Source organism: Zingiber officinale, chromosome 5A, assembly GCF_018446385.1.
Source record: "Zingiber officinale cultivar Zhangliang chromosome 5A, Zo_v1.1, whole genome shotgun sequence".
Lineage (NCBI taxonomy): Eukaryota > Viridiplantae > Streptophyta > Magnoliopsida > Zingiberales > Zingiberaceae > Zingiber > Zingiber officinale.
The window spans coordinates 52,203,480-52,347,658 of NC_055994.1; the positions used below are offsets into that span (position 1 = coordinate 52,203,480).

Here is a 144,179-nt window from a genome sequence, read left to right on the forward strand (position 1 = left end):
TGTAGCCTCTATATAAAGCCTCACACCCACCCATCCATAACTTGGTTTGATTTAACTTGGTTTTGGTTTGGTTTTCTCCATCCTCTTCGGGTCGGCGGCAAGGTTATAGAAAGGGAGATTTTTTTCTAAACAGAATTCTGTTATTTTTCTTTCTTTGTAACCGACGGCAAAGGTTATAAAAGGAGTAGGTGGTGCCCCCTAAAACCTAATTTTCCCTCAAGCCTCCTCTTCTCCTTACCTAGGGTCGGTGGCATCCCACCTCTTCCTTGGTGATCGGCGCCCCCCCTCCTCCTTAGTGGCCGGTGAATTGGAGAAGAAGAAGAAGAAGATTAGAAGGTGCCCCATCCTAGAGCCTCCTTTTGTAACCGGCGGTTTGGAGAAACGAGAGGAAGGGTGGTTATTATCTTGGTAGATCATCGCCCACACGATGTCCAAGAAGAGGAGAGGAATACAGCAGAAGATCAGGAGAGGAATACAACTAGTTCTTTAATTCCGCTGCGTAATTAGTTTAGTTTTCTTTGTATCGATTTTAAATACCAACACAAGAGGTCAGCGATCTTGTACTTTGATCAAGGTGTGCTTTGATCCATCAAAAACTTGCTTGATTGATCAAACACATGTCTGATTGAACATATGGGTTGCTAGGAAAAGTTCTGTACTTGTATAATTTTTTACAGGGAAATTGAAATAGAACGGAATTCCAACGCCTTCAAGTGGTATCAGAGCGAGTTTTTTGGTTCTATGTGATTGGTTTTCGGTTAAATTATGCACTGATCATATACAAGTTTAGGCAGGATAATAGTAGGATGTGCTAGAAAGATTAACTCTATGGTTGTAGGCATCCTAAGTCCAACTATTATGGCTTTTTGTGCGTTGTGTGTGATTTGAACCCTCGGGCATGTCGAGGTTGTTGTGTGTGCATGATTGTAATAATTAAATATGGTCGGTTGCCGTATTATTATTATTATTATTATTTTACATTCTGTTCGATCTAGATTACATGTAAATTCCTTTGGGGAATATAGGATTGATAAATGTAAATTTTATTTCTTTTCGCGACGGCTTGTATCCTTGCTATGCGTGGTGCTATTTTGAGGACCAGAGGCGCGGTGAAGAAGGAAGCAAGATAGACGTGACGACTTGATCCATCGATGACATATTGGAGGACAACGTTGGATGAGGCCGTAATAGTTGGAAATTTTATTTTCATATTTATTGCCTTTATATGCTGTTTTTATGTGCTGTGTGCTGTGATTTTATGTGTTATAATATGTGTACATGTTAAAATTCCTTAATTTAAATAACTAAGTAGGAGAGGGATTATTTAAATAAATTCTACGATCTCCATTACTGGTTTGTAAGTGATGCATTCAAACTTGCGCGTTGGCTCTAAGTGTCTTCCTCCATATCGGATGAGTTTGTTTACAGATCACTAGATCAAACTTCCTCTATGGATGATTATAGGAAATTATTTAGGTATGTGTGATCTTTTCCATCTGATGGGGCACAATCCTAATTAATGAACTAAGTATCAAGTAATGGTATATACTTAGACACATTTAATAGTATCCTCCACATCGGAGTCACTGCTATTATTTGTGCGACAGAAGATGAACCAAATATTAATTTTATTTATCATTAAGTTTGGTTGATAAGATAATAAAATTAATGGGTAAAATCTCCTCTTACAAATGTTTAAATTAGTATACGTCCACACTATCGTGGCATACGAAATTCACGGTGTTTTAAGGTGTTGGTGAATTTAAATGATATTGTTTGAGGAATCAATATTATTTTAAATTCTAAAGTTTTGACTAAATATTTTATTTTGTGATTCTCAGGATTTTAAAATGACTTTCAATCCTCTTGCTGTTATTTTAAAAGAAAACAAACTTACTGGTCCAAATTATATTGATTAGAAACAGAACTTGGACATTGTCTTAACTGCTGAAGAATACAAAGGTAGATCCGCTACCTTAGCGGCCCCCCTAGTGCCGGCCCCACGGATATGGAGGGAGGTTCATGCAGGTACATAGGTCATAGGCGCATGGCGGGGTAAACCCCAGGTCGTCAGTTCCTGAGAATCGACCCCTGACCATTACGCCAGAGATGCCATGCGCCCACCGTCTGCGCTACGCCCTGGGGGCAACTGCTGAAGAATACAGTTCATATTTTTTGAGGTCTGTCTTAGCATGCCTGATAAGGATTCTAGTGAAGAGGAGATAGAGAGATATAGGAAATGGGTCAAGATAGATGAGATGGCGCAGTGTTACATTTTGGCTTCTATATCAAATGTACTGCAACATCAGCATCAGGCCCTACCCACTGCATATGACATGATTCTCAATCTCAAAAAACTCTTCGGACACCAGAATCGGGCTGCTAGTCAGGAGGTCATGAGAAACTTAATGACGACCACCATGATTGGGGGGACACCCGTAAGGGATCATATCCTCAAGATGATGACTCATTTAAATGAGATGGAAGTCCTTGGAGCTGAAATCGATGGGGAAACCCAGGTCGATATCATTCTCCAAACGCTGCCCAAGAGTTTTGAGCAGTTTCGCCTGAACTACAACATGAACAAAAGGATTTATTCGTTGGCGGAACTTCTGACAGAACTCCAACTGATAGAAGGGTTGTTTCGTCAAAGTTCTTAAGTTCACATTGCTGAAAACGTTTCTGCCTCTAAGCCGAAAGGCGGAAAGAATAAGAAGAAACAAGTTGGTTCGGCAAAGAAAGTGATTCGACCTCAAGGGACTGGGTCGCAGGCAGGTGTGAAGAAGTCGAAAGGCAAGCGCTTCACATGCAAGCTGTCTAGACATTGGAAGGTGGACTGTCCTCGCAGAAAGAAGAACAATAAAGGTATATCTTATTCATTAGTTGTTGAAACATGTTTAGCGGTGTTATCTACCGGTACCTGGTGTGTAGATATGGGAGCCACTGATTATGTCTGTAATTCATTGAAGGGTTCCAGGAAATCCGACACTACATGAAGGAGAGATCACCATCTACATGGGCAATGCTACGAGAGTGGTGGTTGTTACAGTGGGAGATATTTATTTATCTTTTGATAGAATAAAACTTTGATTTTGAAAAATCATCTTTACGTACCATGTTTTAGAAAGACCTTGATTTCAATTTTTAAATTATTTATGGATGGATATTCTGTTTCTTTTGATGACAAAGTGGTTGTCAAGAAAAATAGAGTGGTTATCTGTTCTGGTGCGTTGGTTGACAATTTATATACTCTTAATCCAATAACTCCCACGATACAACAAATAGAAATTAATAACACATCTTCTAATTCTAATAAAAGAAAGCAACCTTCAGAAATGAACCAAATATATCTTTGACATCTAAGGTTGGGTCATATTAACTTGAGTAGGATTCAAAAGTTAATAGCCGATGGATCTTTCGGTTCATTGGTAGTAGAAAACTTTCCGACCTGCGAGTCTTGCTTGGAAGGAAAAATAACCAAGAGGTCTTTTAAGGCAAAGGAGTATAGAGCCAAAGAAGTATTGGAATTGGTTCATTCTGATTTGTGTGGGCCTATGATAATCCAGGCAAGAGATGGTTTCGAATATTTTATCTCTTTTATAGACGACTATTCGAGATATAGGTACATTTACTTGATGCGCCGCAAGTCTGAGTGCTTTGATAAGTTCAAATAGTACAAGGCTGATGTGGAGAAACATCATGGTAAAAGTATCAAGACACTACGGTCTGATCGTGGTCAAGAGTACCTCTTAAGAGAGTTTAGGAGTTACTTATCAGAGGTCGGGATTAAATCCCAATTGTCTGCACCTGGTACACCCCAACAGAATGGTGCGGCAGAATGAAGGAATAGGACTCTTATGGAAATGATTAGATCAATGATGAGTTATTCAGAATAACCAGATTCATTTTGGGGATATGGTCTGGAAACGATGACGTGCATTCGAAACTTAGTTCCATCTAAGTTAGTACCCTTTACTTCCACAGAATTATAGAATGGGCGTAAGCCTAGTTTGAACCACATTTGGATTTGGGATAGTCCAACACATGTGCTGAAGGGAGACGCTGATAAGTTGGAATCACGTACAGAAGTTCACTTGTTCATGGGATATCGCAGAGGAACGAAAGGTGGTTTGTTTTATAGTCCTAAAGATCAGAAGGTCATTGTTAGCACCAATACCCGATTTTTAGAAGAGGACTATGTAATGAACCACAAGCCCATGAGTAAAATTGTTCTTGAGGAAATAAGAGAAGACACATCTACTTTAGTACCAACGGTATAAGATGAGATACCACAAGAAACTACAACGCATGTCACAAACGATGCACAATTACAAGTAGTGCCTTGTCATAGTGGGAGGGTTATTAGGCAACCTGATAGATTCATATTTTTAGGAGAATCTTCGGACGTGATCCCTGGTGAACATGAACCTGATCCCTAGACATATGATGAAGCACTCCAAAATAAAGATGCAGCATCTTGGCAAAGTGCAATGAACTCTGAAATAGAATCTATATACTCTAATCAGGTATGAGAGCTTGTAGAACCACCAAATTGTGTAAAAGTCATTAGATGTAAATGGGTCTACAAAAGGAAAAGAGGAATAGACGGAAAGGTGGAAACCTTTAAAGCGAGGCTTGTTGCGAAGAGGTTACTCAGAAAGAGGGAATCAATTATGAGGAAACTTTTTTTGCTGATAGTCATGCTTAAATCTATCCAGATTCTTTTATTTATTGTTGCTCATATGGATTATGAGGTTTAGTAAATGGATATCAAGACAGCTTTCCTTAATGGAAGTATTGAAGAAAACATCTATATGAGGCAATCAGAGGGATTCATTGTGAAGGGCAAAGAACATCTTGTACGTAAGCTCAATCGATCCATTTATAGACTGAAGCAAGCTTTAAGATCTTGGAACATCTGGTTTGATGAAGTGATCCAGTCTTATGGATTCATTCAGTGTCCGGATGAGTCTTGTATATACAAAAAAAGTGACGAAAATGTGATGATATTTCTTGTACTATACGTAGATGACATTTTGCTCATTGGCAACAATGTCAAAGTGTTGTCAGACGTAAAGATATGGTTGTCCAAGTAATTTGATATGAAGGACTTGGGAGAATGTGGACATATTCTTGGGATCAAAGTAATAAGGGATCGCAAGAAAAGTATGTTATGCTTATCCCAAGCTTCATACATCGATACTATCCTAGCTCGTTTTAGCATGCAAAACTCCAAGAAAGGTTTTCTACCTTTTTGGCATGGAGTACCTTTATCTAAAAAGATGTGTCCTAAGACATCAAAGGAGATAGAGGAGATGAAGGTAGTTCCTTATGCTTCGGCTATAGGAAGCCTAATGTATGCGATGCTATGTACGAGACTGAATATCTGTTTTGCCATGAGCATGGTTAGCAGATATCAAAGTAACCCAGGACTAGGACATTGGACTACCGTAAAGCATATATTAAAGTACCCGAAAAGGACTAGAGATTATATGCTGGTTTACCAGGCAGATGATTTGCTCCCTGTGGGTTACACGGATTCGGACTTCCAATCAGATAGGGACAGTAGTACGAGACAGTAGTAAATCAAACCTCGGAGTATGTGTTTACTTTGGGAGGTGGAGCCATAGCATGGAGGAGTGTTAAGCAGAAATGTGTTTCAAACTCCATCATGGAAGCTAAGTATGTGGCAGCCTCTGAGGTAGCCAAAGAAACTGTATGACTCAAAAACTTCTTGATGGACTTAGATGTGATTCCTGATTTGCCCAAAATTATCACAATTTATTGTGACAACAGTGGTGCAGTAGCAAACTCAAAGGAACCACAAGCCCATAAGGCAGGTAAATACATTGAGCGCAAGTACCACCTAATACAAGACATCGTAAAACGATGAGAGGTTGTTGTCGCCAAAATTACATCAGCAGATAACCTAGTAGTTCCTTTCACTAAGGTCCTTCCGGCGAGAGCTTTTGATAGGCATGTTGAGGGGATGAGAATCAGATATATGGCAGCATTTATGGAAACATAGTCTTTTAGTATAAGTGGGAGATTGTTGGGATGTATACTATAAGCCTGACTTTTGTATGAACATCTGTTTTGAAATATTTTGAAATGAGAATCACTTTGGTTAAATGTTTGCATTTTATATTTATATATATGTCGATGCAGTTGTCCATTTAATTTATATTGTAGATAACATGGTATGTGGTGCCACATAGAAGATCATGTTATCAGTTCCTTATAAATTATAAATAGTAGCTCACAACCAAGATGGATAGGGACAAACCATTGGAACGGTTGTAGTGTAATTTGTTATTAGTTTGTCTTGACTATAAAATTACATTAATACACTATGTGTGTATTGAGCAAGACCGTTTGAGGTTGTTCGATTTATACTGACTATATAAAAGAACAGAACCTCTGTTATTATGGATGTGCATCCTCTTAATCACTATATAATAACAAGAACGTATACTTAGTATTTATTTTCTTTAACTTATCAATGGGTGAGATTTATTTGTTAAATCAATAGGTCCGATGAGTTGGGAGATAATATTATTTATATGGTGTGTTGTTGATTATACAAGGAATCTGTATCCTAATTATTTAGGCTGATGATGCCCCCTTTGTAACACTCGTAAATTTTCCCTATTTTTAAATGGGCAAAAAGAAATATAAGAAGAGAAAAGAAATTAAAATATGTTCATAAATGGCCCGGGCTAGGATTTGAACCCTAAACTTCTCATTTAAAATTAGTTTAAGTAACCATTAGGTGGTGGTAAAGCATTACATTAGGAATATGAAACAATTCATTATATGTAGAATATATGTGAAGAGATGCTTCAACTTCCACTTGGTATAAAAGGGAAAGGATGAGATGAAAACCTAACTTTTCATCTCCCTCTTCCTCTTCTCCTCTCTAGCCGAAATACTCTCTTTCACCTTTATGGTTTTCGACCAAGATCTAGGACTAGGGTTTCTAAAGTTCTAAGTATTCAAGGGGAGGATCTAAGAGGATAATTCCATAAGGTTCTTACACATGTGAAGGGTGTTTTAGAGATCAAGGCATACAAAAGAGAGGATTTTCTTCCCTTCACCCTCCATAATAGTAAGATCTAGCAAAAGGATGTAAGTATCTCTCACCTGCAGTATAAGTTGCTTCGATGTTACTTAGATTGATACATTTTAAGCATGTAAAGGAAGATGCATGTTATGAGATGTTTATTGCATGTTAAGAAAAGATAGATGCTATGATATATGTGATGCCCCTAAAAGTTTTGGAATTAAGAGCATGTTTAGATTATCTTGATTTGCTTCCCATAAAGTTTTGGGATTAAAAAGTATAATCAAGTGCCTAAAGTGCTTCCCTATAGATACGGGGGAAATAAGCGCACATAAGGTGTTTGGTTAAATGCCAAGCAAGTGCAAGTACAAGAAATTAAAGGTAAAAGAAAGTATTTTACTTTAGAAAGGCATGTACCGGACACAAGGTCCATGGGTGGGCTCCTAGATCGCCCCTAGGCTCCTAAACTGCCTAGTAGTACCTTAATGGGTTCGGGATTAACTATCTCGGATCTTATTAAGGATGCGCACAAAGTGGTACAATGCCTGGCCCAAAGCAAGTTGATTATTATTTTTACTAGTATGTAAGATAAAGTTTTCAAAGCTCATTGATTTCTTAAAGTGAAAACATTATTAAGGTGAGAACTAGAGTTAGAGAGTGCAGGGTCTGATCTCTATAGCATAGCAAATTTTATGTTTTTCATTGCATAGTTTTAAGTGGATATTTTGCATGATAAACTGATTTTAAAATGCAAGCTATATACATATTTCCGAGTTATGTAGTTCATGGTGAATTATGGACAAGTGCATGTTTTGTGTTTCCGCAAGCAATTTCGAAAGCATGTTATCTTTTAAAAAGCATGATATCTTTTAATGCATTATTTTGTGAGTAGACGGTACTTACTAAGCATCCGCTTATAGATTTACATTTCCTTATACTACAGATAAAGATAAAGGAAAGCTCGAGTAGGATGAGGTAACAGGAGCGGTGCTTGGGGGTGTCCATGTGTGTGGCAGAACAATGGAAAGAGATCCGAGATTTGGTTATTTTGGGGAACATGTAGAACTTTAGTTTTGTTTCTTTACTCAGCTTTACCTAAGATACTGGCACTAATTGGTTTAGAATGGATTTAATGGCTTAACAAGATTTTGAATGGCAAGTGAAAGTGAATAAGAGGAGAACAAGCTTTTCCGGTGGAGAAAGGGGGTCTTTCGCATGGCCTGTGGCACGACCGTGCAGGTTCGCACAACCCTGCGCTGCCTCCTCTCGACCAAGGTGACACAACCGTGTGGAAGCACACGACCGTGCCCTTCCTCCTCTCGGCCAAAGGTGACACGGCCGTGTGAAAACACACGGCCGTGCACCTCCTCCTCTCGACTAAGGCTACACGACCGTGTGAAACCACATGGTCGTGTCCCATTCCCTTTCGGCCAAGGTGACACGACCGTGTGGATTCACACGGCCGTGCTCCTCTTCCTCTTTGTTAAAGGGGACACAGCGGTGTGATCCTCACATGACCGTGCACTTCTAGGTGACATGGTCGTACGACCCCTCACACAGTCGTGCCCTATGTCAGTTGATAGTACAACATCTGTCAGGGCCACACGACCTAGACCCACTAGAAGCTTCCGACTCCCTTCGGGCCTACGTGGCTGCAAGTTAAGTCCTACCAGTCGTAACAGGTTAGAATAGGTCTATGGACTAAGTAGCCTGTAACAGGTAAGAATGTCGAAAATTTAAGACAGTACGAGGAAAGCGTAACGTTGCCCTGTAGCTTAAGGGTATGAGTAAGGGCGGGCGTTACACCCTTGAGGAACTCATAAGGATTATCATGTAAACCCTGCAGGTGGACTTAGTCTGACATGATAATAAAGTTGAGTAGTACTACTCTTGGAATCATATGTTAATTAATTGAGTTATTAGTAACTCATTTAATTAATGGACATACGATATCTTAAACACAGAGAGATTAACGCACTCATGATAAGTAGGAGCCCATATTGTAATATGAAATTTTTGCAGTAGTTCAATAATAACCCTTTAGTGACATGAGTTATTATTGATGGACTTGGATTGGGTGTTCGGGCCGAACACAGGAAGCCCAAGCCCATCAGGAGGCCTACACAAATTCCTCCTCTAGGTCCTCGTTATAGCCTCTATATAAAGCCTCGCATCCACTATCCATAACTTGGTTTGGTTTAACTTCAAGCCTCCTCTTCTCCTTACCTAGGGTCGGCGGCATCCCACCTCTTCCTTGGTGGCCGGCCCCCCCCCCCCCCCCCCCTTAGTGGTCGGCACCCCTTCCTCCTTGGTGGTCGGCAGATTGGAGAAGAAGAAGAGAAGGAAGAAGATTAGAAGGTGCTCCATCCTAGAGCCTCCTTTTGTAACCGACGGTTTGGAGAAACGAGAGGAAGGGTGGTTGTTATCTTGGTAGATCGTCGCCCACACGACGTCTAAGAAAAGGAGAGGAATACAACAGCAGATCAAGAGATCTTTAACTACAAGGAAAGATACAACTAGTTCTTTAATTCCGCTACGTAATTAGTTTAGTTTTCTTTGTATCGATTTTGAATACCAACACAAGAGGCCAACGATCTTGTACTTCGATCAAGGTGTGCTTTGATCCATCAAGAACTTGCTTGATTGATCAAACACATGTTTGATCGAACATGCAGGTTGTTAGGAAAAGTTCTGTACTTGTATAATTTTTGTATAGGAAAATTGAAACAGAACGGAATTCCAGCGCCTTCAATGCCCCTGCTATAAAATGAAATTTTCTCCCTTTTTCACGCATCCTTGGTTTGGGGGTTGCGCCCCTTCCTTTGTGAAGGGTTTTTTCTTCTAGGGGAAATCCTAGGGCCTTCACTTTCACCGATCTACACTATCCGTCCACTTTTGGAGTAAGGGAACCATCTCCAAAGAGACTAGACTTCATGGATAAACACTTTCTTCTCTCTATTTTCTTATATTGATTTATAGTTTGCTAATTTCTTCGTCCTTTGGTTGTATTCTCCTATAATGGAGTAAATTCTCTAATTTTTAGGATGTAAGAAGTAGTTATGATGTAATATTGATGTATGTACTATGTATATGCCATTTTCTTATTAAATGATATGTTTTATGACTTATTCTTGTATGTTGTGTCTTGTATGTGTTTGACGAAATGTGTGTGAGGTCAATATATTTAGATGTAAAGTTTTGTTTGTCGTGTAGAGGAGGTGCTTTGGAATGTGTAACCGAGAACTCTATAATAGAGGGTATCCTTACTCTTTAAGGCATTTCCATAAAACAAATAGCAATTCCCTACAAGGGAAGCTAATTAGAGTTTGAAGAGTTTTTTTTTTTAAAAAATATTATTAGGAAGTGACTTGTATAATCTAGAGATTATATGACCGGGGGTTCTATGACAGAGGGTAACCCTTTAACCGAAGTTTCTAGGTTACCTCTTTTACATAATTGTATTAATCTATTGTTAGGAAGTAAATTAGATAACTTTAGAAATTGTATAACCGAGAGGCCTTAGGATAACCCTTTAATTAGACTTTCTAGAGTTGCTTCTTTACTTAATTGTATTAGGACTTGGATAAATTCTCCGATACGATCATCGTAGGGTTGTACCAGTCTTTAGTTAGAAACCCTACAAGAGTGTATGCATGGAATTAAGGAGATAAACAATGCATAAAAATATTTACTAATATTATAATGAAACCGAATTTCTAGAATCATTCTCCTAACTACTCTTTCTCCCTCTCTCTCTACTCTCTACTCTCTCAACCTTAGTTCTCAAAGACTTTTTCCAACTTTTGATTGTCTAGATAATTCTCTATGTAAAGTTAACTAGTGTTTAATCAAGAGTTTCTGTGGTTCGATATCTTTTGTTACTTGATGATGTTTCCGTGCACTTGCAGATACACATCAGGAGTCGGGCAACGTACGCGACCCCTTTGATAGTCAAGTTAGTGATGGGCTGAAATAAGGGTCTCGCTAATGCGTGAGAGGAAACAAAAGAGCTTGGAGGAGAAGAAGGGAGTTGCTTTTACATGAGAGAAGAAAAACATACCTTTACTTAGCTTCACATAATCTTATATAGGCATAGAGGTTGGAGGTCCATGTAAGGTGCCACGTAGCCTTGGCTGAGTGGACGACTACACAAGCAAAGCGCCGCTTGCTGGCTAGCCGGATGAGTGGTAATTGTAATAAGAGAGACAATTGTCGAGCCATCATACCCTTGACCCTGTTTGGTCATTAGCTCGAGTCACTCTCAAGATAGATAGTCTTGTTGGGGTCGGTTTCACGTCAGAAACAGTCAGAGGTTGAGATTAGAGGGAACCTGCTCAGCTAAGATTCTTCGTCATTTGTAAACCATTATCGTGTGCTAGGGGAGGTCGGTGCCCGATGAGACTCAATTGTTGTGGAAGGTGTCAATTGGCAGACTGCATCACTATATATATATATATATATATATATTATTTGTTATTTGACAGCTCAAACTTAAATCAGTATAAACAAACACATATTATTGTTTGCTTTTAACAAGAACATTGAGAGCACAGAGCTCCCACTGTGACGTGGATGCTATGAAGGAGTTCCCTCTCCTAATAGGAGAGAGTTCCTTCATTGATTTCGAGGAAGCGGTTTAGGGAGCCGCTGCTTTGTGTTTTTTTATTAAATGTTTTTAATTTTGATTTAAATAAATAAAAATAATAAAAATATTTTAAAAAATTGGTAACATTATTTCCTTGTTAATTTATCCATTTAAATTTTATAAAAATTTAATTATATATAATTTAAAATATGAAAGGAAAAAAAGAAATATATATAATAAAAAGTATGAGATCCAAAAAATTATTGAGAGAGTTTTTTTTTTTTTTTTTTTTATAATAGAAGGATGTGTAAAATTTTTTACTTTTTAACATAGTAACGATATGGTAATGAAGAAACTCATCAAGAGGTTCTATAACTTTAGTTATGAATGCTTGAGCTATTAGCCACGTGGCACAATTAGCCTCATAAATATTTCACAAAAAGTTCAGTGGTAATGCGGAAACTGGAAAAAGTAGATAATAACATAATAAATCAAAAAATGAATTTAAGGGAAACCAGAGGAAAGAAACAAGGCGGTGAGTGAGTGAGGGAAAGCCCTTCCTGTGCTGCGGCTCATGGCAGCGATGTCGCTATGGTCTTCCGTTTCGTCTCTCCCGCTTCTTCGCAGACTCCCGCCTGCGCCGGAGAATCGGACGAATCCTTTTGCGGTCACCCTAACCCGATGCAGCTCGTCTTCTCGGCCATTCTTATTGAGGTCAGGCCATATAATTTTGTTTTTTTTAGAATTCTGGGGCGGTCTTTGGAAACTAGCTAAGATTTTATATCTTCTCTTTCATGTCTTCTCCATTACTATATCGACTAATAGTGGTTGTCAAACAAACTGTATAATAGACTAATTTTAGATAATATCTACTTAACCCTGTAAAACAGTGTTTCCCATTCTCCATGTGTGCATGAGATATTTTTTTTTAGTTGGCAGCAGTATCCAGCATGTGTGCATGAGAATTGGTCCTACAGATTGGGGATAAATAGCCAATATGTGTAATCATACATTAATTTCATGGAAATTCAATCTAATATTTTTATGTCCTGACTTTATATCAGGGTTACATGTCTAACAATGCCTATGCCCTTCTTGTTTACCATTGTTCCTAATGTTGCTAGTAGTTCCTATCTTCCTGTACCCACACATCCTCAATTTTGTGTTGCAGTTTCTCATTCCATAGCTTGCCAATGTCAACCTATTGTGGTATGATGTTGATCTTATTGCCAGTGGATTCCTGGACCTTCCTATCCTTCATCATCCACTATCATCCATAACCTGAAGGTTGACTTCAAGCAGCAAATTCTCCATAAAAGCAGTGTGGTTAACCCTATCAATCTCTTCTTACTGAAATGCCTCCACCCATCTTACCTCTTCACTAAGTTTGTGATCCTCCAAGAAGCATCACATTGTTAAAGATTCCCATGGTCTACCGCCTCTAGCTCCTCTCTCTAATAGGTTTTAATTTGAAGCATCTAGTGTCACTCTTCCTCGCCTTTGCTGTCACCATGCCTTTGACCTCCATGACAACAAGAGCTATGCCACCTCCTATTCTAGTGCTCCATCAAATCAAGAAGATCAGTAATGACTCATTCCTCTTGCTTCAAACCTAGTCTTGTTCTCATCCAAGAACTTCATCCTTTTGTACCTGTGGAACTAGCGGTAACAACTCCACAAGGAGCACCTTCCTGTAGTTCTCTGATTGGCTCCACATTAGTGGATGACAATTTCAATGGTCACATCCACCATTCTTATGTGTAATATTCAGCATTGCACGAGCCTGCTTGTGTATGTTTTTCTTCCATCATATTTGTAGAATCGGTTGGAGAGGCCAAATGGGTGTGTGAATAACCTCCAGCTAAATCACACTCTTTATTTTGAAGTTCAATGTTATTGGTAGTTGTATAGCGGAAATATAAACAAATAATAAAAAAGAATAACAATTGTTAACACTTCTCTTTATGTGGTTCAAAACCTTTGGTTTATACTCCACGGCATATAACTCGTTGGTGAATCTCTCTAACACTTCTCTTTTTCACAACTTTCTGGATGTAAAGAGACCTTTCACAATTCCTTTCTTACAATTAGTACAAGATGACAATACATGCAAGGAAAACAACAAGAAATACAATTAGGAAATAATACAAATTTGGTGTTCTTTGGATTTGCTTTCACTTCATTTCATTCCCTTTTTTACATATTATTAGCCTTCAAAAGCTACCTTTGCTTCCTTGTAGCTTTTAAGTTCTATTAGCATCCTTCTATTCTACATCAATCCTTATGACTCTTTTATTGAGTTGACTGTATACGCGATCGCTTCAACCTTATGTGTGACAATGAATCTATTAGTTAACTTTGTTTGCATCTAGTTGATTGTTCTGCCTAGCAATGAATACATTCGGTCAACTGCTCCCGTCTCTAGTAGACTAAAGTGTTGGAGCTCATAGATTTGTCATGATCATTTTTAAATTTCTTATTAAAACATCAATCAATTGTTGTAGATTGTGGGTTGTCAACTGAGTCATAAAGAGAAATATTCTATTTGTTGCAAATGATCTTGAATTGATTGTCTAGTTGACTCTCATAATGTACTACTATTAACTCTAAAGTTGAGTTGTCACATAAGACAAAATTTCGCCAAAACTCTAAGTATAGATCACTTGCATATTCTCATCTCACTTAAACTTCTTGCCAAGAGATCATGCCTTTTGTTCTTCCTTGGCTTACTAAGAGACCTCGCCTTTGCGACTTTCTTGCCAAGAGGCCTCCCCTCTGCGACTTCCTTGTCTTGCCAAGAGGCCTCACCTCCATGATTTCCTTTGCTAAGAGGTCTTGCCTCTAGGATTTCCATTTCTAAGAAGTCTCGCTTTTATGACTTAGTCATTTACCAAGAGGCCTTGCCTTTGAACTTCCTTTTCTTTGCTAAGAGGTCTCACCTCTAGAATTTCATTTTTTTCTTGATATCCAATCAATTATAACCTAGCAAGATTTCCATTTGCTAAAAATACAGTCAATGTTGATTCACTTAGACTTCCACTTGCTAAGCACTCAATCAACCTTGATTGTTGATACTTCTCTAATTGCCAAGTGTCTGATCAATCTTGACCTACTTAGACTACTCAACTGCCAACACTTGTTGAACTTCTAGAATGCTAACACCTTTTGAACTTCTTTGATTGTCAAATATCCGATTAACCTGGACATATTTAACAATCAAAATTCTAATTTAGATATTTAGATTAAATATAAACCTTTAACCAAATATTACCTTTGTCGATCTCGATCACTTTAGCGTGATTGTACCAACAATGAGTGATTGTACTAGTAATGTTCCTAGTCATCTCTTGGTCAGGTTCGACCACTTAGGGCACGATTGCACCAACAACATCATCCACTATTATCTCCATGTGACCTTGCTAATGGAGTTCTCTTCTTGTACTTTGATTGCCCAACAAACTTACTAGGCTACACTTGATCTATATAATATCTCTATCACATTCTATCATATGTTTTTTCACTCATTTATTCAATATTTGGTTACAAACATCCGTCTTCATCCTTCAACCTTAGAGAACTTTGAGCATATATTAGTCGAGGACATAAATATAGGCATTTCTAGTCAACTTCATCCCTGGTCATTTTGCACATCAAGGCTAGACATTTTGTCTAGACTTTTGTTGGTGGTCTTCTATCTATTGCCAACAAAAGTCAATTGAAGCTTCAAACTTGGGACTCTGATTCAGTTTCTTTTTTGGGTTTGGGTTTTAACTTGAACTTGTACATTGTTTTGACTTCATCATCTTTACTTGCAATTAAAGCTATACTTTTCTCCTTCTGATAAAGATTAATGCTCGTATAATTCGAAATCATTGGAAAAATCTAATTTAATTAAGGAAAGGTCCTTCGATATTTTATAAGCATCTACCATAGATGCCCATAAAGTTGTCCTAAGGAATTCTTTAAGAGTGTACCTTATCAAATTGTGATTCACGATTTGTTCTTTGATTGTGTGGATTCCGTTAAGGATTTACTTGAACCTATTATGGAATAGGCTAACTGATTCACCTTCCTTCATCATGATGGTATGAAGTTTACTTAGCAGCTGGTCCTTTTTAGCGGTTCTTGAATTTGTTGAACCTTTGTGAAGTTCAATGAGTTTTTTCCAAAGCTTTTTAACACTGCCAAATGGTCCAACCTTAGTCAGTAGTTCCTGAGTTAGACCACATTGCAGTGTTGTTGTTGCCCAATTCAATGCAAGGGCAACAACAATTGAAAAGTGATGAAAACTGGTTACCTCGTTATTTGACGTGAGTTGAACTACATTGCGAGTTCACGCTACTTCTCTAGTGATGAAAACTGGTTAGCTCGTTATTTGAGTCTCTTGGTAGGTCAAAACCTTGTCATTTGAGTCTCTTGGTAGGTCAAAACCTACTTTGATTATTATCCAATTGTTGATCTCATTCATGAGATAATACTGTATCCTTCATTTCCTCTAGGCGAAATTGTTGCCATTGAAAAGAGGACGGGTTGTACGAAAGCCTTTATGTAAAGCCATTAAGATAAAAAATCTCTAAGATTTTGACAAATCTTGGGTAAGTAGCACAAATTTTTTTTTTCAAGCAAGTGGTTAAGTTTGATTAGGTCTAAGCCAAGGATGAGGTTTGGTTTAAGTTAAGCTTGGTTGAGATTAGGGTTAGGACTTGGCTCGGGCTAGGCTTGAATTATAATTTATTATAAAATTTTAATTATGGTTTGATCTGACTCAAAATGCAAATTTGACCTTCGGTTAGATTCGAATTTTGCATTGGGTTAATCAAACGACTATTTCATAAACCAATTCCTGGTCGTGGCAAGTCACATGGGCACTACTTTGGACCATGGTTTAAAGTGCCGTGCCGTGCCGAGACGGTCGAAATGAGCGAAACATCTCGTTTCACTCGACGACCGGCACCGGCACAACCCGGCACCAAACCCATGACAGCTGCGACGTGTTGCGCGACCCGTGGCCGCAGCGGAGGGGTCGCTCGACCTCGCAACAACAACAAGAGGATCACATAACCCTTTTACTGCCGCCACGGAGGCGTTGTGCGACCCTGCGGTGGCTACAGAGGGGTCGCACGACCACCGTGGTCGTGCTGGAGGAGTCACACGATCTTCGCGGCCATGACTGAGGGGTTGCGCAACCCCACGGTACAGCCGAAGTAGCGTGAACTTGCGAGTAGTATCGGATTTCGAATTTTTTTAATTAAACTTAGGTTAATTATTTTAATCAACTCCTAGTTATGATGGAGATAATCTAAATAGGCTTTATTAAATCCTCATAAAATTTTTATTTATTTGTTATCTATTTTTATATCTTTTTATTTTTTTAAAGATTATTTTTTATATTGTTTATTTTTTAAATATTTAGGTTAAATATTTTATTTTTAATTAATATATTTTATATTTAAAAAATACCGAAATTATATCGTTCCGGTCAGAATCGAAACCTCGGTACGGTCGAAATTTTAAACCTTACTTTGGACAACAATTTCCTTACACCAATCCGATAAAAGATTCAACATGCTTAAACAAACTTAATTACAAAATCCTAATCTAATTGGTTTAGAATGGTGTGAGTTACACCTAGTAGGATATGTCTTATCCACAGCCTAGACATGCACCTAACTAAGCATCCTTAATGTACTATCACCTCAACCCACTTTGATACTAATTTGTAGGAGCATTTATACGCTAGAGAGGGGGGGGGGGACATCATATAAAATTTAAGACTTGATAGTAACCAATTCTAAGCCAATAAACAAAGCACAAATATGCTATGGAAATGAAATAAATGCTTTGACATAAATACTAACTTAGTTAATCAAAACTAAACTATCTAACCCCAAGATTAACAAGCAATATCTAATAGAATACCTAGCAATTTAACATGCAAAATCTAATAAAATACTTAACAAGATTAGCATGCAAGATCTAATATGACAAGATTTAGATTAAAATAAAAATAAATTCTTATTAAAAACTCTCCTATATAGAAAGCTTCTGGAGGCAGAGAAACCCCTTTAATAAGAATCGAGAAGTAATCTCTACATACTCCCCCTTGATTAAGAGGTTACTGTTGATACGACATCGAATTCTTTCGGATGCGGGCTCGCCGGTTGCTGTTGGACAAAGATTGACAATTTGTTTTGCACAGGACGGCAGAGTGGCTCGAGCATATGAATCCATTAGACATCCAGTGTAAAGAAGGTATGAGAGGCTTACTTGCAGCCTAGTTATGCTACCACTTGCTGGATGCTCGCCTTGGGGCGTCTTTGCACTAAAGATAGGCAGGAGTACATGGAGCATAGGTAGTGCGCACACGCAGGTGCATTTGTTTTTTTGGGTGCTCCCCTCTGAGTTATGAGGGAGGGTCAGAGATTGGGTTTATATGCGGCAAGAGATGTCCATTTTTAGACGGGCTCTAAGAGTGTTTGGGAGATATTACGGTGGGAATAGGGTATTAACGAAGACTCGACACTTGGCTTTGTCTTCGTTAATACACTATGTATGGAGAGCTTGAAATAAATGTATCTATGAGGATGAACAATTGAATGTTGAGCGGAGTGTAAGTATACATATGTACGGGGTCTTTAGGGGTGTACTCTGATTTGATGTTGTGTCAGACATAAGTATCCGCTATATACCATTTTTTGTACTCTTGTCCTATGATATGATATATTTTCTTATACAAAAAAGGGAGTTTAAGCACAATAATAAAAGAATGTACGACAACTTTAAAGAGAAGGAAGTTACAAAAGGGGGGGGGGGGGGGAATAGCGTGTGTCGCTTTTTCACGTCTTTCGAAACTTAGAGAGAGCATGTAGTGGAAATAAAGAAAACAAAAACAAAGCTAACACCTTTCTTTTTACTTGGTTCACGACTTGTGCTGCTAGTCCAAGGTCCGCGATCGTTGATCACTTTTGTTGGGCAATCCACTATCAATTCGTCGTTTACAAAAGATTAGGAGCGGTAACAAGTTTCCCTGCATTATAAAACACATACGAAAAAGACAAATGCAATAATAAAATTATAATGACAATATTGAGATGTGGACTTCTATGCATTTGTCGGAGTAGTGTCTTGGCGTAGCGTTGGTGTTTTGGGAGTGATATAGCAGTTTGAGCACTTAGAAGCTTGATTGAAGTTGTATTGAACCCTTGGTCGAAGGTGCTTTTTATAGGCCATTGCAGGCGCTCGGACCAGCTCCAGGAGCCAACATTGAGGTCTATTCAATCCACCTTCGAGTTATCCAACTCCGACGGGATCACTCTTGGTGCTTGGACCGCTGATATGGCTGCACTAGGGCGTAGCTCTATCCGAGTCACTATTATTCCTTCCTAGGCACATGGATCCCTTCGGGCGTTTGGAAGCTGACATGCACCGGCCAATCAGAGCGTGCCAACTCAACTGCACACGTGGCTGGATTTGGGCCATTCCGGGTGCCTAGATCTCTTCTGGGCACTTGAATTCCTTCTGGGAAATCCCCTGACTCCGGCCACTTTCTTGCATCGCAGAGTTAGCATAACAGACATAATAATAACATAAAAGTATAAATAATTTGACAGTCTCGAGATTGTCTGGTCCTGACTTTTGGATTTTATGTGAAATCCTAGGTTGGACCGACACCTATTGTTTCCTTCAAGGGAACACGTCCTCACTTCTCTGTGGAGAAGTTGCTTGACTTGCTAAACATTTGGTCCTCCAGATCTGTTTGGATTTTGTGCTTGGCATTTGATCCTTTGATCCCAGGGCTTCCTCTCGATGTCCGGTCCTCCAGACCCATCAAACTACTAGACGTTCGGTTTTCCAAATCCCAGTTCCACATACTAGGACTTCTTTGCCTAACCGTAACTGCGATTTTCCCTTTGCGTAATATTCACTAGGACTTTTGCTTACTTAGTATCTAGTCAACTTGACCTACTAGGACTTTTTGGTTGAACTACTTGCACACTTAGTCAACCTTATTAGATTATTATGAAACTTAACTTTGAACCTTTGCCAATATTAAAACCTAGGTTCAACTATCTGGTGATCCTGCACCAACAGATCTTTGAAGAGCATGTGTTAGTACAAGGAGAATAAGAGCACTTTAGAAGAGAGAGTGACAAAATTTCAATGTCTGAAACAAGTGCTTCGAGTCTTCATTTATAGAACTCAAGTCAAACATTGATCTAGCACTATTCCGATCGATTGGAATCTTTTCAGTTGCTTGAGGCATGCTGATGTGGCTACAAGGAGAATAAGAGCACTTTAGAAGAGAGAATGACAAAATTTCAATGTCTGAAACAAGTGCTTCCAGCCTTTATTTATAGAACTCAAGTCAAACATTGACCTAGCACTATTCTGATTGCCTAAGGCATGCTGGCGTGGCTACAAACTTTATCCGTGTTGATAATGATTCAGTGAACTCTGATTGCTTGGATTTGTTTCAGGCGCTTGGAGCATGGTCAAGTGTCTATCTTGTCGGTCTCCTGAAAGCTGCTTCAGTCATCTAAACCATCGAGGTTGCCCACACCTCTCTCCGGTTGCTTAGAAGTTCTTCCGTTAGTTAGAACTTATCCCCCCCAGTTGGTCACCAGAATCCCATCCGTCTAGAACCACCAAATAGCTTCTTGCGATAAAGAGTTGGCATAAAAATAGTGGTAGTGAAAATACTAAGTTTAGAACAACACCCATTGCTTTAAAACCTCCAGGACTTTAACCTTTACCAATGTTAAGCCGACCTATCTGGACTTCCATTGCTTGGTTACCAACAAGGACTTGCCACTGCTAAGACTTCTGCCTAGTCCCACTAGAACTTCCATTGCCTAGTCCTACTAAGTTTTGCCATTTCCTGGTTTTCAATCAGTTCTTTGTATCTTGTCAAATTGCTTGCACCTGCAAACTTGATAACCTTGTTAGATCACAAACAAATTTAACTTTAAACTTAACCATACATCAAAATATAAGTTTGGTGCTCCTAGCACCAACACCAACATCTAAAATGGCAAACATAAACCCAAGATTAGCATGCAACCAAATTAATGTAGCAGACCTTAATCTACTATAGACTATGAGCTGCAATTGTGACTCCATCTATGTGCCACAATGCTCTACAATCATGACGACAATCAACAACAATTATGACAAGGGAAAGGAAGGTCATTGAGTGTTGTTTCTACAATGGAATGCAAGGTCTCACAATTGGAAGGGCTGCTGCTCGCATAAGAGAAGATGGAAGATGCTCGCATTGTCCAAGCATTGCTGCTATAGTTTAGGGCTACTAGTACTTGGTAGTTGATATGCCTGGGAGAGAAGAGCAAGTCATTTCATTCAACAAGGGACTCCATGGAGATGCCATGCCCGAGGGAGGGTGTGGCTTCAATGCTACTTGTTGAGGCAGCAAAACTCCAACTAAAAGGACTCAACCTGAACCGAACTGGTTCAAGTTGGCTCAACCATAAAATCACTAAAACAAGTCTGATTTGAGTCTTGGTTGAATCCAAAACAAACCCACTTAGCCCAATTCTTAAAATAGTTTAATTCACCTCTAATTAACTTCAAATGTTATCCAAACACCTCAAAATCAGCCTTTAAAGTGGTTCAGTCATAATTTAAACAACTCAATGTTAAATGACCCTAACTACAACTAATTAGCTACACTTCATATAGACGTCAGAATATTACATGCACATATAGGTATTTATTCCTTGAAAATTACCTATATAAGTCTGAGGTATTTTAACTTGTATGTCTGATAAAACTAAAGAGTGGTCAAGCTACACCAAATGGCTATTTTGGAGCATGCATCTAAAGTGTTTAATTACTTGTGTAGTATCAAGAAAATTGTTTGATTTATCAATTAACGATTCCTGCCAAAATTGATTCCAAGGATATCAGGTGATAGGAGTCATTAGCAATGTGGTGGATAACTACATATACAACCATAATATACAAATATTCTTGCATGCTTTTTAATTAAAATCCCATTTAATTCATCCTATTTCAAAACTTTGCCTGCTGACCTGGCACTATAATGAGTAAAGTTGAGGAATTCATTTTAGGCGCATTAGTTTGAACGTACATATGTCACCTCTTCAAATAGCATTCCACGTAACCATTATATTAATACCTCCTTTTATTAACACATACTGACATTCATTTTAATATTAATATTGATTATTTATGGGTCCCACTATCCCTTTATTCATCTTTATTCTTTATATCTAAAATTTATTTATTTTTTTTAAAATTTTTTTATATAAAATCCGCACATTAACAGGGTTCAAAGAATTGAACGTTGTTAATATGTGGATGTTATAACACCCATCTACATTGGTTTGTAACACCATTTGAGTGTTATAACACCTATATATTAATATCAATGTGGATGCTCTTAAAAAAAGATGAAAGAGGCCAAAAAAAAACTTGGGTTGCTACAGAGTGCGAAACTGGGGAGAGAAAGGTGCAAATGATTGTAGAAGTTTAATGTAGAGCATTTTTTTTTAGGATGAATGAGAGAATTAAATAAGAGATTTTTTGTGGAAGTTTCTCTTATGGATTTGACCCTGTTTAGACTTAAACCATGTTATTTAATTATGGTTATTAGAAAATTTATTGATGCGCACCCACATATTATGAGTTAATGTTTGTTATTCAATTTTTGCATGAAACTAAAAGTTTACCAGTAACTCTAACTTTCAAGCCAAGTTGCAATTACACACTATTCTGTTGATGGGATATTCATCTTGTTTCTTCATGTTGACCCAGTTTTAGATGCAGTTATGCGACACCAAACACAGTGGAAGATTCGTCATCAGTGCCAATTGATGTTTCTGCTCTTGTAAAAACAGAGAAGGTATGCACCTAGAAGGTGAAATTTTGTATGTTTGGACAGACAGACTTATGCTTTTATTATTTTTTTCTTTTGAAAATTAGATTGTTGTCTTGGGTGGCACTGGATTTGTTGGTTCTGCTATTTGCAAAACAGCAGTATCCAAGGGAATTGAGGTGGTCAGTGTAAGCAGGTGCATGCAGTGTGCAACATATTATGTTGTTAGAATTATGCTTCACTTTCTTAACTGAACTTGTATGAAGAAAATCTTGTTATTTTCAGATTAGGGAGGCCTTCATACACAGACTCTTGGGTTGATCAAGTTAGATGGATTGCAGGCATGGTTCTCCTTCATATTTTAGCATGTTTTAAATCTCTCATACTTCCGCAACATCATTGTCAAAAAAGCTTCAGATAATCTCTCTCTAGTACCTAAGTGCATTAGTTGTTTTCTTGGAGAATCCAATGAGTTATGGTTTCAAGTGTCAGTCAACATGGTTGAAATGAATAGTTCTGGCCGAGTTATATGATATCGAGCGTAGGAATATTGATTTTCCATGATTCATCCTTTAGTTTTATCTGCCAATCATTGAGAGGATATGAAACAATGAAAAGAGGGGAGAGGAAGAGGAAATGCACAAATAATAATAAAAAGAGTGATACTAGAGTTTAGAGAAATGAAGATTTATCTATATGTTTTACCTACCTATTCCCATTCGAGTCTCAACTATATTAATTCAATTTCAATATTAGATATAATGGGAGCATTATTTAATGACTTAAAAAATTATGATTATGTACTTAGGCGACTAATAAATGCTTTAGGTAATGTGAGACTGATAGATATGCACATTAATCGAGGAAGAGACAAAGAAGACTCGGTTAATAATAATATAATAGGATCGAATTCATTTAAATATAAACGAGGATATAGTAGGATTTAGGAGGATTCATATAGTCTAATTAGCTCATTAGTAGGATGAAGGCTTGATTGCTGTTATAATTTTAGCATCTCAGAAAGATGGATGTTACAACAACTAATGTTTCCATTCCATGTATATGTATGACACTTATTTTTAGTATTAGAAATCATTAATTTTATATTTTATAACTTTTTTCTCCTAAATTATAATTCAATTGACATTATAAATACTATAGGCTTCTATTATAGGTTGACAAACAAACTACTAGAAAATTATGGAATTATATTTGAGATGGTCTTGAAATGTTTTGAAGCATGCCAAGTGTTAGCATAGTATTGAATCGTACCATTTTGATGGAAATTGAAACTTCAACATGAAACAACATTTTAAACCTTGCTCTTCTAGATTATTAGTAAACCAAATCGTAAGAACAGTAAAGCCTGACAATGAATAATCTACAAAAGGAGGAAATTTAAATTCTTGGTTCGATCAAAAAGGAAACATGTGACACCAAAGGGAAAGGAGTTGTCTATTCTTAATGCACATGAGTGTACTTCTCCCCTTTTTTGTAAATGGATGTTCATAGTGAGAAGAAAGTGTTGGGTTTTTCGGGTCGCGATGAAACCAAACTGTTTCATGTGACACCAAAGGGAAAGGAGTTTGGTTCTTGATGAAACCAAACTGTTTGATTGCATCATCGAATCGAAGATTCCAGCTCCGAGAAGCTTGCTTTAGTCCATAAATGGACCTATGCAGTTTGTATACTCTGCTAGTATGCTGTGGATTTACAAAACCCTCAGGTTGTGTCATGTACACATCCTCGAGCAAGTTTCCATTCAGAAACGCGGTTTTGACATCCATCTGCCATATCTCATAGTCATGATAGGCTGCAATAGCAAGCATGATCCGAATGGACTTAAACATCGCTACTGGAGAAAAGGTTTCATCATAGTCAATATCATGAATCTGCTTGAAACCTTTAGCTACCAAGCGACCCTTATAGATAAGTCTATCCATGTCAGTCTTTCTCTTAAAGACCCACTTACACCCAATGAGTTTTACCCCTTCAGGTGGATCAACCAAAGTCCATACTTGGTTGGTGTACATGGATTCCATTTCGGATCTCATGGCTTCTAGCCATTTCTCGGAATCTGGTCTCATCACAGCTTCCTGATAGGTGGTAGGCTCATCCTCTATGAGCATAACGTCATCATGGTCAGACAAGAGAAATGAGTATCTCTCAGGCTGACGACGTACCCTATCAGACCTGCGAAGAGGTATGTCTACTTGAACTGGTTGTTGTTCCTCAACTCCTTGTAGAACAACATCATCCACAACACTTTGTGGTTCAGTTCAATTTCCATCGAGGCATCAGTGCTATTGTTCGCATCTTGAACTTCTTCAAGATCGAACGCGCTCCCACTAGTCTTTCTAGAAACAAAGTCCCTTTCTAGAAAGACCCAAGTCTTTGCCACAACTACCTTGTGCTGACTGGGAATGTAGAAGTAATATCCCTTAGTTTCTTTGGGATATCCAATGAAAAAGCACTTGTCGGATTTGGGTCCTAATTTGTCTGAGATTTGACGTCGAACGTAAGCCTCAAACCCCAAATCCTCATGAAAGACACCTGGGCATCTCTCCCAGTCCATATCCTATATGGTGTCTTTATCACGGCCTTGGATGGAACTCGGTTGAGTATGAATGTCACGCCCCGAGGGAGTCCCTGTCCGAAGAAATTTCGGTAGCACCTCCCCTGTACAGGTGACAATCTGAAGCAATTCTACATACAAAATATACATCAGCCACAAGCGGCTGGAATATACACACAACCACGCAGTTTATATCATCAGCCCACTCGGCTGGAACAAAATAAACAACCACGCAGTTATATATATATTTAACAGCCTACACAGCTGTACTAAAACCAAAAACACAGCGGAAAAAGACAACACATACAACCCAAAACGAAAACTGCTAGCCGGCAAGGCTTACACAATAAACAAAGCAACATTTCCAGAAACAAAACCGGAACACATAACCAAAAACTCACATATCATATACCATGATAAAACAGCAAAAAGACAGCGACATGTCTTCTGATGTGACGCGGGGACCAGCAAACAGGATGCTCCAAGCGACACCATAAATAACCTGGTACCTGAAAAAATATAGTATCCACGGGGGTGAGTTCAACAACTCAGCGAATACCAATAGACATGCCTAGTAAGATATATCTAACAGCAATCAACATGGAATACAGCTTTCGAATAATATATAGGAAATATACAAACTGAAAAGTAACCAAGGAAGCTGTACTCACCAAGAACTCCTATCCTGAACTAAAGGGTCATCAAACCGATACGCAGTATGTCTCCTGTATGCATGTCAAACAAATGCATCCACCAAAATGCAGCATATAAGTGCAGCAAACACAAGCAAATAAATACAATCAATGCATGTGATGACCGTGCACTCTAACATTACTGTTCCTGAACAGTGACCGAGTGGACGGAATGCTGTCGGAGTACTCCTGTCCTCTGACCCCAAATCATAAATGGGGGATATCTCTGCCGGCTACCACGCTGAGTCACCTGACCAACGGAGCCAAACAAAGCCCACCGTCTGCCGGCTACCACGCTACTATACTAAATGCCAGCGGAGCCAAACAGAGCGGAACTGTCTGTCGGCTATCACGCTGAGTCACCTGACCAACGGAGCCAAACAGCAGAACCGCCACACACCTGCCTGATAAACCACTAATCCATGAGTGGTGGTGTGTGCAGTACATGTAACTGGCGATGGGCTCAACCATGGTGGAGCCGACAATCGCACAGCATGCAATCATGATGCATGACACTAAGCATAGCAAAACTGATCAACATAACCATATCCATATATATAAAATGAGTACTGTAAAATCGATGGTCACATACCAAGATCTAGAGTACACAGGTCAGATAGAATATCAAAAACCTATGTCCTGAACATAATAAGTATGGAATATCTTGATCAGCATAGAAAAATCCATATATACATAATATGGGTACCACAGTATCAGTAGGTCAAATCCACGGATCTAGAGTATACAGGTCCTCTATGGTATAACAACCTAGATCCTAAACATATCCCCCTTCCATAGCATATGTACCAACAATATGCACAGATCAAAGCCACAAGGTCTAGGTACACGAATCATATATGATATACCAATAGAAATACACAATCCAGGCATGGCATAAAAACCTAAGTATCAGATAATTTGGATACACATGCCAGAAACAAAAATCCAGAGCCTAATCCTAACCTCAGTAAAGCATAGTATGTCACTCTAGAAACTAAGATACTCATGGCAACAAATCACGAGATATAAGCACGGATACATCACAGGCGACAAACCTAACATGCTATGGATATCAAACAGTGACATACCAAAGGCAAACATGTTCATTGCTTGTAGTTATAAAATACTATGCATATCCAAATGACAATATCATAAAAGATAAGTCAAGAGGTACCCGCCTCAAAATAACAAGATCCAAATCGGTCCAAATCCGCCGTCGAGATGCTCGTCTCGCGTCAAAGTCCTGTGATATCAATGTGTATATTTTTTTTTTAGCTACAATCCAAAGAAATGGCTAATTAAAATCCTTAAGGCTAAATTAGGGTAAACCCTAATCAACCTAACCATCCAGTATAATTCACCTACAACCGAAATAATCATACCTAAAACAACATGTATCAAGAACGTGCCAACTCAACCACACTCCAAACCCTTACCTTAGGGTTGTTGGACCAAAGACTTTGCTGGAGACAGAGGTTGCTGCTCAAGCAGGAAACTCCACCGACTGTCCAAGCAAGAATCAAGAACTGAGATCAACCACAGGAATCAAACCACAACCCTAATTTCCAAAATAACCTGAGCACTTTACCTCTTCCTTTACTGCCTGCAACGACCAAGGACCGGACAAGGCTGCTGCTGGAACCCTAATGCCAGAAACTCAAGCCGATAACAAGGTGGCTACTGGCACTCGACGGCTAGCCGACCGACGCTAGATCATGAGGGCGGTGGCGAGCGAAGGACACTGTAGGAGGGTAGTGTCGGAGATAGCTAGGGCAGAGTGGGACGGCGGCGCTGCAAATCTAGGACACAGCGTTGCCCTGGTCCGTCGGCATCGGCTGTGGCGACCGGAAAACACAATAGGGCAAGGGAGGCAGCGACGCTAGGGCACAACCCAATCGACGTTGGCGTTGTTGGACGGCGTTGGCCGATCAACTCACTTGTGGCGTCGGCGGAGATGCTAGGGCACAGAGGAGAGGCCGGCGACACTGCGGTGGTCGGCGCTGGGGATTGCAGAGAGGCTAGGCTCGGCGCTGCTCGGCGTCGGAAGAAGGAGAAGAAGAGGAAATCGGCTGGGGAAGAAGTAGAAGGAGGAGGCGTCGACGCGAGGTGGTTAGGGCACAGTCGCGGCAGGGAAGAAATAGAAGCGTTCGACGAAAACAAGGAAGAAAGAAAAGAAAAAGAAAATAAATAAGTAAATCCAACTTTTCCTCGCTTAAATGGGGTAGCCTAAACAGGCTTTCCTTGGTCCTATTTTTATCCCCGTAAACTCGTCCATATGAGTTCTGAAAAATTCCCAGAAAATTTCTACAAATTTCAGAAAATTCCCTTATCATTATTCGCCATTTTTTCGGTATTTTACAATGAAAGCTGCCGTGTCTAAAGCATAACCCCAAAGGTATGTCGGAAGATCTGTGTGACTCATCATAGATCGCACCATATCTAATAGTGTACGATTCCTCCTTTCGGATACACCATTCCACTGTGGTGTTCCAGGAGGAGTGAGTTGGGATAGAATCCCACACTCAGCTAGGTAGTCACGAAACTCATGGCTAAGGTATTCTCCACCTCGATCGGATCGAAGTATCTTAATACTCTTGCCAAGCTGGTTCTGTACTTCATTCTTGAATTCTTTGAAATTTTCAAAGGATTCAGACTTATGTGTCATCAAGTACACATAACCATATCTACTGAAGTCATCAGTAAATGTGATGAAGTACCTATAACCGCCTCTAGCAGCGACATTGAAAGGGGCACATACATCACTATGTATGAGTCCTAACAAATCAGTCGCTCTCTCGCTGTGCCCACTAAAGGGAGTCTTGGTCATCTTGCCTCGTAGGCATGACTCACATATCTCATATGATTCAAAATCAAATGAGTCCAGCATACCATCCTTATGGAGCTGGGATAAGCGTTTGTCATTTATATGACCTAAGCGACTAGAGGTAGGTTTGGTTCATGTCATTTGACTTGAACTTGGTATTTATGTTATAGATAGGGCTCTCAAGGTCTAGAATATAGTGTCCGTTATCGAGGTGCACTACAATAGAACATATCGTTTAAATAGGCGGAACAACATTTGTTCTTTATAGTAACGAGAAACCTTTCTTGTCCAAACAAGAAACCGATATAATGTTCTTAGTTAATGCAGCACATAACAACAATCGACTAACTCTAGTACAAGCCCAGAGGCGGAGATATAAAGTAAGTCCCTATAGCAACAACAGAGGAACCCGTGCTCCATTGCCTACTCGTAGGTCCACCTCGCCCTGTCCTGCTATTTCTCAACGCCTGCACATCAGTACAAATGTGAGAAGCACATCCAGTATCTAATACCCATGATGTAGAAATAGATAGATTGACTTCTATAACATATATACTTGAAGTGGAAGTCTCACTTCGCTTCTTCTTAAAATCCTCCAAGTATACCTTGCAGTTCCTCTTCCAGTGCCCAGTCTGACCGCATTGGAAGCAGGTAGCATCCTTGGCGACCCCTCCTTTAGGCTTCAGTGCCTTGCCTTTGCCCTTGGCTTGGGACTTTCCCTTGCCTTTGGGCTTGCCCTTGCCCTTATGTTTCTGAACCATCAGAACAGTGTTGGGCTTAGCCTTCTTAAGGTTTAGCTCAGCAGTTCTTAACATGCTAAGCAGCTCGGGCAGTGGCTTGTCAATCTCGTTCATATTGTAGTTTAGAACGAATTGACTGTAGCTATCCGGCAAGGATTGCAAGATCAGGTCAGTAGCCAGCTCTTGGCCAAGAGGGAACCCCAACCTTTGTAGGTTCTCTATGTACCCAATCATTTTGAGTACATATGGGCCTACTGGAGTCCCGTCTGACATCTTGCATTGAAACAGTGCCCTTGAGATCTCAAATCTCTCATGCCTCGCTTGACCTTGATATAGTTGACGAAGATGTTCAACCATATCGTAAGCGCCCATTAACTTGTGTTGCTTCTGAAGCTCAGAGTTCATGGTCGCGAGCATTAGACAAAACACATCTAATGCGTCATCTTGATGCTTCTTGAAAGCATCTCGGTCAGCTCGCGGGGAAGTGGCAGGAGGAGCATCCGGAATGGGCTGCTCCAGAACGTACAGTTTACGTTCTTGGGTGAGAACTATTCTCAGGTTCCTGTACCAGTCCAGGAAGTTTGCTCCGTTGAGCTTGTCCTTCTCGAGGACAGATCGCAGGGAGAAGGTGTTCGTGTTCGACGTCATGACAATTCTACAACAGATATAAATACAGAAATAAGTATCATATTCTTAATCATTTAATTAGGCCTTTAACTAAATGATGCTCCAACTGAATTTTATAATTCATGTGGGACAAGATCCACATCATACTAACCCTTGAGTTAGCTTTGGCTAATACGCCCAAGACTTAGTATGATCGGTAGGTAACGATTACCAATTACATCTCTATGCAACTCTTGTTTATAGGATAAAATCCGCATTTATATTAAAACTCGAGTTAGCTTTGGCTAATACGCCCGAGAGTTAATATATATGTGATTTTGACCTAACTTTCCAACCGTTGGAAGAATGCCTATAGTTATACTCGATCCAACCGAGTTAACTAGGAATACTCAATCTAATTGAGTTTGTATTCACCCATGCGTTGATAGGCGGGACCAAGATTGTCCCTCCGTACCCTACCAAGATAGTATGTGTTGCTCTGCTTTGGCAGATTCAACAACAGCATGCGATCGAGGTAGTGGTAGGTATCACGGCATGGTAGGCATTACGAGTTGACGCGTTTTAGATCTAATCTAAACGATGATACGTATCATATACTCGATAGATCTAATCTAATCGAAGGGTGCATCATGTGCACGACTTAGATCTAATCTAATCGTTAGACACTAATTAATTACTTAATTAACTAGCATGCATCACATACACATAAAAGCAATTAATTAAATTAATTTGTGATTTAGTCATGACCCTACTACGATCTTCTCAAGCCAATGAGAAGATCGGATGGTTAACCTAAGGTCAACAGCTTCTCAAGCTTCTTCCTTTGACCACCTTGTGTTGCTCGCGCTCTCCTCGTAACTCCGTCTCGTGTGGACCTTCCACCGCTTCAAAATTACATTATAATTTTGAAACTCGAGTTACATTCGAGTCTAAATCTAATTTACAACCAGAATATAAGAGAAAGGCACGACGCGCAGGTCGCGAAAATAAAATAAAAATAAAATACAAGCACGCACATTACATAACGGCACGCAGGCCGTATTATGAATTACAACACAATTGTCCAATCGAATTGGGTCGTTGGGCCATGACTATCACATAAATAATATATAATTCAAAATTATTTATTTTTCATAATTTTCTGTAATTTTTAATAATTTTACAGATTTTATGAGTAAATTTTTCCCGGCGATCCCGATTAGCGATTTCGGGCGCAATCGCGGAGCAAATCCCCTTGCGGGGTTAGGGGTAGTACCCCTACCCGCGATCTAACCATCGCGAGTTGCTCCTAAGCGATCCAAGAGCGCCTTAGCCCGCTGTCCCAAAAGATTTTGGGTCGAAACATTACCGTTTTTGGAAAAACTTCTCGGTAGTCGAAGCCTACAAGTGCCGAAACACTTGTGCTTCGCTTCTACGAGAAAATTACCCATTAAAACTATAAAAACATGAATTTACAGAAAGTTTATAGATCTATATTTTTCATACCACCGTTGGGTTTTTCGGGCCGCGAAAATCGCGTTTTCGCGTCGCGGAAATCCCGAATCACCCTAGCCAACGGATCTCGTGCGAAGAAAAGATTTAAAACAAAATTACGAGTACGAGTTTCTCCTTAGATCTACTCCTAGATCTACATGAAAAGAGTTATACCTTTGAAGCGAAGCCCTTCGCGTTCCCGCTCGTCCAAATGGTGCCGGATCTCAAGAGTATCAAGATAGATACTCCTCTAGAAGTATCCACACGGACAACTTAGGTGGAGAAGACCTAAACAAAGGTGTGCTAGCACCTTGATAGGTCACGGCAAGAAGAGGAGAGGGAGAGGAAGAGAGCTCCAAGAGGAAGAAGAAGGAATAATGCACTTGAATGAGGAAAATCAATTTGATTCCCATTCAAAAGTGGCCGGGCACTTTCGAGTTGTGTAACTCCCAAAAAATTGCATTAAGTGCAATTAATGTGAAGTTATTAAAGAAAATGACTTTGTAACTTCCATGAGGTGACACCCATGATGATGTGGAGTAACATCATTGGTCCACATCAATGCCAACTCACAATGAGGTGGCATAAAGTCAAGTCAAACTTGACTTTTAATCTTCCTCTCAAGTCAAGTCAAACTTGACCAAATCTCTTCCATGGTTGATCTAATCTAACCATTTGATTCAAGCCAACTTAATATAATGAATCTAATTCATTAAATTAAATTGATTTAATGAGTCATAATCTAAATTAAACTCATTGAATACATAAATCCACTTGAGTCCAATTCAAGTTAGCCCAATTAGGATTACTCTTAATCCAATTTGATTCATCAAATGAATCTAATCCTCTTGGTTCATCATATGAACCTAATCTCTATCTAATTGTCCTTAGTGTGTGACCCTATAGGTTCTTGTAACGTTGGCAATGCCCTAAACCCATTTAGGAGCATAAGTAATGAGCGGTATCTAACAACACATCATTACTACCCAAGTTACACGAATGTTGAGATCCAACATCACCTTGTGACTACTAATTGTGACTCCTCACAATATATGACAAGTGTCCTTCTATCCTAGACATCTAGATTGGTCAATGTGAGACATAGACCGTGTCATCCTCTGACCAATCTAAATCTTGAACTCCAAGTAGACTCACTAAATCAAATGAGCTCAATATCCTATATTGACTCATTTGGGCATCTACATCACTCACATCACTCTGCATAATTTGTTATATACCCAGTAATCGCCTTTATAGTCCACCCAGTTACGGGTGACGTTTGACGAAACCAAATTACATAACTCTTTATATAGGGATCTATGGTGACTTCAGGTCTAAGGACTAGTAGTCATACTAATAGCCACATGAGAAAGTATATGACACTCATATAACGATCCATGATACTTTCTCATGGCGGGTCATTCAGTATACATTCTCCAATGTATACCCATGTGTCAACTTGATATCTCTATATCCATGACTTGTGAGATCAAGTCATCGAGTTGACATACATGCTAGTCTTATTGCATTAACATTGTCCCTGAATGTTAATACTCGACTAGGATTGATTAAGAGTAGTGTTCCCTATATCATCTCACTATCGGTTCAACTAACCGATTGATATAGGTGAGAACCGTCTACTCAAAGACATTATTATACTTAGTTTATTTGGCACCGATACAAGTAAGTATAATAACCAAAATCAAAATGCCTTTATTTATATAGAATATGATACAATAAGTCCAAAATACAATCATTAAATGATTGGCTCTAGGACTCTAGCTAACAGAAAGATGGTTGCAGAATAAGTAGGAAGGTGGACATGATATCACTTACTTTAGATATCATAGATATCTATTATACCACTACAAAAAAATAGCTTTTTAGGGACGAGTTTTGAGATGAATTTGTTAAAAAAATTTGTCGCAAAAAATTTTATGATAAATTTTGGAACGAAAATATATTCATCCCAAAAATGCTGTTGCTAAATTTTGGGACAAATAAATAATTTTCGTTGGAAATTTTTGCGACAAATTTTATTTTTTTGTCACAAAATTCATTGCAGATTTGCAACGAACATTAATTCGTCGCAAATTTCATAATCTTAAATCTGCGACAAACATAAAATTTGTCCCAAATTTGCAACGAAATTTTTCTTCGCAAAAAATATTACATAATTACAAATAACCATGGTAAAAAAAATCTTATTTTCATCACAAATTTGCGACAAAAACAGATTTTCGTTGCAAAACTGCAACAAATTCGCATATCTGCAACAAATTCGTCGCAAATATGCAACGAATCGTCGCATATCTGCAACGAATATGGATTCATCGCAGATTTGCGACAAATCTAGATTCGTTCCAGATTTGCGACAAATATGAATTCATCCTAGAAAATGTAGCTTTTTTCACTGTAAAGCTTGGCCATTTTATAAATTTGCAACGAATTTTGGGACGAATCTAGATTCGTCACAAAAGTTGTTCTTGTTGAATCGCGTCGGCCGGCTGGCTAGAAGGGGGGTTGAATAGCCTGAAAATAAAAAGCAAAACCTTTCTCGAACTTTCTTAAACTAACACTTGCATAAATTAAGAAAGTAATAAATTAAAAATTGAAAAAGAAGAGGCACCAGATGTTTACTTGGTTACAACCGGGGAGGTTGTTAATCCAAGGAAGATGTCGCACTAGAATATCTCCTTCAGGCGGAGAAACCTCTTACAGCAATGAAAGTGCAAAAGAAAGAAGCTAAACTACAACTGAAAACACACAAGTGTTGGAATTACAATTTCTGAGTTGATGAAAAGCTTCTGGACCAAGGTTGTATTTATAGCCTTGGTCGGGACGCCCTGGAGGATAAAACTTTATCCCCTAACGTTCAGATCGCGATTGACGCGTTCTGGTCAAAAAGTCAACTCCGAGTGCTCGGAAGGGTTCCAAGCGCCCACGAGGGAAAAGTCAACCCCGTTGACTTTTTCCAGCCCGGGTCTTCTGCTCCGGCTCCGTTTGCCTCAGATCGAGTCTTCCGCTCGCTTGGGTGATCTCTGTCATCCGGAATAGGGCTCACCCGAATCCAACTTCCGATCTTCTCGAGCAGGTTTCCGCTCCGGCTTCTCATCCCTCGGAATCGCCGCATACTTCCTTCCCGTCCGCTAGCGTACTCATCCGCAGTCTTCGTCCCTCGGTTGCACCCCGTGCCGACTGTCTCACTAGCTGCGTCTAGTGCTCCTCGAGCAATCTTCCGTTCCGGCTTCTCGTCCCTCGGAACCACCGCACGCTTCCTTCTTGTCCACCAGTGTACTCTTCCGCAACGCCTCGTCCCTCGGACGCACCACGTGCCGTCCTTTTCGCTAGCTGCGTCTTCCGCTCGACTACCTGTGCTCCTAAGCTCCTGCAGACTTAGACACAAGGTTAAAAACACACAGGACCTAACTTAACTTGTTGATCACACAAAAACAACCTTGGGGTTTCAACAATCTCCCCCTTTTTGATGTGAGCAACCCAAGTTAAGGTAGGAAAAATAAACTAACTATTTTTGCAATAAAGTGCAAAAAGATAGAAAAGTTAAATTTTGGTCTACCTCCCCCTAGACTTATACTTTTCCTTCTCCCCCTTTGATCACAAAAAAAAATGGGGTTCCGAAAAAATCTAAGGGTTTTTAATTTTTTTTTCTAACTTAACAAAAATTTTAAGTTGAATAAATTCTAAGTTAGAGAGTTTGTAATAATTTTCAACAAAAAATATTCTAAGTAGAACTTTAGGTACGAGAATTTTCTAAGAAAAACTCCAAAAATTTCTAAGTAAAGTTTTAAGTAACAAAAATCCCGACTTAGGAAATTTTGCAAAAATATTTTTGAAAATTTTTCTAAGTAAAGATTTTAAGCAAATATTTCTAATTTGAGAAAAACTTTTAACTTTTAAGTAAAAGTTTTACGCACAAAGAAAATCTCTAAGTAAAACACAACAACAACAATAACAACCAAGCCTTTTCCCAGTAGGTGGGGTCGGCTGTATGAATCCTTTTACGCCATTGAGCTCTTTCTTCTATTATATCATCATTTATATTTAAATAAATTTTATCTTGTTTTATTGTTTCTAACCAAGTCTTTTTTGGTCTTCCTCTTCCTCGTTTGATATGCATGTTTATCATAGTTTCACATCGCCTAACTGGAGCATTTATTGGTTTTCTAAGTACATGTCCGTACCATCTTAAATGTGTCTCTCGGAGTTTGTTCTCAATAGATGCAACTCCGACTTTATCTCTCTAATGCTCTCATTCCTTATTTTGTCCATCTTCGTATGTCCACACATCCACCTTAACATCCTCATCTCTGCAACTCTCATCTTATGCTCATGTGCTCGAGTTATAGTCCAACATCTAGCTCCATATAACATAGCAGGTCTAACAACGGTTTTATAAAACTTACCTTTAAGTTTAAGAGGTACTTTATGGTCACATAAAACACCCGACGCTCCCCTCCATTTCACCCATCCTGCTTGTATTCTATGTAAGACGTCTCTCTCAATCCCTCCATCATTTTATAAAAATGATCCTAAATATTTAAATCTTTCGGTTCCGGACAACTCGTTCTCTCCTATCTTAACAATTGTTTCATTACTTCTAATATTGCTAAACTTAAATTTCATATATTCTGTTTTTAATCTACTAAGCTTAAAACCTTTCCTTTCTAGTGTTTCCCTCCAAGATTCTAGCTTATCATTTACTCCTTCACGTGTCTCATCTAACAAAATAATATCATCTGCAAACAACATGCACCACGGTACTGTGTCTTGAATGTGCGTAGTGAGTTCGTCCATAATTAGTGTAAAAAGATAGGGACTTAGGGCTGATCCTTGATGTAACCCTATCTTTATTGGAAATGCTTCAGTTACTCCTCCTGAAGTCTTTACTCTGGTCGTTACATCCTCATACATATCCTTAATTAGTTCAATATATGTTACGCTAACACCTCTCTTTTCTAAAATTCTCTATATAATTTCTCTCGGGACTCTATCATAAGTTTTTTCTAAGTCAATGAATACCATGTGTAGATCTTGTTTTTGCTCCCGATATTTTTCAATTAATTGTCTAAGGAGATGTATAGCTTCTATTGTCGACCTTGCATGCATGAACCCAAATTGATTTTCTGTCATTGTTGTCTCCTTCCTTAATCTTTTTTCTATTACTTTTTCCCAAAATTTCATAGTATGACTCATTAGTTTAATATCCCTATAGTTTGCACAATTTTGTATGTCTCTCTTGTTCTTATATAAGGGAACTAGAGTACTTATCTTCCATTGATCAGACATTCTTTTCGTTTTCAATATCATGTTAAATAATTTTGTAAGCCATTCAATACCGTATTTCTCTAAGCACTTCCATACCTCTATCGGAATATCATCTGGTCCAACGGCTTTTCCATTGTGCATCTCATTTAAAGTTTGTTTTACTTCTGAAGTTTGAATTCTACGATAAAAATTAAAATTTCTATGCTCATTTGACCTAATTAAATTAGCTAAGTTAAGTTGGTCACCTAAACCTTCATTAAAAAGTTGATGAAAATATCTCTTCCATCGTTTTTTTATTTCTCCATCATTTACTAATACCCTATTACATTTATTTTTAATACATTTTATTTGGCTAAGATCTCTTGTTTTCCTTTCTCTCACTTTAGCTATTCTATAAATGTCTCTTTCCCCTTCTTTTGTATCCAATTTTTGATATAACCGTTCAAAAGTTTCATTTTTTGCTTCACTCACTACTTTATTAGCTTCTTTCTTGGCTATTGTATATTTTTTTAAGTTTTCCTCGTTCTTACAATTATATAATTTCTTATAAGCTATTCGTTTTTCCTTCACTTTCTCTTGTACTTTCTCATTCCACCACCAAGATTCTTTACTTAGTGGTGCATGTCCCTTTGACTCACCGAGTACACTCTTAGCTATTATTTTCAACTTTGATACCATCTTATCCCATGTTCTAAATTTTAGATTATTAGTTTTCCTATCATATTTGTTCTTATCTAACGTATGGTGTGAGAACTTTTTCCTATTTAACACTACACCCAAATTCTCATGGAGATGTAGCGGTCTGAGACGTTACAGTCAGACCTTGTAACGCGAACTCTTGTATATTTATCACTACACCCGAGTTTTGGAGATGTAGCGGTCCTTGCCGAGACGTTACAGTCGGACCCTGCAACGCGTTCCTTCCGGGGAACAACCTAGCATTAACACTATAGTTTAATGGATTCATTCATTTAATATTTGCCATAGTTTGACGCTGGCTGACAACTTAACGCAACCCTCCTCCTTTATCCGGGCTTGGGACTGGCCATGACCGGTCATCATGGGCGGAGTTAAAATCTCTAAGTAAAACAAATTTTGAAAATTTTAAAAAAATATTTTAAAACTTTTTAAAGTATTATTAAATTTTAATCTTAATGCTTTATCAGTTAATTAAACATTTTATTTTAATATTTTGACTTTCAGGTCGTGGCGAGGCACTAGACCTTCTTGGTTATTGGAGCAACAACCACTTCCTTAGACAAAGCCTCATAAAGAAATTTTAATGTCTAATTTTCTTGCTGAAAGCTCTAAATGTAATTAGTTTAAATTCAAGTCAGACAGGACTTTGGAGCCCAATATAGGTTCTAGCCTACTGGATTGACTAGAAATTTCTTAGGGATATTTTTCTTTGAAATATTTCTAATCTGTCCCTTATGATATCGAAAATACCAATTTAAATTGTTATATTTTCTAAAATATGTTTTATTTGAACATGCATGATTTTTTAGACTATTTATTTGCATTTTCAAATTATTATTTTCTGATTTCAATTTTTTATTTTCTAATTTTGATTTGTCTAAATCTTCTAGAGAGCAAGATTTAGCTAGTATTACTTTTAAATTTTTATTTTCTTTTTCTAACTTGTAACAATCTTTATTTAATAACTTTACAAATTTGAACATTTGGTCAGGTGGTAGGGAGCGTATCTGACTTACCGTGTCTCCTACTGATGCTCCCCCTGTTAAGTTGCTTTCTTCTGAAGACTCGCCTCCTTCATCGATGCTCTCGATGTTCATTGAGGATGAGCTTGCTTCGTCTTCTGGTAGATACTCAGCTATTAAGGTTGTTCCGGCGATTTCCTCGGTTTCAGATTCTTCCGATGATGACTAGGTGTCCATTGCGGAGTTGGATGCGGCTTCTTTTGGTTCTTCATGGAGCTTTAAGAACTTTTCCCAAAGTTCTTTTGCACTCTGATAGTCGCCGATTTTGTAGAGATCTTCAACCGGTAGTACGCTTAAAAAGTGAAATTCAATCTTACCATTTGATGTAAAATCATCACGCTGTTTTTTGGTTCAGAGGCGTTTTTCGATTTCTTCTTCGTTCGTATTTTTCGGTGCTTCATAACCATATTTCATAATTAATAAGATACTAAAATATGTTTTAATAAATACCTCCATTCGTCGTTTCCAAAACGCGAACTCCCCCTCGAATGTTGGTGGATAGATGTTAGCTCCGACCATCTCGTTGCTTCAGTCCGCGGTTAGTCCTCCTGTGGCGTACTCGGCTCTGATACCACTTGTTGGATCGCGGCGGCCGGCTAGAAGGGGGTTGAATAGCCTGAAAATAAAAAGTAAAATCTTTCTCGAACTTTCTTAAACTAACACTTGCATAAATTAGGAAAGCAATAAATTAAAAACTGAAAAAGAAGAGGCACCAGATGTCAACCAGGGAGGTTGTTAATCCAAGGAAGATGTCGCACTAGAATATCTCCTTCAGGCGGAGAAACCTCTTACAGCAATGAAAGCGCAAAAGAAAGAAGCTAAACTACAACTGGAAACATACAAGTGTTGAAATTACAATTTCTGAGTTGATGAAAAGCTTTTGGACCAAGGCTGTATTTATAGAATTGGTCGGGACGCCCCAAAGGGGTTCCGGGCACCCTGGGGGGATAAAACTTTATCTCCTAACGTTCAGATCGCGATTAATGCGTTCTGGTAAAAAGTCAACTCCGAGCGCCCCGGAGGGAAAAGTCAACCCCGTTGACTTTTCCCAGTCTTCTACTCCGGCTCCGTTTGCCTCAGACCGAGTCTTCCGCTCGCTTGGGTGATTTCTACTATCCGGAATAGGGCTCACCCAAACCCAACTTCCGGTTTTCTCTAGCAGACTTCCGCTCCGGCTTCTCATCCCTCGGAATCGCCGCGTGCTTCCTTCTCGTCCTCCAGCGTACTCATCCGCAGTCTTCGTCCCTCGGTCGCACCCCGTGTCGACCTTCTCGCTAGCTGCGTCTCTTGCTCCTCGAGCAATTTTTCGCTCCGGCTTCTCGTCCCTCGGAACCACCGCACGCTTCCTTCTCGTCCGCCGATGTACTCTTCCGCAGCGCCTTGTCCCTCGGACGCATCACGTTCTGTTCTTCTCGCTAGCTGCGTCTTCTGCTCGACTACCTGTGCTCCTAAGCTCCTGCACACTTAGACATAAGGTTAAAACCACACAGGACCTAACTTAATTTGTTGATCACACCAAAACAACCTTGGGGTTCTAACAATTACTTTTTACTACAAAAAATTAATTTTTGACCCAAATTTGCAACGAATTTTGCGACGAAAATATATTTGTTGTTAATATCCACGAATTTATTCCGTTGCATATTAGTTGTAATTAGGACAAACTAATTTTTGTCCCAAATCTGCGACAAATTTTGAGACGAATCCTGATTCGTCGCTTATTTGGGACGAAATCATATTTGTCGCAAATTTCCAACACATCTTAATTTGTCTCTAAATTATGATAATTTTGCGACAAAAAAAATTTATCGCAAAATTTGTCCCTTAAAAAAAAATATTTCCATAATATTTCTTATAGTTTTTTTTAATCTTATTTACAATAACACATACAACATTTTCAACAAAATAATATCCAACACATATCCAACATATCCATATCAAACATCCAAACAAATCATCCCAAAACTAAATACAACCATATCCAACATCCAAACAAATTATCCCCAAATTAAACACATTATATTCATATATACAAATAACCAAAATCCAAACAACAACAACAAGTTCAACAAATCATAATATCTAAACATGAAAGTTCTATCATAACAAGACATTCAAAGGGCAGCCCGGTGCACGAAGGTTCCGCCATGCGGGGTCCCAGGGAAGGATCCATTGTACGCAGCCTTACCCTATTTTTTGTAAGAGTCTGTTTCCAGGATTCGAATCCGTGACCTTTTAGTCACATGGCAACAACTTTACCGTTGCGCCAAAGCTCCCCTTCATAACAAGGCATTCAAAGCAAAAAAAAAAAAAAAATACAAATTGTTACATCTCAGGAGCTTTGGTCACCTTCCATGCTTCTTTTTCTACGTTAAATTACAAACAAACAATAAGTAACATTTATAACTTAAAAAATATATCAAACATATTAATGATATCTTTATCTAACATTTGAAATTTGTAACTAAGATTGTTTGTCAGAACATACAAAGTATCACCATGACATAAAATGCAAAGTGTCAAGGTGAAATTAAAGTTGTTTGCAATTCATATCCTTTGTTCAAAACTCATGTTTCTAGTTAATGTTTTGTTTCATATTTCTTGTAGAGAGTTGTAATACCTACTAATGTCAAACTCATAATATTGTTTTGAATATTTTTTTATACAGTTATGACATATAATGTATATGTCAAAATGCGTAACAAACATGACATAATATGCAAAGTATTTAGGTAAAATAAAAATATAGAATGAACTATAATATCACGTGAAAAAAATTCAACCATAAAATTTACCATATATTTACGAAGAATCACCACCACCGCCATTATCATCATCACCATTATCATCGTCACCGGGAGGAATTTGACTTGGAACAGAACTTAACTGAAGATGCTGTATAATAAAGTCTTGTTGTCGGCGCATTTCTCTCATTTCTTGATCCCTTTCCTTTATAATGCCCTTCAACTGGAAAATCTCTTCAGTCAAGTTATACATCTGCTGAGTATGTGAGGAGGAAGAAGATATATAATCAACTCTATGGGTTTTGCCCAAAGAACCTATTCCGAATATCTTTCCTCCACTTTTTGGCCCCCTACTCGCTTGTAGCCATAAATTGAAATCAGCACCAACAGACGACTCAGACCCCTCAATATCAGCACTAGCAGAAGCTGAGCATCTCTGTGCTGCGTCTAGCTTAACATATTTTTCCTATATTATAATAAAAAAAATAAAATAAATTTACAATAATAAAATTTTAAGAATGCGAAAGTATAAAGTTAGAGCAGGTACATTAATAATAGAATCTAAGTGTTATTAATTAAAAATCAAAATTTATGCAAACCTTAATTGCTTCAACTCTGTCCCCGCTCCAAGTCTTATCTTTTTTTTCTGAAATGTGCGAGTAAAAATATCTATAAAATCAGGTTCCTTTCCCATTTCTTTAGTATAAAAAAGATAATATGAAATTATTAAATAGTGTAAAATAGATTAAGAAAATATTGGGAGAGTTAAAAAATTATCAATCTGTGTCTATGCTCATTCATATTGATAGAACCTCCCGTATATGTCACAGAGATATCTCCAGAATTAAAAGGTTGATTTATTTTATTCCGGCCACTTCTTTTTTTAAACTCCTCACTTTCCCAATAATTTGAAATCCTTATCCAATTTTCCTTGATGATGAATGGTGGTTTTTTCCCCTTAGACTTTGCATGACTCAGTGAATGTGATCGCCACATTTTTTCATGAAAATTCTCCTAATTTTCATCTCATCATTCTTGTCCCAAGTGAATGATTACTGCAATGGAACAAAAATAATTATTTATATTTACTTTTATTTAAGATATGAAATGAATGAGATATACCTTAAATTCACTCCACCATAACTCTCTTGTCGGTATTGGAGTGCTTGTATAACTCATCGAGTCTCCTCTCCAATGGTTATTCACGATTCTATTAATCTCGTGAACAACACGAACAAAGTTATCAAATCTATTATAAATTACAAAAAAATATTAAATAATTAAAATAGTTTTAAAAAATGAAATAGTTTGATTCTACTTGCGAATCTCCATAAGGGGATATAAACTCTCGAGTGTTTGGCCTCATAGTAATCGAGTGTCGGGAAGGAACAAAAGAGGGCACAGGCGACTCGATCGGTGAAAGTATTGCCGAAGGAGAAGGCGATCCTGTAGAGGAAGGTACTGGCATAGCTGTATGCGACGGTACTGGCATAGGTGCATATGATGGTACTGGCATAGGTGTATGTGACGGTGTTGCCTGATCAGATGGGGGCATAGGAACATTGTTTGTAGGTGCTGTAACTTGAGATTTTCATCTGCGACCACCCCGTCGAAACATATTATGAAAATTCAAAAATATGATAAAGTAAATATAAATATGATGCATAATGAATAATATGAAAAAAAACTTACCATATTTCCTAAAAATAAGAGAGTGTACGAACCCCTGAGACAACGATAAGATATAATTTCTAATCATCTATAGAAAAAATACAGAGTATTAAGAGATAAAATATATAAATTTAAAAATAAAATAATTTTGTACCTAATTGAGACAGATAAACTAATTGAGCTATGAGTTTTATAATCTACAGATGACTAAATTTACTTCAAAAAAATCAGTATCATATATGAAAATAAAATATCATAAAGTTTATTTTATTAAGATAACAAAACTTACCCATTATAAAAAATCAAAGTCCTCATTGTCATTATCATCCTCATCGTCGTCGTCATCATCCTCATCCTCCTCCTCCTCATCATCAATTTCAGTTGCATCTATGTTTATCACTTCTCCGCTCGGATCTCGTAACGTTGGAATAATATATTCCTCAGTATGAAATGTATTTGTAACTTTCTCTTGTTGATAGCAATGTCCTCCCAACGTGCTTCAATTTTTTTTCGTGCTTTTGTTTTACAAACAACCCACCAATCAATTTTGTCACATTTCAAACTAGGATATGAAGCATAGAAAACTTGAATTGCTTGCTATGCCAACACAAATGGTTCATATTTCTTATACAATCTCTTATGATTTATTTCAACCAAATTATATCGTGGATACACCTTCATCCCTCTGATAGGGTCAAACCAGCGACACATGAATAGAATTACTCGCATTTTTGGGCCAGGAGATTCTACCTCTATAATTTCATCTAGCACACCATAAAAATTATTACTTGTATCTCTATCGTTAGATGACTTAACATAAACTCCACTATTCATTGTAGTTTTTCCTATTCCATAAATTTGAGTATGAAAATTATATCTATTTATGAAATATGCTGGCCAAGTGCGTATCATTGCTTTTGGACCCCATGCCAGATGGATTAGCAATTCTTGCTCAACGTGAGTTTGATTATCATGAACCTTAAATCAAATATGGCAATTAGTACAAACATTCTTATGTGAACACCAAATTTAAATTGACTACTTACATATGATTTGAATCATGGTGCAAATTCTTCTTAACATAAGCGATCAAACTCTTGTGTCGATAATTGAGAATATAAGTTTGCAAAAATTCTACGATAAAAAAAATAAATTATAACTCTAAATGTTATGAGATAAGAAATATAAAATATATATATATATATATATATATATATATATACACTAACTCGTAATATGATGATACTTCTGGACAATTCAGTAAAACATATATATGGGCTGCCCACCATTCTTGGCCAGTTAAGTATCTCTGCTTATATGGTCCACTTGGTTGATCAAGGTAGTTACAAATTGAAAATGAGTTTAAATTGGGATCAATAGGGCCCTCATCATTTTTTTCCTGGCTTTTGCCTTTTGCTCTGAACGTGAGGTTCAAAATAATATGATGCAAAAGTTGTTGTTTCCTCGACAGTGTATGCATTAACAATAGATGCTTCAACATGTGCCTTATTTTTGATTTTTTTCTTCAAATGATATAAGAATCTGATTATAATAAGACATATTGTATTAGATATTAATATATAATAAAATTAGTATATTTTTATGCATTCAGATTATTGAAGTATAGAAGATGAAAAATTTACCTTTCAAAAGGATACATCCATCGAAAATGGATAGGTTCTCCAACTTTGGTCTCATATGACAAGTGAATCAAAAGATATTCCATGGAATCAAAAAATGATGGCGGAAATATCATTTTCAAATTACACAAAATGATTGGAATATCTCTTTCTAATTTCTCCATGTGTGAATGTCTTAAAACTGTCGAGCAAATATCATGTAGAAAAATACTTAACTCTGTAATAGTAACCATACAAAATTTAGTAAGAGTTCCCCAAAGACAATAGGAATAAGCCTTTGCATGAGTATATGATAGTTATGACTTTTCAAACCAATCAATTTGCATTCTTTCGTATCGACACATCTTCCAAGATTAGAGACATATCCATTTGGAAATTTTAATGATTTTAACCATTCACACACAACACGTCTCTGATCCTTATTCAATGTATAAACTGCCTTCGGCTTTGGTCCCCTACTATTTTCATCGACATCAAGAGTGGGCCTTTTACAAATGAGTCGTATATGTTTTCTTGCATTCAGGTTGTCTTTGGTTTTTCCGTTAATATCCATCACTGTATTTGTGAGATTATCAAAAACATTTTTCTCAATATGCATTACATCGAGATTATGATGAATCAAATGATTAAACCAATATGGTAAATCCTAAAATATACTCCGTTTAGTCCATTTATGTGTACTTCCATATTCATATGTTGTACCATATGACTCTTCAATAACAGATGGAAAGTTAACTACTCGCCACCAAATTTGTTCACCAATCAGTCTCAATGGTGGAGGGGTTCTTTTAATTCTATTCTTAGTGAATTCATCTTTATTTCTTCTGAAAATATGGTTTGGTGGTAAAAATTATCTATGATAATCAAAATATCTCGTCTTTTTTCCATGTTTCAATCGGATTGACTTTGATCTCTCCATACATATTGGGCATCCTAATCTCCCAGCGGTACTCCAACCTGATAGCATACCATAAGCCGGAAAGTCATTTATGGTCCAAAGAAGAGCAACCTTCATTACAAACATCTAATTAGTTTGAACATCGTACGTAGGAAAACCTTTATCCCATAATTGTTTCAGTTCTGCAATCAATGGTTGCATATAAATATCTATTAACTTTTTTGGATTTTGCGGGCCAGGGCAACCAAAGTTAAAAACATATAGGGTATTTTCATGCACATCCCAGGTGGAAGATTATACGGAGTTACGATAACTGGCCAACATGAATAATTTCTTCCTGATTTACCAAACAGAGCAAAACCATCAGCACACAAACCTAATCTAATGTTTCGAATCTCCTTTGCAAATTTCGGATATGTTCTATCAAAATTTTTCCATGCCTCTGCATCTGATGGATGACATATTAACCCCTCTTCTGTTTGATGATTTGCATGCCAAGTTATGTGTTCAGCAGTTGCCTTTGATGTATACAACCTTTGTAACCTAGGAGTTAAAGGCAAATAAAACATCTGACTGCATGATTTACGTCGCTGTTGATTCCTTCTGGTGCTCTTGTACCTATCTTGATTACATAATTTACAAACATCTGCATCTGCATTATCTCCCCAATATAACATACAACCACCTCTACATACATTAATTCTTTCCATCGGAAGACCTAGTTCTTTAGTAAGTTTTTTCATACCGTAAAAATCATTGGGCAAATATATGATCACGCGACAATGTCTCTTCAAAAGTTTGAACAAATCTATTAAAACAATTTTCCGAGACATTACACTCTGCCTTGACATTCAACAGTCTTGCAGTGAGAGATAATTTAGTGTGAGTGTTACAACCAGCTCATAATGGTTCATCAGCAGCACGCAACACTTCTTAAAATTTATTATATAGTTCGTCAACACCTGGTACTTCTAGCTCCTCCAATGGTGATGTATAAGTATTACATTTGTTCAACTGATGGAGGATAACTAGAACTTGTACCATACATGTCGGGATCGAAAGTCTGACCTACAACATCAATTATCATCCTTTGATATGGATTTAGTTGATTATAATAACTGTGATCACCACTAACTGACTCTTGTATATTTCGTTCATAATCCTCATCAGATATGAACGGTTCACCATGAGATGTCCAATTATAGTAATTCGAGGTAAATCTAAATCTACAAAGATGTTCTTCAACTTTATTAGAGGGTAAAAATTTTCCATTGTGACACTTTCTACACGGACACCTTATCTTATTGCCATCCATATACTTAACTTGACTACATGCAAAATTCAAAATTGCCTCAAGCCAGTGATAAAATCATCGTTAAATCCGACGATCAGGCAAATTCTTGTTATACATCTAACCTCTTTCATTCTGCATTTTGTCTGTTTACAATAAATTACATTAATAAAAACTTCTAAACAACAAACTAATGGTAAATATATACCAAGTGCATATACATATGAAAATACAATATAACAACCAAAATAAAAATAAGAGATGGTACGATAGACAAACACAGTATCATTATTACTATCATTATTAATAAACAAATCTAGACACATATACCTGACAAAGGAGAATAACAACGATCTTATTAATGGGGGCAAACATAATTTTTAGCAAATATACTGACGATTATAAATTTTTTACCCCGAACGAGTAAAAAATATTTGATTCTTGTTCCAGAAATTTATAAACGTCAGTGTATTGGTTATAAATTATGTTTGAGTCCATTAGTAAGATCAGGAGATCGATGCGAACCCATAGACACTTGTTTCGTGTCATTTCGAGCTCTCTAGGGTCATCTTACAATTTTTAAAAGTCTAACCTAACAAACAAACTTTTGGGACGAATTTGAAATTTCTTCCCTAATTTGCAACGAACTTCTGAGTTCGTCCCAGATTTGGGACGAATTTCTAAGTTCGTCGCAAAATTTATTTTTTTCAAAAATCAAAATAAATGCGTATAAAATATGGAAGATGAGCCTAGAGAGTTCGGAATCACATGAAACAAGTACCTATGGGTTCGTATCGATCTCCTGATTACAATGATGTCCTCAAACATTTTTTTCACAATATATTTAGTTGAGTGATTTTTGGATATCAAAATCACACAATCATTTTCAAACTTTAACTCTTTTTCACCGAGTCTTAAGGTTTATGGACTCCATCTAATTATTATTACGATTAAAAAATTTTATTAGATATTTGAGGCTATCATTGTGATCAGGAGATCGATACGAATCCATAGGAATTTGTTTTATATAATTCGGAGCTCTCTAGGTCCATCTTTTGTATTTTAAACATATTTTTTTTATTTTTGAAAAAATTAATTTTTGCGACGAACTTGGAAATTTTTAAACAAGTTCGTCCCAATTTTTTTTTTAAGTTATACTTTTAAAAATTGGAAGATGGTCCTAGAGAGCTCGGAATGACACGAAACAAGTTTCTATGAGTTCGTATCGTTTTCCCGATCTTATTAATGGGGTCAAACATAATTTTTAACAAATATACTGACGATTATAAATTTTTTACCGTGAACGACTAATAAATATTTGATTCTTGTTCCAAAAATTTATAAACGTCAATGTGTTGGTTATAAATTATGTTTGAGCCCATTAGTAATATCAGGAGATCGATACGAACCCATAGAAACTTGTTTCGTGTCATTCCGAACTCTATAGGGTCATCTTTTAATTTTTAAAAGTCTAACCGAAAAAACAAAATTTTGGGACGAATTTAAAATTTCGTCCCTAATTTGCGACAAAATTGGCGACGAATATATATTCGTTGACAATTAGCAACAAATCTAGAGATTTGTTGCAAGATTGCGTAAACTTTCCAACGAAATTTATACTTCGATTGGCAACGAATTTTGCGACAAAAATAGATTTGTTGCTAATATCCGACGAATTTATTGCGTTGCTATTTTCGTTGTTAATTAGCGACGAATTTGTTTTTCGTTGCAAAACCTGTTGCAAATTTGCAATAAATATTATTCGTCCCTAAATTATAATTTTTTTTGTAGTGTACTTGCTGACGTCATTGTATGATTGAGGTTATAATGAGCCTCATGTGACGTTGATGTACCATGCTTGTCATTTTTTTTTTCTTGACCTTTATGTTTTGTTTGTTGTTTTCAAACTGTGTAGGTTGGTTGTTTTGTTTCTATGTTCTATCATCCAATGAAATGTATCACATGTTAGTACTGTAGGATCGTGTAGAGTGAGTAGGGTAGGTGGATTTTTATCATTCTTCGATTGATTGACTCTATACTTTATTAGTTTTCATAACAAAAATATATGAAAATAAAATAAAATAGAAAAGAAACAATAAGAACTCCGCTAATGATGATCGGTCATGGCCGGTCCCAAGCCCGGATAAAGGAGGAGGGTTGCGTTAGGTTGCCAGCCAGCGTCAAACTATGTCAAATATTCAATGAATGAATCCATTAAACTATTGTGCTAATGCTAGGTTATTCCCCGGAAGGAACGCGTTGCAGGGTCCGACTGTAACGTCTCGGCAAGGACCGCTACATCTCCAGAACTCGGGTGTAGTGATAAATATGCAAGAGTTCGCATTACAGGTCCGACTGTAACGTCTCAGCAAGGACCGCTACATCTCCATGAGAACTTGGGTGTAGTGTTAAATAGGCAAGAGTTCTCACACCATAGGTTAGATAAGAACAAATATAATAGGAAAACTAATAATCTAAGATTTGGAATATGGAATATAGGAACTCTCATTGGTAAATCAATGGAGGTAGTAGATATGATGATTAGGAGAAAAATTAGTATTTTGTGTGTACAAGAGACAAAATGGACAGGCAAGAAGGCAAAGATGATAGAGAATTCGGGTTTTAAGTTATGGTACACTGGAAAGAGTAAAACAAGAAATGGAGTGGGTATCATTGTAGATAGTTTGTTAAACGATGAAGTTGTAGGAGTAGTTAAAAAAGGGGATATAATTATAGCCCTTAAGATAATAGTGGCAAAAGAAACTATGAACACAATTAGCGTATATGCACCACAAGTAGGATTAGATGAAGCTACCAAATCAAGATTTTGGGAGGACTTAGATGAAATATTACAAAATATTCCACCAAATGAAATGATTTTAATAGGAGGTGATCTAAATAAGCATGTCGGAGTGAAAAATGAGGAAAATGAGAGAGTACATGGGAGTTATGTATTTGGAACGAGGAATGAGGAAGGGAAAATTATATTAGATTTTGCGATAGCATATGACCTTATATTAGCTAATACGTTTTTTAAGAAAAGAGAAAAACACTTAGTCACATTCAAAAGTGGGAATAATAAATCGCAAATTGACTTTCTTATGGTTAGGAAGAAGGATAGAAAGATTTGTAAAGATTGCAAAGTCATCCCTGGAGAAAGCTTAACTACCCAACATAGGATAGTAGTGTTGGATATACGCCTCAAATATAGTATCAATAGAAAGAAAATATATACAATTCCTAGAATTAAGTAGTGGAAGTTAAAGGATGGGAAACAAAATATATTTAAGGAGAAGGTAGAAATACAAGCATTAGGTGAAATATACGATGACTCTAATACAACATGAGATAAGATGATATCAAAGTTGAAAATAGTAGCTAAGAGTGTACTTGGTGAGTCAAAGGGACATGCGCCACTAAGTAAAGAATCTTGGTGGTGGAATGAGAAAGTACAAGAGAAAGTGAAGGAAAAACGAATAGTTTATAAGGAATTATATATTTGTAAGAACGAGGAAAATTTAAAAAAATATACAATAGCCAAGAAAGAAGCTAAGAAAGTAGTGAGTGAAGCAAAAAATAAAACTTTTGAACGATTATATCAAAAATTGGATATAAAAGAAGGGGAAAAAGACATTTATAGAATAGCTAAAGTGAGAGAAAGGAAAACAAGAGATCTTAGCCAAATAAAATGTATTAAAGATGAATGTAATAGGGTATTAGTAAATGATGGATAAATAAAAGAGCGGTGGAATAGGTATTTTCATCAACTTTTTAATGAAGGTTTAGGTGACCAACTTAACTTAGGTAATTTAATTAGGTCAAATGAGCATAGAAATTTTAATTTTTATCGTAAAATTCAAACTTCAGAAGTAAAACAAACTTTAAATGAGATGCACAATGAAAAAGCCGTTGGACCAGATGATATTCCGACAGAGGTATGAAAATGCTTAGGGAAACAAGGTATTGAATGACTTACAAAATTATTTAACATGATATTGAAAACGAAAAGAATGCCTGATCAATGGAGGATAAGTACTCTAGTTCCCTTATATAAGAACAAGGGAGACATACAAAATTGTGCAAACTATAGGGATATTAAACTAATGAGTCATACTATGAAACTTTGGGAAAAAGTAATAGAAAAAAGATTAAGGAAGGAGACAACAGTGACAGAAAATCAATTTGGGTTCATGCTTGGAAGGTCGACAATAGAATCTATACATCTCCTTAGACAATTAATTGAAAAATATCGGAAGCAAAAACAAGATCTACATATGAGATTCATTGACTTAGAAAAAGTTTATGATAGAGTCCCAAGAGAAATTATATGGAGAATTTTAGAAAAGAGAGGTGTTAGCGTAACATATATTGAAGTAATTAAGGATATGCATGAGGATGTAACGACCAGAGTAAAGACTTCAGGCGGAGTAACTGAAGCATTTCCAATAAAGATAGGGTTACATCAAGGATCAGCCCTAAGTCCCTATCTTTTTACACTAATTATGGACGAACTCACTACGCACATTCAAGACACAGTACCGTGGTGCATATTGTTTGCAGATGATATTATTTTGGTAGATGAGACACGTGAAGGAGTAAATGCTAAGCTATAATCTTGGAGGGAAACACTAGAAGGGAAAAGTTTTAAACTTAGTAGATTAAAGACAGAATATATGGAATTTAAGTTTAGCAATATTAGAAGTAATGAAATAATTGTTAAGATAGGAGAGGACGAGTTGCTCGGAACCGAGAGATTTAAATATTTAGGATCATATTTACAAAATGATGGAGGGATTGAGAGAGATGTCTTACATAGAATACAAGCAGGATGGGTGAAATGGAGGGGAGCGTCGGGTATTTTATGTGACCGTAAAGTACCTCTTAAACTTAAAGGTAAGTTCTATAAAACCGCAGTTAGACCTGCTATGTTATATGGAGCTGAATGTTGGGCTATGACTCGAGCACATGAGCAGAAGATGAAAGTCGCAGAGATGAGGATGTTAAGGTGGATGTGTGGACATACGAAGATGGATAAAATAAGAAATGAGAGCATTAGAGAGAAAGTCGGAGTTACATCTATTGAGGACAAACTCCGAGAGACACGTTTAAGATGGTACGGACATGTACTTAGACGACCAATAAATGCTCCAGTTAGGCGATGTGAAACTATGATAAACATGCATATCAAACGAGGAAGAGGAAGACCAAAAAAGACTTGGTTAGCAACAATAAAATAAGATAAAATTTATTTAAATATAGATGATGATATAATAGGAGATAGAGCTCAATGGCGTAAAATGATTCATACAGCCGACCCCACCTAGTGGGAAAAGGCTTGGTTGCTGTTGTTGTTGTAGAAAAGAAACAATAAGAATATGCATACCAATTTTATAAAATTCAGAACCTTAGTTCCTACTTCATGGCCTATAACCTTTCGATGGGTCAATCTAGTAACACTGCTAATTTCCTCTTTTTTGAACATCTTTCCAAGGTGGAGAAACCTCTTACAATCTTATCTCGCAACAAATATAAGGAGAATGAAATAAAAGCCAACAAAAATAAATAAATAAAATAATGGAAATAGGTTATCGAAAGAAATGACTTCTTATTGGTATAGATCATTGTAAATTGCTCAAATAGGCCCTGAAATATAGTAACACTCTCCTTGGAACTGAACAAGAGTAATGATAGTGAAATATTTATGAAATCAACTTATATAAAACTTGTTTACTATTTTTGGGTGACCAAAATTACATCTTGGTTGACCAGATCACCCATGCACTAGATCTCGCACGTAGATTGCCTCTTCGGATCTGACTTGTTCGATTAGTTTTTTACTACTTTTGGTCGACTAGAATTGTATCCTAGTCGACCAAGATTCTAATTTTGGGAAAAAAATATTTTCACATACTGCGATTCAAACTTGCAACTTGTTAAATGATAGTTTTGCTTTCTACTAACTAAGCTATAACTTATTGCTCAAATACATAGTTTTTAAACTTCAACTCTATCATTTGGACTTTAGCATTGCCTAGTATCTTGACAAATTAGGACATCTTGTGCTAAGAGACTTATCGTCTCTAGGATTTCATCTATTGTCTAGCCTTATTGTTAGGACTTCCACTTGCCTAGCTTAACTACTAGGATTTCCACTTGTCCAACCTCACTACTAAGACTTCTACTTGCCCACTTGCCTAACTTCACTATTAGGACTTCCACTTGCTTAACCTCACTACTAGGACTTCCACTTACCCATCTTTGTTACCATGATTTCTACTTGTCTAGAGTTTGCTCCTTCAAGACTTTTACACCAACCTAAAGTTCACTCCTCGACCTCCTCACCTGCCTATCCTTAAGTTAACCTTGACCTAGTAAGACTTTATATCAACCAAGTCTAGTCTACCTTGACCCAAGACCGATTGGACTTTTAACTAATGTCAAGTGTTTACCTGACCCAATTGGACTTCTATAATCATATTGCTCAAATATCAAAACCCTAGACTGGCTGATGGTCAACCTTGACAGACGTCCATCACACCAATAGGTACATCTTCCCAAGTTGTTCAAGGATCATAAATGTTATAATAGTTAATATAATAATAGTCTTACATGGGTTATTTTATTTAGACTATGCAAGATGCACCATAACACTTCTTATTACACTATTTTCTATCACATTGCCTTCTAATGTGCAGATTATATTCTTTATGGGGACTATATTCTATTAACAACAACAACAACAACTAGGACAACCGAGATTTTATTTAAATAAATTTATTTTGTTTTATCATTGCTAACTAAGTCTTCTTTTGGTCCTCTTCCTTTATTAATGTGAGTATTAGATGCCTAAGTACGTTCGTTACCATCTTAAACTCATCTCTTAGAGCGTTCCCTCCATAGACATATCCCTAATTTTCTTTTTAATATTCTTGTTTTTTTTATCTTGCCAATCCTAGTATGCTCGCACATCTATCTTACATTCTCATCTTTATGGTTCTCATGTTTTGTTTGTGTGCTTGCTTCATAGTTTAATATTCAGTTCCATATAACATTTTAGATATAACCATCATTTTGTAAAACTTCCTTTTAAGCTCTAGAGGTGCCTTACAATCACAAAGAATAGTTGACACTATCCTTTATTTCAACCATCTTACATGTATCTTATGTAAAACATCTCTTTCAACTCCTTCATCCTTTTGTAAAAATGATCCTAGATACTTAAAGCTCTTAGTTATAAGTAACTCGTCATCTTGTAGCTTAATAATTATTTTGTTATGTCAAATACTACTAAACTTAAATTTTATATATTTTATTTTTACTCTATTAACCCTAAAATAATGATTTCCAGCATGTTTTTGCCAAGACTCAAGCTTTGCATTTAATCCTTCACATGTCTCATCGACTAACATAATATCATTTGCAAATAAAATACATCATGTGACCGATGTGTCTAATGAATTCATTAATCATTAGTGTAAAAAGATATAAACTTAGAATTGATCCTTAATATAACCCACCATTATAGGAAACCCTTTAGTTAATCCACATATGACCTTCACTCTTGTCATTACATCATTAAATATATCCTTAATTGTTTCAGTATATGTTTTGCTAACACTTTTCTTTTGTATAATTCTCTCTTTAAATAATTTTCCTCGGAACTCTATTAAATTTTTTTTTCTAGTTTAATGAATACTATATGTAAATCTTACTTCTTCTAACAAGATCTATAGATTCTATCGTTAACCTTTTAAGTGTGAATTCAAATAGATTTTTGATCACTTTGGTCTCCTTTGTTAATTTTTTTTCTATCCCTCTTTTCTAAAATATCATGGTATCTGTTATTAACTTAATTCTCATATAATTCATATAATTTTGTATATCTCTTTTGTTTGTTTACAGAAGAACTAGCGTACTTACCTTTTAGACATTTTCTTTGTTTTCAATATTAGATTAACTTCGTGGTCATTCAATACCTTACTTCCCTAGTTATTTCTATACCTTAATTGGAATATCATTTCGTTTAACTACTTTCCTATTTTGCATTCTATTTAATGTTTTAACACATATTCTAATTTTAAAACTTGAATTCACCGATAAATTTAAATTTATATACTTTTTAAACCTACTTAAGTTTCCTAAGTTGAGTTGGTCATCTAAATTTTTTTAAAAGGTTGATAAAAATATTTCTTTTATTGATGTTTTATTTCCTCATCTTTCACTAGTATCCTAGTGGATTTATCTTTATTGCATCTTATTTGAGTAAGATTTCTTGTTTTTCTCTCTTTCTCTTTAGCAATTCTACAGATATTTCTTTTTCCTTGTTTTGTATTAAGATGTCAATACAAACATTTGAGAGTTTATTCTTGATTTCACTCACTACTTCTTAGCCTATTTCTTAGCTAGTTTATACCTTTTAAAGATTTCTTTGTTCTTACAAGTATACAATAACTTGTAAGCAGTTTATTTTTTCATCACTTGTTCTTGTATTTTCTCATTCCATTACAAAGATTCTTTATTTGGCAGTGCGTGCCCTCTTGACTCATAGAGTACACTTTTGACCATCATTTTCAAATTTAATGTCATCTTATCCTATGTAATAATCAAATCGCCATATATTTCTCCTAATACTCGTGCTTTTATCCTCTCCTTGAAGATACTTTTCTTTCCATTTTTTAATTTCCACCACTTAATCTTAGGAGTCATATACGTTTTCTTTATAGTGAAACTAGTTTGCGACATGTATCTAACAATAATAACTTATATTGTGTGGTTAATAACGCTATAATCTTTATAAATTTTTTATCCTAGTTCCGGACCATAAGAAAGTAAATTTTTGACTTATTATTCTCACTTTTGAACGTAAATAGGTGTTCTTATTTGTATTTGAAAAATATATTAACTATTATGAGTTCACATACTATCATAAAATCTAATATAGTTTTTCTTTATTTCTTAGTACAAAATCATGGTCTCTATATATCCTATAATATTTCTTATTTTTTACTCCTATATGCTTATTTAGATCTTCTCTTATTAAAATTATTTATATATATTCTAAAAATCTATATTTGGTTTCTCTATCTAATCCTACTTGAAGTGTCTATATACTAATTACATCAATAGTTTCTTTTACTTCCACTATTTTAAAAGCTATAATGCTATCTCCCTTCCCCTACTACTTTATTCCTTAATGAATTATCTACCATAATACATACTTTATTTTATGTTTCACTCTTTCTTATGTAATATAACTAAAAACCTGACTTCTTTGTCATCTTTACCTTCTCCTTTATCCTTTTAATCAACACAATATATTAATTCTGCTAATCATTATATCTACTAAAGTTTAAAATTTCGAGCCATACTTGAGTTTTAATTTAGGACCAAAATAATATGATTTCGATACTTTTTTAAAATATATAATCTATTAATTAAGAAAATCACAAATTGACTTTCTATGGTTAGGAAGAAGGATAGATAGATTTGTAAAGATTGCAAGGTCATCCTTGGAGAAAGCTTAATTACCCAACATAGGTTAGTAGTATTGGATATACGTCTCAAGTATAATATCAATAGAAAAAAAATATATATGACTCATAAAATTAAGTGGCGGAAGTTAAAGGATGGGAAGCAAAATATATTTAAGAAGGTAGGAGTACAAGTATTAGGTGAAATATATGGTGACTTTAATACGATACTAGATAAGATGGTATCAAAGTTGAAAATAGTAGCTAAAAGTGTACTCGGTGAGTCAAAGACATGCACCACTAAATAAAGAATTTTGGTGGTAGAATGAGAAAGTACAAGAGAAAGTGAAAGAAAATAAATAGCTTATAAGGAATTATATATTTATAAGAACGAGAAAAATTTAAAAAATATACAATATCTAAGAAAGATGTTAAAAAAGTAGTGAATGAAGCAAAGAATGAAATTTTTTAACGATAATATAAAAAATTGGATAAAAAAAGGGTAAAGAGATATTTATAGAATAACTAAGGTGAGAGAAAGAAAGATGAGATCTTATCCAAATAAAATGTATTAAAGATGAATGTAATAGGGTACTAGCAAATGATGGAAAAATAAAAAAACAGAAGAGTTGTTTTCATCAACTTTTTAATGAAGGTTTAGGTGACCAACTTAACTTAGGTAATTAAATAGGTCAAATGAGTATAAAAATTTAAATTTTTATTGTAGAATTCAAACTTTAGAAGTAGAATAAATTTTAAATAAGATGCACAATGAAAAAATTGTTGGATAAGATGATATTCCGATAGAGGTATGGAAATGAATAGGGAAATAAGGTATTGAATGACTTACAAAATTATTTAATGTGATATTGAAAATAAAAAAAAAGGTCTGATGAATGGAGGATAAATACTCTAGTTTTCTTATATAAGAATAAGGGAGACGTACAAAATTATGCAAACTATAGGGGTATTAAACTAATGAGTCATACTATAAAACTTTTAGAAAAAGTAATAGAAAAAAAAGAAGGAAACCATGGTGACCGAAAATCAATTTGGGTTCATGCCCTGAAGGTCGACAATAGAAGCTATACATCTTCTTAGACAACTAATTGAAAAATATAAGGAACAAAACAAAATCTACACATAATATTCATTGATTTAGAAAAACCTTATGATAGAGTCCTAATAGAAATTATATGGAGAATTTTAGAAAAAAAAAGTGTTATTGTAACATATATTGAATTAATTAAGGATATGTACGAAATCCAAATCTTGTCGCGAAATGGGTATCAAAAGAATTAAGTAACCGAATTTATTATACACTAATATAGCATAGAGATGGCTCGGGTCGTCTCCCAACGAATGTAACAATGATGGTATCTTAGGATTGATTTGTTGTTGCTTTTGGATTTTTGATAAGAAATTGGGGTTTTGATTTGTTGAGTTCTTAACCTAAGGAATGAAATATCAAGATAAGTATGAAACTAAACCTAATGCAATAGAAGGAAACCCTAACTAATCATCAACAATTAATCCACAATATACTGTCACGCTATGCTATGGATTACATTATTAATATATTCAAATGGATTGGAACTAAACAATGACTAAACAAGAACAAAACAAGATTAAACCAAACAACAAAGATTCATTGCGTAAGAGATCAACCAACCATTCGTCATATGGAAGGAGATCTATTCAGATCCATGAAGAGGGACAGAACTAAATAGAGCTAGGACTAATAAAAGCAAACAGATCAGATCCAATTGATGCCAAGAACATAACCAATTGCACAACAATTGGAAAGAGCTCATGAACCAAGCAAACTCAAATTCAGATCTCTACTCAAGGAATCAGCAACATTCAGTTGAATTGAAGACAAGAAAACATATCTAAACCTTAATCTAACTCTAACAACTTGAGCCAATGAAACTGAACAGTAAAGAAAGCAAGAACGAAGTTGGAAATTTGGAAGAACAGAAATTAGAGAGGAAAAGTGATGAACCAAAGTGAGCTAGGGCATTCCCAAGCACTCATTGGATTGGACGAAGATGTCCGGATCTTGTAATCGGCGAAGAACCGAACCAATTAGATGATCTCTGCAGATGCAATGAAATGACACAAAAATTAGAAATTAAAGGAAGAAACAAAGAGAAACGCCTGTCACCACTTAGTTGTGATCGGAGCTTCACAGGAAGAGGATCGCCGGAGCAAGGTTAAATGAACCCATTGAAACCACGAACTCCTCCAATTCTTTGCTTCTTCTTCCTCACTCGAACTCGCGGCAAGTCGGTGGAAATCAGATCTGAATAAGAGGGATGAAGTGGCGTCGCCAGCGGTGGAAAAGATGATGATCGGAGGAACGGAAGTGCCCTTGACCTCGCTTGCTTACCGGCGGTGGAAGTGGATCAGGATCCGCTGGAGAAGGATCGCGCCTCCTCTGTTTTGACACAAGACTTGTAGCAATTGACGAAGGAACATTGTAGCTTCCCATGTGATTTAAATCAGATCTCAGATCTGTGATGGACGGCTGTGATTCTTCCGCCTCTGATCCAATGATGAGATTTGATCTAAATCTGATCTAAAGGTTCAAATCTTCAAGGGACTTGATCTATTCTCTTCTAGCTCGGATGGACCAGATCTTCAATGGATGGTTTAGATTGCTCTTGATCTTGATGGATGGTTCAGATGACTCCAAAGCTTGATCTCCTCGTTTAGTCTTAGATTTGAACTCAAATTTAGTTTTACCTGATCAAATCAATACCCCTTTGATCCTACAAAGATCATATTTAAATATTAGCATCAAATATCGTAATAATGAGATAGTTTGCAATTAAGTCTAAGAATAAATGCAATTCATGAAATGTGATGTAAACATGAGTTTAGCCTATGAGAAGATCATAAAAGAATGCATTTATGAATCAAAATATTATAGTTAAATCATGGTTATCATAACGACTAGAGATTATTTATTTCAAACGGAGTAACTGAAGTATTTTCAATAAAGGTAGGGTTACATCAAAGATTATTTATGAGTCTCTATCTTTTTATACTAATTATAGACGAATTCACTATACATATTTAAGACACTACCGTGGTACATGTTGTTTGTAAATGATATTGTTTTAGTAGATGCTAAACTAGAATCTTAGCGGAAAACACTAGAAGGAAAATGTTTTAGGTTTAGTAGAATAAAGACAGAATATATATAATTTAAGTTTAACAATTTTAGTTGTAATGAGACAATTGTTAAGATAACAGATGACGAGTTGCCCAGAACCAAGAGTTTTAAATATTTAGGATCATTTTTGTAAAACAATGTAGGGATTGAGAGAAATGTCTTACATATAATACAAGCAGGATAGTTGAAATAGAGAAGTGCGTCGGATGTTTTATGTGATCGTAAAGTGACTCTAAAACTTAAAGGAAAGTTCTATAAAACCACAGTTAGACCCGCTATGTTATATGGAGCTGAATGTTGGACTATGACTCGAGCACATGATCAGAAGATAAGAGTTGCACAGATGAGGATATCAAGGTGGATGTGTAGACATATGAGGATGGACAGAATAAGAAATGAGAGCATTAGAGAGAAAGTCAGAGTTGCATATGTTGAGGAAAAACTCTGAGAGACATGTTTAAGATGGTACGGACATGTACTTAAACGACTAATAAATGTTCTAGTTAGGCAATGTGAAACTATGATAAACACACGTATTAAATGATGAAGAGGAAGATAAAAAGACTTGGTTAGTAACAATAAAATAAGATAAAATTTAAGTATATGTTGATGAACACAACTTAGTACCAAGAATATCTAATACCTCCATTGCTTTATAGTAAATGTTCCTACATTCCATGCTGCAAATGTAAGATAATGAATATTCCTATAATATTTGTTGTTATCCAACAGTGTGAGAATTCTTATATATTTAGCACTTCACCTAAGTTCTCATGAAATTATAACATTTTTTGCCAACATGTTGCATTCAAGTGTAGTTGAGTTGATTCTTGGGTGACAGAGTTGCTTCATTGAGCAAGGTACGATTCTCGCAGGATTCATTCCTTTGAGGACAAAGGATTTATATGTTATGATGCTGCCACTAATCGATTACGTGTTTCTAGAAATGTGGTTTTCTTTGAACATGAGTATTATTTTCAACAGCAAGATCTCCCTTCAAATGTGTTCTTCTTCCTAACTTTGATGATATATCTCTCTCGATTAAGCGTTTTAAACCTGGTTTTGTCTATACGACAGGCTATCATCGCAAATCCCCTAATCCAGTGCCCATTTCAGTGGCTCCTTGAAGATTAAATTGTATCAGTCATCCTCTTGATCGTTATGGTTTTTTTTTTTTACTATTTTAGCTGGTATTACAGTTCCTACCTCTTATTTTTAGGCCACTAAACATGTATGTTAGGAGAAAGGTATGAAGGTCAAGAGAACCATACTTGGGATATTGTTCCCTGTCCCACTAGTATCAAACCCATTGATTGTAAATGAGTATATTCTATTAAGCTAAGATCTGATGGCTCACTTGATTGATACAAAGAATGTTGGTGACACTCGGAAATCGACAAGAGTATGAAGTTGATTATGAGGAGATATTTGTACCACTAGCAACAATGACAACAATGCAACTTATTCTAGCTATTGCTGTTTCTAAGGGCTGATCATTACGACAGATGGATGTTAAGAATTCCTTTTTATATGGGAATCTTAAAGAAGCAATTTATATTACTCCACCACTAGGATTATTTTCTACACCCTTTCTGATGTTTGTAGACTAAAAAAGTCACTCTATGATTTAAAACAGGCTCTGCGTGCTTGGTTGGATAAATTTTGATCCACTCTTATTCGCTTCTCTTTTGTCCAGAGTCGATATAATTCCTCTTTGTTTCTTTGCAAGACTACTAAAGGAATTGTTTTGCTTCTAGTATATGTTATTGATATTATTATTATTATAGGGATCGACTTTGAATTGATTTCTCAGCTTCAATAGCGCCTTCAAAACTCTTTTCATATGAAGGACCTGAGTCCTTTATGCTATTTTTTAGGCCTTGAATGAACTCTACGGCGGTTGGCATTTTCTTAAATTAGCATAAATACATTCAGGAGATAATTACATTGACTGGTCTTCGAGATGGTCGATCTGTTGATACTCCCTTAGAAGTGAATGTTAAATATTATCATGATGAGAGTGATTTTCTTCCTGATCCCTTCTTATGTAGATATTTAGTGGGGAGCTTGAATTATCTAACTATTACTCGACTTGATATTTCTTTTGCTGTCTTACAAGTTAATCAATTTATATAGGCCCCTCGACACCTTCACTTGGCTTCATGGTATTGTTCGCTATTTGCAAGACACTTCTACCTGAGGTCTTTTCTTTCTTATGAATTTTCCTATTCTCCCGATTGCATATAGTGATGCTGATCGAGCTGGTTGTTCTGATAGTTGACGTTCCATTATTGTTGGTGCATGTTCATGGGCAACTCTCTTGTCTCTTGGAAAAGCAAGAAGCAAGATTGGGTGTCGAAATCTTCCATTAAGTTTGAATATCGCACTATGTCCTTTGCATGTTCTAAGATTGTTCTATTGGGTGAGCATGGATTTCCTTAAATGGAACCTACTCCGCTTCATGTGGGTAATACTAGTGCTATCCAAATTATAACTAACTAGTGTTTCACGAGCGCACCAAGCATATAGAAGTGGATTGTCACTCTATTCGTGAAGCATATGATGACCATGTCATTTCTCTACCTCATATCACTATTGTTCAATTGACTGCTGATGTATTTACTAAGATTCTCTCACGACAACGATATCATTTTCTAATTACCAAATTGATGCTTTCTGATCATCCAACATCAATTTGAGGGGAGGGGGGTATCAATGGCAAAGTTTATGGATTGTCAATTGTTAAGATTATGACAGAAATTATAGTAGAGATTTCAAGATCTAATTTACCATAATTTGTGTATTAGCTATATATATTTTTATCTAAAATAGATTAGCAGTAATTACGATATATATTCTTACCTAAAATAGATTAATAGTAATTAGTGTAATTGCTGTAAATATTTTCTTATCTAAAATAGGTTGTACAACAATTCTTATTTAAAGGAAAGATCATCAAAAAAAAAGAAAGAGGTATTCAGTCATTTTATCAAATCTTGCCAGTTAGCAACAATAAAACAAGATAAAATTTATTTAAATATAGATGATATAATAGGAGATAGAGTTTAATGATATAAAAGGATATATATAGTCGACCCCACCTAGTGGTATAAGACTTAGTTGTTGTTGTTGTATAAAATTAAAAATTAAATAAAAATATGGTGAAAAAAGAAAACCCAATATTGTTTTTATAAAACATGTGAGGTTGTAGCAGCCACGATGACCTCGCAAGGCCACTACGACACAGCGGCCTCACGATGCCAGTACCAGTGTGTTGAGGTTATGAGTACGACATAGATGCGTGCTTTAGATGTTTTCACAAAATGTGTGCAGCAGAAAAATAAAAATATAATAAATTCCTAATTTATTACAGCACACATCCATGCATGTAAGATACAACACGTACAGACATAAGCACAAAATAAAATTTTACGAAATAAAAGAATAAGAATTATTCTAGGCATACCTTTCAAATGATGTGAAGGGAAAATGACATCAACTTTGCGACGTTCACGAATCTTAACTCTATTCGTATCCATGTCGAAATCTTCAAGACAACTCTGGTGTGCAACAAAGTTCGCCTCTAATTGGTACTAACCAAGCGTGGAGGCGATGCGATCCTAGAGGAGAAGAAGCAAAGAAGCTTTGGAAGAAAAATCTCCCTTAGCTTCTTGGTGGCCTACGACAAGGAGAGGGAGAGGAGGAGAGAGAGGGTGGCTAGGGTTTTCCAAAAACCTAAACCAATGGACTTACGTTTTAATATGTTTCTCCTCATAGATGAGTATTTATAAACCTCTATGTGAATTGGGGAGAAAATCATCTCCTCAACCCAATAAGCAAAACAAAACCGATCTATTACCATTAAGAATAAGTTTGGTTCAAAACCAAACTATCTTGGTTCATAATTAAACCAAACCTATTTGATTTATTATTAAACTAAGTTGTTTCATAACTAAACCAAAACCTTTTTGATTTATTATCAAATCATTATTAAACCATATCTTCTACAAATAGTCATGACTTATCTGCACTTCCGTTTCGACAAATATCTTTCCATATTTGTCTTTTGTTTGGTCCTACCAAACATCTTATCTTTTGATCTGAGAATCAAATTCTCAAACTTGTTTTACAACTTTTAGATACTCATAGTGCATGTGACTCATAGGTTCCCGATTTATCTTAGCCGTCCATAATTAACTATTTAATTATAAATCGATCATGAGTGACACCTAGTAGTACATCATGATCCCCCAATTAACCAGAAAATCATTGTTGATTCCAGAACAAGTTTTGAACCCTTCAGTAGCTACAGTGAGTTGTGCCTCGTTCCTTTCACTCATCTTATATCCACTTGATTTAGGACATAGTCTATGTGTCTGCCCTCACGAGGCTGACTACATCACATCTAGTCCAAGTAATATTTACTTGTTCTGTTAATTCGAATTACTCCAATTATGTATCTAAGAGTCTCATACTTTTAACATGTGATACTTTGCAAAGACTTTGAGTAACAAACCTGACAAGTGACCATAGAATATACGTCTTCTTGCAAGGAGCGGTAAATTCTCTGTGGGCTATTCAAACATCTTCGGACACTTCCGACTTATACCCAATCATCTCGAGTTCATATCTCCAAGGAGACGTTTTGCTTAAAATGTCAAAGTATAAATTTTTATGATCAAGGTGACTTGAATATCTCAAGTTTAAGAAAACTTGCACTAGAGTTGCGGTAAGAACTTCATAGACATTCATATATGTAGAGAATTATATGAAGTGCTATAGCAGGTCACTCCAATGAACTAGTTACCATAACTAGCATCTACATTTTACTCTCTACATCCCAATGTCTCCAGCTAGTGAGTAACAGCTGTTGGGTTTTTCGGGCCGCAAAAATCGTTTTTTGCGTTGCGGAAACCCCGAAAGTCCCATGCCACGGATTCGTGCGAAGAAATAAAAATTCGTAAAAACTTTCACGTACGAGTTTACTAACCTAGATCTACTTTAGATCTACAAGATAAGAGTTTTACCCTTGATGTGAAGCCCTTCGCGTAATCCTGCTCGTCCTAGGTTCGCCGGATCTTGAGAGTTTCAAAGTAGATACTTCTCTATGTGTATCCACACGAACAACTCGATGGAGAGAACCTCTAAGGATGCGCTAGCAATCTTAGAAGATCAGTAATGGTGGAGGAGAGGGAGAGAAGATGAGAGCGTGAGGAAGAAGGAGGTTTCAAAACAAAATGAAACTTACCACTTGAATGAAAGTGGCTGGCCACCTTAGGTGGTTTGTAACCTCCATGGGATGCCAAGAGTCACAACTCTTGGTAACTCCCATGAGGTGGCATCCCACTCAAGTAACCATGATGATGTGGAGCATCATCATTGGCCCCACTTAATGCCAACTCACCAATGAGGTGGCAAATAGTCAAGTCAAACTTGACTCTTCATCTTCCTCTCAAGTAAGTCAAACTTGACCACTTCTCTCCCATGGTTGATCAAATCTAACCATTGGTTCAAGTCAATTTTAATTTAATGAATCTCTATTCATTGAATTAAATTAATTAAATGAGTTTAAGTCCAAATTAGACTCACTTAACATATGAACCAAATTGAGTCCAACTCAATTAGCTCAATTTGGATTACTCTTAATCCAATTTGGTTCATCACATGAACCTAATTGTTTAGGTTCATCAAATGAACCTAATCTTCATCTAATTTCCCTTTGTGTGTGACCCTATAGGTTCTTATAACGTTGGCAATGCTCCTAAACCCATTTAGAAGTATAAGTAATGAGCGGTATCTAGCAACACATCATTACTACCCAAGTTATAAGAATGTTGAGATCCAACATCACCTTGTGACTACTAGTTGTGACTCTTCACAATATATGACAAGTGTCCTTCTATACTTGACATCTAGATTGATCAATGTGAGGCATAGACCGTGTCATTCTCTAATCAATCTAAATCTTGAATCCCAAGTAAACTCACTCAATCAAATAGCTCAACATCTCATATTGACTCATTTGGGCATGACCATGCACTTAGTGGTCTCACTCTATCAAGAATATCGATGTCTCTCCCGTCATATAGTAGGGATAGATCTCATCTACATCACTCACATCCCTCCGCATAATTTGTTACATATCCAGTAATCGTCTTTATAGTCCATCCAGTTACGGGTGACGTTTGACGAAGTCAAAATATGTAACTTCTTATGTAGGGAACCATGGTGACTTCAGGTCCAAGGACTAATAGTCATACTAACAGTCACATGAGAAAGTATATGACACTCATATAATGATCCTGTATACTTTCTCATGGCGGGTCATTCAGTATACATTCTTCAATGCATACTCATGTGTCAACTTGATATCTCTATATCCATGACTTGTGAGATCAAGTCATCGAGTGGACCTACATGCTAGTCTCGTTGCATTTAACATTGTCCCTGAATGTTAATACTTGACTAGGAATGATTAAGAGTAGTGTTCCCTATATCATCTCATTATCGATTCAACCAATCGATTGATATAGGTAAGAACCTTCTACTCAAGGACGCTATTATACTTAGTTATTTGGCACCAATACAAGTAAGTATAATAACCAAAACAAATGCCTTTATTTATATACAAGAATATGATACAATGAGTCCATACAACAATCATCAAATGATTGGCTCAAGAGCTCTAACTAACAATCTCCCACGAGCACTAGTGCTAATCAGTATAGGCTCTAAGGCCTAATGACCTAGTGTGACCATCATATTTTCTCTGTGCCAAAGCCTTGGTCAAGGGATCTGCGATGTTAGCCTCTGATCCTGTCCGAACCAGAAGTCAACAGACGCTGGGCACGTGGCGCTCTTCGATTCGCTGATGTAGATCTCCAACTGGTGGCGCGATGCTCCGGCGAACCTGCACTGAAGTCGAGCCGGGAAGGGGGTTCTCGGCGGCGACCCTCCGACGCTCAAGTTAGGTAAACAACGATGAAAAAGGTGGCTACCGAAGTCTCATAATACCTAGCCAAATCTTACCTCCGGCGAAGTCTGAGGCTCTTTATATAGAGCTGTGAAGGGTTTGGGCACGCGTACCGAGGTGCACACGTGTCCTCTGTCCTTTCCTAGGTATGCGGCTGTCAGAAAGGTTACCTGACCCATATCGCTACAGTCGAAGCATGCCCTCGATGGGACAGCACAATTTCCTGTCACAAGATCTGGAGCATGGCACACACGTGAAACCTACCGGTTGTCAGAGAAAGAAGTCCCCTGTCCTTTTCCCTTGCTCCAAACTTGTTGTCCGGGCGGACAGCTCCCTTAACATCCGGCCGGACATCCGTAGTGATTTACTTGTGCTTTGTGGAGACTAATAAACAGGGGTGCTTTATGACCTTGGTCGGTCAAAAGGTCAGCTCGGTCCATGACCTTTTCAACTGAGCGTCGGAACCCCGATTTGACAGGGTGCCTTCCAACCATAAGTGCGAGCCGGCCGGACCCATCCGGGTATTCGATTCCATCGTCCGGCTGGCCTTCCGGTCGGACCGGCCGTAGACGGCCGTCCGTCCGGTCGGACAACACTCTCCCCGGATGGGTGGCTGCTCTGGTGACTTCCACTTGGCGTTGACTTTGCAACAAAAGGGGGGGTCCCGCTCTTACTACCGGATCACTTGCCTCCCCTTCAAGTCTAGTCGAAGGAGGCGAATAGTCCGACTGACTGGACTGTGAGTCTAGCCGAACGGCTCCTCCATGTTAATACTCTCCGCCCGGTCAGCCATAGAGATATCCTTGAACGAATCAATGATGGCCTTCACCGGATCTCCTCGCGTTCTGCGCCAATCTTCGACATTAAGGTTGATCATACCTTCATTAAATGCTCCGAATGATTGACCGCCACGTGGAGTAATGCCATCAGAGTACGGGGGCGGTGGCATGATATTTTGATGTGATCGAGGCGATTCGAAATAAACGGCTAGATGCATGCTTTGATTCCCGTGACCTGGATTCGACGGTGGAGGCCGCCCGGCCCGCACCCTATAAATTCTTCGTTTCCTTCTCACCTTCACTCGCCTCCGTTACCTCTACTGTTGCCCTCTGCGCTTCGGAGCTTCGGCGATCTTGTTTCTGCCCTCTGACGCTCTCCGGCGCCTTTCCTCGATCCCTCTCCCCCCAGTAAGGTTTTAGATCTTTCTTCCTTCCTTTCCAGTATCTAATTCGCATTTCTTCCTTTAGCTCCAGTCTTTGAAACTTCTTTTCTTCGTCTTTGAAACTTCTTTTTTGATTTCTTCTGTTCGGATCATGGCCAGTTCTTCTAATCCCGAAGAACAATCCCTAGGCCCATGGTATACTACCATGCGGTCCCGTTTCGAACAACGGGATTTTGATATTTTGGCTGACAATTTCGAAATCCCCGAGGATTTCGAAGTTCGCCTAGCTGGTCCCGCCACAGACCACCACGTGGCGGTTTCTGTGTCTTTCGTGACCAATTTACCGCCGGTCTGCGGTTCCCCGTGCATCCTTTTATAGTAGACGTCTGTAATTATTTTGGCGTGCCGCTCGGAAGTTTAGTACCAAATACCTTCCGTCTCCTCTGCGGTGTTGTCGTTTTGTTCAAGATTCACAACATTCCCCTCCGACCGGAGGTCTTTTTTTATTTCTATTACCCTAAGCAAGCCGAGCCGGGCACCTTTATGTTCCAAGCTCGGCCCGGTCTGGTCTTCTTCAATAAACTACCCACTTCCAATAAACATTGGAAGGACTATTATTTCTACCTCCGCATGCCCAGTCAGCCAAACTTTCCGACCCAGTGGCAGGTCAGTCTACCTCCTACTCCCGAGTTGAAGAAATTCAAGACCCGACCGGATTATCTTCACGCCGCAAATGTACTAGCCGGTCTACGGCTTGACATCAACAAACTTCTGCACGAGGGAGTGATGTACATTTTTGGGCTGAGTCCTATACGGACCCCACTTCCGACCGGCTTCGGTAAGAATTTTGCTTGGGCCTTTGCTTTAATTGCTGACTGATTTCTTCTTCTTTTCATGCAGCTGACATCGTCATGGACTCGGTGATGGCCGGCGTTCTGAAGAGAAAGGCAGCGGCGCTGGAGGCCGCGGCGGCCAAGGAAATGGAGGCGCTGGGTATTCAGCCGGTCGGTTCTCACGAAGGAGAGAGCGGCTCCCAGACTGAATCGGCCGCTCAGGCCTCTCAACAGCAGGTGGCCAGCGGAGCTACCTCCTCCAGGGAACCAACGGCCCCCGAGGAAGGGTCCGTTCGGGAGGAGGAACAGCCACTGCAAACGAGGCGCCGGGTGGAGACCTCCGCGGTTCAACCCTCCGACCGGGCCGCCGTGACTGCTAAAGGCAAGGCGCCTGTGCCCGAGACCATTTCGTCCGACCAGACGCCTTCTGACTGGGACGAGCTGACTGCTCCGGTTGAGGCCACTCCGGTCGACACTCTCCCCCCTGCTCGCCGTTCAGTCCAACGTTCGACCATCCATTCGCGCGGTCGAACGATCCCTGGTCACGGCCGCACAATACGGGTTACTCTTCATCTTCCAACTGAAGAGTTGCTACCAGAATCCGACCGGCCAACCGTGCCCGAGCACACCATTACTTTGAAAGGGCCCCTCGCCGAGATGTGGGCCGATGCTCGGGCGCGCGTAGCAATGATCCCCCTCCGGAACTTAGCCAACAGTTTTTTGTTTATTATATTTTTTTTCTTTTTTTTGAAGTTTTGCCTGAATATTTCCGCTCGGCTTTTAACAACTGCGCCTTCTTGCTTCAGAGATGGGTGGAAGAGATAGCAGTTGCCAGCTGCCTGGCTATGGCGGACGAGGAGATAAGGCAACTGCAGGCGGCAGGCGGTCCGAGCGGCTCCCAAGGCCCTTCCTACTCTGAGCTGCAAAAAGAGCTGAAGAAAGCTCAAACTCTGCTGGCGGCTGAGCAGAAGAAAACAGCTGACCAGGCCCACGCCCTAGCTGAGTCCGAGCGACAAGTCAAGTCGCTTGACACAAAGATAACTTTGGCCACCACTCGGAAGAACACAGCCATCTCCGATCTGGAGAAGAAAAACGTGGAGGCCCGGGGCCTGGAGTTGAAGATAAAGGAGCTGACGGAGCAGCTCGACCGGGAGAAGGAAAGCCGCTCGGCCGATGCGGAGAAGATTGAACATCTGAATGAGGCCCTCACAAGCTCCCAGGCGACCTTCAAAGAATACCAGGATGCCGAGCCGAGCCGAGTTGCCGCTCTCCGACAAAGCCACATCCGATCGGCCGAGTTCTCGGAGAAAATTTGCGAGCGGATGTACTCGGCTTTCGACTTGGCCATTACGGCCACTATGACCTATCTGAAGTCGAAGGGCCTTCTTCCGGAGTCCGCCAATATTCCAGCCGGCGATCAGGTGGAGCTCCTGAGCAACATTCCGAGGGACCTTTATGACTACATCGAGTAATTCTTGTAATTTCGCCGCTCGGCTGAACATGAATCTTTTTGTACTTAGGCCACACGGCCTAAAGTTTTAATTTTAATGAAATGCTTTCCTTTCGTGTACTCTATCTTTTCGCACTGTCCCCTTGCTAATACTTGTGCTGCCCGCTCGTCTATTATCACACCTTTGGCACTCGAGGTGTATTCTTGCAAGTGTTTTCCCCAGCTTGCCGATCAGAATATCATTCTCGAGTCTGAGCGGAACTTAGCGTCGGTCTAACGATATCGGCGGAGAATACGGATAATTGCAGTGTCGACGTTATTCCGCTCGGATTATTTATAGGCGCCGACGCGTCTCTCGATGTTTAACGTCGGAGCTCGACGGCACGGATATTTATAGCCGGACGGCGCGGCTCTCGATCTTTAACGACGGAGCTCGTCGGTTCGTCCGCTCGGATTATTTAGAGACGCCGGCTCGTCTCTCGATATTTAACGTCGGAGCTCGACGGCACGGATATTTATAGCCGGACGGCGCGACTCTTGATTTTTAACGACGAAGCTCGTCGGTTTGTCCGCTCGGATTATTTATAGACGCCGGCTCGTCTGTCGATATTTAACGTCGGAGCTCGACGGCGCGGATATTTATAGCCGGACGGCGCAGCTCTCGATTTTTAACGACGGAGCTCGTCGGTTTGTCCGCTCGGATTATTTATAGACGCCGGCTCGTCTCTCGATATTTAACGTCGGAGCTCGACGGCGTGGATATTTATAGCCGGACGGCGCGGCTCTCGATTTTTAACGACGGAGCTCGTCGGTTCGTCCGCTCGGATTATTTATAGACGCCGGCTCGTCTCTCGATCTTTAACGACGGAGCTCGTCGGCGCGGATATTTATAGCCGGACGGCGCGTCTCTACGGTTTAACGTCTGGGCTAGACGGTATTCCGCTCGGAGGGTTTATAGACGCCGGCTCGTCTCTCGATCTTTAACGACGGAGCTCGTCGGTTTTTCAAGGCTAACTCCTTACCAGGCCGAGCGGCCTTGGCCTTCGTATTCGAGCGCTTGGCTCAGATAATCTACCTCCGGCCGAACGATAAGGCTGAGAATGCTCAATGAGTAAGCCGTTCGGCGGAGGATGCTCAATGAGTTCCATCTTTTTGCTTCCTGCATTACGAGTACATAGGCGACTAGCATATACACCAGAATAAATTACATTCGTGCACCTTTCATCTAGCTCGATAAGGCTGGAGATGATTTGCACTCCACGGTCGATCCAGCTGCCGCCCTTCCTCATCCTCCAAGTAGTAAGCACCCGAACGAAGTTTTTCAATGACCTTGAAGGGACCCGCCCACGGTGCTTCTAGCTTGCCTACGTCGCCGACCGGCTTGACTTTCTTCCAGACTAGATCGCCGACCTGGAATGATCTGGGAATGACGCGCCGGTTGTAGTTTTGCTTCATCCGCTGACGGTATGCCATCAGCCGAACGGATGCCTTGGCTCGCTCCTCGTCAACCAAATCCAGCTCCATGTTCCTTCGCTCGGCGTTGCCTTCATCGTAACATTGGACCCGGACGGACTCGACGCTGACTTCAACCGGAATGACCGCTTCGCCGCCGTACACCATATTAAAAGGTGTGACGCCCGTTCCTTCCTTAGGAGTCGTTCGTATGGCCCATAAAACGCTCGGCACTTCATCCGGCCAACTTCCTCCCACTTGGTCGAGCCGAGCGCGCAGAATACGGAGAATTTCCCGATTGGCTACTTCGGCTTGACCGTTGCTTTGGGGGTAAGCCACGGACGTGAAGTGTTGCTCGATGCCGTAGCTTTTGCACCAATCTTCTAGCACCTTCCCTGTGAATTGCCGCCCATTGTCGGAAACCAATCGGCGAGGGATACCGAACCTACAGATGATGTGTTGCCAGATGAATTTTTTGACCATCTGCTCGGTGATCCTGGCTAGTGGTTCGGCCTTCACCCACTTGGAAAAATAATCGACCGCCACCAGCAAAAATTTCCTCTGCACGGTCGCCATCGGAAATGGACCCACAATATCCATTCCCCATTGATCGAACGGACATGAGACGGTTGATGCCTTCATCTCCTCTGCCGGTCGGTGGGAGAAGTTGTGATACTTCTGGCATGAAAGGCATGTAAATACTGTCCGAGCGGCGTCTATTTGTAAGGTCGGCCAGAAATATCCAGCTAGCAGGATCTTCTTAGCTAGTGATCGTCCGCCCGGATGTCCTCCACACGATCCTTGATGTACCTCTTGGAGGATGTAAGCTGAGTCCTCCGAGCTCACACATTTCAACAGCGGGCGAGAGAAAGCCTTCTTATAGAGCTGATCGTCGATGAGTGTGAACCGACCGGCCCTCCTCCTGAGCAGCTGAGCTTCATCCCGATCGACCGATGTGGCTCCCGAGCGAAGGAACTCTATGATGGGTGTCCTCCAATCGCTTGGAAACGTGAGGCCTTCCATCCGGTCGACGTGCGCCACCAGCAGTACCTTTTCAATTGGTTGCTGAATGGCAACCGGCGTTATTGAGCTTGCGAGTTTGGCTAACTCGTCGGCTGCCTGGTTCTCCGTTCGGGGGATCTTCTGAATAAGAACCTCTCGGAAAGTAGCTTTGAGTTTTTCAAAGGCCTCAACGTAGAGTTTAAGTCGAATGCTGTTGATCTCAAAGGTGCCAGAAAGTTGCTGAGCGGCCAACTGTGAATCCGAATAGAGAGTCACCCGACCGGCACCCACATGCCGTGCTGCCTGCAATCCGGCTATGAGGGCCTCATACTCTGCTTCATTGTTGGTAGCTTTGTAATCCAGCCGGACGGATAGGTGCATCTTTTCTTCTTGAGGATAGAGCAGCAATATTCCAATCCCACTTCCGAGCCGAGTGGAGGACCCATCCACATATATTCTCCACATAGCTTCCGGCTCTGGTCTTTGCACTTCGGTCACAAAATCAGCCAAGGGTTGCGCTTTGATCGCCGAGCGGGGCTGGTATTAGATGTCAAATTCACTTAATTCTGTCGTCCACTTGATGAGCCGTCCGGACGCTTCTGGATTCAACAGTACTCTTCGTAGTGGATTGTTCGTCCGGACAATGATGGTGTGAGCCAAGAAATACGGTCGAAGGCGCCGAGCGGCTAGGACCAAAGCAAAGGCCAACTTCTCGAGCCCGGTGTAATGAGACTCAGCATTTTTAAAATGTGGCTTAGAAAATACACCGGCTGCTCTTCGCTGCTTGCCCTCACAAGTGCTGAGCCTACAGCATGCTCAGTTGAAGACAGATAAACATAAAGTGACTCACCCCCGATCGGCTTGGCTAGTACAGGCAGGAAATTAAGATACGTCTTCAATTCTTCGAATGCCCGATCGCACTCCTCGCCCCAGTGAAATTTAGTGGCCTTGCGCAAAATTTTGAAGAAAGGGAGGCTCCGGTCGGCAGTTTTGGAGATGAATCTGGACAATGCGGTTATCCGACCGGTCAACCGCTGTACTTCCCTTGTATTTCTTGGAGGCGGCATGTCTTGTAGAGCTTTCACCTTACTGGGATTTGCTTCGATTCCCCGCTCGGTCACTATGTACCCCAAGAAACGCCCTCCTTTTGCTCCGAACAGGCACTTCTGGGGATTTAGCTTGACTTCATATTTGCGAAGCGTTCGGAAGGTTTCTTCCATGTCCTTGAAGAGATCGGCCGTTCGGACGGATTTGATGAGAATGTCGTCCACATAGACTTCCAGATTACGCCCGATCTGCTCCCTGAACACTTTGTTCATCAAGCGTTGATAGGTGGCCCCGGCATTCTTCAATCCGAACGGCATCACATTATAGCAATATGTGTCGTCGGCCGTTACGAAGCTTACTTTTTCTTGATCTTCCCGGGCGAGCGACACTTGATGATATCCTTGGTAGGCGTCAAGCATGCAAATTAATTCGCAGCCGGCCGTAGAGGCCACCAGCTGATCTATCCGGGGCAGGGGATAAAAATCTTTGGGGCATGCTTTGTTTAAGTCCCGAAAGTCGATGCAGACTCTCCACTTGCCGCCCGGCTTGGAGACCAATATTACGTTGGCCAGCCAGCTTCGGAATTGCACCTCGCGTATGTGGCCGACCTCCAGAAGTTTCTCTACTTCCGCCCGGATGATGGCATTCTGCTCGGCACTGAAATCCCTTTTTCTTTGCTTCACTGGCCGAGCATCCGGTCGGACATGCAACTCATGCTGCGCTAGGTTCGGCGAAATTCCGGGCAACTCATGTGTCGACCAGACGAAGACATCATGATTTCGTTGGAGGCATTGGATCAGTTCCTCCTTCTGCTTCTCCTCCAGATCAGAGGCGATAAAAGTCGTGGCCTCCGATCGGGTCGGATGGATCTGAACCTCCTCCTTTTCATCATAAATTAAAGCAGGAGGTTTCTCAGTTATGGCGTGTACCTCGATTCGGGGCGCCTTCCGAGCGGAATTAGCTTCTGCTCTGACCATTTCGATGTAACATCGCCGAGCTGCTAGCTGGTCTCCTCGTACTTCTCCTACTTTGTCCTCCACGGGGAACTTGATCTTCTGATGGAAGGTTGAGACGACCGCTCGGAATTCGCTGAGCGCCGGTCGTCCCAAAATGACGTTGTAGGATGAGGGAGAGTCGACCACCACGAAATTTATGGTCCTGGTCCTCCTGAGCGACTCCTCTCCCAACGAAATAGCCAGCCGGATCTGTCCGACCGGCTGAACCTCGTTGCCCGTAAACCCATAGAGCGGGGTTGTCATGGGTAGCAGCTCGGCTCGATCAATTTGCAGCTGATCGAACGCCTTCTTGAATATGATGTTGACCGAGCTTCCTGTGTCAACGACTATGCGGTGAATAGTGTAATTTGCTATTACCGCTTTAATGAGCAGAGCGTCGTCGTGGGACACTTCAACTCCTTCTAAGTCCCAGGGTCCGAAAGTGATTTCCGGTCCACTTGCCCGCTCCTGGCTGCAACCGACCGCGTGGATCTGGAGCTGCCGGACGCCCGCCTTTCTGGCTCGGTTGGAGTCTCCTCCGGTCGGCCCACCAGCAATAACGTTGATCTCGCCTCGGGAAGTATTACTTCTATTTTCCTCTTCCCGAGCGGATGGCCGGGATCGTTCTCTCGACGCTCGGCGATTCTCCTGCCTTGGAGATCGGTGCCGATCGGGCGTCTGTTGATGTCGCCTCTCGGTGCGGGTCCGGTCGGCTTCCTGGGTCCTTTGTCTCCTGTCGCTGGGAGGAGACCGTCGTTCGACATTCCTAGGAACGGGATTAGCCACGAAGGGAAGACTTCGACAATCCCTCGTGTTGTGTGTATCCGTCCGGTGGAAGGAGCAGAACATAGGGGTCCATCTCTTCTCTGGCTTGGGCCGAGCGGCAGCTACTTCTTGAACTTGGGACCTCACACGAGGGGAGCGGACTGCTTCGACCCTTGGTCTTCTAGGCGGCTGATGAGCGGCCTGCTGTCTCCGGTCAGCCTGAATAGGCGTCCTCTCGGTTGGAGTTTCCTTTTTCCGGGCGGCTTGCGCTTCTTCCACGTTGATGTATTCATTGGCTCGGTGTAGCATGTGATTATAATCTCGGGGCGGCTTTCGGATGAGCGACCGGAAGAAGTCCCCATCCACTATGCCTTGTGTGAAGGCATTCATCATCGTCTCCGATGTGGCCGTTGGAATATCCATCGCCACTTGGTTGAATCGCTGGATGTAAGCTCGAAGCGCTTCTCTAGGCTCTTGCTTGATGGCGAACAAGTTGACACTTGTCTTCTGATAACGTCGACTGCTGGCGAAGTGGTGGAGGAAGGCCGTTCGGAAATCCTTGAAGCTAGTGATGGATCCGTCCGGCAGCCTCCGAATCCATCGTTGAGCCGATCCCGAGAGAGTGGTATGAAAGACTCGGCACTTTACTCCATCTGTATATTGATGGAGCGTAGCTGTGTTATCGAACTTACCCAGATGATCATCTGGGTCTGTGGTTCCATTGTACTCGCCGATCGTCGGAGGCACGTAGTGCTTGGGCAGAGGGTCTCGTAGAATAGCCTCCGAAAATTGGCGATTGATCCGCTCGGGAGATGAGTCCGCCCGGGGAGCTTTCCCCTTTCTGTCATCTCGTCTGGGCATCTCGTCTGAAGAAGATCCTCTATCTCTTCGAGCTGGTACGGCTTCAGGGGTGCGAAATAAGGCCCGATGAAATGCGAAGGTGGCTTGAGGTGCTTCCGCTCGGCCACCCGACGCAGATGTTGCTTGTTGCTCCGGTCGCTCGGCTTCTGCTTTCTGTTTTTGCTCCACAAGTTTGGCGGCCCTCATTTCGACCAGAGCGTCGAGTTCTTCCCTTGAAAGCGTCACCGTGTGTTGTCGTCCAGCCTCGTCCATTGTTCTCGTTCGGACGCAGGTGCGTTCCCACAGACGGCGCCAATTTGATCCTGTTCGAACCAGAAGTCAACAGACGCTGGGCACGTGGCGCTCTTCGATTCGCTGATGTAGATCTCCAACTGGTGGCGCGATGCTCCGGCGAACCTGCACTGAAGTCGAGCCGGGAAGGGGGTTCCCGGCGGCGACCTTCCGACGCTCAAGTCAGGTAAACAACGATGAAAAAAGTGGCTACCGAAGTCTCAGAATACCTAGCCAAATCTTACCTCCGGCGAAGTCTGAGGCTCTTTATATAGAGCTGTGAAGGGTTTGGGCACGTGTACCGAGGTGCACACGTGTCCTCTGTCCTTTCCTAGGTATGCGGCTGTCAGAAAGGTTACCTGACCCATATCGCTACAGTCGAAGCATGCCCTCGATGGGACAGCACAATTTCCTGTCACAAGATCTGGAGCATGGCACACACGTGAAACCTACCGGTTGTCAGAGAAAGAAGTCCCCTGTCCTTTTCCCTTGCTCCAAACTTGTTGTCCGGGCGGACAGCTCCCTTAATATCCGGCCGGACATCCGTAGTGGTTTACTTGTGCTTTGTGGAGACTAATAAACAGGGGTGCTTTATGACCTTGGTTGGTCAAAAGGTCAGCTCGGTCCATGACCTTTTCAACTGAGCGTCGGAACCCCGATTTGACAGGGTGCCTTCCAACCATAAGTGCGAGCCGGCCGGACCCATCCGGGTATTCGATTCCATCGTCCGGCTGGCCTTCCGGTCGGACCGGCCGTAGACGGCCGTCCGTCTGGTCGGACAACACTCTCCCCGGATGGGTGGCTGCTCTGGTGACTTCCACTTGGCGTTGACTTTGCAAGAAAAGGGGGGGCCCCGCTCTTACTACCGGATCAGCCTCAGTGGGTACTATGCAAATCTTCACATCTCCTCTATCGATGATCTCTCGTATGAGATGGAAGCGCCGTAGTATGTGTTTGGTCCGCTGGTGTGAGCGAGGTTCTTTAGCCTGTGTTGTTGCTCCATTGTTGTCACAATAAAGCTCTATGGGATCAGCTATGTTAGGAACCACCCCATGCTCTGTGATGAACTTGCGGATCCAAACTGCCTCCTTTGCTGCTTCTGATGCAGCAATATACTCGGCCTCTGTTGTAGAATCAGCGACTGTGTCCTGCTTCGAACTCTTCCAGCTCATAGCACCACCATTTATGCAAAACACGAACCCTGACTGCGATCGATAATCATCCTGATCAGTTTGGAAGCTGGCATCACTGTAACCCTTTACAGCTAGCTCATCATCGCCTCCATATATCAAGAAATATTTTTTAGTCCTTCTTAAGTACTTAATTATATTCTTGACTGCTATCCAGTGACTTTCACCTGGATCTGACTGGTATCTACTCGTCATGCTCAAAGCATACGAGACATCAGGACGAGTACATAGCATGACGTACATGATAGATCCTATGACTGAGGCATAAGGGATCTGATCTATGCGGTCTCTCTCCTTTCTAGAAGAGGGACCTTAAGTCTTCGAAAGACTCACACCATGTGACATCAGTAGAAATCCCTTCTTGGAGTTCTGCATGGCAAACCGTAGGAGTACCTTGTCAATATATGTACTCTGACTTAGGCCAAGCAACCTCTTAGATCTATCTCTATAGATCTATATGCCTAGAATGCGGGATGCTTCACCTAAGTCCTTCATTGAGAAACAAGTCCCTAGCCAAGTCTTGACAGATTGCAACAAAGGGATGTCCTTCCCAATGAGTAGAATGTCATCTATATACAAAATAAGGAAGATAACTGTGTTCCCTACAACCTTCTTGTAGACACAAGGTTCATCTTCATTCTTGATGAAACCAAACTGTTTGATTGCATCATCGAATCGAAGATTCCAGCTCCGAGAAGCTTGCTTTAGTCCATAAATGGACCTATGCAGCTTGCATACTCTGCTAGTATGCTGTGGATCTACAAAACCCTCAGGTTGTGTCATGTACACATCCTCGAGCAGGTTTCCATTCAGAAACGTGGTTTTGACATCCATCTGCCATATCTCATAGTCATGCTATGCTGCAATAGCAAGCATGATCCGAATGAACTTAAATATCGCTACTGGAGAAAAGGTTTCATCATAGTCAGTACCATGAATTTGCTTGAAACCTTTAGCTACCAAGCAACCCTTATAGATAAGTCCATCCATGTCAGTTTTTCTCTTAAAGACCCACTTACACCCGATGGGTTTGATCCCTTCAGGTGGATCAACCAAAGTCCATACTTGGTTAGTGTACATGGATTCCATCTCGGATCTCATGGCCTCTAGCCATTTCTCGGAATCTGATCTCATCACAGCTTCCTGATAGGAGGTGGGCTCATCCTCTATGAGCACAACGTCATCATGGTCAGACAAGAGAAATGAGTATCTCTCAGGCTGACGACGTACCCTATCAGACTTGCGAAGAGGTATGTCTACTTGAACTGGTTGTTGTTCCTCAACTCCTTGTAGAACAACATCATCCACAACACTTTGTGGTTCCAGTTCAACTTCCATCGAGGCTTCTGTGCTATTGTTCTTATCTTGAACTTCTTCAAGATCGAACGTACTCCCACTAGTCTTTCTAAAAACAAAATCTCTTTCTAGAAAAACCCCAGTCTTAGCCACAACTATCTTGTGTTGACTGGGAATGTAGAAGTAATATCTCTTCGTTTCCTTGGGATATTCAATAAAATAGCACTTGTCGGATTTGGGTCCCAATTTGTCCGAGACTTGACGTCGAACGTAAGCCTCACAACCCCAAATCCTTATAAATGACACCTGGGCATCTCTCCCAGTCCATATCCTATATGGTGTCTTTATTACAGCCTTGGATTGAACTCGGTTGAGTATAAAGGCTGCCGTGTCTAGAGCATAGCCTCAAAGGAATGTAGGAAGATCTGTGTGACTCATCATAGACCGTACCATATCTAATAGGGTACGATTCCTTCTTTCAGATACACCATTCCACTGTGGTGTTCACAGGAGGAGTGAGTTGGTATAGAATCCCACACTCAGCTAGATAGTCACGAAACTCATGGCTAAGGTATTCCCCATCTCGATCTGATCGAAGTATCTTAATACTCTTGCCAAGCTGGTTTTGTACTTCATTCTTGAATTCTTTGAACTTTTCAAAGGATTCAGACTTATGTGTCATTAAGTACACATAACCATATCTACTGAAGTCATCAGTAAATGTAATGAAGTATCTATAACCACCTCTAGCAGCGACATTGAAAGAGCCACATACATCACTATGCATAAGACCTAACAAGTCAGTCGCTCTCTCATTGTGTCCACTAAAGGGAGTCTTGGTCATCTTACCTAGAAGGCATGACTCGCATGTCTCATATGATTCAAAATCAAATGAGTCCAGCAAACCATCTTTATGGAGCTGGGATAAGCGTTTGTCATTTATATGACTTAAGCGACAGTGCCAGATATAGGTTTGGTTCAAGTCATTTGACTTGAACCTCTTGGTGCTTATGTTATAGATAGGGTTTTCAAGGTCTAGAATATAGAGTCCGTTTATCAGAAGTGCACTACAATAGAACATATCATTTAAATAAACTGAACAACATTTGTTCTTTATTATAAATGAAAACTCTTTCTTGTCCAAACAAGAAACTGATCTAATGTTCTTAGTCAAGGCAGACACATAACAACATTCATCTAATTCTAGTACAAGCCCAGAGGGTAGAGATAGATAGTAAGTTTCTACAGCAACAGCAGTAACCCGTGCTCCATTGCCTACTCGTAGGTCTATCTCGCCCTTCATCAATGCTCTGCTATTTCTCAGCGCTTGTACATTAGTACAAATGTGAGAAGCACATCCGGTATCTAATACCCACGATGAAGAAATAGAGAGGTTGACTTCTATAACATTTATACCTGAAGTATAAATCTTATTTCTCTTCTTCTTAAGATCTTCCAGGTATCCTGTGCAGTTCCTCTTCCAGTGCCCTGCTTGTTCTTGATACAGTTGGCGAAGATGTTCAACCATATCATAAGCACACATCAACTCGTGTTGCTTCTGAAGCTCAGAGTTCATGGTTGCGAGCATGAGACATGACACATCTAATGCATCATCTTGATGCTTCTTGTAAGCATCTCGGTCAGCTCGCGTGGCAGTGGAAGGAGGTGCCTCCGGAATGGGCTGCTCCAGAACGTACAGTTTACGTTCCTATGTGAGAATAATTCTCAGATTCCCGTACCAGTCCAGGAAATTAGCTCCGTTGAGCTTGTCCTTCTTAAGGACAGAACGCAGGGAGAAAGAGTTTGTATTTGACGTCATGACAATCTACAACAGAAATTAAAGCAGAAAGTAAATATCATATTCCTTTTATCATTTAATTAGGCATTTAACTAAATGATGCTCCCACTGAATTATAGAATTTTTGCAGAATCAAGTCAGTGATGTGGTCAAACCACACTTATTAGATTCTAACCAATCAGCTATAATTTTTGTGGGACAAGACCCACATCATACTATGCCTTGAGTTAGCTTTGGCTAAATCGCCTAAGACTTAATATGATCGGTAGGTAACTAATTACCAATTACATCTCTATGCAACTCTTGTTTATAGGATCAAGATCCGCATTTATATTAAAACTCGAGTTAGCTTTGGCTAATACGCCCAAGAGTTAATATAAACGTGATTTTGTCCTATCTTCCAACTATTGGATAAATGCCTACAGTTAAACTTGATTTAACTAGTTGTACTCAATCTAATTGAGTTTTACTCACCCATGCGTTAATAGGCGGGACCAAGATTGTCCCTCCGTACCCTACCAAGATAATATGTGTTGCTCTGTTTTAGCAAATTCAACAACTACATGTGATCGAGGTAGTGATAGGTATCATGGCATGGTAGGCATTACGAGTTGTCGCGATTGAGATCTAATCTAATCGACGAGGTGTATCATATACTCGATTTAGATCTGATCTAATCGTTAGAGCGCATCATGTACGCGATTTAGATCTAATCTAATCGTCGAGGTGTATCATATACGCGATTGATCGAATCGAATCGTTAAGGCGCTAATTAATTACTTATTCTAGCATGCATCACATATACACACACAAGCAATTAATTAAATGTTTTGTGATTAGTCATGACCTACTACGATCTTCTCAAGTCAATGAGAAGATCGGATGGTCAACCTAAGGTCAACAGCTTCTCAAGCTCCTTCCTTTGACCACCTTGTGTTGCTCGCGCCCTCCTCGTAACTCCGTCTCGAGTGGACCTTTCACCGCTCCAATTTTGTACATTACAATTTTGAAACTCGAGTTACATTCGAGTCTAAACTATTTACAACAAGAATAAATAAATAGAAAGGCACGACGGGCAGGTCGCGTATCAAATATACAACACGCACAATCACATGACGACACGCAGACCGTATTGTGAATTACAACACACAATATCCAATCAAATTGGGTCTTTTGGGCCATGACCATCACAAAATAATACATAATTCTAAATTATGTAATTTCTATAAATTTCTGTAATTTTTCTTACAATTTTTATAATTTTTATGAGTAAAAATTCCTGACGGACCCGTTTAGCGATTTTCGGGTGCAATCGCGGAACGAAGCCCCTTGCGGGGTCAGGGGCAGCGCCCCTACCCGCGATATAACCATCGTGAGTGTTCCTAAGCGATCCTACAGCGCCTTAGTCCGCTGTCCCAAAACGATTTGGGGCGAAACCTTGCCGTTTCGGAAATATCTTCTCGGTAATCGAAGCCTACAAGTGTCTAAACACTTATGCTTCGCTTCTACGAGAAAAATACCCATAAAATCTATAAAAACAGTAAATTTACATAATGTTACAGAACTAAAAGTTTTTCATAAAAACGCAAAATAAACTCGTACGCGCTTTGCACGTGGCTCTGATACCACTGTTGGATTTTTTGGACCGCAAAAATCGCTTTTTGCGTTGCGGAAACCCCGAAAGTCCCATGCCACGGATCCGTGCGAAGAAATAAAAATTCGTAAAAACTTTCACGTACGAGTTTACTAACCTAGATCTACTTTAGATCTACAAGATAAGAGTTTTACCTTTGATGCGAAGCCCTTCGTGTAATCCCGCTCGTCCTAGGTTCGCCGGATCTCGAGAGTATCATAGTAGATACTCCTCTATGTGTATCCACACGAACAACTCGATGGAGAGAACCTCTAAGGATGTGCCAGCAACCTTAGAAGATCAGTAATGGTGGAGGAGAGGGAGAGAAGATGAGAGCTTGAGGAAGAAGGAGGTTTCAAAACAAAATGAAACTTACCCCTTGAATGAAAGTGGCCGGCCACCTTAGGTGGTTTGTAACCTCCATGGGATGCCAAGAGTCAACTCTTGGTAACTCCCATGAGGTGACATCCCACTTAAGTAACCATGATGATGTGGAGCATCATCATTGACCCACTTAATGCCAACTCACCAATGAGGTGGCAAATAGTCAAGTCAAACTTGACTCTTCATCTTCCTCTTAAGTAAATCAAACTTGACCATTTCTCTCCCATGGTTGATCAAATCTAACCATTGGTTCAAGTCAATTTTAATTTAATGAATCTCTATTCATTGAATTAAATTAATTAAATGAGTCTAAGTCCAAATTAGACTCACTTAACACATGAACCAAATTGAGTCCAACTCAATTAGCTCAATTTGGATTACTCTTAATCTAATTTGGTTCATCACATGAACCTAATTGTTTAGGTTCATCAAATGAACCTAATCTTCATCTAATTTCCCTTTGTGTGTGATCCTATAGGTTCTTATAACGTTGACAATGCTCCTAAACCCATTTAGAAGCATAAGTAATGAGCGGTATCTAGCAACACATCATTACTACCCAAGTTATAAGAATGTTGAGATCCAACATCACCTTGTGACTACTAGTTGTGACTCTTCACAATATATGACAAGTGCCCTTCTATCCTTGACATCTAGATTGATCAATGTGAGGCATAGACTGTGTCATCCTCTAATCAATCTAAATCTTGAATGCCAAGTAAACTCACTCAATCAAATAGCTCAACATCTCATATTGACTCATTTGGACATGGCCATGCACTTAGTGGTCTCACTCTATCAAGAATATCGATGTCTCTCCCGTCATATAGGAGGGATAGATCCCATCTACATCACTCACATCCCTCCGCATAATTTGTTACATACCCAGTAATCGTCTTTATAGTCCATCCAGTTACGGGTGACGTTTGACGAAGTCAAAGTATGTAACTTCTTATGTAGGGAACCATGGTGACTTCAGGTCCAAGGACTAATAGTCATACTAATATTCACATGAGAAAGTATATGACACTCATATAACGATCCATGATACTTTCTCATGGCGGGTCATTCAGTATAAATTCTCCAATGCATACTCATGTGTCAACTTGATATCTCTATATCCATGACTTGTGAGATCGAGTCATCGAGTTGACCTACATGCTAGTCTCGTCGCATTTAACATTGTCCCTGAATGCTAATACTCGACTAGGAATGATTAAGAGTAGTGTTCCCTATATCATCTCATTATCGATTCAACCAATCGATTGATATAGGTAAGAACCTTCTACTCAAGGACGCTATTATACTTAGTTATTTGGCACCAATACAAGTAAGTATAATAACCAAAACAAATGCCTTTATTTATATACAAGAATATGATACAATGAGTCCATACAACAATCATCAAATGATTGGCTCTAGGGCTCTAACTAACAACAGCTACTTAGGAAATTTTACTCACTAGGAAATGTTTCAATACTTTCATAATTACACATGTAGAGACTCTCACTAGTTGTGATCCAATCACAAGTTCTCTTATGCTATGAATCATATTGCGAACATTCAGTAAATGAGTTTAAGACCATTCAAATATATAAGTAAAGTGTACTCAAATAGTGAATCTATATTTATCAAAATAAATAGTATAAACTATAAGTTGATTGCCTTAGGACATCTCTCAAATATAACACAATGTTGGTTGGCGGGCAAAATAGTAAATTTAATTTATGTCGACAGACACGATTTAGTACCAAGAATATCTACTAGCTCCATTGCTTTGTAGCGAATGTTCCTACCTTCCCTGTTGCATATGTAAGATAATGCATATCCCTATAATATTTATTGTTATCCAATATAGGATGTGAGAATTCTTGTATATTTAGCATTTCACCTAAGTTCTCATGAAATTATAATATTTTTTTGTCAACATGTTGCATTCATGTGACATTTTTTTGTCAACATGTTGCATTCATGTGTAGCCGAGTTGATATTAAGGTGACAGAGATGCTTCATTAAGTAAGGTACGATCCTCGCAGCGTTCATTCCTTTGAGAATTAAATGCCCTTCCACCTAAGAGGCTGCTTGGTACCTGATTAATCTCCCTTCATCTTGTTGTGAGGTCGACGATGAGGGACACTTGGGGTGAGCAAAATAATTTTTTTGCTTCATTAAATTGATTGATTTATACATAATATTTGTCTTTATTTAATATTAATTGATAATTTAACTTAACCCTCTTTCTTTACGTGGGATTAGAATGGACCATGACAGAATTTATTTGTCATGAATAGAATTATATATTATATTAAGTTGCAACTTCTTTTATTTATGGGATAGAATGCATATGAAATCCCCCTATCTCATTCCATCTCTTCTCTCTCTTTGTCCAACATCTTTGGCAAGCTGCATAAAATAAAGGAATTACTTGGAAATTTTCCCACTAAACATTTAAATATTTCTATTCCTCAATATGCAAATTTGCTTATATTTGAGACCGACTTCAAGTTAATAGGAGTTATTTGTGTGTCATGCCTTGACATGGACTTTCTTTTTTTTTACTCGACTAAAAATGTTGCCCCTCGAGCCACAGCAATTTAAAAAAACTACTAAAATTTTAAAAGAATTTTAGAGTCTCCCCTATATTTTCAATGTATAATTTTTCTTTACAATTATAATGCTCATGTACAAAGCATTTAAATCATAATTACAAATACTTGCCCACAATTAGATTTACAATCTTATTTACATACTACTACAAGAACAAAAGAGAGAACAAAAAGCACAAGATGACACCATTGAAAAAATGGTGGCTGAAAATGCTTATTTAACAAAATTGATCACTTTTTAACATTTTTTTGGTTTGTCCTTGTACTGACTTATCTAAACAAATCCTAATCATTTATATCAGTTCCTTATGAAACTAAAAGCCAGGTGGAAATCTAGTACAAATGTACTAAATGCTACAAATATGATGAGCAAAATAACAATTAATATGCAAGGTTATACACATACGACAACTAGTCATACATAACAACTAGTGTGTACAAGAAGTCTATAAAGCTATATCAATTAGGGAATGTTTGATTAGGGATTATCCTTGATAACTTTGATTATCCATCAAGGTTATCAACAAAAAGTTTGTTTGATTTAGGTCGACGATCAACAAAAAGTTTCATGCCCGATACGTCAGCAAAAGGGGCATGCAATCCAGAATCGGAAAACCTCAGAAAATGAGATTTTTCTTAATTTTAGTGTCAATGAATTTTTTTTGGGAAAAATATTCTCCGATATTTATACTCTGAGACAAAAATACCCCTAAAATTTTTATAGCGAAAATTTCATTTTAGTTATATTTTATTCCCAATAATCTTAGTTATATGATTATCAGGTAATCATATAACCAAAGTTATACATGATAACTAAACTAAATACACCCGTAATGTAGTGCTCATTATGCCATCAAAAGCATGAGTGGTAGTGGGCCAATGACTTGGGTTTCCTCCTGAAGCATTACACTATGCCTGCCATTCAACAAAATCATCAGAAGATTATGTAATCAGGTTCCAAGAGAAACTTGTTTTACTTGAGTTTCTCATATCTAAAGAAAGCATGAAATGAACTAGTCAAATGGGAAAATGTCCATAATTTCTTCTGTAGTTGGTGATCCTTTAATTTCTGCTCTACAATATTATCGTCATCCTTTGCTTTGCTCCGTACTGCCCACCAAAAGGAGAGGGAATGAGAAGTGGGCTTTGAAGTAATCAAGGAGAAGACTCAAGGCGTTTTATGCATCATTCATTGATCTTGTCATTGTTGGTCCAGGGAGCACTAGACGATTGAACCTAAGTTTTGATTATGGAAAAAGGTCCAAAGTTAAGGTTACTTGTTGTCTAACAAGGTTGAATGAGTTTGCAGGAAAGTCCTAAGTATTCTTAGGCAAAAGTCCTAGTAGATTCTAGACAGGTGAAAAACCTTACGGGGAGATAACCGTAGGTCCTAGGGGGTAGCCCTAGGTCATAGAGGAGGTAACTTTAGGTGGTGGAAAGTCCTAACTGCAGTGAGGCAAGGTGAAGTCTTGGCGGATCGAGCACTTTGCGCGAAATCCTAAAGTCGGGGACTCTAGGTGAAAATCTTGGTGGTCGCGGACCAATGGAAGTCTGGACGGGTCGTGGAGCAGACGTTCAGCATGAAGACCTGAAGTCTCGGACGCGGAGCAAAAGTTCAGACGGTTGTGGAGGACCGATCTTGCAAAAGGTAAACTCTCCTGAGAGGAGTAGGTGAGGACGTGTTCCCCCGAAGAGGGAACAGGAAGCGTCGGTTCGACCTAGAGTTTCAGTAAAACTCAAAGTCTAGAACTGGACAGTGAGAGACTGTCAAATTTATATTATATATATTATTTTTTGCCTGAACTAATTTTGTTTTGCAAAAAAAAGGGAGAGGCTGAAAAAGCTGGTCCGGGCGCTCGGACCAACGTCGCCCAGGGCGGGCGGCAAGCGCCCAGGCAGTCCGGGCGCCCGGACCAACGTCGCCCAGGGCAGGTGGCAAGCGCCCAGGCAGTCCGGCGCTCGGACCCGGTCCAGGCGCCCAGACTCAAAAAATCATCCATAAGCCTACATAGAGCGCGTCGATTGGCCGGGACAGTGGTCCAAGCACCTGGAGGGGTTCCAGCCGCTTGAATTGTACTGTGTAGGAACTCAATCAATTTATCTTACAATCCTTTTAAATTGTACTGTGTAGGAACATAACGATTTAGACCGGATGTTAGATAGTGGATGCTCCAAACATATAATTGGAGATCAATTGAAGTTCACCAAGCTAAAATTCAAAAAACTAGGGTCGGTTGCGATCAGCAACGACGAAACACTTAAGATAATCCGAACAGGTAATATCGAATTGAGTTCCGATTTTGTTATTAGAAAAGTTCTATTAATTGATAAATTGAATTTTAATTTACTTAGCATAAGTCAACTTTGTGATTCTAGATACTTAGTAACGTTTTCAAATTTTGAGTGCTTAATTAAAAATGTCAAAAATCCTGAAATCACACTTAAGGGAAGTAGGAATAAGAATATCTACACAATTAACCAACCTCCTCACTCAAGTGTCTTTTGACACAACAAGAGGAAACTAAGTTGTGGCACAGAAGGTTGAGTCACACTCATTTTAAAAATGAGTCAAAATAGTTCAGTTAGAGGTCTACCTAAATTAAAAAATTTAGAAAATACAATCTGTAATGCTTGTCAATAAGGTAAACAAACTAAGTCAACCAACAAGCCAACTAACCTGAATCGAACTAACTTAATACTTAAACTCCTACACTTAGACCTATTTGATTCACATGGAGCCAAGTCACTAAGCAGAAATGAATACTGCTTAGTCATAATTGATGATTACTCAAAATTTACTTGGGTAAAATTTTTAAAAACCAAAGATGAAATTCTTGAGATCTTTAAGAGTTTTTGTAAGTTAACAGAAAATGAAAAAGATACCAAATTAAAAGAATTAGAAGTGACCATGTAGAGGAATTTGACAATCATAGGTTTAACAAATTTTGTCAAACTAATAGATACAATCATGAATTTTCATGTCTTAGAACCCCTTAACAAAATGATCTTAGTAGAACGAAAAAATAGAATATTATAAAGGCCGCTAGAACCATGTTAAACGAATATAACCTAAGGAATCAATTTTGGGCTGAAGCAATAAATATCGCTTGTTACATTCAAAATAGAATATTAATCAATAAATTTCAAAATAAAACTCTATATGAAATATACTACAATAAACTTAAATTATCTAAAAATATTTGGGTGTAAAGTCCACATACTAAACATTAAAGACTATTTAGGCAAATTTACATCAAAATCAACAATAGGAATCTTTTTAAGGTACTCTACAACTAGTAGGACCTATAGACTTTATAACAAAAGTATCCTAAAAGTTGAAGAAACAACGAATGTAATTTTTGATGAAGAAAACAACCTACTTGACTTAATCAAAGAAAATAATCAAATTATAAGAAATACAGAAGATGATGAAATTAGACCTAAACTTAGAGAATCACAGGAACCAATTGTTGACCCTAACATAAGACCTTCTAGAACAAGTTCAAATCACCAATCTGATCAAATTTTGGATGATCCAACTCTAGGAGTTTAAACTCGATCATCTTATAGAAATCCAAGTCAAAGAGCTCTAATTTTGAAAATTGAACCCAAGACTATAGAAGAAGCTCTACCGGATCCAGACTGGATAATTGCAATGCAAGAGAAACTAGCTTAATTTGAAAGGAAACCAAGTCTGAGAACTTATACCTAAACCCACAAGTAAATCCATAATTGATACTAAGTGGATATTTAGAAATAAATTAGATGATAAGAGCGAAATAGTAAGAAACAAGGCTAGATTAGTAGCAAAAGGATTCAGCCAAATAGAAGGGTTAGATTATGATGAAACTTATACATTCGTGGCTAGACTTAAATTCATCAGGATGCTGCTAGCCTATGCAGCACATAAAGGATTCAAGATATACCAAATGGATGTAAAATTCACATTTCTAAATGGGTTCATCCAAGAAGAAGTTTATGTAAATCAACCCTAGGTTTTGAAGATTTAGACCACCCAAACCATGTCTTTTGGTTAAAGAAAACCTTATATGGACTAAAACAAGCACTTAGGGCTTGGTATGAACGACTATTAACCTACCTAATATCCATAGGGTTTAACCAAGGTAAACTAGATCAAACTTTATTTGTTAAAATCTTAGAAAAAGATATTCTTATAGCTCAAATTTATGTAGATGATATAATTTTTAGTTCAACCAATACTAAATTTTTAAAAGAATTTACTAAATTAATGAAAAGTGAATTTGAAATGAGCCTAGTAGTAGAAGTTAATTTTTTCTTAGGCTTACAAATAAAACAAACAAAGGAAGTAATTTATATTTTTCAAACCAAATATGCTAAGGAATTAATTAAAAAGTTGGAAATAGAAAATTCTAAAAATATAAATACCCCAATGACAACTAATGTTGAAATTGACTTTGACTTAGAAGGAAAATCAGTACACTTAAAATATTATAGAAGTGCAATAGGAAGTTTACTATAACTAATTGCAAGTCGACCTGATATTTTGTTTGCAGTAGGTATGTGTGCTAGGTACCAATCTTGTACAAAAGAATCACATTTAACTAATGTAAAAAGAATACTTAGATACATTAAGGGAACCCTAACTATAAATATTTGGTACCCTAAGACTAGCACGTTTGACTTAGTTGGGTGCTTTGACTCAGACTATGTTGGCGCAAACTAGATAGAAAAAGTACAAGTAGAAGCTACCAATTTCTAGGTCAGTGCCTAGTAAGCTGGTCAAGTAGAAAACAACACTGTGTTGCCTTATCCACTACTGAAGCAAAGTACATAGCCACAGGAGAATGTGCATCTCAATTATTATGGATGATGCATACTTTAAAAGATTATCAAATAGAATATAAAAATATAAAAAAATTCAATTGATAACAAAAACTCAATCAATTTAACTAAAAATCCAATCCACCACTCAAGGATTAAACATATAGAAGTCAAATATCACTTTGCAAGGGATCATGTAGCTAAGGGTAACATTGTACTTGACTATGTTGAGTCTAAGTCAAACCTACCTGATATTTTCACAAAACCCTTACCTGAACTTGAGTTCAGTGTACTTAGAAGACAATTAGGTATGTGCTTAGTAGAATTGGTACTAAAACTATCAAAATCATCTCTTTATAGTATTACTTTTTCAAAAAGTTATGTTTTTTAATTAGTTTGGTTTTAAAATTCTAAGAAAAATTACTTTATTCAAAATTCCCAATTTTAACTAGTATTTTCAAAAGATTGGACTTAGCCTAGGTATTTACCCCCTAGAAATCATGTATCCATAGGTTTCAGCCAGAGCATCTCACAAGCACACTAGGAATACCTTACTTGTGTATGAAAAGTTCTTAAAATGGAGTAAGATACATAGGGTATTGCCTGGACTTCAGAATGCTTATGTTTGTGCATTAACATAAGTCTGGGCAATAAATACCAAGTTAAATTGATCAAGTTAAGTTATCCACTTTACTCAATCTAATTGGAATACTAGTTTAACTTGACTAACTAAGTAAAAGTTTTATCTCATGATGAACAGCTAATAGCTAAAGGTTAGACACTTGTTTAAGGAAAGTAAATATCTGTTTTGAAGGTTTTTTTTACTTTGAACTCTCATGTTTGGACTCTATGACCCTAAAAATTAAATAATTTTCGTAATTTTTTTTTGGCATTAATCAAGGGGCAGTGAAAAGACTTAGGTTCAATTATATAATTTTTGATTAAATATTTTCTCAAAGTTAAAATTTGTTAATTACTCTCAAACTTAAATATTCTCTTAAGTTAAAGCATTTTCTTTAAGTTAATTTTTTTATTTTCTTTTGGTTTAATTATTTTTGAAAAAAAAGTCTTAACTATTTTTGAAAAGTAACTTTAAATATTTTATTTGGAAAGGGAAGTTCAAATATTTTTATATAAAAAAATAAGTTTTGAAAAAGTACTTATAAGTTTTTAATGTACTTAACTAAGTGTTTTTTAAATCTTTTTAAAAAAGTTGAGTACTTAACTAAGTTTTGATAAAGTTAAGTATTTTTAAGTATTCATTTTCTTAGCTAAGTATTTTTACAAGGATTTTTTTTAAAGCTAAGATTTATCCAAGTTTTTCGAAAAAGCTAAGTATTTAGTTAAATTTTTAAGAAAATCTTTATAAAACTAAGTATTTAATTATATTTTTTAAAGAAAATTTTTCTAAGATAAGTATTTAGTTATATTTTTTTTTTAAAAAAAGGAAATATTTTCTAAAACTAAGAATTTAATTAAACTTTTTAATCTTTCAAAAAGCTAAGTATTTTAAATTCCTTTTAAGTTAAATTTGTTTAAAGTGATAAATTCAAAGGGGGCTTTAAATTAAAATTTTGAAAGAAATTAAGAGTTAGTATTTTTTTTCTTACTTTTCTCTCTAACTTAGTATCTTTTTGATTAAGTCAAATGGGGAGAGAAAGTTAAATGTTAGAAAGATAAAGTTAAGTTAAACATATAACTTTTGATTAAGGGGGAGCATAAGGGAGACTTTTTTTCAAAATTATTTTGCTTGTGGATAAGTTCTTTTAATTATTTCACTTATGCTCATGCTTAAGTTCTTTACATTATTGTTATGTTTTACTTAACTTTGAACCAGGTTATCATAATAAAAAAGGGGGAGATTGTTGGTGCAGAGAGCACCAGACGATCAAACATAAGTTTTGATTATGGGAAAGTGTCCAAAGTTAAGGTTACTTGTTGTCTAATAAGGTTGAATGAACTTGCAGGAAAGTCCTAAGTGTTCTTAGGCAAAAGTCCTAGTGGATTCTAGGCAGGTGGAAAACCCTAGAGGGAGGTAACTCTAGGTGGTGAAAAGTCCTAATTGCAGTTAGGCAAGGTGAAGTCTTGGCGGGTTGAGCACTTTAGGTGAAATCCTAGAGTCGGAGACTTTAGGTGAAAATCCTGGTGGTCGCAGACTAGGTGGAAGTCTAGATGGGTGGAGCGGACGTTCAACATGAAGACTTGAAGTCTCGGACGCTGAGCGAAAGTCCAGACGGTTGTGGAGGACCGATCTAGCAAAAGGTAAAGTTTCTTGAGAGGAGTAGGTGAGGACGTATTCCCTCGAATAGGGAACAGTAAGCGTTGGTTCGACCTAGAGTTTCAACGAAACTCAAAGTCAGAACCGAACAGTCAGAGACTGTCAAATTTATATATATTATTTTTTTTCCTGGATTGACTCTGTTTTGTAGAAAAAAAGGGGGAGGCTGAAAAAGCTTGTCCGGAAGAGGTCCGGGCGCTCGGACCAGCCTCGCCCAGGCGGTCTAGGCGCCCGGACTCGAAAAATCATCCATAAGCCTACATGGAGCGCATCGATTGGCTGTGACACGTGGTCCAGGTGCTCGGAGGAATTCCAGGTGTTCGGAACATCCTATATAAGAAGCATTCAACCAGGGGCCCAATAACAACATTCAGAACGACTTCTGCACTTGCCCGCTGCTCCGATAAAGCATCTCGATGTCCAAAAGCTGCTCTGACGACGACTACGCTGAAGATCTATTTCTCCAAGTCGTCGGTATTGTTTTATTTAAAAGTTACTTGTACTACAATTGTAAATCTCTTTGTAACTTTCGATTGATTAATGGATTGCCCATCGAAAGCACTCTCACGTGCGAGCTTTGGAGTAGGAGTCGTCACAGACTCCAAACCAAGTAATTTTTGGTGTTCGTGATTGCTTTCTTTCTACCTTGTCTTTCTTATTTCGCTGTATTTTACTCGAATGTTTTCAAACGAACGTGAAAGCCACGAGCGCTATTCACCCTCCCAAGAGAGGGCTCAGTAACTCAGTTGCTAAAGCAAACTAAGCCCTTATGACTTGGTCACCAGAGGAGATGTGGTTGGGGCCGAGAGGTGATTGTGTCATAAGCAAGACTCAGTTGTTTGCAATAAATATTAGAGCTAGAACTTTCTATCTCAAAGCTTGGTTTTGACATTCAATTGATGGTAGGTGGACAAGAGAGGCTTAGGTAGCGAGATGAGTGGGTTGATAAGGAGGTTGTGGTGTGGCTAGGTCATGAGACTGCCGATGCAACCAGATCAGGAATCCGTCTTCAGTTGTGGTAGTCACAAGGAGGGGTTGAAAATGGATGAGTTTTTTGGTGGCAAGAAGGGGACTACTGTGGGAGGCTGTGGCTCAGTAGTGGGTATAGGCCTCTGATGAACAAATCACTGGTGTCATATTGCCGATGCCACAGGAGTCAGCCAGTGGACATGCAACCCCCTTTTCTGTCTGGATCTATTTTATTTTATCTTAAGTTGGTTGGTTAAACATGTTAAACCATTGGGTATCCAATATCTAATGAGGGTAATTGGTCTGTGACCTTTTTTTTTTTAAACATTCTATGATTTACTGGTTAAACGCATTAACATATTGGACAGTCCAATATCCAATAAGAGTAATGGGTCTGAGCCTATAAGCTGAAATCCCAAGATTAAGCCCAAACCAATGGATTTAATTCTTCAATTGCCCAATGTTTTTACTAGAACTCAACCCTTAATTGTTCCTAAATTCAGTTTTAAGCCTAACCACATGGAATATATATTAAATCTGGACTATATTTTTATTCATTAATTACTGTAAGTATGCATAAAATTTTGAATCATGATGGTCGGGATCATAACATGTTTTACAACTTTTGAGTCCCGTAAGAAGCTTTGCCTTTTATTAGACTTTGCTTCCTTTAATGAGCCTGTATTGATTGTAAAGAGGCTTTAAAACAAGGAATTCATTTAATATATGTCTGAGAAAATTCAGTAAAATGTATATCTGATTCATGCAGGAGATGTTTTCTACCTAATGTGGGATGAGGTGTTGGTTGGGGCAACTGCAGTAGTATCAACCCTTGGAGGATTTGGAAATGAGGAACAGATGAAGAGGATAAATGGGGAAGCTAATATCCTAGCAGTAGGTGCCGCAAAGGATTTTGGTGAGTAATCTAGAATCAAGTGTGGTAAAATTTTCAACTGTGTATTTTCCTTGTTCTTTGAACCGTTCTTGTTCAGTGTCTTATATATGTATTAATTGTCATTTTAATTTTCCTCAGCCTCCCTATGCACATTTCCTTGTGTATGGCTATTTAAACTGCCTTTTGAATTTTTGATATTTTCCTCCTGGTCTCTAGATTTATGTTCTGTTTCAACCCTTTTTTTCATGAAGCAATCAATTCTTCTGAAAATGCTAACCATCTGTAGTAATGAGAATATTCGATTACTTCTGTTATAAAAGCAGGTCAATACTCTTACAAGAATGCCATGACAAGTTATCCACATAAAACTGTGAACATGATATTTCTTATTCCATGAACTAGTCAAATTTAATACTCTTGATGATAGTTTGAAAAAGAACAAAACATATCAAGCTAACATGATCTTTGTTGGTGCAATCCGGCGCCAAGTGACCAAGCTTTTTCATCGTGTTTTGATTTTGATGTGGTTGGTAAAGATTTAAAGTTAGACTTGATTTGGACTAAGATGTGTGTCATGAATGCAGGTGCTGACACAATTATTGCAAGTGTAATAGAAAAGTCCAAGTAGGTCAAACTTGATTGGACATTTGATCGATGGGAAGTCGAAAGACTAGACATTTGACAATGGAGAAATCCAACTGATGTTAGTAATGGAAGTAGGGGTGAGTATTTGGTTAAAATTGAACTGAAATAATCGAACCAAATCGATTTTTTTTCGAACAAACCAAACCAAACCAATTGAATTTTAAAAAAAATCGAAACCGAACTGATAAAATATCAGTTAATTCGGTTTTCGACCGAATTAACTGAATTAACCTAATTTGTTTAAAAATTTGTTTTTTTAATAAAAGTCGGGGTTTTTTAAAATAAAATTTGGTTTTGGTCATAACAAACAGGGTTAAAAATTCGGTTTGGTCTAAAAATTCGGTCTATTCGGTTTAACTTAATAAGAAATTTGAAAATCAAAATCGAACCGAATTAACCGATTTATTTTAGAAAAAAAATTGAATTTCCGAATAAATTGAACTGAATTTTAAAATTCGATCGGTTTGTTCGGTTTAACTGAATTTTTGCTCACTCCTAAATGGAAGTGCTAATATGTCATGGAAGACCGAATGTTAGACGTTTAAAGGAAGTCTTGATAGGTAAAGATGGACCTCTAGATTACAGATGAAGTCCTAGTTGGCCAAATATGATAAGAGACTAAATATTGATAAAGTCAATGAGATAAATTCTTGACATGTAATATGTGAGAGATTACACCCTTGGCGATGGTAGCTGTATGGTTTAAAGCAAAGCTCCCAGGGTTTGGTATGAACACTTTTCTACTTTTCTTATATTGAAAAATTTTAAATGTGGTAAGTTGATCTCATATTATTTTTAAAAACTAATAAAAATGATATTTTTATTTCTCAAGTTTTAGTTAATCACATAATTTTTGGATCTACTAACAAAGAATTTTTAAATGAATTCATCACTCTCGTGGAGAGTGAATTTGAAATGAGTTTATAAAAAAACTAAATTTCTTTTTGGGACTTCGAATCAAGCAAATCAAGGAGGATATCCAAGTACATCGGGCAAGGTATGCAAATGAAATTATTCAAAAATTTAGGATGGAGAACTTTGATGGGAACAAATCTCAACTTTGATAATAATCGTGAAGGTAAAAAGGTTGACTCTTAAGTATTTTTGTACTTTATTTGACAGTCTACTTTATCTTACAGAAAGTCGTCTAGATATTCTTTTTGTTGTTACTTTATGTGCTAGATTTAATCAAACCCTAAGCAATCACTTCTAGTATCTGTTAAAAGAATCCTTATATATTCCGACTATGTGGGTTGCAAGTTGAAAAAACACAAGTGGAAGATACCAATTCCTTGGCTCATCACTTGTTAGTTGGAGTAGTTGTAAATAATACTATGTGACACTATTAGCGATGAGTTCTAGAAGGGGGATAACACTTTTAGAAATCAAGTGTTATTTTAAAAGTTTGTCAGATATGCAGGGGAATAGACTTTTGTTTTTTCAAGATCAATAAAGAGTTAATGCTAAGAGCAATAAGAAAGATAATGATTTAACATGGTTCGCTAATTCCTAAGTTCCTACTTTACGACGAATGATTCCTCACTCATTAAAATCCCATTATATATTCTCCTTTTTAAAAACCTTTTAAAGGTGGAAAAGCCTTTTTACAAAATACTAGCTTTTAAAAATATTTAAAAGTCAAATGCAGAAAGCCTAAAACACAATCCAACAAACAAATAATATAACATCTATTAAATAAATAACTAAAATAAAAATACCAAGTTATTGAATATCTGAGCTGCCTGTAGCGAACTTCTGGATGGAAGAATTGCTTCTAAGTTTTTCTGAGTGATTCTTAGTTTAGATTTCTTGGATGTTCTGAACGTACAACACAATCCTCTAGTTATAGTCTCAATTTGGCAAGCTCTAATTGACTAACTCGTCCATCCTGGTCGACCAAACTAAGATATTCAGTTGTTATCCGAAGCAATAGTTGTCGACTTTGTGGTTCTAGTTGTCTAACTCATTTGGTCAACTAGATCAGCTATTACGTACGTTGCTTCAACTGGTTTAGCTGTCAATTGTCATCTGATAATCTTGTACATTCTCATCGACTAAATTGGATAGGCTTCATTGATTAAACTTTATGTCCTTGCTTTGTGTTGACTGGGCATAAGGTCGATCAATACTATTCATATGGTTGACTTTGAGTTGTGATCCTTATCACTGTCTGTCTTTGGTCCATATCATCTGCTGATCCAGCCTGTGGTTGATCAGTACTATTTATGTGGTCTACCAATTTGTGTGACATACCTTTGATTGTTCGTCTTTGTTGACTTTGACTTTTGGTCGACCAATTTAGATTATTTCAGAATTACTTGATTTCTTCTCAAGAATTGAACAAGATGCCAATGTAGTGGGCTAAGTCCTGTAATCTAGTCGACCAATATTCAATTTTTTGAAATATTAACAAGTAAATATAGAATATTTAAATTATATAAAAAAACTGTAAATAAAGATTAAGTAGTGATAATTATGAATATGGCTTAAGAAGCAATTTGATAGGGTAATTATGCACAACTCAGTTGACTCTAATATTCAATTTTTTGAAATATTAACAAGTAAATATAGAATATTTAAATTATATAAAAAACTGTAAATAAAGATTAAATAGTGATAATTATGAATATGGCTTAAGAAGCCAAATTTGATAGGGTAATTATGCACAACTTAGTTGACTCTAATCAAGTACTTGTTTGACAAACTTTGCAAACCCTGTTAGTTCTTAGTCAAGTCAACTGTCTAAGTTGTAAAAACTTACTCTCATCCCAATATGGAGTTTAGCTCAAAGGCTTATCTGATAGTATAGGATTTTCTTAGATGAACTTAGATGGTGATTAGTTTAGCAGTTGAAAGGGTATTATTGAACAATGAAGTCAAAAGCAGCAAAAGTGGTGATTTTCACAATATATGCAGAAAAAGAACACATGATAGGTACAGTTTAGAAAGATCATCATGAAGAACATGTGGCGCCAGATTTTGAAAGACAATTGCACTCATGAAGTAAAAGCTTATAGGTTATTGACTCTTTCTATAAACATGTTCCGTCAGAAATTTCCTAGAAACTCAGAAGTGATCATTTACTAGAAATCATGCCCTATTTCTTGATGAACCCAGTGAACTGGTCTAATAATGGAGAACCCATGGCAATTGCCTTGAAACTATATAAATTGTCCTGCTAATGTATTGGAGTTCCATCTCAAAGCTTCTAAACTAATGCAAGCATAATTCTTTGAACTAAATATCAGATAGGTCAAAATATTTTTCCTTTGTTTTTATTTTGTTTATCTATATTCACGAAGGTCTAAATCCTTACCCCTGTGTTGTAAACTATCTTTTGTTGAACAAAATATCTTTCAGTTTTTTTGTTTGTTGTAAGTTTAATTTAAGTTGGCTAGGGAATGTATGAGTGTTCTAGTTTGGGACATTCTACGTTTCTGTGCAATTGTAAAAATGCTGTATATTATTTGGTTCTGTTAAATTCCTTATACATTCAAATGTAGGGGTCTCCAAGTTTGTATTGATATCTGTCCATGACTACAATCTTCCTTCATTCCTCCTTTCTTCTGGGTATTTCACTGGAAAGAGAAAAGCAGAATCTGAGGTCCTCTCCAAATACCCAAGATCAGGTTACTGACTTCACTAATTTCTGCATTTGTTCACCATGGTATGATCGTGTCCAACTTCTAATTTCCCGACATATGCTTCACCAGGTGTTGTGCTAAGACCTGGCTTCATTTATGGAAAGAGAAGGGTAGATGGCTATGAGATCCCACTCAATCTGATAGGTGAACCATTGGAAAGGATACTGCTTGCTCTTGAGAATTTTACAAGGCCTTTGAACTCACTCCCTGCATCTGATCTAATTTTGGCACCCCCTGTGAGTGTTGATGATGTTGCCTATGCAGCCATTAATTCTCTCACAGATGATGATTTTTATGGCATTTTCACAATCGAACAAATCAAGGAAGCTGCTGCTAAAGTGAGGTCACTGAATTGACAATATGATCCTCGATCATATGGTTCAAAGTGCAGAGATTTAAAGGCTTTGCGTGTTTCCAAGTCAGTGTACCAAAGCTATCGCGATCAAGCACAATCACCAACAAACTAGTAAAAAATTTCACTATATGTACCTGATAGTGTTGTATCCTTCAACCTGTTTATCTGTCATCAAGTTTATATGTCATCAGTTACTATAAGTAACCTTTTGCAAACTGTCTTTAGCATACTTTAACCATATTCAAATGAGACTAAACTTTGTCAAAGTTTGCGTATCATTTAATATTGTTCTGTTAATTTGTGAAAATATATTGCCGATACTCAACTGACAGACAGACGGATCTAAAAATTAAAGATGGGTTGGGCTGATCTTGAGTTGGCCTTTTCCTATATTTCATTGAATTTTAAATTTTTATTGAATGATTTTTTTCATTATTTATGAAATTATTAAATTAATTTTCCGAAGAATTCGCTTACAGTGCAGGCTGATGACTTGCTCTCTCATATGTTGAGCTTCGTCTAGGAGTCTATGATTGTCATGTGAGAAGGGTCGCCGTCGTCGAGGTAGCCATCGTGATCAAGAAACACCTTCGTAGCACCGGAAAAGATGTGTGGATTGTTGACACCATCTTTCTCATCTTCATAGTTCCCCTTATCATCGAGATGAACCATGAGTAGTAGCTGAACAAGGTGGAGATGCAACAGTCAGCCCTCCTACTCACCCCACCAAGTCAACCCTCCTACTCACCCCACCACCTCGACACCCTTTTACACCATTGTCACACCATCCAAGAGAGAAAAGGAATAAGATGATTACCATTGTCACACCATCCAAGAGAGAAAAGGAATAAGATGATTATCATCTAATCTCATCCTTAGATAGGTGGTAATAGTAATTCCTATTTAAGTTAGTGCATTAAATTTGATGAGTTAAAAAATACTTCAATATTCTTATCTAATTAAATCTTGGATTTTATTACAGATAGCTATCTTTATTTATTTTATTATTCTCTTAAAGTTGACTGAAAATTATAGATAGTCTTCTAATTGATTTGTTCCAAGACTATAGCTTTAAGTTAATCTAATCTTTTTCATATAACGATTGGTTTGTTGGACTTTCTTGTTGGATCGTAGAATTCGTTAGGGAGGTGGGGTGAATAGCGATCGTCGAGAATTCGAAAATCGAATCGAGTATGCAGAAAAAAAAATAAAAGGCACAATGCTAACACAAACCAATTTTACTTGGTTTGGAGCTTTCGTCGACTCCTACTCCAAGACCCACGCTCGTCGAGTGCTTTCGTTAGGCAATTCACTTGCAGTTCGAAGAATGATTACAAATGTAAGTACAAGAATTCTTTAAAAAATACTGACAACAGGAAAATAAACTCGAGTTGCAGATTGTCGGAAAAGCCTCGCAGCGTCGCAGGAGCAGTGCGCAATAGAGCAGTCGTAGAAGAAGTTGTTGTATTTTGCTTCAGATGGTGGCCTCCTTATATAGGAAGCTCCGGGTGCCCGGATCCATTCTGGGCGCTTCCAAGCGTGACGTCGGCCCAGTCAATCAGCGCGCTCCACATTGCGTCGGGATAGAATTTTGCATTCCGGGTGCCCGGACCACCATTTTCCAGCAACTCAATTTCCTACAAGAAAATGTTAGTCCGAGGCAAATGCAAATTATACTACCCTGCAAAACAAAGTGTTAGAACAATTATAGGGTAATTAGATTTTGTCTCACCGAGATCGGAATCTAGTCACGATCTCAACTTAGATTCTCGAAATGGTTCTAAGTTGGATCGACGCATAAGTTCCCTAACTAGGAATGCGTCCTCACCAAGTCACTCCCCTCTAGTGACTTACCTTAACTTATTAGCCAGACATCCGATCAGCCCATCGACCTGTCTAGACTTCGTGTCAGCTATCCGGTCGGCCCGTTGACTTAGTTGGACTTCGTGCCAGCTATCCAGTCGACCCATCGACCTAACTGGGCTTCGTGCCAGATATCCGGTCAGTCTGTTGACCTATATAGACTTCTCTTGTACACTCAGTCAAAGTGTTAGATCACAACGAAACTAACTTAATCTATTTTGTCATTTATCAAAACCTGAGTTAGATCATTAGTGCTAACCGCACCAACAATCTCCTTCTTTTTGATGCAATAACAATCTGGGTTAAGTTAGTAAAAATATGCAAAAATAACTATTACCAAAGAAATGATTTTGATTTCCTTTTTAATTAGTTTGGTGTTTGTTTAGTCTAGTTTTTGCTAACTTAAGTCACCTAACCCTCCCCTTTGACATTCATCAAAAAATAACAAGCATAAACAGGTTAAGAAAAGTGGCTAAGGAAAGACAAAAATTTAACAAAAATTTGTCAGGATTACTGAGAAGTTTAACTTAGAAAACAAGGAAAAATTTTGGAAGAGTCTGTAAAGGCATCATATAAAGTGATTTTTAACAACATAAGCTTTAAACTTTTATATCAAAAATAATTTTTTAACATCTACTAATTTTGCCTAATTTTCAAAATAGTTAAGCTTTGTAAGATAAATTTTGAACATATATTCAAAAACCTACTAACTTTTCATAAATGTCAAATAGCTTAGTTTTTAAGATAGCTTAAAAAAAATAAATTTTCCAAAATATTAAGGTAGTGTTCAAAGACAGTTTCCAAAAATGAGATTGCAAAATTAAAGCACTTTTCAAACCAATTTTCAAAAGTAAGTTGACAAAATTAAAGTAATTTTCAAAACTAAGTTTACAAAATTAAAGTAATTTTTAAAAATAAGTTTGTAAAATTAAAGTAATTTTTAAAAATAAGTTTGCTAAAGTATTTTTAAGGAAATGAAAAATACTTTAAAAATTAATAATTTTGTAAAATATTTTTAAAGAGGAGAACATAATGTTGGATTGTGAAAGTCGACGGGGGAGGTGAATATCGATCGAGAAATTTTAAGCGAGTATGCAGCAGAAAAATGAAAATAAAACAATGCTAACACAAATCAATTTACTTGGTTCGGAGCCTTGGTCGACTCCTACTCCAAGGTCCGTACTCGTTGAGTGCTTTCGTTGGACAATCACTAATAGCTCGTAAAAAGGTTTACAAATTTGAGTACAAGAACTAAAAAAAATGAATAATACTGACAATAATAAACAGAACTTGAGTTGCAGGTTGTTGGAGAAGTAGCGTCGCAGGAGCACAGCGCAGTAGAGCATATGTCGTTTTTTTTTTTGCTTCAGGACTCACCCTCCTTATATAGGAGGCTCCGGGCACCCGGATCCCTTCCGAGCACTCTGACCACCTTTCTTCAGAAGGTCCTTTTCCTGCAAGAAAGTATTAGTCCGAGACAAAATAAAAGTTATACTACCCTGCAAAACAAAAGTTAGCACAGTTAAAGAAAATGAGTAGTAATTAGATTTCCTCTCACCGAGACTAGAATCTAGTCAAGATCTCAACTTAGATTTCTGAAATGGTTCTAAGTTGGATCGACGCCTAAGTTCCCTTCCCGGGAATGCGTCTTCACAGTCACTCTCCTCCAGTGACTTACCTTAACTTACTTGCCAAACGTCCGGTCAGCCTGTCGATACGTTTAGACTTTGTACCAGCTATCAGATCAGCCCGTCGACCTAGCTGGACTTCGTGCTATACATCCAATCAGCCAGTTGACCAGTCTGGGCTTCTCCCACAATACTGAGTTTGTTAGTATTTGCCCTAGTACCAATTATGAGATGGTTGTAAAGGACTCATTTTGTATCATATATCATTATTAATAAAAGGAAAAGTTGATTATTATATTTATTTCAGTTCAGTGTCGATTAAATAAGTATAATAATGTCCTTGGGTAGTAGGTTCTTATCTACAACATATCAATTAGTTGAATTGATAGTGAGATATATAGAGATATATATAAAACACTACTCTAAACTATTCATTGTCAAACATTAATATATAAGGACAATATTAATGCATTGAAACTAGCATGTAGGTCAATTCGGATTAGACTTAATCTACTTATTCATCATATGAACACATCTCCAAATCTATTTGTTCTTTGTGTGTGACCCAATAGGTTCTCGTAATGTTGGCAATATACCCAAATCAACATTTAGATACATAAGCAATTCTCATGGCGGGTCATTCAGTATATATTCTCTAATATATACCCATGTGTCAACTTGATATCTCATATCCATGACTTGTGAGATGGAGTTAATGAGCATTATGTATTTTCATTGGATGAAAATATTTAAGCCAATTTTACTCTCATTTTTCTTACTTCTTCATTATCTCCTCCCTCTCTTCTCCTCTTGGCCGAATCCTCCTTCATAGGTTGCTAGCACAACCTTAGGTGGTAGGCATCTCCTGTAACGACCCGGCCCTCTTGGCCTCTTGGGCGACCCTTATGTCGTCGGCCCATTTGGCGACCTCTCATGTCGTCGACCGACGACCCTTTGGCCGTGCCGTTACTCACTAGGGCTTTCCACCCCTGGTCAGTGGATTTTTGCCTCCCCCAGGATTCGAACTCTAAACCTCCAGGCTTAAGTATTAGAGTTTATGAATCCTGGTAACCAAGTGAGATGATCTCACTTGGTTACCAGGATTCATAAACTCGAATACTTAAGCCCGGAGGAAAGTCCTAGTGAGTAACGGCACGGCCAAGGGTCGTCGGTCGACGACATGAGAGGTCGTCAAATGGACCGACGACATAAGGGCCGACGGTCGACGACCCGAGGGTCGCCAAATGGGCCGCCAAATGGGCCAAGAGGGTCGGGTCGTTACAATAAAAGGCGCCTTTTATTGGTATCAGAGCAGTGTTCCATTCTCCAGCATCACACACACATCAGCATCATCCTCGCCGTCTCCAAGTAAGAAAGTATTTAAATCCTTTCTTTATTCTGCTTTCCTTATTATTAACTGCAGTATAGAGTATTTGTTTTTGAATGCTTAAGTAAGATAGAAGTTTTGTTTCTCTTTTATTCATATACATATGTATGTTTAGAAAGGATAGAGAAACGTTTAGAAGTACCTACTTATAGGTGTTGAAAGTCAAGTATCATGTATAAGTAAGATAAAAGATTTAGTTTCCCTTTTCTTTATTCATATTTATGTATGATTAGAAGGGTTAAAGTAAGATATCAAGTCTTTTCTTTGCATAATTAGATGTTAAGAAAAAGGATGTCCCCGTACCGTTCGTACTGAGAACCAAGATCAGGAGAACGAAGGGCTTAGATCAACTGAGCCAAATCTCTCTGAAGTTGTTGCCTAACTCCAGAGACAAGTAGCAGAACAGCAGCAAGTGATTGCCAATCCGATGGCAAACCAGCAAGCAGTTCCTCCCCCTCCTCCAGCCATCGCTACAGAGGTTCCAGTGGTAATTGAGACTCCACCCGCTACTCAGGGAGCCGTCACAGCATCCCAGAGACTAGAAGCATACCTTATACAATGGCTGAAGCTGAAACCAGAGAGCTTCTCAGACACGACTGAGCCCTGGGATGCCCAGGCTTGGTTTAAAACACTAGAGAGCACTATGGAGCTTCTTGACTGGCCAGAAGTCGAGAAGGTCAAGTGCGCCTCTTTCTGCCTGTCTGGAGATGCTCGTATGTGGTGGGAGAAGATAAGGACCAAGAGAGCAGCCGATCAGATGAGCTGAGCAGATTTTCAGTTAGAGTTCTATAAAGAGTTCTATCACCAACAAGCACTACGAGGAGTTTATAGAGTTCAAGCCAGCTAAGATAGAAGACAAGACAGTAGGGAGCCGGAGCCCCAGTCAAGTAAGTGCGGAAGAACAGAAAGAAGGTAAGAAAGAGGGGGTTTGGGTGGTCTGTGAATATCTCGAGGTATTCCCAGCAGATCTACCTGGACTACCTCCTAATAAATGAATGGATTTGAGATTGAATTGGTTCCTGGAACCGGTTCAATTTCAAAAGCTCCGTATCGCAGGTCTCCAGCAGAGCTGAAGGAGTTACAAGAACAACTACAGGAGTTACTTGACCAAGGCTTCATTCGCCCTAGTCATTCACCCCAGGGAGCTCCAGAGTTGTTTGTTAAGAAGAAAGACGGATCCGTGCTAATGTGCATAGATTTCAGAACGCTGAGCAAAGTAGCAGTTAAGGACAAGTACCCCCTTCCTAGGATCGATGACTTATTTGATCAGTAAAGAGGAGCAACAGTGTTCTCAAAGATAGACTTGCGCTCTGGGTACCATCAGCTGAAAGTGAAAGAAAGAGATATACCCAGAACGACATTTAGAACCAGATATGGACACTACGAGTTTGTAGTTATGCCATTTGGAGTGACCAATGCACCTGCGGTCTTCATGGACCTAATGAACAGAGTGTTCAGAGAATATCTTGAAAAATTTGTCATCGTATTCATCGACGACATTCTGGTCTATTCAAGGACCCCAGAGGAGCATGACACGCACTTGAGGATAGTACTGCAGACTCTTCAGCAAAAGCAGGTTTATGCTAAATTCTCAAAGTGCGAGTTCTGGTTAAATCAGGTGACATTTTTAGGTCATATTATTTCTAAAGAAGGTATTCAAGTGGATCCAGCCAAAGTGGAAGCGGTCAACAACTGGAGTAGACCCAAGAACGTCAGAGAGATCAGAAGCTTCCTTGGTTTAGCTGGGTACTACAGGAAGTTCGTGGAGGATTTTTCCAGGATAGCTTCTCCGCTAACAGCCCTCACCAGAAAGAACAAGAGATTCGAATGGTCAGATAAATGTGAGCAGAGCTTCCAAGAGCTAAAGAAGAGGTTGATCAGTGCTCCCATTCTGACTGTTCCACAGAGCGACAAGAGTTTCGACATCTACAGCGATGCTTCCAAGATGGGTTTAGGAGCTGTACTCATGCAAGAAGGAAAAGTCATAGCTTATGCTTCCAGACAACTCAAAGACTATGAGAAGAACTACCCTACTCATGATCTCGAGCTGGCAGCTGTAGTTTTTGCACTTAAACTCTGGCGACATTATTTGTATGGAGTCCAGTGTAGAATTTTCACAGATCATCAGAGTCTTAAGTACTTCTTCACTCAGAAGGACTTAAACATGAGACAGCGTAGGTGGCTGGAGTTGGTCAAAGATTACGACTGTGAAATTCTCTACCACCCAGGCAAAGCTAACAAAGTGGCAGATGCACTCAGCAGAAAATCTAGTGCATCACTGATGTCTTTGTCATCACTAGCCCTGCCACTGCAGAAGGAGTTGTCAGATTTTGGGCTTGAAATTATCGAAGGACAGCTCTCTACATTGACCTTAGAGTCTACACTGCTTGTGGAGATACAGAGAAAGCAAAGTGAAGATCCGGACATCCAGAAGATCAAGCAAGGGATACAGAAAGAAGACAACTCAGAGTTTAGAGTGACAGATAGCGGAATTCTTTATCAGGGGAGTCGCATTTGCGTGCCCAATGATGAGGAACTGAGAAAGAAGATCTTAGAGGAAGCTCACAGTACACCATATTCCATGCATCCTGGTTCTTCCAAGATGTACCAAGATGTGAAACAGAGGTTTTGGTGGTCAGGACTCAAAAGAGATGTAGCTAAGTATGTCAGTACCTGCTTGACATGCCAGAGAGTCAAAGCAGAACACCAGAGACCAGGAGGAGTTCTTCAGCCTCTTCCAATACCAGAATGGAAATGGGAAGACATTTCCATGGACTTCATAACAGGTCTTCCAAGAACCACCAATGGATATGATGTGATATGGGTAATAGTAGACCGATTGACCAAGTCTGCTCATTTCCTAGCCATCAAGGTGTACCACTCCATAGAGCAGTTGGCCCAGCTATATGTTAAAGAGGTAATCAGACTTCATGGAGTTCCTAAATCTATCGTTTCTGATAGAGATGGGCGCTTCACCTCACACTTTTGGGAGTGCGTTCAGAATGCACTAGGCACTAAACTCAAGTTCAGCACAGCTTTCCATCCACAGACTGATGGACAGACAGAGCGAGTGAATCAGATTTTAGAAGACATGCTCAGAGCTTGTGCGCTAGATTTCAAAGGAAGTTGGTGCAAGTATTTGTGCTTAGCTGAATTTGCTTACAACAATAGCTATCAGGCCACCATCAAGATGGCACCTTATGAAGCACTTTATGGCAGGAAATGCAGATCACCCATATGCTGGCAAGAAGCAGGAGAGAGAAAAGAGATGGAAGCAGAGCTGGGCATTCAGACAGAGGTGATAGACGAGACTACTCAAGCAATCCAGAAAATCAGACAGAGAATTGAGACTGCCCAGAGCAGACAGAAGAGTTATGCGGACACGCGCCGTAGGCCATTGGAATTCCAAGTAGGAGATTCGGTTTTCCTCAAGGTCGCTCCTATGAAGGGAGTAATGAGATTTGGCAAGAAGGGCAAATTAAGTCCTCGCTACGTAGGACCTTACCTAATCATAGAGAGGATTGGGAAAGTAGCTTACAGGCTGGACTTACCACAAGACATGTCAGCAATACACAATATATTTCATGTCTCCATGCTAAAGAAGTGTCTCCATGACCCGAGCCAAGTGATTCAGCCTCAGTCAGTGTAGATCCAAGAGGATCTTAGTTATGAGAGCAGACCTACACAGATAGTGGACAGAGCAGTCAAGAGATTGAGAAACAAAGAAGTACCACTAGTGAAGGTCGTCTGGCAGAACCAGAAGCACGAGGAAATCACTTGGGAGCGGGAGGACAGTATGAGACAAAAGTATCCAGAGCTATTCTAAGTTCGAGGACGAACTTTTTATAAGGTATGGGGGATTGTAACAACCCAATTTTCCCTATTTCAAGTTCTAAAAGTCCATAAAAATATTGGTAAATACCTTTAAAATATTCTAGAGATTTTTAGGAATTTTTAGAGTATTTTTACGTAATTTTTGGAGATTGTTTGGTATTTTTACTAAATGAAAGAAGTTTCAGCAAAAATGATATTCAAGCCGAGATTCGAACCATGGACCTCGGACTTGAACCGAGCCTTAACCGAACCAAGCCAACCAACTGATCCGCGGGTATTTCGTGAAAAGATATGAAACGAAATATGTTTAAGTTATAGTAAGGATCAGAAATTAAACCTAGGTTATAAAGGGTTAATTTCTTTCCCTGAGCCCTAATCCCTTTTCTTCTCGTTCCTTTCTCCCGACGCGTGCGACGGCGCTGTGCTTGGGCGAAGACGAAGCCGAGTTAGGGCGCTTCCTCCGGCGGCCGGCGAGGGGTTTTTCCGAGAATCCTTCTCATCCTCGTGACCTCCTCGACGTGAAGAGTACGTAGACGCGAAGAAGGCGCGGTGATTTCAAGTCTCGCCGAACCCTAGCAGCCCTCTCCTTCGGTTGTAAGTGCAAGCACATCGCGGTAAGTACTACTCACCTGTGGTAGGAGTTGCTCCGAGTTTCGATTTTCTTCCTTGCTCCGAATTTAGGGTTTCCGATTCCCTTTGTTGCGGATTTTGCTGTGCCGAGTGGATTTATAAGCTAGGGCTTTTATTCTATGCTCGGTTTATCTAGCCGAATTGCTAAGGTTGGTTTGAGTTGTACAGGGTGCTTGCTAAGACCTGTTGATTTCGGTATGAATTGTAGGTTGTTTATTCTGTTCGGATTTTCTTCCTATGGTTTCCGGATCATGCTTTACAGAATAGGGTAGCTAGGGAATCAGCTTTCTTGTTTCTGTTTTGGATTAAGCTGTGTAGAAAAGAGAAGTTGCCTGCTTAAGTTCGGTTATAGCATGCTTAAGGGATTTATTGGCTAGCTGGTTGTGTTCTGTTATAGCATGCATGTCCTGAATTTAGTCCTGTACATGTGCAGATTGATATTTCGTTTATATCATTGAAACAAGCGTTATAAGGGTTTTAATTTCAGCAAGTATTAGGGTTTGAAGTTCAGCAAGTATTAGTCTTGTTTGTGTTAATTTGCTGGTTATGAATAAGCATGTTCTTAGCAAATGCAGAATTTAGTTCGAGTACTTTTCATTACCGTTTGGTATTTTTTTTCTGATGAAGCATGATTAAAGAGATTAGCCTTGTTTTTATGATTTGGAGTTTGCTTGTTGTGCTACTTTTCTAGCACTCTAGTATTTGGTTGTTTGGCATTTCAGTTGCTTAGTTCCTTAGCATTTCAACCTGAAATTCAGAATTTCACAGCTCTATTTTATAACATGTTTAGAAAGCTCAAAGTTGCATTCTTTTGCCCTATTTTACAGCATGTTTAGTAAGCTTAAAGTAGTTCTCTTTTGCTCCATTTTGTAGCATGATTAGCAAGATCAAATAGTTTTCTTTGTGCTTTATTTTATAGCCTGATTAGTAAGCTCAAAGTTGCTTCCTTTTGCTCTATTTTGTAGCATGATTAGTAAGATCAGATTAGCTTACTTTTGCTCTTATCACAGCATGTTTAGAAAGTCCAAGTTAGCTTTCTTTTGCTCTATTTTACAGCATGTTTAGTAAGTCCAAGTTAGCTTTCTTTTGCTCTATCACAGCATGTTTTAAAAGTTACAACTAGCTCTCTTTTGCTCTATTCTAGAGCATGATTATTAAGTTCAGATGTGCTTTCTTTTCCTTTGTTTTACAGCATGTTTAGAAAGTTCAGATTTGCTTTTCTGTTGCTTTGTTTTATAACATGCTTAGAGAGAGTTCAGATTTGCTTTCCTTTATGTTATTTTTTTATATAGCATGCTTGGTTAGTTGTAATCCTATACTTGTTAGATATATATCTAAAGGATTCTAATAAGCTCTAATAAAGGATTATGAGAAGTATGAGTAAAGAAAAAGACCAAGGTCTAATTAAAAAGAGATAACAAGTAAATTAAAGTAAGAGGCTAGTGCCCGACATCCAAGAGCTTGTCGTTAAACAAATCCAGGTGACCATTTCCGAGGTCTTGGCCTTGGTAGACCGAGGTCTGCTCTTTTAGGATTGGTGGCTCGCAACCCCAACCTATTAGGGAACGCGCATGAGTTGGTACTAAGCCTGGACCCAAAGAAGAAAAGAAGAACAAGAAGAAGAAAGTGAAAGAGAAATTAAAAGATTAATTTCTAGTATAAGAAAAGAAGAAGAACAAGAAGAAGAAAGTGAAAGAGAAATTAAAAGATTAATTTCTAGTATAAGAAAAGAAAAAGAAAAGAAGAAGAAAGTAAAAGAGAAATTAAAAGATTAATTTCTGGTATAAAGATATAAGAAAATGAAACAAGTTTTATGCTTAGAATCAATAAAAGTTTAGTTCTTTAATTCTAAGCTTACAGTAGTTGTTTCATTACTTTCCTGTCAGTTAGTGAGCATGTTTAGTATTCAGTTTTATTTCTGTATACCATGAGTACATGCAGCTTTGCTTTTAGCATTTCAGTTTTAGTATTGTTGCATTCTTTTTATGCACGTCGATGTTTTTGTGAGATAGATTAGTACTTACTAAGCGTTTTCGCTTATAGATCTTTTGTTTTTTTTTCCTCCTACCGCAGATAAAGGAAAAGCTAAGATATGAAAGGGAGGCGACAGGATGGTGGTGATGATGAAGGTGTGTGATGACTGCGACTATGGAGAGATCCAGAGAGTGTTATCAAACCTGCAGGACCTATTTGATTAGAGTTTATGCTTTAGTTCTTTTCTTTAACACTATTATGAAGTTTGTGAGATTGTAGTTGAGTTTATTTCCGCATATGCATTTAGTCACTTTAATTATTTGTGGAGTGATATAGTTGGTTGTCTTTACTGTTGTTTTTATAACTGCGTGGTTGTGAAAAATGAGTTCCAGCCGCCTGTGGCTGCGTATATATCTTATGTACTATGGATTTGGTCACCGGTACAGGGGAGATTCTGCCGAAATTTTTCGGTAGGTTTTCCTCTGGGCCGTGATAAATCTAAGTGTCGCTAATAATAGCATAAGTGACACTAGTAAGTAGAGTAGTAGTTAGGTAACGGTCGCCCTTAGAGAGTAGTAGTAAGAAGGGTGGGTTGTTACATCTCCACTTAGCGAGTTTGTGAGACAAACGACTTGTTCATGTGGATACCGAAAGAGGCACGGACGCTTGATCGTGCTGAGATCTGAGCTATTGGGAGATCGTGTGCACGCTACAAAGGTATACTCTATCATGTTCTTAGATATAAACTTAGTATATAATTTTGTTTCCTTTCGCATGGATCTTCTGAAGGAAATATGTTTTTTCGCTGCGCGTTTGCGTGTTTAGCAACATATTTCCTTACAGTGGTATCAGAGCCACTTGCGAAAGGATATACTAAGTTTTAGAGTTTTATATGTGATATAGAAAAGCATGATAGGTTTATTATGATCTGTAAAATTATGAGTTTCGACAAAAAATTAGTGTTTTGTTGAGAACAAAACATAGTTGGTATGTGACCAGCAAGGTCTCAACCAAAGGTGTTTTATTTGGAACGAAACATAGTCGCTTAAGGGTAGTAGGGTCTCAGGCATGGCAGCAACTCCCGACAGCTCAGATCTCAACACGATCAAGCGTCCGTGCCTCTTTCGGTATCCACACGAACAAGTCGTTCGTCTCACAAACTCGCTAAGTGGAGATGCCTAGCACTTAAGGTTGTGCTAGCAACCTATGAAGGAGGATTCGGCCAAGAGGAGAAGAGAGGGAGGAGATAATGAAGAAGTAAGAAAAATGAGAGCAAAATTGGCTTAAGTATTTTCATCTAATGAAAATACTTAATGCTCATTAACTCCATCTCACAAGTCATGGATATGAGATATCAAGTTGACACATGAGTATATATTAGAGAATATATACTGAATGACCCGTCATGAGAATGTTTCATAGATCGTTATACGAGTGTTATAAACATTCTCATGTGACTATTAGTATGAATAGTCCTTAGACCTGAAGTCACTACGGTTCCCTACATAAGGAGTTGTGTACTTTGGTATCGGCAAACGCCGCCTGTAACAAGGTGGATAATAAAGTCGATCACTGGATATGCAATGAATTATGCGGAGGGATGTGAGTGATGTAAATGAGATCTATCCCTTCCATATGACGGAAGCGATATCAGTAGGCCCCTTGATTAGTAGGACACAAAGAAAGCATGACCATGCTCAAATGAGTCAATATGAGATAATGAGCTTATTTGATTGAGTGTGTCTACTTAGAGATCAAGAAACACAAAGGTTGATAAGAGAATGACACGGTCTATGTCTCATTGATCAATCTAAATATCAAGGATAGAGGGACCAAGTCATATAAGATAATAGCCACGGACAGGTTAGGTCGGATCTTGACCTTCTCATCACTTGGGTAGCAATGATGCCTTGCTAGATGCCACTCATTGCTTATGTATCTAAATGTTGATTTGGGTATATTGCCAATGTTATGAGAACCTATTGGGTCACACATAAAGAACAAGTAGATTTGGAGATATATTCATATGATGAATAAGTGGAATAAGTCTAATCCGAATTGGATTTATTGAGTTAGACTCAATTCGATCTAATTATTGAATTAAGTCCAATTCAAACTAGACTAGAGAAAGTCAATTCAAATTAATGAATAGTGATTCATTGAATTTGAATTGCATGAGAATTAATTGAGTAAGACTCGATTGAATTAGACTTGAGTTAGACTTGAGTGAGTTAGACTCAAGTGAGGCTTAATGATGATATTCATTGAATTTTGAATTCAATGATAAATGGTGACATTCATTGAATTTTGAATTCAATGAATCATTGGATTCAATTTTTCGAAATTAAATATGAAAGATGAGGAGTTTCAAAATGGCCCAAAATGAAGAGTGAATACTCATTAAGGCTCATTAATGGAGTTAATGAGCATTAAGTATTTTCATTGGATGAAAATACTTAAGCCAATTTTACTCTCATTTTTCTTACTTCTTCATTATCTCCTCCCTCTCTTCTCTTTGCCGAATCCTCCTTCATAGGTTACTAGCACAACCTTAGGTGGTAGGCATCTCCACTTAGCAAGTTTGTGAGACAAACGACTTGTTCGTGTGGATACCGAAAGAGGCACGGACGCTTGATCGTGCTGAGATCCGAGCTGTCGGGAGATCGTGTGCACGCTACAAAGGTATACTCTATCATGTTCTTAGATATAAACTTAGTATATAATTTTGTTTCCCTTCGCATGGATCTTCTGGAGGAAATATGTTTTTTCGCTGCGTGTTTGCGTGTTTAACAACATATTTCCTTACAGAGTTTTCTGTTTAATTTTATATATTAATTTTGAATTTTCTTTAATGTTTAATTTTAAATTTATTAAATTCGGTTATGGTTTTATTGAAATGTTTGAATTTATCTTTATATTTTCTTTATCTTTTAAGTTTATATTATTAGTTGAATTTATTAGATTAGTCTTATCTTTAAAATTTAATCTTTTGTTAATTAAATTATCTTAGTTTTGGATAGAATTTTCTAGATTGATATTGTCTAGATTATTAAATACTTTATTAAGGTATTTATTGATTTTATCTAAATCTATGTTCTCATTTTTAATTTTTAAGTTCGAATTTATTTTAATGATTGAATTAATTATTTTTGAATTTTTACTTAATTTTAGATTTTTTGAATTATTTGAATTGATTTAGTCATTGTTCTGTTTGACCAAGTCAAGGTTAATGCTGATTTGATCAAATTCTTGATTGACTTGATCAGAATCTAGATTATTTTGTAGTTTTGAATTTGAATCATGTAAATTTAGATTATCATGTACTATACTTGGGATAATTTCATACTTATCTAAATTATCATGCAGATTATTTAAACTACTGCTGGTAGGGGTATTTTGGTAAATTATGCTAACCTTAAGTACATCCCCTAATTCAGTAGGCTCTTCCGTTGGATTTGACTCGAGTCTGGATTTGATTTTAACTTGATCATCTAACTTCAACAGCTCCTCGTGAAACTTGGTTAGACAGGTCCAAAACTCGTGGGCATCCGTGACCTTTCCTAACCTGCAAGTAACTTTGTTAGGTAATAAATCTGAAACTAACTTTATTACCTTTTGGTTTACTTCTGAATTTTGTGTTGATCTTCTCAATGCCATGCCACCATCGAAGTTGTTTATGAGAATAAAAGTTTCCATATGTATCCTCCACAGATTGAATTCATGTCTCTTATATATCTCATATGGAGGTGGTTCGTGAATGCTTCATCCTTTGACTTCAGCCATTAAGCACTAAAGATAGAAAACTAAAAAGAGGTGCCAAGACTTGGTCTTGGATTAGAAGTACTAGAGAAAAAAATATAGTATTTCACTAATTTTGAAAAAAATAATAAAATATTAATAAAAAATATTATTCCAAATTTTAGTAAATGCGATATTTTACTAATACTAACCAATGGTGAAAAGATGACAATGAATTTTTGAAAAATAATTTTGGAGGGAAAAAAATGAATGGTGTAAGGATATTTTTTAAATACAAATGATATCTATTTTCCTTTTAAAAAGAACCCCTCTTGCTCGATTGGTGGTTACACCAATTCAGAACGGTACCCGCTCTGATACCACTTGTTGGATCGTAGAATTCGCTAGAGGGGGGGCGTGAATAGCGATCGTCAAGAATTCGAAAATTGAATTGAGTATGCAGCGGAAAAATAAAAGGCACAACGCTAACACAAACTAGTTTTACTTGGTTCGGAGCCTTCGTCGACTCCTACTCCAAGGCCCGCACTCATTGAGTGCTTTCGTTGGCCAATTCACTAGCTGTTCGAAGAATGATTACAAATGTAAGTACAAGAATTCTTTAAAAAATACCGACAATAGGAAAGTAAACTTGAGTCGCAGGTTGTCGGAGAAGCCTCATAGCGTCGCAAGAGCAGTGTGCAATAGAGCAGTCATAGAAGAAGTTGTTGCATTTTGCTCCAGGTTGTGGCCTCCTTATATAGGAAGCTCTGAGTGCCGGAATCCCTTTCGGGTGCTTGGAGCGTGACGTTGGCCTAGCCAATCAGTGCGCTCCACGTTGCGTCGGGATAGAATTTTGCATTCCAGTGTCCGGATCCTTTTCGGGCGCTCGGACCACCATTTTCCAGCAACTCAATTTCCTATAAGAAAATATTAGTCCGAGGCAAATGTAAATTATACTACCCTACAAAATAAAGTGTTAGCACAATTATAGAGTAGTAATTAGATTCCGTCTCACCGAGACCGGAATCTAGTCACGATCTCAACTTAGATTCCCGAAATGGTTCTAAGTTGAATCGATGCATAAGTTCCCTAACTGGGAATGCACCCTCACCAAGTCACTCCCCTCTAGTGACTTACCTTAACTTACCAGTCAGACATCCGGTCAGTCCGTCGACCTGTCTGTACTTCGTGTCAGCTATCCGGTTAGCCTGTTGACCTAGCTGGACTTCGTGCCATATGTTAGAACTTTGACTTTCTAACTAATTACTTAGGTTGGACAGATTTTCTTAACATATACAAAAGTCTTATTAACAATATATTGACTGTTTAACTCTAGTTTTTTTATCCTTATATTTTATTGTTACTATTCAAATGCTCTACTTTTTGAAAATAATGTGGAGAAAGAATGCCATGGTCGTGAAATAATTTTGTTACAAAATGTAATAATCTTGTACTTATTTGAACAATAATACTAAAAGATTATTTATTCTTAATATAACATTAATCCTACTTTATTCCTTTTTCTTCCGAATTAACAAGAACCTTTTTAATTGTTATTTATAGAATATTTATCTCTTCTAGAAAAGACTAAGGATAATAAAAGGATCTGAAACAAGAGTCATACTAAGGAGGACCACTTGAGCTATCTTATTATAGAAAATCATCCACGATACTTGAAAACACTAGTGAATTTAATTTTTTTTTGTTTGATGATATGGAGAACTTTGCTATTCCTAGCTAATAAAATCATTAGCATAATTGATTTGTTGTGGATCTTGAAGAGAAATATTTATAATATTTTATTATTATTGTTGTCTATATAATTGTTATTGATGAATCAACCTAATTGTTATTTTTTTTCTAAATTATTGTGCTCTTCTTGTGTATTGTTGTAATGTGTGTTATTATTGTAAAACTCAATAGAACTATTGTTGTTATTTTTATGGTATAACAGTTGTAAATTAATGCTAGTATGATAATTATTTTTTATTAGATTATTATTGTTGTTGAAATATTATAGTTATTAGTTTGTTTGTTGTAATGATTATTTGGTATATTTTAATTATTGATGAGATTTTTATCAAATGACTTTTTCTATAAAATGATATTGAGTATGACATATTAATAAATGCATTTGTGTTGTTGGGTTCAAAAAAATGTTGCTCTCAATAAGGTATATTGCATCTATGGTTAAGGATATGACTATAGACGAGAGAACTAGATGAGCACATATCCTGATTTCATACTATTCTGAGTTTTCTAGGTCCATTAGTCAATTTAAGGATGAAACCGACTGATGAACCTAGAACATTTAAAAAATAAAAAATATATCAAATTGAAGCTCGTTTAGAGATCTTTAATTTGATATATTATGCGCCCTGTAATTCAACTAGAATCAAAAGTTATGCCCTCTTAAAATTATAATTTAAAGTTATCTCAACTACAATTTTTTAGTTGTTACAATGCGTTGCTGATCTTTAGAAGACCAGCAACATGTTGCTAATCTTTTGAGGATCAACAACGTGTTACTGTTCTTTAGAAGATCAGCAACAAAGTGTTATTGGTCTTTAGAAGATCAGCAACAAAGAACAATAATAGCGTGTTGAACTGTAAACTTTGAGATGTCATAATGTTTTATTTGAGTTGAATCATGAAACACACAATATATCAAATCAAAGTTCGTTAAGAGATCTTCAACTTTTTGCATCTCATAGTTCAGGCTGAATCAAAAGTTATAACCTCTCAAAGTTTATAATGTGTTGTTGATCTTAGAGGATCAACAAGAAGGTGTTGTTTATATGAGAAGATTAACAACAATGTGTTAATGATACTTTAAGATCGACAATACCTTATTGTTGATCATCTAAGATCAACAATACACACATTGTAAATTTTAAAAGGTCAAAACTTTTGTTTCAGGTTGAATAATAAAACTCATAATATATTAAATTGAAGGTCAATCAAACATCTTCGATTTAATATATTGTGCATCTCGTGGATCAATCTGAGTCAAAAGTTATAATTTATCAAAATTTACCCAACATACACTTTGTAGCAGCTATGAAACCGTAGCTACTACGAAACCATAGCTGCTATAACTAAAAGTTCAACTTTAAGAGGCCATAACTTTTTACTCGGGTTGATCCATAAAACATACAATATATCAAATCAAAGATCTTTAAACGAGTTTTGATTTGATATATTGTGTATTTTATGATTCAAATTGAATCCAAAGTTATGACATTTTAAAATTTACAATGTGTGTTGTTGATCTTAGGAGATCATTATCAGGCTCACATTGGGATTTAATACCAATTCTTTCAATAACATTATAATACCTCCGAAGAAGTCGAAATAAGCAATGGAGGACATTGTTGAATTCTTTGCAGTCTCAAAAAACCATAGGACCTGAAATGGATCCAATCAGACTTGTCTAGGTTCATTAGTGGATTTTGGTCAAAATCCACTGATGGACCTAGATAGGTCTGATTGGATCCATTTTAGGTCATATAGATTTCTGACCCTACAAGGAGTCCAACGATGTGCTCCATTGCTTATTTCAATTGTTCCTGAGATATTAAAATGTTATTGAAACAATCGGCTAAAATAAATTCCAACACGGGTCTAATTTAAATCATATCAGACCCAAGTTAGGCTTGATATGAATCATAGCAGGCCTAACATTGTTGATGATCTTCTAAGATCAGCAATATTCACATTATAAAGTTTGAAAGATCATAACTTTTGATTCATGTAAAATCGAAGATTGTTCAAATATCTTCGATTTGATATATTGTGGGTCTCAAAGATCAACTCGAGTTAAAGTTATAGTTTCTAAAAATTTACTTAGCATACACGTTGTAGTAGCTATAAAATTGAAGTGCTACAACTACAAATTCAACTTTAAAAGACTATAGCTTTTGATTTGAATTGATTCACAAGACGCACAATGTATCAAATTGAAGATCTCTGAAGAACTTCGATTTGATATATTATTTTTTTCATGATTCAAACTAAATAAAAAATCATATAACCTTTCAAAATTTTCAACCTGCATGTTACTAATCTTAGAAGATTAGTAACAATGTTGTACTTGATATGATTCTATATTAGGCCCAACGTCAGGCCCACATTGGGATTTTTTAGTCGATTCTTTCAATAGCATTTTAACACTTCTGGAGAAATCGAAATAATCAATGGAGGGCATCATTAGACTCCTTATAATCTCAAAAATCTACAAGACCTGAAGTGAGTCTAATAGAACTTGTCTAGATTCATCAGTGAATTTTGACTGAAACTCACTAATTGACCTAGATAAGTTCGATTGGACCCATTTTAGGTCTTGTGGATTGTTGAGGCTTTGATGGAGTCAAAGAAAGAGAGCAACAAGATAATGATATGGATTATGGTCAACCCACTCTAGATGTTAATGATGATCCATTATACATCAATGGAGGCCCAATTACAAGGGCTAAGGCTAGAAAGATGAAGGAAGCACTTAATGTACTAATTGAAGATGTGAAGGCCAAAGCTACTATTGAAGAAGGTTTGACCAAGAGCAAGTCATTCAGCATAGTCAACCTAATTCAAGCCTTAGATGAGCTTAATTAGCACTTAAGTCTCATGTCTATGTAGTACGGATATGTAGGCTTAATTTAGACTTAATTTCTACTTTTATTTGGGTTGTAATAAAGCCATAAGATTAAAATGACTAAGTAGTCTACATAGACCTTTACTAAATGAGCTTTCTTTTGGCCTTTTAGAGTTTTTTGGTCACCTTATAACTATACATAAAGGGGGTGATGACCACACATGTATCGTTGACATATTTTTCAATCTAAAGCACGGTGAGGCTCTCACTTGTTGGTTCTTAATTGAATTAGAACGTATCAAGGCATTTCCTTGTGGCGTTCAAAGACTTATCAACCTCCATCACAAGGTTGTGGCATCTACCATCTTCTATACCAAGGTTCATGCTTTTCTAAGCATTGGGTCGAGGTTTTTTTCATCAATCTTATCGATTTAGTTCTTTCTTTCTTTCTTCTTCCATTCATTGTGGGTTCTTGAGATATCTTTATCTTTGGATTCACATCATTTGGTATCAGAGCTTTAGTTTTTTCTAAATCGATTTCATTATCCTTTTTCTTTTGTGCTTGAATCTTTGTTTATTTTGTTCAACATTATCTACTTATCGTTATCATCTCAGTCTTGTGAGCTTTTAGTCGTTTTGTTGCTATAAAAAAAAAAAGAAGCCGAAATTCAAAAAAAAAAGGAAAAATATTTTCAGCAAAAAAAAAGCCTGAAATTCAAAAAAAAAGGGAAAAAAATATTCAACAAAAAAAGAGAGGCCGAAATTCAAAAAAAAGGAAAAAAAATATTTTCAGCAAAAAAAGGTTGAAATTCAAAAAAAAGAAGAAAAAAATTTTCAACAAAAAAAAAGGGCCGAAAATTAAAAAAAAAGGAAAAGGAAAAAAAAGTGGGTATAGAGAATTGTTATTTCTATACTTGCATTTTCCAATTATGCATTTCTCTTTAAAGTCTTGCCTAGTATACTTGCGTTTTCTAATTCCGTATCTTTCTTTAAAGTCTTGCCTAGTATACTCAGCATCTCCTTTAAAGTCTTGTCTAGTATACTTGCATTTTCCAATTCCGTATTTTATTTAAAGTCTTGCCTAGTATACTCGGTATCTCTTTTAAAGTCTTGCCTAGTATACTTGCGTTTTCCAATCCTTATCTTTCTTTAAAGTCTTGCCTAGTATACTCCACATCTCCTTTAAAGTCTTGCCTAGTATACTTGCGTTTTTCCAATTTTGTATTTTCTTTAAAGTCTTGCCTAGTATACTCCTCATCTCTTTTAATGTCTTGCCAAGTATACTTGCGTTTTCCAATTCCGTATATTTCTTTAAAGTCTTGCCTAGATTTAATTCTGGCAAATTTCCTTTCTGTCCTTAATATCAGTTTTCAATTCTGCAACTTGTATTTTTATATCAATTCTTATCTTTTATCCTAATATCCTTGGGAGTTTAAATTAGTCAACGAATGCTTATAGGGAAATTGCCACAATTCTAAGTTCTTTAAAGAGCTAACATTAGTGAGTTGAGTGATTGAGTGCCAACAGATTGCATTAATGGCAACAAGTGGAGAGGAAGCAAGACCGAGAGAAACACTTGATCAACGAGCCTTGAGACAACACTTGGAACGCATGGAAATCAGATTTAATCAAATCCTTGATAGATTAGAGAGACAAGATGCTGTATTTTTAGGATTGCAAAATAGCCAAGTGGGTAGAGTTTCTACACGAAATTCAAGGCAATATAACCGTGATGACAACAATGATGATGATGATGATGGCGTATCTGAGGACATCGATGATAGAGTTTCTAGTGGCAGATCTGGTCATGCTAGAATTGGTGGGAGAAGAGAAAGAATGAATGATTATGTTGATAGAAACTTGGGAAATATCAAGATGAAGATTCCTTCATTTCAAGGTAAAAGCGATCCAAACGTATATTTGGAGTGGGAAAAGAAAGTTGAATTAGTGTTTGATTGTCACAACTACTCTGAAGAGAAGAAGGTAAAACTAGCTACTGTTGAATTTATTGATTATGCTATTATTTGGTGGGATCAAATTATTCTAAGCAGGAGAAGAAATAACGAGAGGCCCGTTGGCACTTGGGAAGAGATGAAATCTATTATGAGAAAGAGGTTCGTGCCATCACATTACTATCGAGATTTGTACCAACGACTACAAAATCTAACCTAAGGATCCAAAACTGTAGAGGAATATCACAAGGAGATGGAGATTGCCATAATTCGAGCCAATGTGGAGGAGGACCAAGAAGCAACTATGGCAACCTTTTTACAAGGTTTGAATTTAGAAATCGCAAATGTAGTGGAGTTGCAACATTATATGGAGTTGGAAGATATGGTGCATATGTCCATGAAAGTTGAAAGGTAACTCCAAAAGGAAGGGTTCAATCAAGCATGGTCAAAATTCATCCACTTGGAAATCTAGTTGGAACAAAAGAGATGATAAATTGGTATCAAAGAGTAAGACCAAGTTTTTGAAGAATAAAGATGCTGGTTCTCCATTGGTCAAAGATAAAGAACCTATCCAATCTTCAAGAAATAGAGATATTAAATGCTTTAAATGTTTGGGAAGAGGACATATTGCTTCACAATGTCCAAACAAAAGAATTATGCTTTTCAAAGAAAATGGTGATATTGAAATTGAGAGTGAGTCCGAAGATGATAATGTCGTTCCACCATTGATGTAAAGTGATGTAGAAGAGTATCCCATCGAAGGTGAAGCCCTTGTCACTAGGCGTGCTCTAAATGTGCAAGTGAAGGAAGAAGATGAAGAACAACGAGAAAACATATTTCATACCCGTTGCCACATCAAAGACAAGGTATGTAGTATGATTATAGATGGGGGAAGTTGCACTAATGTTGCTAGTACTATCTTGGTTGAGAAATTGTGCTTATCTACCACTAAACATCCTAGACCTTATAAACTACAATGGTTGAATGATTGCGGGGAAGTTAAGGTCACTAAGCAAGTGATGATTTCATTATCCATTGGTAGGTATCATGATGATGTTCTTTGTGATGTAGTACCAATGCATGCAAGTCATTTGCTTTTAGGTAGACCATGGCAATTTGATAGGAGGGTCATGCACGATGACTTCACAAATAAATATTCTTTTAAGATGCATGGTAAACTTGTAACTCTTGTACCATTAACTCCTAAGCAAGTATATGAAGATCAATTGAGGATAAAAAAAGAGAGTGAAAAAAGAAAAGATTGTGAGAGAAAAAAAAATGAAAAAAAAAAGGAGTGTGAGAAAAGAAAAAGGGAGGATAAGAGTAGTGAAAAAAAGAATGAAAAAGAAACAAAAAAAATAGAGCAAGAGAGTAAAAAAGGGAGCTTTTATGCAAAAGAAAGAGAGGTTAAGAGAGCTTTTTATTCTCAACAGCTGATGATCGTACTTTTGTACAAGGAGGCTTATTTCAACACTAACAATCTTAACCCTTCTTTGCCTAGTGTTGTTAAATCTCTTTTGCAGGAATTTGATGATGTCTTTCCTGAAGAAGTTCCTGATGGATTACCACCACTTAGGGGAATAGAGCACCAAATTGACTTCATCCCAGGAGCAGCCATTCCTAATCGACCAGCCTATAGGAGCAATCCTATGGAGATGAAGGAGCTTCAAAAGCAAGTTGAAGAGTTGATGAGAAAAGGATATGTCCGAGAAAGTTTGAGTCCTTGTTCAGTTCCTGTTTTGCATGTGCCTAAGAAGGATGGAACTTGGAGAATGTGTGTTGATTGCAGGGCTATCAACAAAATTATGATAAAGTATCGTCATCCTATTCCTAGATTAGATGATATGCTAGATGAACTATATGGTTCTTGCATGCGTGAGGGAGATGAATGGAAAACTGCTTTTAAGACTAGGTATGGTTTGTACGAATGGTTAGTTGTTAGCTAGAGCCCTAGAGCCAATCATTTGATGATTGTATTATGGACTTGTTGTATCATATTCTATATAAATAAAAGGCATTTGTTTTGGTTATTATACTTACTTGTATTGGTGTCAAATAAACTAAGTATAATAGCGTCCTTGAGTAGAAGGTTCTCACCTATATCTATCGGATAGTTGAATCGATAATGAGATGATATAGGGAATACTACTCTTAATCATTCATAGTCGAGTATTAACATTCAGGGACAATGTTAATGCAATAAGACTAGCATGTAGGTCAACTCGATGACTTAATCTCACAAGTCATGGATATAGAGATATCAAGTTGACACATGGGTATACATTAGAGAATGTATACTGAATGACCCGCCATGAGAAAATATCATGGATCGTTATATGAGTGTCATATACTTTCTCATGTGGCTATTAGTATGACTACTAGTCCTTAGACCTGAAGTCACCATAGATCCCTACATAAGGAGTTATGTACTTTGGTTTCGTCAAACGTCACCCGTAACTGGGTGGACTATAAAGGCGATTACTGGGTATGTAACAAATTATGCGGAGGGATGTGAGTGATGTAGATGGGATCTATCCCTCCTATATGACGGGAAAGACATCGGTATTCTTGATAGAGTGAGACCACGAAGTGCATGACCATGCCCAAATGAGTCAATATGGGATATTGAGCTCATTTGATTTAGTGAGTCTACTTGGAGTTCAGGATTTAGATTGATCAGAGGATGACACGGTCAATGCCTCACATTGATCATTATAGATGTCTAGGATAGAAGGATACTTGTCATATATTGTGAGAAGTCACAATTAGTAGTCACAAGGTGATGTTGGATCTCAACATTCTTATAACTTGGGTAGTAATGATGTGTTGCTAGATACCGCTCATTATTTATGCTCCTAAATGGGTTTAGGGCATTGCTAACATTACAAGAACCTATAGGGTCACACACTAAGGACAATTAGATGGAGATTAGGTTCATATGATGAACCAAGAGGATTAGATTCATTTGATGAATCAAATTGGATTAAGAGTAATCCTAATTGGGCTAATTGAGTTGGACTCAAGTTGATTCATGTGTTCAATGAGTCTAATTTAGATTATGACTCATTGAATCAATTTAATTAAATGAATTAGATTTATTATATTAAATTAGCTTGAATTAAATGGTTGGATTAGATCAACCATGAGAGAGATTAATTCAAGTTTGACTTGACTTGAGAGGAAGATGAAGAGTCAAGTTTGACTTGACTTTATGCCACCTCATTGGTGAGTTGGCATTAAGTGGCCAATGATGAGTTGCCACATCATCATGTTTAGCACATGTGTGTGCCACCTCATGGAGGTTACAAATCTCTTAATGGCCACACTTAATGCAAAAATGGGGGTTACACTTTGGGAAAGTGGCCGGCCACTTTTGTTGTGAATGAGAATTCATTTTCTCATTCAAGGCAATTCACTTCATCTCCTTCCTCTAGCTCTCCCTCTCCCTCTCCTCCTCAACTTGGCCGAATCATCAAAAGGTGCTAGCACATCTTTTGTGTGATTTTCCATCTACGTGTTCGTGTGGATACATATAGAGAGTTGTCTACGTTGACAACTTCGAGATCCGACACCATTTGGACGAGCGGGAACGCGAAGGGCTTCGCTTCAAAGGTATAACCTTTTTCCCTTGTAGATCTAAGTGTAGATCTAGGTAGAAACTCATACTCGTATGTTTTCAAACTTTTTATTTGCACGGATCCGTTGGCTAGGGGCTTTTCGGGGTTTCCGCGACGCGAAAAAGCGGTTTTCGCGGCCCGAAATACCCAACAGTGGTATCAGAGCCACGTGCGAAGACGAATACGAGTTTATTTTGGTTTTTATGAAAAATAAACATTCTGTGAATTTCTGTAATTTCATGATTTTTATAGTTTTAAAGGGTATTTTTCTCGTAGAAGCGAAGCACAAGTGTTTAGACACTTGTAGGCTTCGACTACCGAGAAGTTTTTTCCGTTACGGCAATGTTTCGACCCAAAACCTTTTGGGACAGCGGGCTAAGGCTCTGTAGGATCGCTTTGGAGCAGCTCGCGATGGTTCGATCGCGGGTAGGGGTACTACCCCTAACCCCGCAAGGGGATTTGCTCCGCGATTGCGCCCGTAATCGCTAATCGGGACCGCCGGGAAAAATTTACTAATAAAATTGTAAAAATTATAGAAAATTATGAAAATATATAATTTTGAATTATATATTATTTTTGTGATAGTCATGGCCCAAAAAGACCCAATATGATTGGATTTGTGTTGTAATTTATAATACGGCCTGCGTGCCGTCATGTATTTGTGTGTGCTGTATTTGATACGCGACCTGCGCGTCGTGCCTCCCTATTTATATTCTGGTTGTAAATTAGATTTAGACTCGAATGTAACTCGAGTTTCAAAATTGTAATGTAAATTTTGAAGCGGTGGAAGGTCCACTCAAGACAGAGTTACGAGGAAGGCGCGAGCAACACAAGGTGGTCAAAAGGAAGGCGCTTGAGAAGTTGTTGACCTTAGGTTGACCATCCGATCTTCTCATTGGCTTGAGAAGATTGTAGTAGGGCCATGACATAATGACAAAATTTAGTTAATTACTTGTGTATGTGATGCATGTTTAATTAAGTAATTAATTAGTGCCTAACGATTAAGATTAGATCTAAATCGTACACATGATGCACCCCACGATTAGATTAGATCTATCGAGTATATGATACGCATCATCGTTTAGATTAGATCTAAATCGCGTCAACTCGTAATGCCTACCATGCCGTGATACCTACCACTACCTCGATCGCATGTTGTTGTTGAATCTGCCAAAGCAGAGCAACGCATACTATCTTGGTAGGGTACGGAGGGACAATCTTGGTCCCACCTATTAACGCATGGGTGAGTACAACTCAATTAGATTGAGTAACTAATTAACTCAATTGGATCGAGTTTAACTATAGGCATTATCCAATGGTTGGTAGATAGATCAAAATCACATTTATATTAACTCTTGGGCGTATTAGCCAAAGCTAACTCGAGTTTTAATATAAATACGGATTTTGATACTATAAACAAGAGTTGCATAGAGATGTAATTGGTAATTAGTTACCTACCGATCATACTAAGTCTTGGGCATATTAGCCAAAGCTAACTCAAGGGTTAGTATGATGTGGATCTTGTCCCACATGAATTATAGAATTCAGTGGGAGCATCATTTAGTTAAAGGCCTAATTAAATGATTAAAAGAATATGATATTTATTTTCTGCATTTTTCTGTTGTAGATAACCATGACGTCAAATACGAACACTTTCTCTCTGCGATCTGTTCTTGAGAAGGACAAGCTCAACGGAGCAAATTTCCTGAACTGGTACAAGAACTTGAAAATAGTTCTACCCCAAGAACGTAAACTGTACGTTCTGGAGCAGCCCATTCCGGAGGCTCCTCCTGCCACTGCCCCGCGAGCTGACCGAGATGCTTTCAAGAAGCATCAAGATGCCGCATTAGATGTGTCTTGTCTAATGCTCGCGACCATAAACTCTGAGCTTCAGAAGCAACACGAGTTAATGGGCGCTTACGATATGGTTGAACATCTTCGTCAACTGTATCAAGGTCAAGCGAGGCATGAGAGATTTGAGATCTCAAGGGCACTATTTCAGTGCAAGATGTCAGACGGGGCTCCTATAGCCCATATGTACTGTGATGGAGATTGTTAGCTAGAGCCCTAGATCCAATCATTTGATGATTGTATTATGGACTTGTTGTATCATATTCTATATAAATAAAAGGCATTTATTTTGGTTATTATACTTACTTGTATTGGTGCCAAATAAACTAAGTATAATAGCATCCTTGAGTAGAAGGTTCTCACCTATATCAATCGGTTAGTTGAACCGATAGTGAGATGATATAGGGAACACTACTCTTAATCATTCATAGTCGAGTATTAACATTCAGGGACAATGTTAATACAATAAGACTAGCATGTAGGTCAACTCGATGACTTGATCTCACAAGTCATGGATATAGAGATATCAAGTTGACACATGGGTATACATTAGAGAATATATACTGAATGACCCGACATGAGAAAGTATCATGGATCGTTATATGAGTGTCATATACTTTCTCATGTGGCTATTAGTATGACTACTAGTCCTTAGACCTGAAGTCACCATGGATCCCTACATAAGGAGTTATATACTTTGGTTTCGTCAAACGTCACCCGTAACTGGGTGGACTATAAAGGCGATTACTGGGTATGTAACAAATTATGCGGAGGGATGTGAGTGATGTAGATGGGATCTATCCCCCTATATGACGGGAGAGACATCGATATTCTTGATAGAGTGAGACCACAAAGTGCATGACCATGCCCAAATGAGTCAATATGAGATATTGAGCTCATTTGATTTAGTGAGTCTACTTGGAGTTCAGGATTTAGATTGATCAGAGGATGACACGGTCTATGCCTTACATTGATCATTCTAGATATCTAGGATAGAAGGACACTTGTCATATATTGTGAGGAGTCACAATTAGTAGTCACAAGGTGATGTTGGATCTCAACATTCTTGTAACTTGGGTAGTAATGATGTGTTGCTAGATACCGCTCATTACTTATGCTCCTAAATGGGTTTAGGAGCATTGCCAACGTTACAAGAACCTATAGGGTCACACACTAAGGACAATTAGATGGAGATTAGGTTCATATGATGAACCAAGAGGATTAGATTCATTTGATGAATCAAATTGGATTAAGAGTAATCCTAATTGGGCTAATTGAGTTGGACTCAAGTTGATTCATGTGTTCAATGAGTCTAATTTAGATTATGACTCATTGAATCAATTTAATTAAATGAATTAGATTTATTATATTAAATTGGCTTGAATTAAATGGTTGGATTAGATCAAACATGAGAGAGATTAAGTCAAGTTTGACTTGACTTGAGAGGAAGATGAAGAGTCAAGTTTGACTTGACTTTATGCCACCTCATTGGTGAGTTGGCATTAAGTGGCCAATGATGAGGTGCCACATCATCATGTTTAGCACATGTGTGTGCCACCTCATGGAGGTTACAAATCTCTTAATGGCCACACTTAATGCAAAAATGGGGGTTACACTTTGGGAAAGTGGTCGGCCACTTTTGTTGTGAATGAGAATTCATTTTCTCATTCAAGGCAATTCACTTCATCTCCTTCCTCTAGCTCTCCCTCTCCCTCTCCTCCTCAACTTGGCCGAATCATCAAAAGGTGCTAGCACATCTTTTGTGTGATTTTCCATCTACGTGTTCGTGTGGATACATATAGAGAGTTGTCTACGTTGATAACTTCGAGATCCGGCACCATTTGGACGAGCGGGAACACGAAGGGCTTCGCTTCAAAGGTATAACCTTTTTCCCTTGTAGATCTAAGTGTAGATCTAGGTAGAAACTCGTTCTCGTATGTTTTCAAACTTTTTCTTTGCACGGATCCGTTGGCTAGGCGCTTTTCGGGGTTATCGCGACGCGAAAAAGCAGTTTTCGCGGCCCGAAATACCCAACATTAGTCATGCCATTTAGGCTAACTAATGCACCTAGTACTTTCATGAGATTAATAAACTATATTTTGCGTTCTTATATTGGGAACTTTGTTGTAGTATATTTTGATGACATCTTGATTTATAGTAAGAATCTAGATGAGCATGTCGATCATTTACAAAAAGTTCTACTTGTTTTACAAAACGAAAAATTGTATGTTAACCTTCAAAAATATTCTTTTTGCACTAGTCAAATAGAGTTTCTTGGTTATATTGTTAGTGCTAAGGGAATAGCAGTTGATGAAGAAAAGGTTAAGGCAATTCATGAGTGGCCAACACTAAAAATGATAATTGAGGTACGTAGCTTTCACGGATTAGCAAGTTTCTATAGGAGATTTGTTAAAAATTTTAGTTCTATAGCTGCACCCTTAACTGAAGTTGTTAAAAAGAATGTTGGATTTCATTGGGATAGTGAACAAGTTTTAGCTTTCATCTTACTCAAGGAGAAGCTAAGTTCTACACCATTACTTGCATTACCTAACTTTGCTAAAACTTTCGAAATTGAGTATGATGCATTAGGAATATGTATTGGAGCTGTGCTAATACAAGAAGGTCGACCTCTTGCTTATTTTAGTGAGAAACTCAGTGGAGCAGTTTTGAACTATCCAACTTATGACAAGGAGATGTATGCATTAGTGAGGGCTTTTGAGATTTGGCGGAATTACTTGTGGCCCAAAGAGTTTGTCATTCACACTGACCATAATCGTTGAAGCATTTGAAGAGCCAAAGTAAGTTGAATAGATGTCATGCAAAATGGGTGGAGTTTATTGAATCATTCCCTTATGTGATCAAATATAAACAAGGTATGGAAAATATTGTTGCAGATGCTTTGTCTCGAAGGTATACCTTGATCTCTACTTTGAACACTAAATTATTAGGATTTGAATACATTAAAGATCTATATTCTAATGATCCTGACTTTGGAAATATGTTTGATGTTTATGAACATGCTGCATTTGGGAAGTTTATAGGCATGAGGGATTTCTTTGAAGAGTGAATAGGTTGTGTGCCCCTAATTGTTCATTAAGGAAATTATTAATCCAAGAAGCTCATGGTGGGGGACTAATGGGACATTTTGGAGTAAGAAAAACTCTAGAAGTGTTGGTAGAGCATTTCTTTTGGCCACACATGAAACGAGATGTAGTCAAGTTTTGTGAGAAGTGTATTACATGTAGGCAAGCAAAATCTAGATCTTTACCTCATGGATTGTATACACCTTTACCAATTCCTAGTGAACCTTAGGTTGATATTTCCATGGACTTTGTTGTAGGACTACCAAGGTCTAAACGAGGTATGGATTCCATTTTTATCGTCGTGGACAGATTTTCTAAAATGACTCATTTTATTCCTTGTAAGAAAACAGATGATGCTAACCATATTGCGGATCTATTTTTTACGGAGATTGTCTGACTTCATGGAGTACCGAGGAGCATAGTTTCAGATCGTGATACAAAGTTCCTAAACTACTTTTGGAAGACACTATGGGGAAAATTGGGAACAAAACTTTTATTTTCTACAACTTGTCATCCACAAACAGATGGACAAACTGAGGTAGTAAATCGAACTTTATTTACTTTATTGAGAGCTATCATTCAAAAGAATTTAAAAGGTTAGGAAGATTGTTTATAACATGTTGAATTTGCTTATAATAGATCTATGCATTCTACTACTAATTTTTCACCTTTTGAAGTGGTATATGGGTTCAACCCTTTAACTCCTTTAGATTTGTCACCTAATTTGCCTGTCTCTGAGCGTGCCAGTTTAGATGGTACCAGAAAAGATGAGTTTGCGAGGCAACTACATGAAAAAGTTTGATTGCAAATTGAAAAGAGAACTGAACAATATGCTACGCAAGCCAACAGGGGATGAAAGAAAGTGATCTTTAAACCCGGAGATTGGGTTTGAGTTCATATGAGGAAGGAAAGATTCCCTATTAAACGTCGTACTAAGTTGCATCCACGAGGAGATGGTCCATTTCGAGTCATTCCTAGAATCAATGATAATGCATATAAGCTTGACTTACCTGGTGAGTATAATGTGAGTGCTACATTTAATGTTTCTGATCTTTCTCCCTTTAAAGTAGGTGATCAAGATTTGAGGACGAATCCTTTTGGGGAAAGGGGGAATGATGGAGTCAAAGAAAGAGAGCAACAAGCTAACGATATGGATCATGGTCAACCCACTCTAGATGTTAATTGATATGGGTTAGGTTTCCGGGGTCCCCGATAAGGAAGGGAAAGAAGATAACCAAACGGGGAAGACAGACCGATATCGGCCGAGATATGCCTTCAAGAAGGAAGGCCAATATCGGCCGGGATATGCCTTTAAGGAGGAAGGCCAATATCGGCTGGGCTATACCTCCAAAGAGGTAGACCCATATCGATCTACATATACCTCAAAGGAGGTAAGTCAATATCGACCGGGCTATAGTTCAGAGAAGGTAGACCAATATCGGCCGGGATATACCTCCATGGAGGTAGGCCAATATCGGCCGGGATATACTTCCAAGTGATTAGATCAGTGTCAACCAAGATATACCTCTAAGGAGGTAGGCCAATATCGGCCGGGATATACTTCCGAGTGATTAGATCAGTGTCAACTGAGATATACCTCTAAGGAGGTAGGCCAATATCGGCCGGGATATACTTCCGAGTGATTAGATCAGTGCCAATCGAGATATACCTCTAAGGAGGTAGGCCAATATCGGCCGGGATATACTTTCGAGTGATTATATCAGTGTCGACTGAGATATACCTCTAAGGAGGTAGACCAATATCGGCCAGGTATACTTCCAAGTAAGTAGGCCAATACCGGTCGGGATATGCCTCTAAGGAAGCAGACCCATATCGATCAGCATATACCTCAAAGGAGGTAGGCTAATATCGGCCGGGATATACCTCAAAGGAGGCAGACCAATATCGGTCGAGACATACCTTTAAAAAGGAGAGCCAAACATCGATCAGGCTGAATAATACCTTGATAAGATACATACTTAATAAGATATAATCCGGTGCCAGTTAGGATAATAAACCTAGAGTAGCACGAACGAGCACTAAGCCTCATAAGAAGTAATAATAATTGATCAAATTTAATTAAGCTCAGCCCCGATCAATACAAGGAACAAAGTTATATATATAGTAAAACAATAGGCGTGAGTAGGAAAGATAGAAATACTTTAAAAGAACTTGTGATACAGAAGAGAAGTAATATTTTAAATAAAATGGTTAATGATTGCAGTATATGATTGTATAACAGGTGTTATATATATTTTGACGGGAAATATGTTTTCAGACTGTTTTACAGGTACTAGACGACAAAGAAGGTACATTTGGGGTACAAAGAAGATTCTTTAAAAGTCATTTACCACAAGTACACAACTTACGTCATCTCATAACAAACGCTAACAAACCGGGGTCCACTTCATGACTACGGAGGTTATATGAAGTGGTATAAAAAGGGGAATCCTCTCCGTTGGCTAGGTAAGTTCACATCATTGCGCACATTCATAACCCTAATTTTTAACCACTGTTCATCTTCTTCCTCCTTCTTCCACACCAAGAGAGATCACTAACTTGAGCGTCGAAGGGCCTAGCCAAGGATTTCCACCCCGGTCTTAGGTCATTGACGGTAGTGTTGGTTGGTCTCTTGTGCGCAGGAAGCCTTGGAAGTTCCGAAGCTGGTGTTCTTCGACTGGATCTCTTCATCGCTATTAGTATCTTGCATCGAGAGGACATTCTGGGGCTTCATCTTCTTGGATCCACTTTGGGTTTCTCGGATCGGCATTCTCTAGGCATTATTCTCCATCAGCAGTGGGCTTTTTTCTCCCGGATCTCCGTCTTGTCCAGCTCCTTAGACAGGATCAAATTTGGCGCCGTCTGTGGGAACTTGACCTGAATCTGAGACTACAAGATGGAAGAGGCCGGAAAATCAAACCTACTTACCATTAGTCGTGAGGATCTGGATTTCCTCATCAATTCTCATGTACAAAAAGCCTTGCAACAACAACAACAACAACTTCAAGCTCACACTGGAGCTACTCTACCAACAGCTCATAATCCAGCGATTTCAACTACTGAGCATCGGAAAGGAAAAGAACCGGAGGAGGAGGAACATGCGTATTTTCCCCCAGTGGCCATTTCTCCGACAAGACGTCCACGAGCCTTTCTTCGCACTCCCATGGAGCAAGGGGGTCGGAGGCCTGTGTTTCAGGAATCCTCTGGTGAAGCACCAAACAGAGAAAAGCGTAAGATCAAAATGATAACTAGTGATAGCTCGCCAGAAAAAGTCATCTTTCCATTCTCTCAGAGTGTATTGGATGATCCGCTTCCTAAGCAGTATCAAAATCTTCAAATCGGCGAGTACACTAGAACAACAGATCCAGAAGATCATCTATTGAAATTTGAGAATGTAGCATTATTACAATAATTTTCTGATGGGGTGAAATGTTGAATGTTTCTTACTACTCTCGGAGGAGCTGCACAACGCTGGTTCAAGAGACTGCTAGAGAAGTCTATCCGAAAATTCAAAGACTTCAAGAAAGTTTTTATGCACCATTTTTCTAGCAACAAGAGATATCATAAGACTCCTTGGAGTCTATTTTCAATTAAGCAGGCATCCAAAGAGTCCATCCGAGCCTACATCAAAAGGTTCAATCAGGTAGCTATCGATGTACCTAATGCTACCATAGAATCTTAGTGAGCGCTTTTTCTCAAGGTTTAAATGATAATGATTTCTTTAAAGATTTAGTGAGAAATCCTCCTGTTAATTTTGATTCCTTGATTGAGCGTGCTACTGAATTTATTAACGTGGAAGAAGCTCAAGCCGCCCGTAGGAAGGAGAGTGTTACTTCTTCTCCTATCCAGGTTAAGGAGAAAGCTCCTGCCCCTGTTCCTCCACCAAGAGGGCCTAGAGCGACTCATCCACCTCACCGTCAACCAGAATATCGTCCACAAGCAGTACAACACGTGGAGATACAGCCAGAGGCACCAAGAAGATGGTGCACTTATCATAAAACTAACAGTCATCATATTGAAGACTTCTTTGTTTTAAGAAATAAACGGGCTAATAGGGAGCGTTATCAGAGGCAAAATTATTATCGACAGTAGTACCTTAGACAACAAAGTCTGCTCAAGTTAGAATATCGCCCGGTCGAGCCTCGGCAGGATGCATTGCCCACCCCGGCCAGTACAAGTCAAGTGTCGGAAAAGGCTCCTTCTGAAGCCATGACAACTCGGCAAGAAGAAAACAGGAGTAATGTCGTTCGGGGTAATATCAATATGATTACAGGCGAGCCCACTGATGGGGATTCTAATAGGGCCAGGAAAGCACATGCCCAAAGACTAGAAATTCATGCCGTGGGGTGTAGCATGGAACGAGCAGCTGGACCCGAAATAAGTTTTGGACCTACAGATCTTGAGGGAGTAGAAATACCCCATGATGATGCCCTGATCATTAAAGCAGTGATAGCCAACTACGCTATTTCGCGTACCTTGATAGACACGGGCAGTTCTGTCAATATTATATTCAAGAAGGCTTTCGATCAACTACAGATTGACCCGAGTGAACTTCAACAGATGGTCACTCCTCTATATGGATTCACGAGCAATGAAGTACAACCGCTGGGACAAATAAAGTTGGCCATATCTCTAGGAGAGGAGCCTCTGATGAGAACAAGGAGATCTTATTTCATGGTGGTAGACGCCCCATCCTCTTATAATGTGATACTGGGTCGACCTGCCTTGAACGAGTTTAGGGCGGTCGTTTCTACTTTTTGTCAGAAAATTAAATTTCCTGTTGATGACCAAGTTGGGGAGGTGCGAGGTGATCAGAAGATAGCCCAAAAATGTTATGTAGAAATAGTTCGGGCCGAAGCTAACACTGCCCGAAAGATTCAAAGAATGGAAGTTAATGCCATTCAGGAGAAGCAGCCTGCTCTGGTTTATGAAGAAAAGGAAGAAGTTTAGATCCAGACTGGTCGGCCTGAAGCTACTACATATATTGTGGCTGATCTTGATCCCACTCTGAAAACCGAACTAGTACAATGCCTGAAGAGGAATAATGATGTATTTTCCTGGACGCCCAAAGAAGTCTCGGGCGTTTCTCCTGCAGTCATGGAGCATTCCTTACATGTCTTCCCAGATGCTCGCCCGGTCATGCAAAGAAAGAGAAATTTTAGTGCAGAACAGAACCAAATCATCAAAGAAGAGATAACTAAACTTATGGAGGCTGGTTACATCAGGGAAGTACAATTTCCTAGCTGGTTAGCTAATGTGGTGTTAGTCTCTAAGCCAGGAAACAAATGGCGAGTGTGCATTGATTTCCGAGATCTCAACAAGGCTTGCCCAAAAGATTATTATCCATTACCTAGGATCGATCAATTGGTAGACTCCACTGCTGGATGCGAGTACATCTCTATGCTAGACACTTATCAAGGCTATAATCAGGTTCTCTTAGCTAAAGAAGATCACGAAAAGGTTAGTTTTATAACATCTGAAGGTACTTATTGTTATAATGTTATGCCCTTCGGACTAAAAAATGCAGGAGCAACTAATCAAAGGCTTATGAATAAGGTCTTCCAGAAGTAGATTGGTAGAAATATGGAAGTATATGTTGATGATCTCTTAATTAAGTCTCTTCAAGCTGCTGATCTGTGCAGGGACGTAGAGGATATTTGCAAGACATTGAGACAATATGAGCTCAAGTTAAATCCGAGCAAATATTTATTCGGCGCAAAAGGGGGAAAATTCCTGGGGTATATGGTGTCCGAGCGAGGAATAGAGGCCAACCCGAGCAAAGTCAAGGCACTTCAGAACATGGAGCCTCCGCGCAACATGAGAGAAGCTCAAAGACTGACTGGCTGGATTACAACCTTGTCTAGGTTCATTTCCAGGTCGGTCGATCATAGTTTCCATTTCTTTAAAATACTCAGGAAGACAAACAAATTTCAATGGAACGAGGAATGTGATAAGGCTTTCCAAGAGTTAAAAGATTATTTGTCTACTCTTCCTATATTAGCTAAGCCTATAGTAGGAGAGACCCTCTGGGTATATTTGTCGGCTAATGAAAACGCTGTAGGCTCTGTGTTAGTTAGATAAGAAGGAAAAGAACAACAACCTGTATATTTCTCTAGCCATTTATTAAAAGGAGCTGAGTGTAGATATACTACACTAGAAAAATTGGCTTATGCACTAGTATTGACCGCTCAGAGGTTGCGCCCATATTTCTTAGCACATGAAATTATTGTATTAACCAACAGTACTCTCGGACGGGTGTTACTCAACCCAGAGGCATCAAATCGGCTGATCAAATGGACCACTGAACTTGGTGAATATGACATACAATATCAACCTCGCTCAGCCATCAAGGCACAAACTCTAGCAGATTTCATTATAGAAGTTCAAGGCCCTGAGGAAGAAAACATCTGGAAAGTTTATGTAGATGACTCCTCAACTAGACAGGGCAGTGGAATTGGTATTCTTCTTATATCTCCAAGAGAAGAAAGACTTCAACTCTCTATCAGATTGAATTACAAAGCTACTAACAATGAAGCAGAATATGAAGCTTTGATAGCTGGATTACAAGCCGCTCGACATATAGGGGCAGATCGTGTACTTATATATTCTGATTCTCAATTAGCAGCCCAACAACTATCAGGTAATTTTGAAATTAATAATGACAGGTTCAAGCTATATGCTGAGGCATTCGATAAGTTGAAGTCCCAGTTTAAAGAAGTAAATATACAAAAAGTTCCTCGAGCTGAGAATCAGGTAGCAGATGAATTGGCCAAGCTGGCCTCTCCTATAGTGTCATGGAGTCTAGATCGGCCAGTAGAACAAACTGTGTTAATATCTTGTATCGAAAGACAAGCTGACGCAGAAATTCAAGGCGACTGGAGAGCTCAAATTATATTGTATCTACAGCAAGGTACTCTTCCGAGTAATACAGAACAAGCAAGGGTATTTAAGAAGAGAGCTGCTCAGTATGCTATGGTAGGAGAACAGTTATATAAAAGAGCTTTTTCTAGACCTCTGCTCAAATGTATCGGCACAGAAGATATACAATTTTTTCTACAGGAAGTGCATCAAGGCTCATGTGGTAGTCATATAGGAGGGAGATCCTTGGCCCGTAAAATCTTATTAGCAGGGTATTTCTGGCCTACTCTACATGAAGATGCCAACAAGTTGGTAAGAACTTGTATGTCTTGCCAAAAACATCAAAATATTTCGCATCATCCCACACAGTTGTTGAAAACCTCTATAGTCTCATGTCCCTTCGATCAATGGGGCATGGACATAGTAGGCCCATTTCCTATGGCAACTGCACAAAGAAGGTTTTTATTGGTAGCAGTGGATTATTTTTCCAAATGGGTAGAAGCAGAACCACTTGCCTGGATTACTGAAGATGCAGTTATTAAATTTCTGTGGAAAAATATCATATGCAGATTTGACATTCCTCATAAATTAGTCTCTGATATTGGAAGGCAATTTCAAGGAGATAGAATTTTAGCTTGGTGCAAAAGTTACTGTATTACTCAGGCCTTTACCTCTGTGGTTATCCGCAAAGTAATGGTCAAACGGAAGTAACCAATAGAGAAATTATAAGGGGTTTAAAAACCAAATTGGATCATGTCGGAGGTAGCTGGGTAGATGAATTACCCAGCGTTCTTTGGGCATATCGTACTACACCTCGAGAAGCTACATGAATCACTCCCTTTCAATTAGTTTATGGGGGGGAAGCACCATTGAGGTGGGAATAGAATCTGACAGAAGGCAATTATATGATGCAGACAATGAGGGTTGACGACTCATGGAGCTGGACTTGATAGAGGAAATTAGAGACAAAGCTGTTGCTCGTCTCGTATCATACCGACAACGAATGAGACAAAATTACAACAAAAGGGTCATCCCCAGATTTTTCCAAGTAGAATATTTAGTATGGAAGCGTATTAAACCTGTCGGGGATGTCAGTAATTTGGCACCACAATGGGGAGGACCCTACAAAGTGGTGGAAAAGCTCGCATCAGGTTCATATTATCTCCAAGATACTGAAGGAAGAATTCTGGAACGTCCCTGGAGTGCAAATCATTTACAACCTTACCGGACTTAACAAGATCATGCTACTTAAGAATATGTCAGAAGGAACAAATCATAATTATCTGAAGTAAGTTCCCGATGAGAAGAAGACAAGTATTCTTACAGTTCATGTACTCCATTTCTTTCAAAAAATGCAATGCAAGGCAAATACCGCCACGAAAATAAATGTGGTTCATACAGATTGACAAGTATTGGCAGAACTTTTATAATCTCTTTTCGAGCAATCAACAGTGGGAAATCCTAAAGACCTATTCAGCTCCTCTAAGAAAAATCCAGAAATTTTAGAACCATCACAAGGTCAGTACAAGCATCATAAATTGGTATAAGAACATAGTCGATTGAGAAATCTTATGAAGTAACTCGGACGGGTCTTCATGGGAGGAACCGAAGACTCTAAACCATCACAGAACATAGTCGATCGAGAAATCTTATGAAGTAACTCGGACGGGTCTTCATGAGAGGAACCGGAGACTTTAAACTATCACAGAAGATAGTCGATCGGGAAATCTCATGAAGTAACTCGGACAAGTCTTGATGGGAGGAACCGGAGACTCAAAACCATCACAGAACATAGTCGATCGAGAAATCTCATGAAGTAACTCGGATGGGTCTTCATGGGAAGAACCGGATACTCTAAACCATCACAGAACATAGTCGATCGAGAAATCTCATGAAGTAACTCGGACGGGTCTTCATGGGAAGAACCGGAGACTCTAAACCATCAACGTAGTCGATTGAGAAATCTCATGAAGTAACTCGGACGGGTCTTCATGGGAGGAACCGGAGACTCAAAACCATCACAGAACATAGTCGATCGGGAAATCTCATGAAGTAATTCGGACGGGTCTTCATGGGAAGAACCGGAGACTCTAAACCATCACAGAACATAGTCGATCGGGAAATCTCATAAAGTAACTCGGACGGGTCTTCATGGGAAGAACCGGAGACTCTAAACCATCAACGTAGTCGATCGGGAAATCTCATGAAGTAACTCGGACGGGTCTTCATGGGAGGAACCGGAGACTTTTAAACCATCACAGAACATAGTCGATCGGGAAATCGCATGAAGTAACTCGGACGGGTCTTCATGGGAGGAACCAGAGACTTTAAACCATCACAGAACATAGTCGATCGGGAAATCTCATGAAGTAACTCGGTCGGGTCTTCGCAGGAGGAACCGGAGACTTCAAAGCCTAATCAACCGGGATTATATTGGCAAGAGAAATACAAAGTTATATGGATTTGTTCACAAAATCGGTTGACATTTTACTGGATCAGAAGTTAGGGTTCAAGGGGGATTCTATGCATATGGCACATTTTCTATCTGGAGGCCCATTTACATGGAAATCTTTATTTGAAATCACTTGGAATATTATACTCAAATCGGAACTCAGGAGTCTTATACAAATTCTTATCTAAAATCATTCAGGATTACTCATTCTTTTGAAATATGGAGCACGCTAGATATTATCTGCAAAAGGATTCATTAAGACAAGGTTTAACTTCAAGAGATAAGCAAGGAATTCTCGAATAAAACTTATACTCAATGCTCGGAAGCATTTTAAAAGAGGCATTCTCAAACCAGCACAATAGAGAAACAAGTAAGTATTAAAAATTTCCTATACATCGCAATCACTTAATTACCAAGTTTTGGTTACAGTTCTTTTCATTACCAGTTTTTCCATTACAAGTCTTTTTATGGACAATCTTTTTAGATACATAGACATGATTAATTAAAAGGACTTTTTAAATCTACGGGTAGTTCTTCGTTAAGTCTGCGATGACTTATGAAAGAAGGGGGAGGTTCCTGGGGTAGATAACCACCCTCTCTTAATTGTCGAAGAACTCCTGACACAGAATGATTTAGAGCACCTACTATTCGACGGACAAATTCTTGGGCAAACGCCGGAGACTTTAGATAAGCCAGACGCCACTCTTCCCATCGACTCTTCTCTTGTTCCTTATAACTTTTAAAATCGGCTTGCAATTTAGTGTTTTGCTCTTTTAAAGCATCCTTTTCCAATTTGAGTTGTTCCAATTCCTTCTGGAGCAGTGACAACTCAACATCTTGAGCCTTTCTTTGATCTTGTTCCTGTAGGATAGCGAAATCATGAGAAGCCAGGTCCTGAGATTGTTTAGAAAGACAGGCATTATGAAGCTTCTCTACTTTATCTAAAATATGACTTTTATGAGAAGCATCTAAGAGAGCTTTCTCCTTTAAAGCAATCTCCAGTCGGAGACCAGAATGTAATCGATCCACCTGTAACTCCAAAGTTCTCCTTGCAAGCTCTTTGTCTTTCAATAATTGCTGTGACTCCTCCAATTCCTGTCTCAAGGCCCCCAATTGTTGATCCTGCAAGGCCACTTTCTCTTGCAGCTGAGCCAGGTCGTTATTAGAAGAAGGTAAAGTAGATTTCAATGTCTCTAGTTGAGCTTTTAACTTATTGTTCTCCTGGTCCCTAGTCATAAGTAGCTGGTCGATGTGTAGACTCGAGGCAAGGAACTAAACAAAATGATGATACAGTTAAAGATAAGGATACAAAGTTGACAACATATAACCAGAAATACTTACAGCTACTGCCTGACGACTATGGCGGTCGGCTCGATGTGGAAGACTAAGGCCCCTTAGTTGTTCCTGGCCCTGTAGCCAAGATTCGGCCAATAGGCCTTGCAGTTGTAAAGAACCATAGCTAGGTGGATCAGAGGATTGTCCCAATTGAGAGGGTAGACCCATAGCCTATTTAAATAAAGGTCGGGGAATGGAGGAAGAAGGAGGTAGTGAAGAAGAAGATGCAATGGAAGGAAAAGAAATAGTAGAAACAAAAGAAGCAGAAGAAGAACTAGATGGAATAGAAGGTGGCAATGCAGGGGAGGCTGATTCAGTCATGGAAACGCGAATAGATGAGGGCCTGGCACTTGGAGTAGATCTCCGGCAGGGTGTCCGTTTTGCCCGGGGCCCAGAAGCCAAAGGAGGCAAGGCTAATGCGAGAGGTGCAGAAGACATAAAAGGGATAATGGCCATCTCAGAAGCAGAAGTAGAAGGAGCTGAAATAATAGCATAAGAAGAGGGGATGAGCAGACCGGGTCTCATCATCCTAAGAGAAGGATTAGAGATAATATGGGTAGGAGTTATCGGTGCCTTACCTCTCTCGAGAGAAATGGGCGCCGGGACAAGAGGAGCTTGCACAAAAGTACCAAAGAAATCGCTAAAGGAGGCATCCTCAGTAAGCTTTGGCTTTTTGACTAAGGCAACAAAAGGCTCTTCTTCTTCCTCTTCCATGGCCGCGATAGCCTCTGCCCGTTGTTCTTCTTCAGATAGCAAACCCAGGGTAGAGGAATTAGGATTAGCCCGGCGAGCTCACAACCATTCTTCTCCAAGATTATTGACAAAGGACATAGTCATAGCAGGATTCTTGTACATAAAAGCTAGAAGAAGAACATCAGCTGAAACACAGGAATTAAACACCATTATAAAAGAGATATACTAATCAGTAAATGTGGAATGAAATGTTTATACATACCAAAAGATCCATCCAAAGGGGTGTCAATATTGCTTATCCCAAAAGGAAACATCAAACCCTCCACAATTAGACGTGGTAAACTGAATTTTGCTCCCCTCAGTTTAGATAAGGCAAAGGCAACAGAGGAATCATTAAGAAGATTATGGGTGCTAGGAAGCGGAGGTAGATCATATATCCATTGAATGAGAAACAGAGGAGGAGAAGGGAGACACATATAGAAAAATTTGTGATACCATTCCCTCTGAGGAGGAATTCAGTTGAACAAAATGGCCTTGGGACGAGATTGGAATTTGAAAACACCAACATCTACTCGACGAGGAACAAAGAAGTGATGAAAAAGATGAGGAGATAAAGGAAAATCTAACAGTTTAGATACCCCGACAAAACCCATAAGGATAGAAAAGGATTGAGGGACAAACTGATTAAGTGGAATATTAAAATAGAGGCTAACGTTAGAGAAAAAAGGGTGAAGAGGAAATCGAAAACCTTGTAGGACTTGATCTCGGAAGATAGATATACACCCTAAAGGAGGAAGATGTGGACTATCCTGAGGAGCGGGACGAGCTATATAAGAAGGAAAACTATAGGTCGCCTTTAAATCCACTTCTTCTGTATCTATAAGGTCAGAAATACACGAGAGAAACCACGCAGGAGGGGAAATTGCCATAGTGAAACAGTAGAAGGAAGAGGAATCAAGGGAAAGGAAGAGAGAAGTGGGAAAGCGGAAGAGAACTTCTTAAAACCCTTGTTTTCCTTTCAGCCTTGTGCTAAAACCCCCAAACAGAGATAGCAGAAGAAGACAAGAAAAGAAAAAGTACTCGGAATTCCAATCATCATAAATGGGTGATAATATTAAAGGATAAAATCAAGAAAGAGAGGTAAAGTTAAGTAATCTTCATCAAAAAATGCATAAAGTTTCCCTAGATACAATTCTTAAGAAAGTTTGACGGATATAAAGAAAAATTGGTCAAGTGATTATAAGTTCGGATTATTTGTTTAATAAAATAAGGCAAAAGTTGGGTACAAGGTATTAGTTAATAGACAGGACTTTGTTAAAGGCTACCGGACGAGGTCCATAAATATGAATCGGGCGGTTCTAATAGATCGGTCGAGATAAATACCATCCAAATATGTCAACCAAAGGCTTATCGCGATAGGTCAAGTAACATACACTATGATAAAACCATATGAGACTTGATTAATATATAAGATGACATACGAAGATATGAGCGTAAATCAATCAAGTAAAACAAATCGACCGATATTGGGAATATCACAATAAAACTGTGCTAGATTGGACGAGACATAATTGATCTATAAAGTATCGGACGGTATTTGTCAGCATTGATATATACCGTCCGGTCATGATGAAACAGTCTAAACATAATAATCTGTTGGGTGAGGTTTTATGATGACCAACCAAGCAACATTTAATATATTTAAACGAAACAGATGACCGTCATAAGGAAGAGTAAAATTAACAGTGAAAAAGGGATAATCAACTTCACATGAGTTTGTTAGATTGTCATCACAAAGTTTTGGTCCCCCTTTACAAGGATTCAAATTTAAGTCATACTAAGGTCAGCTGAGGGAATAGATCAGGAGGCTTGTCCTCAATGAGTTTGCGACGATTTAGGAAATTAGGAGGAGGATCGCGAGATAAGTAGCTTTCCTCTCACAATTGTTGAATCGCCCCTTTAGCTCCCGCTGTAAAGGCTGATAAGATGGACTTCACGATCGGCCTAGTGAATTCAGGAGATTCAATCATAGCGGTGGCCCGTTCCTTGTAACGAGTATCTTCGTTCACCTTGTAAACCACCAGAGCTATTTGGGAAGTCTTCAGTTCATTCTCTTTGACAGAAACCTCGATTTTAACTGAATTAAGGGAGGTGTTCAAGGAAGTTATTTCATCTTCCTTCAGCTGCAGGACTTTGAGTTTTTCAACCAACTCTGCTTCATAATCAGCCTTTAGTTCGCCAATTTTGGAAGATAATTCTTGGTTAAGATCTGTAGCCGATTTGAATTGTGCTTGAAGACTTTCAATCTGAGCTTCAAGATGTTTCTTGGTAGCAGCGAAAAATGCGGCAGAAGATAACTCAGTAACCTATTGTCTCAGCTTATCATTCTCAGATCTTAGTTTCTTGTTTTCGTTGTATAAATTGTGCATCAGTCGAGATAAGCCGATGTTTTCTATCCATCACTAGAAATATAATAAAAGGCCATGAGATAACCGCTAAGAAATAGAGAGTAGACGTTAGTAAACATACCTGATTCTCCTTATGGGAGAAACGATCAATTGCTTCAGGAGTATTGAGTTCTTCAAAAATGGGACGAACTTCATCCCAAGTGTCGGCGAAGGAACCTCCTAGCAATATGGGGAGGACAGGAATAGTAGAAGAACCAGCAGAGAAGGAGGAACTAGGAATAGATGGAGGATCAAAGACTAAATAAGAAAAAGGTGAGGAGGGTAAAGATCCAGAAGTTGGAATAGACAAGGGAAAGGTGAAAGAGACATCGCCAGAAGCATTGGCATTGGAGAAAGGTGAGGCATGGAAACTAAGAGAAGGGTAAAGTTCAGCCAATGTAGGTGTTGGTTGCTACTCGGAAAACCTATAGGTTCCACTGTACAAAAATTTTGTACAAAGGTCTGAACCTTTTCCTAGCTACCATGTGTTCTTTTAAATTAAATTTTGGATCGCCTGCGGAACTTAACACGTTTGATCCAAAACTTAATCTATTTGTTCTTTTAGGTTTTGACTTGGATCTCCTGCGGAACTTAACACGTTCGACCCAAGTCTCCTTAAGTTATTAATTCCATTAAATATTAATTTCCATAAAAGGTTCCCAGTACTGACGTGGCGAGGCACATGGCCTTCTTGGATATGGGAGCAACCACCACCGACTAGACAAAACCTTTAATAGAAAGCTAATATTTAATTTCCTAAAATAACTTTAGGTTAACCAAAGAGAACAATCAAATCACAAGGAAAAGAAAGAAACAAAAGAACACAACTTTAAAAAAACATATTCGAAATTCTAGAACGTAAGCCTCTTGTATTTGGTATTATTTCCATAAATAACTAGCATGATGCGGAAATAAAATTTACTAGTTATACCTTGTAGAAAAAACCTCTTGATCTTCTACCGTATTCCTCTTCTAACCTCGGACGTTGTGTGGGCAACGATCTTCCGAGACGAGAAACCACCAATCACCTTCTTCTCCTCCTAGCTAGGTTTGGCCAACAAAGAGGAAGCTTCACCAAGGAAGAAAAACAAAATACTAACCAAGCTCCAAGAGATACTAGCTTTCTCTCCTTCTTCTTCTTCTTCTCCGAGTAGTATCCGGCCACCACAAGAGCTCCAATAGAAGGGTAGGGTTCGGCCACCACAAGAGGAAGAGAGGGAGAGGTTGGCCGGCCACACCAAGGAACAAAAGAGGGAGAGGAATAATAGATGTTGTATCTTGTGAAGGCACCCTCACCCCTTCTTTTATATTCCTTGGCCTAGGCAAATTAGGAAATTTAATTACAATAAAATTTCTTTAATTTCCTTGACATGATTTAATTGAGAAAAATTAAATAAAATTTCCCAATTTAATCTCTAATGGCCGGCCACTTCTAGAGGAAATAAATTAGACAAGTTTTAATCAACAAATTAAAACTTCCTAATTTGTTTCCGGAAATTTTAAAAAATAAAATTTCTCTTTAAAATCTCTTCATGGTTGATAAAGGAAATTTCTATAATTTTAATTTTATCAACATGTGGATAATTTTTAAAGAGAAAATAAAA

The 144,179-nt window shown here is 38.3% G+C and overlaps 1 protein-coding gene across 1 annotated transcript; it reads left to right on the plus strand.

The window, feature by feature from the left end:
• The first annotated feature begins 12,143 nt into the window (after positions 1 to 12,143).
• LOC121980481 (uncharacterized protein At1g32220, chloroplastic-like) lies at positions 12,144 to 98,908 on the plus strand. The gene is made up of 7 exons (XM_042532546.1): positions 12,144 to 12,362; positions 22,443 to 22,530; positions 22,611 to 22,699; positions 22,789 to 22,844; positions 93,873 to 94,019; positions 98,147 to 98,272; positions 98,357 to 98,908. The coding sequence occupies exons 1-7, from the start codon at positions 12,223 to 12,225 to the stop codon at positions 98,641 to 98,643; spliced, it is 933 nt and encodes a 310-aa protein (XP_042388480.1). The 5' UTR covers positions 12,144 to 12,222; the 3' UTR covers positions 98,644 to 98,908.
• The last annotated feature ends 45,271 nt before the right edge of the window (positions 98,909 to 144,179 follow it).

Excerpts from the sequence above, each read along its gene's own strand:
- LOC121980481 (XM_042532546.1), top strand. The coding sequence starts at position 12,223 with ATGGCAGCGATGTCGCTATGGTCTTCCGTTTCGTCTCTCCCGCTTCTT. Across the intron at positions 12,363-22,442 it reads TCTCGGCCATTCTTATTGAG|TTTTAGATGCAGTTATGCGA; the intron begins GTCAGGCCATAT and ends ATGTTGACCCAG. Across the intron at positions 98,273-98,356 it reads CTCCAAATACCCAAGATCAG|GTGTTGTGCTAAGACCTGGC; the intron begins GTTACTGACTTC and ends ATGCTTCACCAG.